This window comes from Strigops habroptila, chromosome 4, assembly GCF_004027225.2.
Source record: "Strigops habroptila isolate Jane chromosome 4, bStrHab1.2.pri, whole genome shotgun sequence".
NCBI lineage: Eukaryota > Metazoa > Chordata > Aves > Psittaciformes > Psittacidae > Strigops > Strigops habroptila.
In genome coordinates, this window is record NC_046358.1 from 16,882,269 (window position 1) to 17,022,969 (window position 140,701).

At 48.7% G+C, this 140,701-nt stretch overlaps 4 protein-coding genes across 10 annotated transcripts; 2 read left to right on the forward strand and 2 right to left on the reverse strand.

The window, feature by feature from the left end:
* The first annotated feature begins 10,391 nt into the window (after positions 1–10,391).
* On the forward strand, positions 10,392–107,049 carry DAAM1 (dishevelled associated activator of morphogenesis 1). Of its 5 annotated transcripts, none has more exons than XM_030482613.1 (28): positions 10,431–10,519; positions 29,792–29,891; positions 40,757–40,941; positions 49,155–49,378; positions 62,172–62,261; positions 71,320–71,391; positions 73,216–73,310; positions 75,139–75,472; positions 75,819–75,929; positions 76,048–76,151; positions 76,576–76,642; positions 76,986–77,103; positions 77,214–77,352; positions 77,825–77,883; positions 78,205–78,392; positions 78,714–79,022; positions 79,138–79,245; positions 83,276–83,305; positions 84,751–84,854; positions 90,267–90,351; positions 91,134–91,240; positions 96,561–96,649; positions 96,891–97,059; positions 97,823–97,930; positions 100,067–100,127; positions 100,762–100,893; positions 103,576–103,746; positions 104,184–107,049. In XM_030482613.1, the coding sequence occupies exons 4-28, from the start codon at positions 49,196–49,198 to the stop codon at positions 104,391–104,393; spliced, it is 3,243 nt and encodes a 1,080-aa protein (XP_030338473.1). In that variant the 5' UTR covers positions 10,431–10,519; positions 29,792–29,891; positions 40,757–40,941; positions 49,155–49,195; the 3' UTR covers positions 104,394–107,049. The 5 variants fall into 5 exon arrangements, with proteins under 5 accessions (XP_030338474.1, XP_030338472.1, XP_030338476.1 ...); XM_030482615.1 differs by having other exon boundaries at positions 10,442–10,502; XM_030482614.1 differs by lacking the exon at positions 40,757–40,941 and having other exon boundaries at positions 10,392–10,502.
* A 13,783-nt stretch (positions 107,050–120,832) lies between these two features.
* GPR135 (G protein-coupled receptor 135) lies at positions 120,833–123,468 on the reverse strand. The gene has a single exon (XM_030482617.1). It carries the CDS (start codon positions 123,466–123,468, stop codon positions 122,197–122,199), a length of 1,272 nt encoding a protein of 423 aa, XP_030338477.1. The 3' UTR covers positions 120,833–122,196.
* Positions 123,469–125,299: 1,831 nt separating this feature from the next.
* Positions 125,300–129,258, reverse strand: L3HYPDH (trans-L-3-hydroxyproline dehydratase). The gene is made up of 5 exons (XM_030482618.1): positions 128,475–129,258; positions 128,044–128,213; positions 127,583–127,705; positions 126,553–126,690; positions 125,300–125,796 (listed from the first exon to the last, which is right to left on the reverse strand). Exons 1-5 carry the CDS (start codon positions 129,025–129,027, stop codon positions 125,671–125,673), a joined length of 1,110 nt encoding a protein of 369 aa, XP_030338478.1. The 5' UTR covers positions 129,028–129,258; the 3' UTR covers positions 125,300–125,670.
* Positions 128,876–134,223, forward strand: JKAMP (JNK1/MAPK8 associated membrane protein). 3 transcript variants are annotated; one of them, XM_030482620.1, is made up of 7 exons: positions 128,876–129,224; positions 129,387–129,478; positions 130,208–130,362; positions 131,385–131,591; positions 132,041–132,222; positions 132,922–132,998; positions 133,299–134,223. In XM_030482620.1, the coding sequence occupies exons 1-7, from the start codon at positions 129,212–129,214 to the stop codon at positions 133,515–133,517; spliced, it is 945 nt and encodes a 314-aa protein (XP_030338480.1). In that variant the 5' UTR covers positions 128,876–129,211; the 3' UTR covers positions 133,518–134,223. The 3 variants fall into 3 exon arrangements, 2 of the variants coding, with proteins under 2 accessions (XP_030338480.1, XP_030338481.1); XR_003990926.1 differs by having other exon boundaries at positions 129,072–129,224; positions 132,393–132,998; XM_030482621.1 differs by having other exon boundaries at positions 129,077–129,224; positions 133,248–134,223.
* Positions 134,224–140,701: the final 6,478 nt, after the last annotated feature.

Here is a 140,701-nt window from a genome sequence, read left to right on the forward strand (position 1 = left end):
ACACCTCATCAGCAAGAGCATGTTTGGCCTGGGATATCTCCTTCTACACAGAATCTTTGCTAGTGTAAAAAACGCAGCATAGAATGTTGTCCACTGAACTGATCTTACTGTTCTAGTGAAAGCTTTGAGTGTTCCGGACTTAGTGTAAATAAATAATGTAGAAAGAATAATACAGAGCTAATAAAGCTATTATCTGGAAAGATTGCAGCCTAATCTCCAGCTCAATGAAGATAATGAATGTTGACTCATTCCTGGAGCATCCTAAGTAAGGGACAGTGGTTTTGATAAAGGATAGGAGTGGATTTTTGTTTTCAGCCTGTTGTTTGCCTATAGATTTCTGGAGTGAGCTGTGTTGGTCCCTAAGCTGTGGGTCCACATTTCTCCTGGTGGCAGACATGGCTCTGTGTTCTGCTCTCCCATAGCCAGGCTGGCCATATCAGCATGACCAAGCAAGTGGCACATGGCTGGGGTGAGCACATGGAGACAGGACAAGGATGGGGCAGAGAAGGGGACACTGGGTCATTTCAGCCCGCTTTTCAGCCTCTGCTGGACCTGCATGGTAATAGCTGTGTGTCACCAAAGGAGACCAGCCTTCCGCATATAAATTCCATGAGAAAGAAACTCCACCTGTGTCCTGGGACCATGAGGGTTTCAACTGCAGTTTGGGAAGGACACTGGGCTTGGCTGCTTAGCCAAAGTGAAGCATACCTTTCCCTGGGGCTCCTGTGGTGGCAAAGGGAGTGTGATCCTGTGGCCAGAGCAAATTCCTGGTTGCAAAACCCTTTGGCCTTGCAGAAGGACAGGCACAGTGCACGGAGTTGCAGGGTCTGGATTCAGCAGCACTGTGAGCTTGTGCTGTCACTGGCAAGCGTGAGAATGTGGCAGGAGGGGGCTGCTAAATGCACAGCTTTGCATCAAGCCCCAGAAGCAAGCAGCCATTCCAGAATAAAACAAAACACCCCCAAACAAGTTGAGAACACACAAAGGAACTGACAGCCTCTGAATCTGGCCTCACATCAATGAGTCGTAACTTGAAAGCTTTATTTAGATTTCTAAGAAAAACAGCTGCAGAAAAATACTGATGACCTACTTTAAAGGGGGATTTCAACAAGGAGGGAAGAGCTGGGCTCCTGCTGGAAGTAGAGCACCTGACCCCCCTAAATCCCCTTCAAAAATCCCAGCCTCAGATTGGAGAGCACTGCAGAAGGGCAGGATTTGTATAATCTGAAGAAAATAAATACCTCTGGGGAAAAAAAAAAAAAAAAAAAGAGCCAGCAATGTAAGAGCCATCATCTACCTTGAGGAGATGAGGAGAGCTTAGAGGAGTCATTATTAAGGGATAGGAGTCAGGGAGTGGGTGCTATGCTTGACACGCTTTTGGTTTTGGGCTCCCCTGGGGCAAGCTGGGCTTTTCGGAGCTGGGTGGTGGTGACGCTAGCAAGAGCAGCCTGTGCACATGGACCTGTGCAATGTTGAAGAAAAATATTTTCAAGTGTCAAACAGACCAAGCTTTCTACAGTATCCAGAAGAACTGTATCGCTGAATCCCTATCTGCACAGTGATAAGAAGTGGAGAGGAGAAGATAACTCCCTGGTAAGATTCTGGTGAACTCATAAATCACTGCAAGCCCGGGTCTCAGGACTGATGAAATCACCAGGAACCCCGGTGGCCTGGTTTCCGCAGCACTGCCTACCCTGCCTCCACTGGAGACAGTACCATTGGAAGAAAAATGGATCCAAACTGTTGGGAGAGGGGTGGCTTTTCCTGAGCAACAGGGAAGCTGTTACAGCCCAAGACTTTCTTAGGATGAAATGATTTAAGCACCTCTCCAGCATACTGCTGATCTTTCGGGCACAGGCAGCCTGATAGTTGAGACTCCTTGGGATGATAATTGTGATGTATTTGCAGAATCAAAGGTTTCCCCTTGGAGTGGAGCCAGCAAGCTTTGGGAAGAAGAATGGATCTGATACAAAGGGTTTTTTTAAAAGCCCATTAAGTTGCCTAGGGGCTGAGTTCCCACCGCCTCAGCAGTTGGGTGCCAGGGGAGCCAGGTTTTGTTCCCATCGTCTCAGCCCAAGTGGGAAAGTTCTTCTCCCTTCCTCACCTTCCCAGGTCTGCACAGGAAGGGCAATCACCTGGGATCTGGTGGGCTGCCTCTTCCCACCTCATGCACTGCAAATTCCTGGCCATCTGCAAGGAGGCTGGAGCCAGCAACCTGGGCCTGCTGTGATACCCACAATGGGAGCTGTGGGAGATGTGCAAGACTTGGCATGTATTTGAGCCCTGAAACCTGTAACCTATGTTCATCATTTGTGTTGTCCCTTATATATAAGCCAGGCAGCTGCGAAAATGCTCCCAAGACCTGGTCTCACCCCCAGCTCTCTACGGGTCAAGATGGAGAGATCCATGAACCGACCAAGCTTGCTGCAGGAGCTGAAGGCTCTTCTCCAAGGCAAGTTCATGCCCTGAATATAATCTCTGGAGGGACTAAGGTGCTGCAGAGAGAGTGGAAAAGGCTGAGCTATGCATGCCCATCCCCTCCTAGTGACACTGCCTTGGAGGATGCCTGGGGAAGTCCTCTCCATCCCAGTTCCCCTGGGCTGGATCTGTCCTGTACCTGAGTCAGCATCCCACTCCTAGCACAACTGTTCAGCTCCCTTGATTTGGCCCAAAACTTAAGCAGCCTGATAGTCTCATCAGCATTTCTCTCCTTAAGGGTTTCTGGAGGCAACAACCAGCCCTAGGAGTCAGCTCTTACTCATACCACCTCCTTGGAAAATACAAGAATTGGGTTAGTAATCCAGCTGTGACTAAGGAGGTTGCAACTGGGCAGGTCCCCCTTGCTGTTGGTGTGACCATGACTTCCCTCTCTGCCAGCTTGGCAATACCCTTGTATGTCCAAGCTGACAATACAAGATCACCAGCAATTCAGGGCAGGGAAGGCATAGTCGGAGTCTATCCAGCACACCAGGGCAGCAGGTACAGGGAGGCTGCTATCACCACAGCATCTCTACTGCCCCCAGCCCTCCACTGCATGGCAGAGCCACTCACCCCTGCTCTTCCAGGGACTGCTGCTTTGCTAGGGAGGTGGTGCTCTCCCAGGGATGCAGTCGGAGTTTGAGACTTCTGAGCAGCAAAAGCCAAGGACAAGTTTTAGATACTGACGACATCAGTCCTGCCAGGCAGGCTATCTTCCAGAGCCTTGTGCATGGACCTAAAATTATTGCAAGATGGACAGAAGAGGAAGAGATGGTTATGTGCTTGGGCAATCAGGAAAAAGGCTGAGCAGAGGAAAGAGCTAAGCTTTCCTGTGGTGCCCAACCCCATGCCCAGCCAGGAAAACTTTCCAGTAAGGCTACTCCTGTGTGTGCAGCCTGGAGCAGAGGTGGCTACAATACCTCCTCTTCCTCATCTGAAACACTGCTCCCAGCACAGTGGCTCTCATGAGCTGATGAAGCCACAGCAGCACAGAGACCCTTGGGTGGAATGGCATCTGGGTACCATGGAAAGGGCATATAAGCCTGTGAAAGTCCTCACAGCAGAGAAACTGCAACCGGAGAGCAACCAGAAATCCTCCAGGGAAAACCTGTAAGCACATAAGCAAATATACCCAGGCCAGGTACACCAAGGAGAGATGATCTCAGGGTGCTGATGTCACCCCAGGAGTGCCCAGTGATGGTGTAGGGAGTCTGTGCTTGCTGCATCTACACATGACTCCTGCCCTGTGATCTCGCAACAGGGATGTCACAGGGCCCACTGCTTTGCTGACTGTAACATCATTGTTCAAGTCTTGTATCAGATCTGTCCCAAATTCTACTTATTAGAAAGAAATGCAGTGCCAGGACCTGCAAAAACCACACTGATGCTTTAAAAGATACTGGGAGCGTGTACATCCACTTACATAGCCATCTGGGATGGGAGAAAGTTTTCTGCCTGTGCCGGTCGCTGAGTCTTCACATTCCAGCTCTTGTACTAGGAGGAACAAAACCCCTTAGCTCTGCACTTACTGGAGACAGGAAGCACAAACTCGAAGTTATCTGGAGTCAGGAGCTGTAAAAATTTAATGATGCAGGACGAATGAGGGTGACCAAAACAGTGAGCAAGACAGAGACGGTCTTGTGATTTAATGTGCTCAGCCAGGATTTGGGGTATCTGGGAGCTCTTCCCAGGTTTGACCACAGGCTCCACGTGTGACCTTGGCTGAGTCACTAGGGACAAACACTGCCCATAAGTGCCTTAGGCATCTTGCAAATGTAAGATAGGTACTTAGAAGACTGGACTGTATAAGAAAGAAGACTAAGATACTTCAAGTGCTACTAGGCCCTTGATGAGGGTTCCTAGTTCCTGTTGGGTAAGCTTTGCTTCCTAATGGATGGCAGAGTTGGGCTGGGACCCACCTGGTGACCTGGAGGTTAACTGTTCTATGCTCCATTAAGAGAATGTAAGCTCAGCATGAGTCTAAGATGACTTGGCATTTCCTCACTATGTCTCTGCTACAGCTCTGGAGCAAAGGATGCTCTGCTGATAATGCAACAGCCTCACTTGGCTCTCTGACCATCACAGTGAGATAGGTTTGTAGCCCGCTCCTCCAAGCAACAGAGCCAGCATCTTCCACCTCCCCATTTGCACCTCCTGCAAAGCCTTAATCTGGGGTTTTAAATGGCATTTAGGTGACACCCTGGCTTTTTGCTGGCCCCTCTGCAAAGCCAATAAATTCAGCCCCTGCTAGATGTGAACAAACACAGCTCTCATCCTAGGCTGTGTATGCATGCATCCCTGTTAAACCCTTCTCTGACAGCCCAAGCAACAGCTGGTATAAATCTGCAGTGGTCTCTGGGCTTGAGAGAAAGGCACTAATTTACATCCTTCTCCCATCCCTTCTATCCTCTTCCTCCTGCTTCACTTCTTCCCTGGCCACTAACCCTCACCTTACCTTTTTCCCTGCTCTTGGGAGATGAATAACCCTGGACATGAAGAAGATAATAACGGGGCACTAAACTTTCATCCCTTTGAGAATTTGCTCCACCTGCTTTGAAATGAGTGGGAGGGGAAGGTGTTTGTCTGGTACCTTTGATAGCAATTCAGTGCAAGAAAAGTCATCTCCAGGAATAGGGGGAGAAAAAAGACATGGGCAAAGTTACAGATCCCTAATCAGGAATGGCTTGTTTTCTAGCAGGCGGAAAGAGAGAGTGCCCTAGGCCCAGCTGAGCAGCACAGTTTCCCCCCTCCCCACACACCCACCCTGATGCTGGCACAAGGCTGAGAGTGAAGCCTGGCACTGGCAGGAGGATCTGGGGAGGAAGATTCAGCCTCGGCTTCACAAGCAGTCAGGAGCTGCATGGCAGGAGCCTGCTGAAGACAGGCCAGCCACAAACAAGATGATCCAAACCAAGGCATGGCCACACGTGCAGCATCTTGCGGGAGGCAGCCCAGAGGATGGATGGTGAGGGAAGCATGAGGTGCTTCTGGCAGCTGCAGAAAGGAGGCAAGAGGGAAGGAAGGCAACCACAGAATCTGCAGAGAGGCACAAGGTGACAGACCCTGGCCAAGGCACTAAGATTATTAATGGCTTTCTACACTCCCAGCGTGCCTGCAAGTGCTTGATATCTTGCTGCCACTCACCTGACTCATCTGCTTGCCACAGGGCACAGTGGTTTGTGCAGGAGAAGAGGCCAGCAGAGGCTTGCACTCTCCCAGCATCTCCCAGCAGAGAGTGGGCTTGGACACAATGGATCTGGAGGAACATCTCAAGAGCCAGTAGCTGTTTGCAGGAAGTCTCATGATGTGCTTTCTCATTATTTCTTACATTTTACTCTTCTCTGAACATGTTGGAAAAAAAGTCGGTTGCTTGGGCAAAATGCCCCCACCAAAGTACAACATCCTTGTAAGACATAAAGCATTTATGTGCATGTGATTAAATGCCATTGAAGCGAACGGGAATTTGCTTACAAGCACATTACAAATTCCTTACAAGCTTAAGGACTTTGCAGAATCAGGGTCTAAATCCACTGAGTCTCTGCTAACGCTCCCAGCCAACACAGGCACTGCTGAGTCCTGCCTTGGGAATGCATTTATTTTCCCTTTTGAGGCTATGAAACACTACATTGAAGCTTCACCTCCCCCTGCCAGCTGCCAGGAGCTGATGTGAATCCTGAGGCGAGACTGGGCTCAGCGCTGTTAGAGATAAAACCAGCTTAGGGTGCGGTTTGTTTTCAAGCAGAACCTCCCAGCTCAGATACAGAGCTGCAAAAGGTCCTCCGTATACTCTTAAAAGCCTCATATCAAAGAAAGAGCAAAAAGCAAAATGCTGTCTCCTGCCTTTGAGCTAAAACCAGCCCTGATTGCAGTTGATGGAAATCTTCCTGTAAGCTCCAGAGGAGCAGGACAGTAGTAGCAGCTCAGAGTGTGGTTTTGTTCATTTAGTGCAAGTCTTTGGCTTAGACCAAAACAACAATTAAATAAAAGGTTAGTCCATTTTTCTGCTGAGCAGATCGTCTGTGCTACATGAAAGATTGTAACCTCAAGAAGAGAGGGCTTTTTTCGTCCAAAATCAATTTTATTTAATTTTTGTAAGGGGATAGGTTCCATATTCCATTACTTCTCTCTGAATCAGGAGTGTTCTTTTAAGTTTCACTGGAGCAGACACATAAAAACTCTCCCCCAGGGATAAGACAGTATTGATCTCACTCAGATTGAGCTCAGAGAACATTTATAGGGTCTAGTAAGCAGCTAATGATGAACAATACAAACATATTCTTACAGATTTCGTACAAGAAACCCATTTTGTTTCCCTCAGCTAAGAGAAAGTCCTGGTTTAGTTTTGCATCCAATAAACAAACCCTATCAAAACCCTCCTGTTACAAGGCATTATAGGGATTATTCTTCAGGCAGGCTTGGTACCCATGTTCTCCCCTTCTCAGGGCTGGATGCTCATCTGTCTTAGAGAATGACTATTGCATGTGTCCTACTTAGCCAGAGAGGCTCTGGGCAGCTGGTTATTGGGCTTTCCTGTCTGAATATAGGAGCTTAATTTAATAGGCAGCTGTTGGAAAAACAAGCAGGAAAGCAGCACAACGCGACTTGATAAGCAGCCTCCAAACAAACTCCGAGGAGGCAATTACAAGAAAATGGCTGAGCTGTTTTGATGAGGAAGATGCGCTTCCAGGTGCCAACCGTAATGCAGCTGCTTGCCCAGGCTGGGAGCTTCCAGATCAAACCATCACTACCTGGTTAATGAATGTCCTTGAGGAGAGGAGTGGGAAAGGGAGTCCTGGGAAGACATTCTGCAGATTAAAAAAGCTGAATGCAGGAACATAAGAAAAGCTGTGCTGGGTTGGAGACAGGGACCATCCCACCCATCATCCTCTCTCTCTCATAGCTAATGGTGCGTGGTAAGAAAAGGGTGAGAAGTATACAGGGATATTTTCCCATAAACTTTCCAAGCCTGCATCAGGCTGCAGCTCCAGGACTCCCTGAGCTTGAGGCCTGTATAGAAATATTGTATTAAATAGACCTAGCCTAGCCTGTTACCTAGGTGAAAAATGTTCCATATCTTTGATCATTAGTTCTTTGGTGAGAACAGAGACCAGAACCGCTCACAGTATTGAAGAGGAGAGCAAACCACGAATTTGTACAGTAGTTTTTCCTTTTTCCCCCATTAACTCTTACCCATCTATTTGTTTTCTTGACTGCTGCTCAGGAATGAGTTGATGCTTTCATCAAATTTCTTGTTATAACCCAGATCCTTTTGCTGTGGGTTGACAGTCAGTTCAGAGCCTGCCACTGTGCGCATGACATTAGGAGTGCTTCCTTTCAGGCTCATCACTTACATTTATCTCCACTGAATTTCATCTGTCATTTTATCACTGAGTGTCCTGAGGTCCTTTTGCGGTTTGCTGCCATCGGCTTTTCCAAGCAGCTCAGTGTCACTAGCAACCATCGCTGCCCTTCCACCAGCCCCCACTTCCACATCATTGATGAAGATGCTGAGCAACACAGCCTCCTGCACAGATCTACACCATACTCCTCTGGGCATTCTTCCACCGTGGAGACTGACTATCCCTGTCTGGCCTTTGTGGTTTCTGTCCTCAAACCTCTTAATTTTTCATGACTCTTCATTCTCATCAGGAGCCTTTGATGAAGGATTTTGTCAGAGCCTTTAGGAAATCTGTATCTGCTATATTCATGAGGTCTCTGTTGTCCACCAAATCTTTGGCTCTGTCCAAGGACTGTGGGAAATTTTGTGAGTTACAGTTTCTCTCACCAAAAGCTGTGCTGGCTCTTCCCCAGTACAGATATGCTTATCCTTGTTTCACTGGTTTCACAGCACCATCATTACGCTTACTGCTCCAAATAACCTGCCCTTGACACCTTTACCCCAAAACTGCCCCCATGATTGCCACCTCCCATTGCTCCAACACCAAGGAAATGTTAAGAGACCACCTGCACACTACAGTGAGTATGCTGCCATTTGCATCTTGGGTTCCTACAATACTCCTGTGCAAAAAGCAGCTGGTTGTGACAATTTGTAATTATTCCTTTTGCCACTACGATCCATGAGCTGTTTTTCTGGTACTTCAGCTTGAGATGCAGCCTCTGATGTGTCCCTCTGCAAAGAAGATATCTCAGCATTGGGAGCCTCCCAAGCTGCACCATGACCCAGATGGAACACCTCATGTATCGCATCACATTAGAACAGGAATTACAGTAATGTATCTGTTGCTCCGGGCTGGCACAGACACAGAGACAGGTTCTGGGTACCTCTGGCAGTTTGCAGCTTCTCATGCTCCTGGGAAATGGCAAGTTCTTGGCAAAACAAGTATGACTATCAAAAGGTGTCAGTGGTTTCAGAAGGGGTTATTTCAGTTTGCAGACCATTGACTTGTTTCCAGGAAGGTGCAGGCTGGATTCCTTGATGAAAGATTCATTCTCAGGATGACAGCTCAAGGGCTGGTGGTTGGTTGCCAAAGGCTAGGCTTTGAAGGCAGATTTATAAAAGCTTAGATATGAAGCTAGCCCGGTAACAGGGAATTGGGATGACTTCAAAATTCACAACCAATAAAGTGAAATAGGTTTATTCTCTGGCAGGTTACATTTATCCTGTGGAGTTTATTGCTGCAGGAGACCAGAAGAAGAGGCTAGGAAAAGGACTGGGCACAGTGAAAAGGAGGAAATCCACTTTATGAAATTGTGGCTTTGTTGAGATAAAATATACTTTCTTGCCTTAAAATCAGAAAAGTTCAGATTATGTTTTAACAGATTCCTCTAATGGACATATGATTCCTGAGACTCCTTTACATTTTCCTCCAGGGATGGCACAGACTGCTTGTTTGGAACCTGGATTTTGGTATGAAGCTGGAAGGTTGGGACCGAAACTATATAAGATGGGTTGAAACTCTGTGGGTCCAATACTGGTTTTATTTTGCAGATCAGATCCTGTGATGGAGCTTAGGTGGGCAGAAAAAGGCAGTGTCAGGACTGTAAGTGTTTAACCTGTCTTGCACTTGCATGGATTCTATACAAACATATGTTTCTGTCTCCCTCATACAGAAGGCCACCTAGGAGTCTGGATGGCTGTGTATAACCTATCCCAGTTCTCATGTTACGTTTTGTTCCGTGGTTTGGTATCAACTCCGTTAAGGATGTTCTTTCTTTACTTTCCCATCATTGGCTCTTTCTTTGTCTCTGTATCAATTTGTACAGGCTCCATATGAAAAACAATCCCTGTAAATCTCTTCCAGCCTTTCAGCCCTTCCCTTTTCTCCCGGCCGAGAAAAAAAATCATACAAGACGTAAATAGCTTGACCTCCCATCCAGGGGGAAAAAAAAAAAGTTTACTTAAGCTAAAATGTTACACACGATTAATTTGTTCGGGAGCTTTGATCTGCACCAAAAGCAGTAACTGCTCCTTCTGCATGAATCCCACAGCCTTATCTTGTGCAACGAGGTTATTCCAGTGCACAGGGAAATTCAACCATGTATCAGATCGCTGCTCTGATTTACGTGAAACAGGAACCCCTGGAAAATTGATTTCTTAAATTCGAGCTGACAAGCGGAGAATGTTGTAACTTGGGAGAACTTTGTCAGGCAGCTGGGACGCTGCGTGCCCGTGATCGCCCATGTCTCCAGTCGGATGAAACTCGATCTCCACTGTTCGCCCGGGTGGGAGCTGGACCCTCCCCGCCCGGCTCCCGTCCCCATTTAGGAACTAGCGTGCGGCCCCTCCGCGGCCCCGCGCCCTGCCTCCCGCTGCGCGCCCACACCGCTCCGCCCGCACCGCTCCGCTCCGCCCGCACCGCTCCGCTCCGCCCGCACTCCGGCGCCGCGGTACCACTGGCGCTGCCCGCACGTCACTACGGCTCCCGGCGGTGGCGGGAAGGGGCGTGACGAAGGGGGCGACGTCAGCGCGCGGGGCGGGCCCGCGCGGGGCTGGGCGGGGCGGCCGCGGCCCATTGTGGGCAGGGGCCGGGCGGGCTCCGGGCCGCGCAGCGCAGCGGCGTCAGGTACGGCCGGTCCGCGGGTGAGTGCGTTGCGCCCGGGCAGCGGTTCTGCCGCCGCTCGCCCCTTCTCCCCTCCTCGGGCTGGGTGGCGCTTGGCGGGGGGGCTCGGGAGGGTTGCCCTTCTCCTGTGCCCTGCGGGCGCTGGCCGTTGCCAGGGGGGGGGTCGGGCGCGCCTGCAGCGGGGCGGGGGTCCGGGGCTTCTCCGCGCTCGGGGACTGCGTTTCGCCCGCCGAGGGGGAGGTGGGGAGGCCGGGAGCCGACCTCACGCTCCACCCCGGGGCGCTGCGTCGGGTTGTCCCCTCGGGTGGGGAGCGCCGGGGCTCCGCGGTGTGGGCCGCCCCCCCCCCACCTTTGCCCCGTATTCTGTCCCCCGGAATCCCGGTCCGCGGTCCGGCGGGGCCTGGCGTGCCCTGCGGCCCCGGTGTGGCTAGGGCGGGGGGGCCCGGCCCGGGGCCCCGCCGTGCCCGGGCGGTGCCCGCCCCTGTGGACGCCGGGCAGGGGGCGCCCACGCGCGGGCGTGGATGCGGGATGCTGCTGCGCCGCGTTCTCCATAGCAACGCCGCCGAGGGCGGCTTCGTCCCCGGCTCCTGCTGGCACGGCGAGTCCCACCCCTGCGGCAGCTCCAAACGGGGCTTAGGCCCCCAGGGCCGACATGTGACCCCCTGCTTATCCCCAGAGCTCCAGGGAGGGGGTTCCTCCGCCTGAGCAAAGCGGGTCTCGGGGAGTCTCTACCCCCCGCCCATGACTCCCCACCAGGTACAGCCATTTGGGGCTGCCTCATGGTCTGTATGTGCAGAGCCACCGGTGCTGGTGTAAAACACGTTGCTGTGGGCACACTGTGGTCCAGCCTGATGCTCTGATGTGGGAGTAGATTTTAGCACATCTCGCTGTTGGGCTATGGCTGTGCCAGTGGTAGAGGACGAGCACGTTTGTGGCAAAGGCACCCACCGGTGAGCTGCCAGATGGAGTGGTCTGGTCTGTCACTGGCTGCACCAGGCTGGAAATTTGGGGAGATTCAGGTTAGGGCACCTGCATGGAGGAAAGACTGCATGCAGGCTTTGGGGGTTGGCACCTGCTGCCATTGGCATGTGGTGAGTGTGATCGGATCCTCCGTGATATTGACTTGCTTGGCACCTGTGATCAAAGTCATCAGTGGGATTTCATCCTTGGGGTCCTCCCCACTTGCTGATAGCCGTGCTGGGTCTTGCGTTGGTGCCTGTGTGAAACAGGCTTTCTGCATCTTTAAGTGATCAAGGTTAATTTAAGGCAAAACTGAAAGATAATTCTCCCCTGATAAAAGCCACTTGAGCCAAGGGGGCTGTGTGCTGCCAAACCCGGGGCAAGGAGCTTCCCACAGAAGTTGGAGGTGGGGGGAGATCAGGGGGCATGACCGAGCTCCCTTTGCCAGGTGCTGGTGTGAGGGGAGCCCATGGGCACGGTGGTTTTGGCCAGGCCTGAGCACTGCAGACACTCGGCATTGTACCACCAGCCGGCTTCTCCCGGCTGCAGCAAGAGGGATGGCACAACAAGGCTTTTTCATTTTATTCCGCTGCCCCCGTGATCCACGGTGCAACCTCATTATCCTCCCTTGCTGAAAACAGTGTATGCCAAAGCCGCTGGTGTTCCCTGCCTGCACCTCTTTTGGTCCCACTAGGAGTAAGTGGGTCCTGCAGCATCCGGACCTTTTTCTGAGGATGCTGGAGTTCATTTTGGCATGCATTGCCCCCCGACGCCTACGGGTTGGGCATCCACCTTGCTATTCCTTGATTAATGAGTGACTCGCCTTGCTTTTCGCGTGGCTGTGCACTGAGACCTGCCCCTGCTCCATTGAGAGCAGGAAGCACAAGCCAAAGTCCACAATTTCCAACCACCTGACAACGTGTGACACCAGGACAGCAGGAAGCACTGATGTTTCCTGGCTTCGGCCAGCTCTCCACTGGTGTGTGGCTCTGCCAGTGGTGCTCCTGCCGCGGCCCTGGAGTTTTTGGGTCCAGCCAGGCAGGCATGTACACCAGTCTGCATCCTGGCCTCCACCCTGGGCAGGCAAACAGGATGGGTGAGGTGTAAAATCAGCACTGAATCTGCTCCTCTGGGCTTGAAACAGAGTCAAACCGGTCTTGACCTGAGCTGGCTCCTTATCTGACCCTTTGTTTGCGGGAGGGAGCAGGAAAGGGACAGCCACGGCGGGCTGGCTCCTCCAGTCCCAGATGAGCCCTCCTGCTGAGGATGGGCAGGAGCTGGGGACAGCCGGTCTGACTGGGTCATGTTTATATCCCTTTGCTTCGGTGCTTTGTTTTGGTTTCTTCCTCCTCTTCTCCTGCACTGTCATTGTCACAGCTGAGGAACCCAGCACAGAGGAGTCATGGAGCTGTTGGGTGGCCGGGCTCCTTGCAAATATTGTTGTCTGGCTGGACAGGAGCTTGGCTCCTCTTGCTTCATCCTTCTGCTTTGCTGTTTGCTCGTGTTGACCATCGGCACAGGTTCACTGCCTGAAGGTCTTTGGCTGATGCTCTTACACCAGCCCACCACATGCACAGGTAGCTGCATTTATAACCCGCACTGGTTAAAACCTGGCTGGGGATGCTGACAGATGTGCTGCCCAGAGCAGGTGGTCGTCTTCTGCTCATTCTCCTGCTGCACAGATATGCACTAAGCAGCTCCTACATGGCCACTTTTATCTCTGAAGTATTAATAAATGAAGCCTGTCTATTTATGTGAGCCTTTTTAAGAGGCTGGCGGGGCTGCCTTGAAGGCTTGCTCGGCACTGCAAGTATTCAGAGCTTTTTTGTGTGTGTGTGTTCTAGCAGCCGATAAGCCAGAGCATCCAGCTGTCAGCTTTGGAGATTGCCAAAGCCTGCTCAACGACATTTCTGCAGGCTTCGCTCACAAATGAGGATTTTGTTGGACGCTTTGGTTTCTGACTTGATGCTGGTAATTAAATATCTTAACTTGGCTTCGGAAAGCTGTCGCTGCCATGGAGTGACTGGTGAGGCCATGTGGAGCAGGATGCGCTTGTTCTGCTGGAATTGAGTGTGACCTAAGTATGGTTCTTCAGCCTAACTTGTTGCCCTTTTTTTTATACACTTTTTTTTTTTTTTTAATATATACGTAAAACTCTTTTTTAAAAAGGGAAGAAAAATCTTGTGTTTTACTGCTGTGCTGTTAAGCTTGCATGGACCTGCTGGGACAGCTGTTTGTTTGCAAGTCGTGGCAGCCGAATGCTGTAAAATTCAAATCATGTCCATATTGATTTTTTTTTTTCCCTCCCCCTTTTAAAATGATTGTATGTCTACTTTTCGCTCTTGCACCACAACAGACATCATTGCTGTGCTGAAAAAATAGGTGATCTGAACAAAGGGCTGTAAATTGGGGAAGAAATACTGGACGTCTGATCCTAACTTCTGTGTTGGTTAATCTAGAGTTTAAGCCATACAGATTTACTTACCCTAAGTGCTTACCATACTAGGGGATGAGAGAAACAACTAGTAAAAGATTGGAAAGTAGTTAAATATGCCAGCAGAAGCTTTTCTGCATATTGGATTAGTTCCCTCACCGTTAATGAAAATGTTTAACTTTCTATTTAATGCAAAAAAAAAAAAAAAAAAAAAAAAAAAAAAGGGTCCTCAGCCCCTTCCGTGCAAGATGCTGGTTGTGATTTGCTGTTTGCCTTTGATACTACTTTTCCCCCAGCGCTTCCTCAACCTGAGCTGGGTTGGGAGAAGGGCTGTGCTGGTGCCTTTTTACCCTCCTGCCCTTTCAGGAGATCATTTGCACTTGGCATCTCCTGTCCTCATGGTATGTGGTAACGTTTTGGAATATGCTGAAGAACCAGGAGTTCTGGGGTAGTGTAAAAAATCTCAGCTCAGTGAGTCATAAAGCTTTCAAATCTTTGTGGCTACTGAGGAGAAAACCAAGGAGGTGGAGATGAGAGAAGCAGCCTGGCACGCCATGAGGACGTGGTTAGTTGATTGGAGAGTTTCATGATCTGAGCCAATAGCTCTTTGTTTCATGATTGGTTAATTTGCTGTAAGTCAAGTGCTCGGGCCACACCAAATTAACACGTGAAGTTGTCTGAGCATCTGGCCTGTGTTTTCCTTGTGGTGAAGATGAGTGAGGTCATTCCCAAGGGCATCCTGGCCCATGCTGCACCCAGGTCTGAAGCAACCTCTGTGCACTCCATGTGAATCTCTCATCACCCCATCCTGTTCATGCACCTCCTGCATTCACCCCAAGTTCTTAGGGGGCTTTTTGTTGTGAATTTGCTAAATGGAAGAGGTTTGTGCTGTATAGAGCACCTGGGTGAGAAGGTTGCTCCTGGCCTCTTCCTAAATCAGCCAAATGGATGGGCTGGCCCAACCTAGTGACAGTCATTGATGAGTCAGTACACTCATGGACTGAGTTGCCTTGAGAATATTTGTGTTCAAAACATTGTCTTCACCCACTGGAGGAGCTGTGCTGGTGGATGGGCATGTTCTCACCCACTGCAGCACATGCCAGCTGGTTATCTCAGCAGTGCTGACTGGCACTAACGTGTCAAACCACCTGAACAGAGTTGTTGTTCTTGCCTTGTCTCTTCCTGGAGGATATGCCAGTTGCTTTGTGTTTTTCTTTCATGTCATTTTGGAGCTTTCTCACTGAACTCTTCTGGACTCAGCACTGAGGAAATACAGCAGCATGTCCACAGTGTGGTTAGTAAGAGATAGTATGTTGCTGGTTGGAGGCATCCTTGTCTTTCTCAACCCAAAGAGCTGAGCTCCCCAGTGCTTGCCGAGCCTGGCAGATGATTGAAGGGTTATTCGCCTTGCCAGACAAGTGGCTTCATGTTTTGCCTTCTGCATTCCTCTGGGTGAGCATTGCATAGAGATGCGCTTTCAGCTACATGCTGCTTACCTGAATCATGTCTTCCCTTTGCACGCAGCTTAAGCGCCTGGAAGTCAGGGCTGTCCCTCTCCAGGCTGCTCCATCGATGTGTGAGTGTTTTTACAAGAGGGTGAATGAAATATGTGTGGAGGGTGTGGTGGAGGAGCAGCAGGAGTGTCCGGCTCTGGTGGTTCCTGAAGGAACAGTTTTCCGAAGCTGAACCCAGTGACCCAGTTCCCAAGCTCTGGATTTGGGCTGTTACCAGGAGTTTTGCTCTGAGGCTCTTCATCCCTTCTTGCACAGGCCCTGGGTGGAAAGCTTAAAGCAATGCAGCAGCAGCAGCCAAACACCAGGGAGATAAAGAGAGGGGAAGGACTCAATTAATTCATCTAACCTGTGCCCATCCTCAGGAGAGCAGAGGAAAACACAAGAGTGATCTCCAGGTGTTAGTTGCTCCCCGCTGCTTGTTTTTCACATGGGGCTTTCATGCCAGTCTCCCCATGGTGATGAGGTGGGCTGCTGGTATATCCTGCTTCAGGGCACTGTGACAGGAGTGAGGCAATTCAAAACTGTCAAGATTGTGCCATTCGGAGGCTGATTGGGGTGGGAGAGGGTGCTGCATGAAACACCAGCAGCTGGACTCTATAGCAATATGCAAAACTCAGCTAGGGAGCTTGGCAGCTTTTTGGGAAGGCTCTGTGGGGCGTTGGTTCCTTTGATGCTTTGTAGGAATGAGGATCAGCTTGGTTTCCTGATAGAGGTCCTTCTAGCAAGCGGGGCATCCTCAGAGATGTTAAGGTTGAGCATTTGCGGGTAGACTGTCAACAAGCAGGAGAGTGCATGCACCATTTTTGGACAGGAACAAACCCGTACCCTGAGGCTGCAGAGCTGAGGCTGTGCTCTGCACCCAGGAAGCAGCTCTGCACCGCTTGGGTGGGGGGAGAAAATGGTGCTTGTCCTGAGAATCAAAGAAAAACTGGAATGTGAGAATGGGGGATTCAGAAGGGCAGTGTTCTAGGGTGGGACCTGCAGTTGTTCAGGTCTGGGATGTAAGAGGGAAAGTGCAGGGTGGTGGAAAGACCCGTGGCATTTTATGATATTCAGGTGATGTCCTGGCAGCTCAGTGCCTGTTATGGCAATGTCTGCTAGCAGCAGATCTTGCTCACAGCTCCAGCAGGGAGGAGAAGGATGGAGGAACAATCTGGAGACCATTTCCCCTACCCCAAACAAGCAAGATGAATTGCTTGCTATGGTACAGCCATGAAGGCAGCGCAGCCGGGATGTTCTCTGGCTCAGTTGTGTTGCATGACATTTAGCTTAGGCTGTGGTGGGTCTGCCCTGCTGCTGTTCCTGAGTGTTTCTCTGGAGCCACATGTCCATCATCTGGTTCATGAGTTTTATTTTGTTTTTTTCCTGGGTGCCTCTTCCTTGCTTGGCCTCAGCATCTTCTAGATGAGCGGTGCTTAGAGGAGGTGGGAACTCTGGTGTGCCATCCTGGACAGGCTGTGACAGCTGAGTCCAGTGCAGCTGTTCCCTTCAAGGATGCTTGTGTGGATGTAAACGACTGTAAATCTGTTTGTGTAAAGCTTTTCTGTCCTGCGGCTGCCAGGCACCCTTTGCACTCTCATTGCTTCATGCTGCTGCTCCTGGAAACCACAGCACCTTCTCGCCTGGGCCAAAGTTGAGGATGGGGGAGAGAGAGCTGGGAAGGTGGATACCCTCACCGTGCCTGGCTTTCACAGAAATTGCATGCAAAGGACACTTCATTTACTGCGGTTTTCTTCCCTCCGCCCCCAAGGCACTAGGAGTGTCTGGGCTGCGGCTGCATGCCCAGTGCAGGGAAGAGAGGCTGCTCCTGTTTTAATATCAGGTTAAGCTTTTCGGATGCATGATGATTTTCAGCTGCCCTGTTTTGCTTGGCACTGTTCTCTTTGCACATCCCATGCATGACTTTCAGCTGCCGTGCCTCTGCTGAGGGACACTTGCCCAGCTTGCTTATAGGCAGCCTGATGTTGGACCTCCCCCAGCTACGAGGGAGAAGAGCATCCCCATTGTGCTGCTGCCTTGAGTTTTCTCCATCAAGTCTTGTGGTCAAGTATGGGTCTTCTCCCATCCCAGTTTCTTAGCCTCCATGTGTGGGAGTCAGCAGGGTTAAGGCTGTTGGGAGTCTGGTGGTGCCAGGTGAGCGTCAGCCAAGACAAGAGCTGAACTTGCAGATCTGTAAATCATGCCAAGGACTGTTTGAACTGCACTAATCCCTGGTGCCTCCAAAGCAACCTTGTTTACAAGAGCGGGGTGCTTCAGACAGGTATTCTGACAGATATTTTACATAAGCCATTCGCTTACCAAAGCTCTCTGGGTAAGAGAGGTTGTTTTTGAGACCTCAGCCCATGTGCCGCCTCCCCACTGCAGCATTTTGGAGGCATCCTGCAAAGAGGCTGGAGGCTTTCTGGGGACAACTCAGATCCATTTATAAACTCCACCTCCTTTTATCTTCTGTAGAGAGTGCCACCTGGCAAATTGCATGTGAAATAGCTGGTGGCTCTGGAGCCATGAGAAATCTCTACCCATCACACAGAGCAAAAAGATGTCAAGGAAAATTTTTGGAGCGTGCTAAGTATTGTAATCCCTACAGTCAGTTTGCTTTTGGCTGTAGAGCTGGAAATGAGTCTTTATGCTCATCGTTTTCTCACATTTACTGTTGTATTAAATGCTGCTGCTGCTCTTCCATTCACCAGGTTCAACAAAATTTGCCATCTCAAGTGATGCAGCAGTGGTCATAGTTGTGTTCAAACCACAGTGATGTACAGTGGATTGTGATTTGGGTTACGTAGTCATGAAATTGTGCCATTCCTTTAGCTGGCATGCCAGGACTTCCCTTACATCCATAAAATACAGTATCTTCCTGGCTTTTCAAGCCATCCTATAGCATGACAGCTTTCAACATGAGAAAGAGAGCAAAGAGAAACTTTAACCTCAAAATACTCAGTGGGTGGATTTCCAAAGTGTCACTCATACTTGCATCAGAGGAAGCTCTCTTGACTTTGCACTGGGGATGAGGCTGAACTGGGTGAGAGATGTGGGAGACACTGGGTAAGAGATGTGTGGTGATGTCTTTCACAGCTGTAGCTCAGTTGCCTCATGTCCATGTTTTTTTCCCTTTGCCTCATGTTTTGGACTATGTCTTTCATTTTGATGGGAGTTAGGGTGAGACTGTGTCTTTGGGGTCTGGCGTCCCCAGTATGCCATTGGGTGTTGGATGAATTAAGGAGGGACCCATCCCTGCGGATGCCAAAAGCAGAGCTCCAGCTGTGGCAACAGTCTGCTACCATGTGTCCCGAGGTGCATGGGGTGGTGGAGAAGCCAAACAAAACACATCTAGCAGTCACCTTATCAGATAATGTCACTGGGATGTCCTTACCCAGCCCCTGGGCTGTGTTTGGTGCTGCTAATTGCAACTTCTCTTGCTGCTGAAAGTGAGAGTTTGAATCTGCTCACTCTGGGCTTCTTCCGGCTGCAGCTTTCTGGGACAGCACCAGCCCCATATCTCCAAGCCAAGCTGTCCCTGTCCAAGGCCAGGGACCAGGCTGCCCTTTGCTTGCACTAAGCCTTGGATTTGTGAGCACTAGCTATGGTTGAGGAAGGTCTTGGAAAAACACCTCTCTAGCCCTCTGCCATATAGCGAACCCTCCTGCTGCAAAAGGCTTTTGCAAAGGTTTTCTGGAGCTTGAGGGATATTCCTGTAAAGGTCAAAAACACGGCTTCTGTCCTTTCTGGTTCTGGCCTTGCTCTGTCCTGCTGGAGGATCCACAGCTCTGCTCTCCCTTGGGTGCAGCGCTTCCTGCTGAGCTGAATTGACTCAGGTTTGGGGAAAATAAACAGACCTCCTATGCCAGAGCTGGGAGTCCCATGCTGTTGCACAAGAGAGAAGGCTGTAACCAAACAACCCTTTCATCGCCTCTCTACCTGGCTCTGCAGTGCTGTAATTGTGTTGCTGTCAGATTTATAATATGCTGCATTTGGAGGACAGCTTTATGTTCTTGTTTCTAAATTCTTGTGTAACTCCAAGAGGGGAAACTACCACTAACCTTTCCATTTCATGCATGGTTTTGCTTCTGTTTGGAGTTCCATATTCTGAAAGCTTATGGGATGCTGCTGTTGGGGATGTGGTGTTGCTGAGCCTGTGCCACACATCTGAGCAGAGGAGCAGGGTGGTCTCTTACCTGAGCTCGTGGGATGCTCAGTGATTTCTCAGCACCAGCTCCAGTTCATACAGCACCCAAGGCAGGTGGATATTAACAGCTTGCCAGTGCTGATCTAACCCCAAGCCTATTAAAAGCCCATAGGATTGAGTTTTCCCCTTCCTCCTCATGCTTCCTCCCCCTCCCTCGCTTTTCAACACCAGGTTGGTGAATAAATCATCTAGGATGTGATCACACAGGAAACTCACGACTTGTATTTATTTATTTATTTTTACAGCTAAGTTAGGAAGTGAATTCAGCTCTCCAGGGTTTCAGTCCTGTGCTCTTTAATCATGAGATTCTGCATCTTTTCTACTCTGCATGTGACATGACGTCTCCTTAGCTGCATAAGCTTTTCCTCTGCTGCCTGCCCGCAGAAACAATAGATGCTGGAAATGCTCTTGAGGAACCTGAAATGTGTGGGGATTGCTTGTGGAAAATGCAGATTGGATCTATGTTAGGTCTTTTTGTTGTTGCTTTATTTACCACTTGGTTATCCTTTTCCTTCCAAGAAAAGCAAAGCCCTTGTTCTTGCAGAATTCATTGCTTCTGATGTGTTACTTGGTGGAAGTAACATGCTCAGAATGCTGCATTCCTTTGTGCATCTTCATTTTTTTTTTTTCCTTTGTCGGTGGCAGCTTAAGGGGTATAATGGGCAGATTAACAACTGTATTTGTGGAGTAACCCATCTTTGTGCAGGTCTGGCTAGAAACCAATTAAGCTTGTCTTGATCTCTAAATGAGATTTTTGTCGAATGCCTTACCCAACTGCCTTTTGCATCCATTAATAGCAGGGTGGGATGAAAATAGCTGAATGTGTAAAGATCGCATGTTGGATAAATAGAGAGGCGTTGGTTGTGGGGAGGTTCCCCGGGATCCATGCAAACTGCTGCCTCTTTGTGTGGTTGTTTTATAGCTCTGGTACTTGAAACCTGGGATTAGGTGTATTTGGCTGCCAGTGTGCAATCCCCTGCGATAGTGGGCGTGAGGTCCCAGGTGGAGCTGCTGGATAAATAGGGAATGTCCTGTGGACTTCATTAATGTGTCAGTCCCCATCCCTGGGATGAGACCAGGCTGTGTTTTGGAGCTCCTTGCGGCTCTCGGCTGTGGGTGTCCCAAAGTACCTTGTCCTGGGTGTATCCCCCCTGGCCTTGGGTTGCTTTGTAGGCTGGGAAAACCCTGTGGCTTTGTGGCACATTGCATCGCCTGGCTAGGGAACCCTGCCTGGGTGGTGGTTGCTGCTGCAGTGGTGAAAACCAGTCCAGGAACAGCACTTTGGTGCGGCGTTTTTGCAGAGAACTGACTAAATAAAGATGACTTTAATAAACCGTGCCTGCAGGGAACCCTTATATCTCTGTCCCAGGCTGTTTCTGCGTCAAGATAAGGTTGCAGAGCAGCTGGATTTGTGCTCTGCTTTGGAAGGAGTAGGTGGGGGAAGGGCAGGGGAATTTCTTTAAGGGTGCAAACGTTCATTCTGATCACCTTCATTTGTAAAGTAACTACAGACAAGCAGTGCACAGTGTAATAATACCTTCTTCTCTGAATGCCTGGCTTCTCTGTCATGACCGAACAGTGGGGAGAGTGATCTCAGGGGAAGGAGGGAAAGAAAACACCGGGTGAACTGTGCTCCTTTTGTTGGAAAGGATCCTGTTTTCCTCATCCCAGCCCTCCTGGCTGCCACCCACTGCTGCCGCCCTGCTCCAAGCCGAGAGTGTGGGCTTTGCTGGTGGTGGGTTACAGGGCGTTGGTAGCGCGATCACGTTGTTGTGCTCATGCAAGGGTGTAGCTGCTGCAGGTGCGCCATAGCATACAGGAGACCTTGATCCTCTCCTATGGGTGTGCAAACCAGCCTCTCCCTGCACGCCCCATGCTTTGCTCTCCATCACTCTGCTCTTTAAAGTTCAAAAGCTCTTGGATTACTTGTCGAAGTGCTGCTTTTTTTAATTCTCCCAGTGTAAAAGTGCCCAATGTAAGAGATGCTGGTCTAAAGAAATTCTGTGTCATGTTGAAGCACATGTGGCACATCAGGGAGGATGGTCATCTTGTGGTCTTCAACATCTTGGCACAGCCAAACCCAGTGCCTCCTTTTAGAGGGGAAACTTGGGTCAGCTTGGAAGTCCTGGGTCCACAGAGCCTGGATCCAGATGAGGCAAGTGCCTTGTGGGGTGCCATGACAAAGGCAAAAACCTCAGAAAAAAATCCAAAACTGGGATGACTGGAAGATGGTTTTGGTGCCTGGGAGGAGTGCTATGGAGAGAGGGGGTGGGATGGCGCTTTTCTACCTTTAACGCTGGGGCTGTTTTGCTTTTCGGGATATCCTTGACTGAAAAGCCAAAGAGTTTTAATGCTATTAAGACAGAAAATACTGGGTCTCCCTCAGACTTCATCCTGTTGTGGGGCTGTGCTGGCATGGTACAGCGATCTGATGTGGCGTGGTAGCCATGCCTCATGGAGATACCATCTCCTAGGAGGAAAATGTAAAAATAACACTGTCTTTGGAAGTGTCTTTGAGTTGCGTTGAGACTGCAGCAAATGAGATGGGGGAAGAAATGTTATTTGTGGAAATTAGGCAGGAAAAATGAACGCTTTTCTGGGAGGCAGATCTGAAGCAAAGGTCCTGAAGATCATGAAGGAAACATCCTCACCCTCTTCCCATACTATACTGGGGTGCAGGGGACACCCTGGAGCTGGGCTCTGGAGCAGTTAGAGGGGAGCCCCCGTTGTCCCCCATCCTCCTTTTCTTCCCTTTAGGGTGAGGAAGTGCAGCACCATGCAGGCTACGGCACCTCATTCCTTGCTGTGGCTCTAGGGTGTAGATGGGTGATGGAAACCCTTGCGAGACTGTATCCTGGCTGAGGCTTTAGGAACCTATTGGACCTGCTCCACTGCCTCTTTCTGTGTATTTTCACTTTCAGGCCTTTGATGGAGCAGGTCTGTGCCTCTTTGGCAGAACACTAAATCGTGGAGCTAGGAAGAATAAATCTGTGGAAGGTATGCTCATTGGCAAACAAGAGCTCCTGGTGTAAGCAGGCTTAGCTAATTTAATCTGCAGGGGACCTGATCTCCTTTGTCTTCCAGTTGGGTTAAATACACCCTTTGAATTGGGGTTATGGAGGCTAACTACCATTTTGATTATGCAAAACATGCTAACACAGGACACAGCTGGCTTCCTCCAAACAGAGCTGGGAAGAGACCGGTATGGGGCATCCCATATCCAAGACCCACATAGTTCTCTCCTGCTAACATGTATCTGGACCACAGCAGAGGTGCGGGATGCTTGACAGGCAGCTTCGTGGAGATCTCTAGCTCTGGGTTTCCAGGCAGTGCAGATTTTGGAAGCACTAGATCTTGCCTCATAGCCATAAGTTTTCCATTGTCTGACAGATTTTAAAGTTTAGTGGCCATGCTGAAGCTACCTGGGCATGGCTGGTGGCTTCAGGACAGGGAAAAGGGCCCTTGCCATCTTTGCAGAATTCCCAGAGGCAGCAGTTCAGTATATCTGGATGCAAAGGGATAAAAATCTGTTGGTCAGCTGCAGCAGCAATTGGAAGAAGTTTTAGTCTTGGAAGGCAAAAGGGAAATTAAATGCTAGTGGGGAAATTCGATGAGGAAAGGCTGAGAGAGTTGAGGTGGTTCAGCCTGGAGAAGGCTCTGGGGAGACCTTATTGTGTTTCAGTACTTAAAAGGTGCCTGTAAGAAAGATGGGGAGAGACTTTTTAGCAGGCCTTGTTGCTATAGGATGAGGGGTGATGGTTTTAAACAAAAAGAGGGGAGATTCAGGCTGGATCTGAGGAAAAAATCCTTTACAATGAGGGTGGTAAAATACTGGCACATGTTGCCCAGAGAGGCGGTGGATGCACCATCCCTGGAGACATCCAAGGCCAGGCTGGATGTGGTTCTGGGCAACCTGATCTAGTTGAGGATGTCACTGCTCATTGCAGGGGGTTGGACTAGATGACCTTTGGAGGTCCCTTCCAACCCAAACTATTCTGTGATCCTATGTATTAGTCCAAAGGTGCCACCTAGGAACTTACGTGCCAGGCATTAAGATCAGCAAGCTGTGGCTGTGTGTGTTGGGAGCCCCCGGTCTCTCTGTGTTGGTGCTCTGCTGGAGCTGCTGGGTGGGTCTCTGGATGCTTTATCTCCCGAGGTTTGTCTTGTGTGACAGCATCTCAGATTCTTCTGTATTTGCCCCCACGAGAGTCCTCAAAAGACCCAAAAGTCACAACAACAGGTAAGAAGCGCTGCTGCATCTGCTCTGGGGTGCCACCCTCAAAGCGAAGAGTTGCTTTATCTTTTCAGCCTTCTCTATTGCAGGCTTCAAAATAGCCAAGAAAGCAGTTCATCAGGAGAGCTTTAGGGAAATGTGGCTTCAGGGTCCCCAATATCAGCAACTTCTGAGTTAAATACCCAGTGAGAGTCATGCAGGTGACTTGTGCCAGTGTTTGCTGTAGGCTGGCAAACCACTATTTGCTGTTTGCTGATCTGCAGTATGTGACCAGCTTATCCCTGAGCAGCTGGATTTAACTCTCTTATCCACCTGCGTGCTGGCAGCCCTCCCTCAGATGATTGATTGCTTCTATTATGTTAAAAAAATATGTATTAAAAAAAAAAACCCACCAAAACTCTTGGAGAGGGATAATTAGGCTGTTTGAAGTGTTTAAGAGAATAAGTTTCTCTTTAAATATATCTATATATCATCATAGTACCTGAAAAAATGAGCTACTGACCTGTTTTATCCCTGCTTTGGCACACAGATGGAGTGGGGAGGCAGATTTTAAATAAAATGAAAGATAACTCCTCAGCTTCTGTGGTGATGCCTGAGTTTGTTAGTTCAGAAAAGCAGGAAGTTGCTTTCCAGGGTGCTCTGTGCTTTCCTGGTGTCTCAGGAGCAAAGCAGCGTTCTATCATGGTGGCAGTTTTCAGCCCTGAAAGGTGTGGGGTTGGTGAGATCTCATCTCCGCATCCTTGCGTGAGCTCTTGGGAAAGCAGAGATGTTTCCATGAGTACAGTCAGAAGAAGGTCCCTGGCAAGGGTGAAAGCCACAGTGAGTGGTAGCATGTCCTCAGCCCTCTGCCCCTTAATCCCCAGTGTCTGCTGGGCTTGGCTCCAGCCCCATGCTCTGCCTTTCCTCTCTGTCATTTCCAGTGAGTGTGGAAGTAGGTATTTGCTGGCTTTCATATTCCTGTATGACACCTTCATGGTTCACTCTGGCACGACACTGTCTTTAGGAGTGTATTTGTGCCTGTTGTGTATTGCTTTGAGTGTGCACAGGCAGCAGCTGAAGGGAAGTGTGTGGTGCTCAGGGATACTCAAGGGCTCATCTGCCTTGACTGGGTACCTGCTGTGCCACAGCGAGAGCTTACAGGTTGTTTTAGGACTGCAGCAGGGAGTGATATTCTTTCAATGCTGCTGTGCCTGGCCTTAAAGATAGTCATGATGAGGGTGATTTCTGAGACTAGGAAATCAGAAAGTGCTTAGACCCAGCAGCCAAGGGTGTAAGGACCTGCACAAAGCACATGTGCCAGCTCACTCTCCCTCTTGACTGCACTGGGAAGGGCTGACAGGGCTTGCAGCCTTTCCAGCTCTGGGCTCCACAGTGTTACTGTGCCCCCACGAGCTGTGAGTGGTGGCTGGCATCCTCTGTTTCAATCACCTGTGCCCCTTGTGCCACACACAGCTCCTCTGCTGCGAGGGGACATTTGCAAACACTGCAGTGACACAAGTCCACTTATTTTTCTTAATTCTCACCATGTAAAGGAGCCATTTTCCCTCTACTACCCACAAATCACAGGGTGGGTGCAAGCGATCTGTCCGGGGCAGCACTTCCTGGTCCACGAGGCAGAAGGGTGCTTTGGAGCTTGGAGCTGTGCTCTGAGGCTGGGAGGAGGTGAAGGACGGTGTCACACCAGGGATGTGAAACCCATTAACGTTTCATTCTGCAAGGCCAATGCGCGTGGGAGTGGCAACCCCTAAATAGTGAGTTAAGTGAATAGATGTGATGAGACACGCTTGTTTATCAAAATACTAATTGGCGCCAGGGGCATGGGGTGTGCTTTGGGGAGTAGGTGAGTCAGTGTGGCATGGTGTGGGTGACTGCGAGCGATGGGGACTGCAAACACAGCTGTGTGTGCCTGCGTGCCCTCATAACTTGAACTCACTGCTGCTGGGAGTCCCTGCCTCAGATTGCTGCCAGAGATGTGGTACCCTTTATGAATCGGCAGAGATAATTGTAGTTTTCATGTTAACAGTGGGGGAGTTCACGTAAGGCGGAGGCGTTCCTAAAAGACCTCTGCAGGTACCATCCCGGGGGCATCCAACAATGTGACTCAGTGTCTTCACTGGTGTTTAAGTATTTCTCAAATTGGCACCGATTTTAAAAGCTAGGAGATGATCTGAAGATGGGGATGCTGGGAAGTGATCCGAGGAGGTGATTTGGAGCTGTGGAAAGTGGTTTGAGCCATGATCAGCTGCACCTGCTCCTGCAAAAGGCAGTTTGCAGCTGAGCCTGCTGTGGAAGGGCAGCACCTGGCCCTGCCCTCAGTGTTGAAAGGGCTGGTTGGACTGATGAGGGCGTGGGGAAGTGCCACATGTGCATAAAAGCTGGGGAAATGCTTTGTGTTGGGGATTGTGGGTGCTTCTCTCACCTTTTTGTCAAGAAACTACAAAATGCAAGCACATATTGCTTTGTCAGTGGGGCAGTGGTGGGCATCCAGCAGTTCTTCAGTCCAGCAAGCAGTTCATGTCTGGAAGCCAAAGTCAGATGCATACTATCCAGAACAAGGCACAGGTACATCTGGATATTTATTTTTGAGCTGCATTTAACCACTGGAACAAGCACTTGCAGAAAATGGCCTTAGCCTTGCCTTGGGGTGCTAGGTCCAGACCACAGGTGGCCTTGGGAGGGAGTTTGAGCTTGATGAAAGCATGTTAAGCTATGAGTATCGAAGTGGATAAGATTAATGAGCTGCAATGCTTGGGATTCTCATACTCAAGGAGAAATCACTCTTTCAGAACAGACACTTCTAATGTGGCTTCACAGGGCTGGAGGAGGATGATGCAGAAGAGCATGGACCTGTGCCACGTCTCACCAGGCAGGCAGCCTCACCTCTCTGCCACACAGCAAGTAGACCCTGGAGGGGTGGCCGGGGCAGTGCACAGGATGCTGTTGGTGGCAGCAGCCTCCGGGTCCCACCCTGCCTGGCAGCTGCAGCCCCACACAAGCCAACAAGCAGGTGTGGATGGAGCTTCTGTGGGTGCGAAGCTGATGCCAAGCAGCATTTTTATGTGCTTGCTTGTGCCTCTGTATCATCCTCCACGGGCCCCACAAAGCCTGGTTAGAAGTGTCTGCTCTGAAAAAGTGATTTCTTCTGGAGTGTGGGACTGAAATGATAGCACTGCAACCTCTTGCTGCCAAGGATAGTCCTCATTTTGTCTTGTCCTGTTGATCTGAATGAAGTAATTTATAAGGACATTTTCCATGAATCAATAAATCCATGCTTGCTGCTGTGCCTGGGAGGCTTAATTTGCTCTAGATACTGCACTGAGTAACGCTGTCCTGATTTGCACTGCAGAGACCTGCACTTTGGGTGAGAATGGGGATATGGCTGGATCCTCTGGGAACATGCTGCAGATGGTTGATGGTACCTGGTCCCTCTTAACTGTGGGCTCCCACCTTCCAATGTGGGCTAAAGAGATCAGGGAGGGTATAAGTGCAATAGTTTTTCTAGGTATGTGTGCAGAGCTTGAGGACTTTGTCCATTGTACCAGGCAAATCCTGATGTTACAGGTCTTGGGGAAACTGAAGCCAAAAAGTAAAGGAGGGGAGGGAATGTGGCCTTTGGAAAGAGACCATGGTGTGGAAATCTCAGTTACAGGTAGGTATCCCTTTCACATCTCCATGTGAGGTTTCCTGTCAAGAGGAATTGAAAAATTCCTGTTGCGCTGCGCCACTTCCCTTTCCAAAACCTGCTTTTGTGAGCCTTTTGAAAGCGATGCACGTGTGTTTACAAAGCCTGAAAAAAGAGGCTTCAGAAATACAGCTCTGCTACACACAGAGAAGTCAGAGATGGTTCAAAGATCTCCAATCCTGAGCTTGTTTCCCTTGCTTTGCCCAAGCACCGTGGTGTGGTGAGGCTGGAGCCATGGTCGTGGATGTGTTCATCCTATTGCCAAGACCCAGGAGGACACCTTGCTTTCTGCATTGCACCATGGGCTTGGGGTTGTTGCTGGCTTGTTCCTGTTGCACAGCAGATGTTTTGGGGACCTCTGAGCTGACGGGGCATGGACAGAAGTCAGCTGTATTTGTGAGCACCCAGAGCCTGGCTCGCCATCCCACTCTGCCTGCCCAGCTGAGCCCCTGGGGCTCCACTTCTCCTTTGGATAGGCTCCAAGACTATTTTGCGTCTCTTGGAGGTCAGAGCTCATGCTGGAGAATCCAGAAATGTTCCCAGAGCCAAACCATGCCACAGCAAGTGGGTGTGTGCCTTGTCTCTGTTTCTCATTTCCTTTGTCGCTGCAGAGAGCAGTTGAGCTGCACATGGGGTTTCAGTAGGGTGTCCCTTCTTTTGTTGCTATATATTAGAAAAGTCTGTGCATGTGTTTATATTTAAAAAAAAAAGTATATATTTTAACATAGCTGATGGTGAGCTGTGCTGCTCAGGACTGGTCTGGTTGGGTGAAGGAGGGATGCTGCTCAGAGCTGCCTACCTGTTGCATTGGCAGCTGTGTGATGGTCCTGCTGGTCTGGCCATGCTTGCACTTGGAAATAACAGGTGTTGGCAGGGAGTGATCACAAACCTGCTCAAACCCAGCTTGAAAGGCTCCCTCTGATGTAAACAGGCTTTACAGTAAGCCTTGCAGCACCAACAGAGAAGCCTCATTGCTGTTATTTGTATCTCAGCCTGGCCCAAGCCTTTGCACGTGTGCCTGTCTTGCATTTTCTGTCCTATTTTTCCTGCATGCACGCTGGGATAAAACTGGTGCAGCTTCTGGTTGCAGGGCTAAATGTGGGTGTGCCACTTGCCACGCTGCTGCCCATCCTTTGGGATGCGAACGTAAGGTCAAAGCATTGTTGTGACAATGGCAAACTGGAGCAGCCATATAAAAATGTCATTTTAAATAGATGCCAGAATGGTTTCTCCTCCCTTTCCTACCCCCTGTTCCCATGTTCTTCACTGGCACTGTGTCCTTCCCCGTCCACAAGCTGGGGGCTGTCTGGATCTGGTCAGGGTTTATGTTAAAAGGGAAATGTTATGTACGTAATTAAAACGTTTTATTGCTGGGTAGAAATGGGATTTGATGCTTACTGCTGTGACTCTTTCTCATGCATGAGGGTGAACTGACTGATTACTGAGGTTTGAGATTAAATATTCCCCTGAGCTCCCCTGGCATTTAATGTGATATGGGGGAGGAGGAAGAACATCGTTTTCCTCCAAGGCAACAACAGTAAGGGAAGGTCTACTGAGCACATCCCCTTGTCTTTCTCTGCACGCTGTCTGCTGTAACAGGCACCCAGCGCTGGTGTCATGGACCACAATAAAGCAGGTGTCTTAGTCTGCATCCACGATGATGGCTGAGCTGCTGGTGGGTTTTGCCAGCTCCTCTCACCGCTAGGTTGAACATCCCATTGCATCCCAACCCATCCCCATGGCTCAGCAGCATCCCCACCTCCCTGCACCCCAGTCCTGGCTTGGATCTGAGCCCAGCAGCAGGGTAGACCTACTGTCCTGTCCTTTCTTCCTAGAAGCACAACTTACTTATTTTCCTTAATTCCTTTTAATAAAAAAAAAAAAAAAAAAGGAAAATCCTCTCTTTTTGGTTTTGATGGGAGGGGAGGAAAAACCCCAGTGTGTGCGGTGGGAGCCTTGCTGTGCAGGCGCAGGTTGGAGACACCCACCTTCACCTGCTTTCCTTGAAGTCTAATTTTAGCTGAAGGCAACAGGATTCCTCCAGGCTACAGCAGAGGTTTCCTATCAGCCTAGACCTTAAGAAACATGCATGCAAACAAAAACAACACAGAAGCATTTAGGTTTATTTGGGTGAATTCTTTTTAAAAAGGGTGTGACTTATTTCTGTGAGCAGCCCCAGCACACACTGTCTTTTTTCTGCTGCAGTCGGGTATTTCAGGTCTTCCAAGATTTAATCAGAATAATTAGTTACTGTCTGTTTGTACCTTCTGTTTTTGTTGCAGGGTTTCCAAAGGGCGTATTTATCTTCCAGAGTGCTGCTGCCTAAGTGTCACTTAATCATTAAGCATCTGTTTTCCTCAAGTTATCTGTCATGCTGCTTATGTAAGTAAATAAAATAAATTAAAAAAAAAAAAATAGAGGGTGGGGATGGTGTTGGTGGAATCTGCTTCAGGGGGTTTGTAAGGATTTTTCCTGATTGTCACGGGTTTAATTGCGAGTTCCCTTTGGTTCCCAGCCCATCATGTGGTGATCAGAGGACTGCATGTTTGAATTGGCGCTGAAAGACCCAGCCAGTTTAATGAGGTTACTTACAGCCAAGCCTTCATGTACACCCCGCTAAACTGGCAAGAGCTGTGCTACTCTCTCATTTCGGGAGCAGGGGAAAAAGAAAAAAGCTTTACAGAAATAAAGGGCTTTTGCTTTCACTTGTACAGTTGAGCCTCTGACTCCTTAACCTGGTGGTATCCTCTATGAAAGTCTCACTTATAAAAGTCTCAGCTCTGCCTGAAAATAAGTTACCACTATAAGTTTGCCAGGATTGGAAATCGGGTGTTTTACAGCCTGCATTTGCATGTATGATTGGGAGGGGGAGGGACAGGAGTGGGGACACATGGGATGGGACCGGTGATGCACACATTTCCCATCCCTCTAACATGGAAGATGAGAAAGAGACAGAAAAACACTGCAGAAGAGGATGGGATGGCTGGAAAGCCTCGCAATGAGGCACACGTGATGCTGAACCCACCCCTGGTTCATATTCAGCACCTAAATGAATCACATGATGTTTTTCCTTCAATATTTATCACCAAGAGCAGCTGAGAGTGGCCGCTGTGCTGATGACAGCGTGGGGCTGGAAGATTTGCTGCTTTTCCCTCTGTTTGCCATTCTTCCTGAGCTGGGGTAGTAGGGGTTGGGTGCGAGGGTGCTGGCTTGTCCTTGCTACCTCATTTATCACGTCTAGCATGCAAACTCTGTGGGCAAGGGCTTGGGGTGCACGCTGCTTCTGTCTTGGGTTTAGATCCTTTTAAATTAGAAGCAGCCAGTGCCATCAGCTTCTCTGCTCTCCTGTGGGACGGGAACCATAAATTTTTGAGGTCAGTAACTTTGTGTTAGCCCCTCTCAGGGATTATGGGATGTACAGCGGGGCTCTGCTCTCTTTTCACAGGCGAAGCTCATTAGAGGTATGGGGCCAGGGTGAGGGCATCAGGATCTGCAGGGCTTTGGTGGGTTCAGTAGACCCAATGAAACGCGCTTGCATGGAAGCTAAGGTTGAAGTCCATCTCCTCTCTGCATTTGTTGGGGAGAGTAAAGACAAACCACTGCAATGGGGTATGTGTTGGACTCTGTGCCACAGCAGAGCTGAAGCTGGGCAGGTTTCCCACATCCTGTTCTTCTCAGCCAGCTCCCAGGCAACAGTTTGGGGAGATGCTGGCAAATCCTATGTCCCCTCTGGGACCAACATTGTGGCTGTCACAGGTGGCACCAGGTGGCTGATGGCCCTCACTCTTTCTAGTGTGTGTCGGAAAAGTCCGACTTGATGCAAATATTCTTAAAGAAGGCTGTTGACCTGATTTTTTCCTTGATGTCTACCCACCTGGAAAGCTGGTGGAGGTTCATACGACATCTCTTGAAGCACTAGGGATGTGTGATGTGCAGCACAGCCATTGCCCAGCATGGCCCTCCAGCCACAGCAAGCAATGATGGAAGGGGTGGTGGATTTCTAATCCCCATGCTACCGGTGTCTGTTTGCCTGCTTCACTCAGCCTTTTGCAGATCTGCTTGGTTTGGGCGGAGGGAGAGGTGTGGAGGAGTAATAGAGCTGCTCGGAGTTGAGGAGGGTGAAAGCATGGAGGGGAAATGGAATGGGCAGCGTCACGGAGGCAGATGCTGGGAGGAAAAGGAGATGATTTGGCCTATTTGCCTGGTGCATTAGGAGCTGCTCAGTTAAATAAAACATTCACTAGGGAGCTACATTTGGCTTTTAAATATGGCTTTGGAGCATGGTAATGCTCAGTGTTGCGCTCTGCTTTCTGTGGCAAGCATCACCTCCTGTCCCCACCTCCCTTTGAAGAACTTCCCCCGGTTAGAAGTCCACCTTGGGGCACAGGAGGTGCAGCTTGGAGGCCATGTGCTTTCAAAAAGCCCTTCCGGTTCTCCCGAAGCTCCTTGTCACTCCAGACTGCCAGTCCCTTGGCTTCTCCCTCTCTGGCCACTGTGAGCCTCAGCGATCAAGTCTGACCACAGGTGCCCTCTCCCGTGGATGCCACTCCAGTGCAGGAGGTTTGGCACTCACTGGCTCATCTGGGGTGAGCTGACTGGTCTTCCATCACCTCTTTTTGAGCATGCCACTTAGGGCAGAGTTGATGCCTGTGTGGCTTTCCCACCCTATTGCAGGATTGTATGTTCTTTCCTTTCAGCCCCATGAAACACTCCTCAAGGAGACTGGAAAATTTTTTTTTTGTTTTTTCCTGGAATACCTTATTTCTCCAGTTGTCCCTCAGTGCAGAACTGGAAGTTCTTTGTGTACTTGGGTGTCCGGCTATCTGGTAAAGGAAATTTGCAGCACTTCCATTTTCTACAGGAATTACGTAAAACTATTTTGAGCTGTTTCCTCTCCTTGGGCCCCAGAATTACACACCTCTGTGATGGAGGATGCTACAGACACAAATCCTAAAGATAGGTATGCAAAGGATGCTTGCTCTCTGAATAGTGTCCCCCCGTGCAAGCAGACTGTGGCCACCAGGTACCACTGAGGCGCCCCCAGGCATGGCGGGGGAAGGTTTGAGAGGAGCACACACCCCTTTTCCTCATAAAACTCCAAACAAGAGGCTTGGCCTGGTTTAGATTTAGATAGAAGCTAAAGTTTCAGGAGGGCTCTGAATGGGATAATGGCTTTGATCATGGCAGGCTGAGATCAAGGGAGGGCTTTTAGGTTTGCTGGATCAGCTGGAAAATATATTGTAGTGTCTAGACTTTATCATCCTCAAGCAAGGGTTTTTTTTCAACTCTACAAAAGGTCTAATCAAAAGCCCACATAAAGTTGATAGGAGGGCTCCTTGGAGAGGAGCCTGCTCTGTGTTTTCTTTGTATCCAGAAGTAAGTTGAAGGAGGTGAAGATCAGCTTTGGACTTTGAAGGACTTCTGAGACCCTGCTTTGCAGGCGCTGCCACTTCTGATGGGCCCTTTGGTGTGGGTGGAAGCTGTTGTGTCAGCAGCGGGGTGAGGAGGCTGGGGACAGGGACCTGCCATGTGACAGTCCCCAGAGTGGTTGGTTTTTGCAGCTGAGCACTGCTGAGACCTTGCTGCTTGCCCTTTGGCTGCTGTGGTTTGGGTCAGCTGCTAAGACCAGCATCTCCCACAACCATCTCAGTTTTGGCTGTGTGATAACAACAAATGTTCATGTTTGTTGGTGTTTAGACAGAACTTAAGCATTTCTTGCTTCAATGTATAAAATGTATGTTTTTCTCTCTTTGCTTTCCATGAGTGTTTTTTAAATTTTTCCTTTTACTTTTCCTTTTATTTTCTATTATTTTACTTTATTCTCTGTTATTTTATTCTCTATTATTTTATTTTCTATTATTTTCCATAATTCCAAAGATTAGAGGCAGAGTAATGATTTCATAATCATTCCTCAAAAACTCAAAAAAACCTCAAAAACCTCAAAAGCCTGCCATGAAGGTGAGGACACCTGGCCATGTGCATTCACTGACTCTCTTCTTGAAAGCCCATGTAGCAGTTGAGTTCCATCACATTTAAAGATGCCTCACTGAGAAAGCAGAGGCACTTTTTTTGCTTTGAAATGCTGTTTTCTGCACAAGGGTCTTGGATGTTTTGGTGTGTGTTGCAAAAGTAATCACCAGCTATCTCCTCAGTGCACAGTGCAATGCTCTGTGATGCTGCCACTCAATGCCTAAGGCTTTGGTGGTGTTGCAGCCTAGCTGTGAAAGCTTCAGCTAGAAGCTTTGGAAAACATTTGGAAATGTTTTGGAAAACATTTGGATTGAGGATGTCGTAGTTCTGCGTCTGGTTGTTTTCCTTTGTTTTGTCCTTGAGCGAAGGAACTGCTGTTGGGTTTTTGGTTTTTCTTTCCATCAATTACTCTTTTAGATATACTTATTTCCAGGGATGAATCAGAGCAAATGCCAGCATGTAAACAGTTTAGTTTGAGAGGAGCATTGTAAAATAGTATTAAAATTGGGCTGGAAAAGATCTTGAGAGGTTACCTTGTCCCCAAGGCAGGGTCAGTTGAATCCATGCATCAGACTGGAAGGCGATCGTGTTTGATGGGAGTTGTTTTCTCATAAATTATCCAAGGAGCAGAGGCAAAAATCTACCAAATAATGCTGTCAGTAAGTGTGTGCAAGCCTCTCTCAGTTTATTCAAATCGTTTGTTGAATAAGTGTTGAAAATTAATGCTGGGTTTGTTCCCAGAGCTATTCAAAGTAATATGCCAGAGTAACCTTTTCTGCCTTGGCATTTGCCAAAATACTGCAGCTTTCATGGATGAGATGCATTTACCCATAGTCTGTATTTGATGTTGAGCCATGCCTGTTTTGCCCTGGTTTGGAGACAAGATGACCTGAGAAGCCCCACTGGGACAAAGAGCAGTTTTTTCTTTGTTTCTTGTGAATTAGACATGACTTTTCAGTTCTCCAGGTGGTCCCTGATTGAGCTGGGGGGGCAGCAACAGAAAGCCCCCAGACCCACCCCGACAGCGTGGGGTAGTTTGGGATGCTGCAAAGCCAGCCCTGTGGAAATCAGCAGCAACCTCTCCCCTTGACATCTGCAGGTTTAGATAAAGCTGCAAGATCCTGGGCAATGGTAGGAGAGGACAAGTCTCACTAGAAATCCTTTTCCACTCTGAGATTGAGAGCGATGACTTCCAACTGATTTCTCCTGCATCTTCGTCTGTCCCAGCTTTGTGTCTTGAGCAATGCATAGAAAAAGCTATATGCAAGAGCCCTAGCTTAATCCCCTCACCTTTTAAAGGCACTGCAGAGCTCCAGTGGGTCTTTATCCTTTGCTTTATAGCTCCTGATTTCAATGATGAAAGGTTTTGAAAGGGATTCACCTGTAGCCAGCTAGATACTGGCTTGCCCTCCAGCCAGCATTGTGTTGGTGTTAGCATCCACACAGCCCAGATGGTGACTGGTTTTCCTTCATCTGGTCCTTTCCCCAACCAGTTAATTGTAGGTGATAGGAAAATTCATCCACTTTGGCCGTGCAGCAGGCCCCTTCCCCCCTCCATCTCCCCTGCCGCCCATCTGTACGGTTAAAGTCAAGATGGCTGGCATTAGCATTATTGTTTGGCCAAATGTATGCAGAGATATCACGGCTTAGATTTGTTACAGATGGGTTTCTGGATATAGTCTAAGGCACTCTGCCAGCCAATTTTATATCTGTGTAAAAGTGATTGGCACCCCTATAAATAAAACTGCTGTGGGGTTATAAATCTAAATATCCTTATTCATTAAATTATTTTTAAATCTCAAGTGGGTTGCTATCCTGGGTTATCATAAGCAAACCATGCTTTTTGCATGTGTGTTATCCACAGCTCCAGAAATGCAGCTTCTGTGGCTTTGAAATATTTTTTTCTCTTGGAAATACATGTGTGTGAACTATCCGTGAATCCTTATGCCATGGTAGGATGAAGGACCTCTTTATAATCATCAATTGAAATGACCCTGACCTGCCAACTGTTGTAGACAGAGCCCCAGAAGTGCTAGTGGCTATCAATATGGGAATGTGAACTCTTTCTTTTTTGGCTCACGAATGAGTATTACTTTGCTGGGGTATTCAGCCCCCGTGGCCAGGTAAATACTGTTTGCGTGGCTTCTTGGGGCTGGGAAGGATTCCTCCAACAGCATCTCCATCCATATCCTTGGGTGCTGAGTCTCACAAAGGGTTTCTTCCCTCTGCGCCATGGCCTGGGCTGCATGGGAGAGGGGGTCTTCCCACTTCATTTAACTGTCCATGCTGTTGTTTTGGCTACAGGAGGCAGGAAAAAAGTTTCCCAGACCAGCTCCAGGCACTGCTGTGAGCTGGGGAGGTGCAGAGCCAAGGGAGAGCCTGGCCAGCCACCTGCACAGCCAGGCAGCAACGTAGGTGCTGGTAAATCTGGCTTGGTCTTTGAACAGGCATATGAAAACACTGGGAGCTGCAACCTCTGGTTTCTTTGGGTTTGTTTTCCTTCTTTCAGAGCATTTGCATATTCACTTAGTAAATGATGAAGCGTAGAGCACATGTGCCTGAGAGGCAGAATATCAGCTGCCTTAGTTTCCTCAGTAATAATATGCATCATTGAAAGTTAACCTGTGATTTTAGCTTAGTTTCCTAATGAAAGGAAGCTTTAAGGTTGGTCTGTCCATCTGCTCCTCATCCCCTGTCACTGACAATTCATCGGCTGGTTTTGTTGTCTCTTCCAGGTTTATTTTCATCTCAAATACGTAAAGCTGCTGCAAGTTTTGCCAAAGCAGGCATCAGGTTAGGAATGTGTTGTGGAGGGTTTTTATTAAGGGAAAGGATGCAATGAAAACTCAGTCTGTACTAGACACCAGGGAATACACACAAATGTTATGAACATTCAAGCCATAGAGTGCTTTAGTTGGATTTACCCCATTACAAGACACCAGAGAGCCCATGCTGCAGGACTCTGCACAGACATGTAGGTGTTGCAGAGGGGATGTTCACCTATGTAAATTCTCTGATATCTAATAAATGTAAGTTCATCCTGCAGCTGTAATATAAATATGGCCTATATTACTTAGGTTCGCAGAGGGAAATCTCTTCTTTGTTAGTGTGGTATTCCCAGCGCTGCTTACCCCACCAAGTATAGTTTCTGTAGTGCAGCAAGGTCAACAGAGTCTTGTAGGGTCTTCAGAGGCTGGTAGCAACATTTGCATATCTTGACCCTTTGCTGGAGCTGGTTGCAAGTCTGCATAGCATTCAGCATTGTGGATGAATGGTATGCAGCAGGGGAGGCTGGTGGGATTCAGCATTCTGAAGGTGGGAGCTGGATGATGGTGTTGAAGCAGCAGGTGGAGAGGAGAACCTGTCAAACCTGAGTGGTGGGTCCTGTGTCCCTGCCCCTGGATTATTTCTAGTGCACAGCAGCTGAATTGTAGCTGCATGGTGGAGGTAGGAAGTTGGCATCTGGGTTGTGTCCTGGAGGTACCAGGGGTGATGTATGGCTTGGACAGACGACTGTATTTGACAAACTTAGAAGTGAAACGAATCACCTTGCCTGGTGCAGGTAAGGTCAGAGATGACCTTGCCCATGATGTGAGCCCTGCTGTGTGGCAGCAAACAGGGAGGTGGTGGCCTCTGGGAATGACATTCCCATGGTCTCTGCGTCCTGCTGCAGACCTTGGTGCAGTAAGGGAATCTCTTCCTCCCCAGCAAACAGCCCCTGGTTGGCATGTGTTACAGGCTCTGGAGGCCCTGGCATGGGTGCTCAGAGCATCCATAAGGTAGTCTGGAGGTTATGGTGTGGCAAGCTGTGCTCAGTGCTTCTGGGAGCTAGCTGCTGGTAGATGGGTCCAGCATGAGTGTGTATCCTTCCATCACCTTATGTCTCACAAGTGGGAAGGAAGAGACCCTGAAAGACAGCCACCTACTTCCCTGCAGGGATATGACAGGGCACAAACAGGACTCAACATTCACTGTGTTCTTGGTGAGCTGCCAAATGTTTGCATATCTGCCTGGCTTTTACTGGTAGGTGTCAGTACTTTTTTCCATGCCTGGTTTTTGTTCTCTGCTTTCCACCAGAGCTTGAATTCTTTGCTGTGTTGGGTTGGTTTGATTTTTTTTTTTTTAAGTTTTTTTTTCCCCCCTCTCTTCCCCTTCCCCCTCCTTTTCCTCTTCCCCTTTCCCTTTCCCTCCTTTCCCCTTCCCTTCCCTTCCCTAGTAGAACACAGCTGAATTACTGGGAGCCCAGACTAAACCTGTCTATTACGCATTACCCGATTAGACGCCATGGTAATAAGCATTTGAATCTAAAGCTAGATTAGACAGGGAGCAGTCTGGGGCTGGATTTGCATAGCACACATTCCTTTTCCATATGACGTATTGGTAAATCTCCTGAAAGTGAATTTATAGAGCGCTGGCATGCTTCAAGTGCTCCTGTTGATGCATGGGTTGCTCACCCCACATGGCACTCAACTGGGCAAAAAATGCCTCTGATTGCCTGGAAGATGCTTTTTCTCCCCTTCTGCTCTCTCAGCTCATGTTGCAGTTGATGGGGATGGGTACCTCTTGTCAGCTCTAAAAACCTGCATTAATGGGGTTTTGAAAGGTTTTTGTCTGTAGAGGCAGTTATTTCAGTGTGTTTTCCTGTAGTGTCTTTGGTGGTAGTGAAGTGAATCTGGAGTTTTCAGGTATCTAAATCCAATTTGCAGCTTCTTCAAGGTTCTGCTGCAATGGTACAGGTGTTGTGCTGGAAAAAGCTGTGAAGATTTGTTATGGAAAAGCCATTTAATTTCCTTCCCCTGCGGACAGTTACGAGATTGTGTATGATCTCAGGGTTGCTTTCTCTTTTGAGATGTTTCATTAGTATGTGTTTAGGGCACCCAAACTACAGTGTTAACGTAGAGCAATGAGCTACCAAGGTTAGACAGAGAAAAATGTTTTTCAAGGTTTAGGACAGCAGGCAGGCAGCAAACCTGCAGGCTCTTAGTTGTAGGGAGGGGTTCTGGGTGTTGGAGGTTCAGGATGTTCTTGTTCCGTTGTAGGGAGGGTTGAGAGGGAAGTGCTTGTGCTAAGAGCTAAGCAGAAAACAGCCTTACCCAGCCTGTTCTTGTGGTGACCTCCATCTCGTGGTAAAGTGCAGAGCAATGGTACCTTTGGGTGGCTCAGCAGAGGTGCTCTGATGTTGTTGCAGACCCTGAGACAGTGGCTTAGCTTTGCTTGTCTGTTTTAAGGGCTCCGCTTAGCCATTTCAGGAGCCTAATGAACATGGCTTAACCTGCTTGAAGACTTTGCTTGGCCAGCTTATAACTGTTGTAGCGTGGACAGGAGGAAGCATGAATCGAGGAATTAGGGCTCAGCTCACTGGGTTTCAAACTAGAGTAGACCTGCTGGGCCCCGTGTCATTATCAGTGGCCCTGTATAGGCTGTGTTGAAAGATCTGGTGAGCTTGTTAATGGAAAGCTGCAACTGTGAGTGGCTCCTATCGGTACTTCTGCTGGTAGAGGTGTTTCAGCTTCCAAGATGCTAAAGGAATAGGGGTGTGGTTTTGAGTGTTGGGGAAGCACTCACTGGAGAGCTGGGTAGACCTGATGTCAGTCAAATACTTTGCCCTGAAGCCAGGAAAGGAGCTGCGCTTTGAAGGAATGTCACAAAGGTGCTGATCACCAGCATATGGTGAGTCCTTGCACAGGTGGCAGGCGTAAAGACCTCTGCAAGGCCCTACCACCACTCAGCAATAACGAAAACATCCCTGTGTTGTCAACACTGTTTCCAGCGCGAATCCAAACCATAGCCCCATACTAACTAGTATGAAGAAAATTACCACAGCCAAAACCAGCACAGCTTGGAAAGGGCCAGGAGCATCGAGGACTGGTTCAAAGACTCAGGAAGCTGATTGAAGTGATGGCGTTGAACATCTCTGCAGAGATAGCAGTGGGTGTGCAGAAGGGAGCTGGCAGATTGAAGAGGGAAGAGCGCAGTGCTGTACCCCAAGAGCAACAGGTGACATTGTGGCTTTCTGAGCCTGTGTTGTGCCTGTGGTTGCTGCTAGGAAGGTATGTCTGTGCTTGTGGGTGCATATAGAGTGTGAGTAGCCCCAAATATATGAACACCCAGACTACCCTCCTGCAGTAGGTGGGATTAAATTAAAAAATTAAAACACAGTTAACTTCTTTCAGGGTGTCTGAGCTGCTCAGGATCCCCTTGGGTCACTTTTTCAAGTAGTTCTTTGCAATTGTGAGGCTGTTTTGGTTTTTTGTTTTTTGTTTTTTTATTTGTTTGGGTTTTTTGTGGGTTTTTTGTTTTTATGAAAAGGGAGATCATTGTATAAATATCTACAGGGATGGGAAGCTTATATTGTAATTTGCAGCAGGTGCAGTATGAAAACTTGCAAAGAAGAGAAATCCACTTGTGTATGTAGCCCTGGTTGGGAGGTAGCCACTGTCACTGCCATGTTGCACCTTCAAGGCGGGGTTTCCTCACCGGAACATTTACTGCAGGGGGATGGAGAGGCTCATTTTTTAGCAGCATATAGAGATGGAGGCAGGCAGGATGCATGAAGCATTAGGGATGTTACAGATGCCCTGTTTAGACTTCAAAGTGTCTGGGGAAAACAGATTTAGTTGAATCAGTGTACATAAGAAAAAATAAAAACCCTGTGCATGTACTCAGTGTGTTTAAATTTGGTTTGTATTGATGCTGCTGATGCTTTCCTGGATTAAGCATTAAGATACTCTCTATTGATTTTTAAATGCGTCCCCTTGGGACCTACCTTTGGTCCATCCTGGCAGCGATGGGTTGGCTGACTCCGGAGCGAGCCCTTCCTTGCTCCCTGCCATCAGTGGGAGGCAGGATAGTTAGACAATTAAAATTCAGCTCCATTAAGCTGGGCCCTCTGAGTTGCAGGTGGTGGGTTTGAGCATTTCTGGAAAACCTGAGTCTCGTTCCTCTGTGGCACAGGCTGGTGCAGCTCAGTCCTGGTCAGGGGAGGTCTCTAGCCATAAGCAGCATTGTGTAGCTTTTATCTAGCAATAACATAAGTAATATATGTATAATATATGCAATGCATGTATAATATGTAGCTGAAATGTAAGCAAGCCTTCTGATTAATCTCACTTGCTGTGCTCACCTGCTTCTCTTTGTCATGTTTAAATGCAAACAGTCTTTTAGTGTAATGTGATAAAAATTGCTGCTTTTTCCCAGACTGGGTGGGAGCAGGCATCACTTCGGAGCTGTTGGGATCATGTTGTTACTGATACGAGCTCATATGTATTGTTTTTCAGTGCTCATCTGCTGAAGCATGGGGAGGTATTAGTGTTGTACTGGAAGGAAAGTGACCAGCAGGCCATTTCTGCCATCAGACATATTTACCAAGGGTTTCTCAACCCCAGGTTCATACTTTAGAGGAAGAAATCACTCTGGATTAACATCAGGATATAAAAATCTTTACAGGGAATCAGCATTGCAGGTGAGTAGGTGAGCTGAGAGATCTGACAGATGTGTGTGTTTGCTTTGGGCATTTGTGGACTACAAGTTTAATGATATCCTGAAGTTTAATGACATCTACCTGTCAGGGTCCCTGTTAGGAATGACTCCTATTTACAGCAGCCTCCACCCAGTTTTCATTTTGAAAGAGAAAAAACCCAGCTTGCCACAGACCACAAGCTGCATGAACATCAGTGGTTCCAGTAGCCTCACCTTAAGCATGGATAATCCTAAAAATCTCCAAGCACAACCCAAAACTAGCCCATTGGGAGTCAGCCGGTAGCTTCTCGTTGCCTTGCTGTGGTGGTGGCCCCACGGCAGACGCGAGTGTGCTGATGGACTGGAAGCATCTGCTGCTGAGCAACTTGGGAACTCCAGTTTGTGAAGCCAAATTAAGAGGTTTTACGAGAGGAAAAACCTGCCTGCCTTCCCCCTTGGTTTTACACTTGAAGAGCTTGTCTCACCCTGGGGATTACTGCTGAAATAGGGAGTAGTGAAATGGAAAGCTCAGCAGTGAGGCTCTGCATACGATAAATCAAAGTCACAGCCCAAATATTCATTGGAGGAGCAGGACTTGAGGCTGGGGGGAGGGGGTGGGAGGAAAAATGGGGAAATTAAAATAAAAGAAGGTTTTTATTGAGCTATTGTTCTTCAGGAAAAGGCTAATTGGCAAACAAATATCCTCTTCCAGTGGGGAATACCGCTCTTCTCTCCCTGCTTGCCAGGTTGTTGAGCTTTTATTGACAAAATTTGCATTGTCAAGGGAGTAGTCAGAGCTGGGAGCGATCTCTGGAGCTGGAAGTGATCTTGGAAATGCAGCGACTTAAGTCCACATCATTTCAGCTGGAGAGGGAAATACTGAGAGGGGAGATCTCCTTTCAGCGGATAGGGTGGGAGGTGGTCCCAGTGCTTGACATCTTGGGATGTTTCCGATCACCAAAGCTGCTTTTCCTGCCTAATTATATGTAAGATGTGGTGGGGTGGGCTTCACAGGTCAGTGTTATCAGCCTCCTGGAGGTATTTCGTGCCTTGTGTGAGCATTTTCCTCCTGCTGGGGCCAAAACAAGCAATGGAAGTGGAGTGGGGCTGGATATTGTCTTGTGCTTGTGCTGGGCGATGAGAATAAAGCTGGACTCGAGCAGGATGCTTGCCTCGGGATGCTCAGTGGTGCTGTAGGAGCCCCCTGAGCTGCCCAGGAGGTCTTGCAACTCTCTCTTGACCTTTTTCAGCCTTGAGGACTGCCTGGCCAAGACTTGGCATCACCCAGCCTGGGCACGCTCAAAGGCCCCCTAAGAGACCAGGTTCAAATAGCAAAGGACAGCTTTCATGGGGGTCTTGTCTGCAAGGCTGTAAGTTTTCAGGAGAGCCCCGTGTTGGTGCTAATCCCTCCCTGTGCTTGACCTCAGCTCTGAAACGCCTGTCTCTGCCTCTTTGAGCCCCACCACAATGTATTGGGAGCCAGCAGCTGCCTCCCCAAAACAAGAGTGGGGTGAAGGGAGCACCAGCAGGGACGGCCCCCCGCACTGCCTTTCCTTTTAGCAGGAAGCTGGGGTTTTCTGTGCTGACTTCTGAAGCCTGTCTAGGGCAGGGGAATGCTCCAGCATCCTTCCTGGAGAGCCTTCAGCCACCTTCGCCTCCCTCTGCCTTCCTGGGATGTCTCTTTGGCTTAACACATCTCTGACAAGTGTTGTGCCTGGGTTTCAGGGTGTGAATTATTCAGGGCATTTAAGGGAGCAATATGTGACTTGGAAACTCTTTCTTCCTCCCACTGCCAAACCAGCCCACTTCTTGGTTTGCTTCTGCAAAAGACGGACCACAAATCCACCTGGCTGCTGGAAAAAAAGGCACGTGTGCGTTTGTAGAATTGGGTTGTTCAGGACCCTAGTGAGTATTAAGAAATATATATATATATTTATATAGGTTCTCAAACTGGGTCTTTTCTGTGGTTCCACACTTGTCCTTGTTCCTGAAATAAATGGCATTTGCCCGAGCTGATCTGCTGAAGCTCCTGTAAGAAGCTGTCTGTAGTGGTTTAGAAGATCTGGTGCCTGCACTCAGCTCATCACCGATTAAGTTTACCCTTTTAGTGGAGAACTTGTGACCTCCGTTGGTGTTACTGTCTGGCTAACTGGGAGACTGAGCAAGGTTTGCTTTTTAATCCTCCACCAGCATCTTCTCTGGTCAGATTCATCTGTGTGCTGAGCTGTGCTGGTCTCTGCAACCACATGGGTGTAAAAGGCTGTGTGGGAATCCCCAGAGCAGCTCCCAGTGGGGATGATGGATGCTGCAAGCCCTCAGCATCTTCTCCTTGGACCCGGGCTTATCTCTATGCCCTAGGGCAGACGTGGCCCTGCAACACACCAGCAACCCTCCTCTGCTGGATTTTTGCTGGCTTGCCAAATTAAGCGGCGCTGCTCCGAGAATCAATTTCAGTTGGAGAGAGTTAAGACAGATCGCATCTCACCCTGCTGTGCACCACACTCTTCCCCTCGAAAACTGGATTTCAGAGTCAACAGCACGTGTGCTTCCTGCATTGGGGAGCTCACTTGTGCCCTGGAGAAACTACTTGCAAGCTGGGCTGTTGATATTCTTGCGTCAACCTCCACCACACTGCTCTCTTCCGTGAGTAGCATCATCAACACCTCCAGATGGGAGCCCCATGCAGACACACACAAAAATGTATCTCCTGGCACTTCGTCTGATTGGTGTAGATGTATGCAAAAAGGAGGGCTTTTCCTGGTGTGTTACAAATTTGTGAAACTACTTTTTTTTTCCTCACTGGTGAGCATACAAGTGTTTACTGGCTCTAAAAATAAACTGGTTTGATTTTTTCTTGCTGCACCCTGAATTTCACCATCAAGCCCCTGAAGCTTATCTGCCCTTGAGCAGAGCAAAATGTTTTCTTGTGAGACAGCAGGTCCAGATGTATGCTTCAGGTTGTGACAAGTGCCACAATAAAAAGGAAGAAAACAAAGAGGAGGCAACACATTTTGGGTGAGTGTTGAGTTTTTTACAACATTGGCAGATGGGGTTTTCAGGGAGCAAGCCATGAGCCTGTGACTGCAGCCAGCTCCTCCCGGCATCAGGGGTGATATGCTGGTGGCCTTCGGGTGGGAGGCAGCCCAAGCAAGGTTTGGGAATGCAAAACAATCTTTGTTGGGTTCAAAGAGTATAACAGGACTTCTGGGAAGTGGAATGAGGATCGGGCGTAATTCAGGATTTGGCAGAGGTATTTATAAATACATGAAACCCAAGTCTCTGAGATTTGCTTACACTGAGAATTATGGCTTTTGTGATTTAGTGGTGAGTCAGGCTTTTCCTGGCAGCTGGCTTTCCTGCACCATCATGGGAAGCGTCCTGTCCCCATCCCCTTTCCTGGCTGCTTGTCACAGATGGATGGAGGGGGAAAAAGCAATTGTCACATGCCTTTTAGCAGAATGTTTTGGGCTTTTTCCCTGCCCCGCCAATATGCACGGATTTCCACTAAACGCAAACGTTCCCCTCCTGCGTAGCCTGTGCCTGAAAACAGCTTTATGCTGGAGAAGGGTTTTTTGGAAATTGGCGTGGAAGCTTGTGGCCAAAAAATCATCCTGGTTGCTTTAAACAGGGACAGCCATGCTGGGGATGCTGGCACCATGCTAAGTGTGGGAGCCATGCTGGAGGTGCTGGTGATGGGCTCAGGTCCTCCGCGCTTCTTTGCTGGAGGAAAAGAAATCCTATTTCTGAGCTTTTCATCCACACAAAGGCTCAGTTTCAAAGCTTGTATTTTTAAAATTAAATAGTGCTTGGATCCCTCTCATTAAAAGGTGTTTCTTTGCACTGGCTTTGGTGCAAAATGAAACAGAACGGCACTTGTTGCTCTTGAGAGGGGTGAGCCCAAACACTGCTGCTTGCGGGCAGAGCACTGCGCACACGTTTCGGAGGGCTCGCGATCAGGACCAAACCTGAGAAGAGGTCAGATTAGTGAGCAGAGCCAGGGAGGTTGCTGGCTGTCTTGGGTCCATAAGGTGAGAAATCAAAACATCCCCAGGGAAGGGTTTGATGCTTCTCAGGGGATGCCTCAAACATACAGTTGGTCTGAAAAATGCTGTGGGAGTGTCTAGTTTTTATTGCTGTGGAGGTCTGAACGTGACTTACAGTAGGGTGAAAATAATCTAGAATTGTTTGTTTGAAAAATGATGCAACGTATTTAGTAGGTTCGACATGCACTCCAGCACTGTGTCCTGAGTTGGATGTTATGTGCGTGGGGAGAAGCACTGAGGGAGAATGCACCATTGCTCCGTGGTGGGATGGAACAAGCGTAGTGTGCATGTGTGGGATGTCCAATTTCTGCCTTCTATGTGCTGTAGAAAGTGGTCCAGGCCACCTAGCTCTAGCTCTTCGTGGGTTCCAAAACTGCCTGCTGAGGCCGCTCGCCTTCCAACCACCACCAGCCAAGGAGGTCACTTTGCAGCCATGGAAGAGAGTCAGAACACTTCCGTCCACTGGCAGCATCCCAGGCTGTACCGAAACTCTGCGGGGTGGAGGAAAGCAAAGCTTGGTGTGGTTCAAGATGCTTGAGTTGGTCAGGGCTTGGCAGAGACGTCGGTGAGCATTACTGCACGTGCACAGAAATATTTTCTCCTTGTGCAATGCACTGAAATAAAGCTCCCCATTGAGAAAGAGCTCACTCAGGATTTTGCATCCTTGTTTCGGGAGGGGATGAGAGAGCAGCCAGAAAAACAGCACTCTTAATATTCATATTTGAGGATTTAGCTCCTAGCTTCTGGGCGGGTTTGGAGGCAGGTGTGAGGGGGAGCATGCATGCTCCTTTGCATGTGTTTGTACGCTTGCTGGGTATTTTTAGGCTGCAGACCGCAATGCTGCAATGCCGGTGCTGGCTTTAAACCAGCTTGTTGGGGCATCGGTCACAGACAGGCTTTGGCAGCATGTTGCTCCACGCGGGCTAATTTAGCTTGCGGAGGAGGCTGTTGAATATGCAAGCAGTAAGTGCTGCTCTCCTTTCCTTAAAGCAAAGGCGGAAGTGGCACTGGGGTCCAATTTTCTCCTAATGACTGATTTCATTTAAGCACTGCTCAGGGCAATGTAGGCTTGATGCTTTTTTTTAAGGCTGGGGAAAAACAAAACTTGTCTCTCAAGCATTGCTGAGCTGGAGCCCATGGCCTCTGTCCTGTGTGGCAACCCTAGTCAGTCCTGGTCGAATGCTCATCCTCTTCTCCCTGGGCTTCCAGGCTGAGCCTGTCACACATTTCCACCCTTGCTTCTGTGAAAACAAAGTTGTTTGGGAATGATTCAGGCCCGTCGGTCCTGCCTTGAGAGCTGGGCTTTGGCTAGAAGTTTCCTCAATGACCCTTCCCATACTATTTTCTCTAGCTCTGTACATACAGGGGCAATTAAACTTAATTTATTCTGGCTCGCTCAATACTAAAGTCCAGAAGGCACCATTAGATCACAATCTGGCTTAAATTTATTGATCTAATTAGCACTCAAAGGTATAAATGGGAGGCAGGAGCAGGACACCTGACATATGATGCTGCGTGGAGCTGGTCCCTTCTGCTCTCCTTACTGCAGGCCTCCAGGTTGCCAGGGGCTATTTCTTCTCCTTGAATAACCGATTTCTGTAGGATTTGAGGGAGAGGAGAAGGCTGGACTTGTTCTGACGATGCAATCTGCACCGTCGACAGCTCCCGACGACCTGCCGGGGACCCATGGTTTGATTTTGATCCATCATGTCAATGAATATTAATCAGCCTTCTGAAGGTTTAACGCTATTTGCCCGGTAGCTGACATTCTCTCTCTAACCTTTTTTTAGTTGGTTGCCAATAACCTACAGCCCACTCAGCCTACACTGTAGAGTAGTTTGTTTTGTTTTGTTTTCTTTTTTTTAATTGTTTATAGATGAAAATGAGGAACCTCAATAGCTCCAGAGCTGGAAGCAGCTTAAAAATACCTTGTCTTTGTTGCTACATGACTGTCTGCTTTAAAATCTAAAATAAAATCTTACCTTTTAGTCTGTCACTCAAACTCCTTGTAAAGCGTTGTCTGGAGTGTGTATTTCTGAATAGCAGGTGGCGTTCTGAGAAAAGCTTTCTGCACACTTTTGCAAGCTCAAGTCAGAGCCGGTATGTAGCAGCAGGTTGTGATGTCGAAAAGGGGATGGGAAATGACGTGTAAAAGAGGAGAATGGGTCTGTTTGCTCCGGACCAGCTGCAGGAGCAGGATAAGGCCCTGCTCTGTGCATGACGTGGCTGTATGCGTGGGCTGGGAATGACCAAGCAACTAAACTTTGCACAGCTAAGGATGTGCAAGTCAGGACCAAGCTCCCGCACCAGACACAAAGCACCTTGCAGCCACCAGCAGCTCTGTGTCCTGCTCCTCATGGCTCTTTAAAACCCAAGCCTGCAATGTTTTCCTCCATGTTAGAGGGAACGGAGGTCTGTATACCTTTGTTTCCCTCTCTTCTTTAGGAAAGAAAATCCCCAGCGGGTCCCTAAACCCTCCTAACACTGAAGGGATGCCAGCAGGCTGTTAATGGATTTGCTGTGGTGCTGGCTGCTGGGGAGCTGTGATGAGAGAGCTTTCATGGCAGCTGAAATTCCTCCAGCAGCTACATTTTTCTATTTCCAAGATGCTAAATGTGAAATGAGATTTGGGGCTCTTCAGGAAGGGGGCCCTTCCAGACTGGGCACAGAGCAGTTGCACAGCCTGGGATTATCCTGCATGAAGGCCCAGTAGCTGTTTCCAGTCATTCATGGTTCAGCAGATGATTATGCCATGTGCTAAAAACATGCCGTCAAAGATGATTTCAAGAGTCAGATGATCTGTTAAAGTAATGTGGGTAGAGCCAAAGTTTTCTGCAAGGTCCCTGTTTTGGGAGGACGGCATTTGCCATGCATGCAAATGGTGGTGCAGGGTCCAACCCTGGGTCTGCCCACAGCCTGTCTCCAGTACTGGGTCACCATGGGCCACAGCAGCTGGCTATTTGTGTGTATAAATCCTTAGTTGGAGGGTAATGGCTGGCTCCAGGGAGATCAGACACTTCTCTCCAAATGCTGACCTTTTTCCTAAGTCTCTTATAGCTTTGTTAATAAATCTGAGTCATCCATGTATCAACTTTCTGCATTAACCTTAGCTGTTTGTCCTGTCTCTTAACATCTCAGTGTCTTGTTTTGGAGAGATAAAATTGTGGGTGTGTGGCTTTATAAGACAAATATTTAGACTTTTGGGTTTGGTTTTTTCTTGCTTTTTTGGTTGATTTTTCTCATTAGGGTGTTTCTCTGTCATCTTCATTCCTCAAAGGTGACCCTCTTCTTGTATTGTTGACTTGACATTCCCAATTTTGGGGCAGTATTTGCCTGGTCTTTGCCATTATTGGTTGGGTAAGACACGTCTCCTGCCCTGAGCTTTGCTTCCAACCTGAGTTTTAGAAATCAGAAAAACCTAAGTGACCACTGGTGTGAGTGGTGCCTGGCATAAGCACTGCATAGGAACGTCTGAGGTACTGGCACCGTGTGATTTTTATCAGTTGAAATTGCATCCTGTAAATATTTACCGGAATTCTAAGTAGGGTTTATCTAATTAAAGCCAGCTAAAACTTTCCATGAAAAAGAGCTGCCCATAGGCAGTTGTTGGATGTTTAGGGACATGTTTAAGAGCTAGGGGGAGAATGTAGGATATTTTCTCAGCTCTGCTGCCATTTGTGGCTTGGGCATCCTAAACCATATGAGGTTTTCAAGCACCAAGTCACCCATGCTGGGGACCATGCACCTGCTGGCTCCAAGCACATCCAGCCGTTCCTGGCAGCAGCCTCCCGAATTTGCTGCACCCCTGGCCAGACTTGGGACGAGGGCTGGCTTGGCTGCCACAGCACAGGGATGTCGGCAAGCATTTGCTGGGACATGCAGCAGTGATGGGGACCAGGACCCCTCTCCCCATGGGGATGGCAGCACGTTCCCCTGCTGCTGCTGGCTTTGGCACAAGGCAAAGCCAATGCATTTTTTTTAATTCACATGGTCATCAAGGTTGCCAGGACTGTGAAGTCAAATATGAGGAGAAATATTTGGCATGTAAACGTGTCTCCGTTCTTCCCATCCACGCCAAGCACGTGGGTGACTTTGATTCCTCCTCCCCTCCGCAGGATGGGAGCACAGCACTGCGGGGCGGCTGCTCGAGCCTCCTCTTTTCTTTTCCCCTCAGGATCTAGTGCCCAGGAGGGAGGGACGCAGAGGATTTTGGCCATGGCCCCAAGGAAGAGGAGCGGTCGGGGGATCTCCTTCATCTTCTGCTGCTTTCGCAGCAGCGACCACCCGGAGATCACATACCGGCTGCGCAATGACAGCAGCTTTGCCCTGCAGACCATGGAGCCCACACTGCCCATGCCACCGGTGGAAGAGCTGGATGTCATGTTCACCGAGCTGGTGGTAAGTAGGATGCTTTTTGTTTTACCACATCTTCCCCCCTTTTTTTCCTTTCTTCCTAGTTTCCTCAGGCTTAGTTTTGAGTTTTCAAGCAAGCTTTGGTGTGAAGGGAGCATCAGGGGCTAAGACTGGGAGTGATTCTGCACTGATCTTGCACCTTGATCTCTGCTTGTCCCTGAAGTCCTGCCAGTTTGAGATGGTTTCTCTTTCTCATTAGAAAGCCTTGACTTCGTAGAGGAAGGGCTGGAGGCTGGTCTGGCTTTGTGCACCTCTGCGGTAGTGCAGAGGTGTCCAAGCCAGTAAAGCAGGTTGTCCCCTATAGGGATAAAGTGATTTTACTTGCTAGGCACTCTGCTTCACAGATATCCTTGGGTTTGGGCTAAAACAAGACTTGGAGAGTCCGGATATCATTTCTTTATCCCTTGGTACCAAAACTCTGAAAACTTGGATTAAAAAGAAGAAAGCCAAAAAAGCGCTTTTATCTCCTCTAAGCAAAAACATTTTGGTGTGGTTTGTTGGATGGACCCAGAGTGCTCCAGTTTGAGCTGATTCAGCAGTGAAATGAGGTTTCTCTATGGAGCTTTAATATGTAAGGGGAGCTGCGAGTCGTGATGCTGGTTGGTCACACCTCATGGTATATATAGCATGTTCCATTAGATACCAGGCAGCATGGGTTTGGTGAGTCAGGCCACTTGGAAGAGGAGAGCTCCAAGTTGTATTTCGAGAGCCAATTTTGCCCGGGCGTTCTTCTCCATGGGCGAATGAGGCATCCGGTAGACTGGAACACCTGATGCAGCGTGGTGTGGATTAGGTGTCCCTGCAGCAGGACTCTTCTTACAGCAGTCCTGCAAAACGCCACCGGCCAGGTTTGGTTTGTTCAGGTGGAGTGACTGCCTCTGTTCTACATTTTTCTCCACTGATAACTTGGCCAAATCAGATTTTCCTGGGGAAATTCTTTCCCATGGAAAACTCTCCCCATGCCCTAGCCAAAGGCAGCATAAGGGCATGTTGTGCTGCAGTTTGGTGTCACCAGCCAGGCTGAAAGAGGCATCCACGGAGGCTCACGTGCTAGAGCCCCACCAAGCCTACGGCACCTCATTTCAGCCCAGCATTTTCAAAGCGTCTCCCCAAAATTCAGCCAGGTGCTTTGTACAGAGGCTGCGCCACAGGGAACCACTGTGTGTGCACCGGGGCAGAAGCCCAGCAGAGCTCACAGGGACCATTCAGGCCCAGGGCGTGCTCCATCATGCTGCCAAGATTTTAGGGGTTTTTGCCCAGCCAAGGGTGAGAATAAGACTTAGAGGCAGCTGCTGCACCAGGGCATGTTGGCAGCAGGAGCCATGTTGGCTCCCTGGGGACTGGTGTTATACAGGGAGGGGGATAGCAGGTGCCCGCCGTGCTGCTGTGCAAGCAGCTGCAACCCCCCCAGGCTCCCAAAAACCCCATCAGATCTCAACCTTGAGCCAGTGCCGAGTGGGAGGGAGGGGGAAGCCAACCTCTGCCCTGTGGATACAAGAAGGCAGATTCCCATTCAGGGAAGCGAAGTTGCAAACCCACCCCCACCCCCCCCTTCCATTACAACAGCTCCTTCTTGCTCCCAGTAACCTGTTGGTGTCAGGTATTAAATTTCAGCATTAGTTAAATGGTTTGGAAAGTGTCCCACTGTTTCTGTATAAACCCACTGTGTAACATTTGGAAGAGAGACAGAGAAAGCACTTGGAGATGCTGGGCTCATTTTTATGCCTGTGGGAGCCTGATGCCACCCGGCCTGTCGCGCTCAACCATCTGGAGAGGGATGGGTTTTTCCCGCTCTGTGGGACCAAGGCTTCCTTCAAGGTCCTTGGTTGTCTCAGTCTGTTGGGTTGAGGGATGTCAAAGGGGGTGAAGGGGATCTGGAGGCTTTGCTAGCTCTTCTCTTGCAGCTTAATAGTGATTTTTCTACCCCATTTGTTCCCACTAGGGACTTTGAGTGGCAGGGTGGAAGATTCAGGCCTGGGATGGGTGATATCTTTGGGAATGTTGCAGCGGTGGGTTTGGGTGGACAGGGTGGACAGTCCTCCCACAGAGACCAACAATCCAGCAAGGTCCCTACTCCGCAGATCACAGCCTGCTGCATACGTCAAAGGGCAAAACTCTTCTTTTTGGAGCCATCCTGCAAAATATTCTCTGGGCATTGGGTGTTTTTAAGTGTGCCTGTTTGTCTGAGTCAGGAAACATCCGTAGCGTGAGAAACTGGTGATTGTCCCATGCCAGCAGCAGAGGACGAGGGCCTGAGCTGCAGAGGGACGTGGAGCAGCTGTGACTGCAAGGTCAGCTAAAGGCTTGATCTGCTCTCCTAGTGTCTGTTTTATGGTCTGCTTTATGTTAAATGGACATTGTAGATTCCAACTAGAATAGTTAAATAGAACAGATAAATAATTAGGGTTTTATTCTGTGGCCATGTAAGTGTCTCTCAGAAGAAACAACAGGAAAATAGGGGATGGTTGATTTTTTTGCCTGGGCACAAACAGGAGCAATTAACCTGGAAGAAATTCCTGATTTCCACCCTGGTCTGCAGGAACGATGCACCCTGTCCCAGCCAGCAGTATGCAGCAGGCAGGGGCTTCTCCTTGGCTCAGGACAGATGCAGATGTTGTTACTGTGGTCAATGACTGATCACTGCTTCCTCCCAGAGGAGCCTTTTCCCTTTCCGTTCCTTTCCCTTCAGCTGGGCTGAATGGGTTTTCGTCAGGATATTGTTGGGATGTCGCTCAAGCAGGCACTGGCCCCATCTGAAAGGCTTTTCTTTGTGCGCTGTCCTGCCGGGGCTCCGGCCAGACTCAGCCACCCAGGGAGGGCAGGTGCTGGCAGAAAGGCACAAACAACAATGAGATGTTTCGACAAGATTTACTGATTTGCAGCTCCCTTGGCTGGGACAAGGCTTTACATTTCATGCAGCTCTCCTTGCATTGACACTAGTGCATCCTGCCGGCTGGGGTTGGCGGTGTTTGCTTCCTGGTGCTTGTGCAGTGGTGTGATATCTGCCAGGCAACATCCATTGGTTTTACTGAGTTTCAGGAGCCATCAGTTCTCCCATAGGACACATCAGGAGGATTGCTGTATTGTGGGGCTGCTCAGCCCCAGCAAGGGGGAATATCTGGGGCTGCACAAGCTGCCTGCGAACTAGGAGAACAAAGCTGTGCCATCTGCCACAGCTTCTTTCAAGAGGCTTCTGCATATCTAGGCTAACAATACGGTGTTTCTTCAAAGGCTGAAATCTTGCTTGCATGCTCAGAAGAAAGCACTTGCAAATCTCCACATAATGGTGCCATATGGTAGATCTTGCCATAACAATCCTCTCTGTTTTCTGCCAGCAACTAGACTTTCCACCAGATGGGTAAATGGCTGATGTCCTTTATATCTGCTTAACACTTCTTGTCACTCTGAGGTTTGTAATGAAATGCTCTGTGTGTGGTGGTGTGCGCTGGCCCTGTGGGACGTGTGCCGGGTGGGGGGTGGAGGCACAGGGCGATTGAATGGTTTGATCTGGAGAGGGCAGTGGGAGCCCCAGCATGACCCAGGACTCCTCACCAGCTCTCTTCCTAGTGATGCAGGTTGCAATAGCATCTCTGTCCTGGCAGTACGAGAGTGATGCTCAGGTGACTCAGACTGCCTGGATACTCAGAGGAGCTGCCTCATCCAGAGTGGCTTTGCTGGCCCCTGGAGCATTAGGTGCTGCCTTTTCCTGGTCCTGCATCCTTGCTCCCAGCCTGCGTCCCCACCAGTGAAGGGATGGGCTCAGATGACATGCTGCCCCAGCTGCCCCTTGAGGCTTGTCATAGAATCATAGAATGGTTTGGGTTGCAAGGGACCTTAAAGATCATCTAGTTCCAAACCCTTCCCATGGGCAGGGACACCTTACACTAGACCAGGTTGCTCCAAGCCCCGTCCAGCCTGAACTTGAACACTGCCAGGGATGGGGCAGCCACAGCTTCTCTGGGCTGCCCCATCCCTGTGCCAGTGCTTCCTATCAAATACCTGGGCTTTCAGGAAATTCCACTTACTGCTCCTGATGGGGCTTCTCAGACTTTTCGCCTCTGACTTGGAAGAGATTAGAGCAGTGGCTGTCTAGCTCTGCATCCCACCTGTGATGTGCAGCAGCCCATTTTTAGTCTATGAAACCAGAGCAGGTTTCCCCTGGTTCCTCCACCCAGACTTCAGCAGCTGGCAAGTTTTAGGTGACCTGAAGAGGTGACACTGGGAGGTGAGTGGCTGTGCAGTGTCCCCAGGTCTCTGGGCTCAGGACAGGCGCAGACCCTTGCCTCTGATGTTGCGTGGGGTTGGTGACTACCTTCACTGGGATCTGCTGGCAGGGAGATATTCACGCACAGGCTCTGAAGTGCTGGGCTTTATGCCTTCCCCTCCCACAGCCTGGAAGGCTGCTCCATCCCTCCCTGCTGCTTTATGAAGCAGTGGAAACTCTGTAGCCTGGGGAACCATTAGAAAGTCTCTGACAGCTTACAAGATATATCACAGCATTTGGTTTTGCTGTATGTGGGGCAACTAATGCATTTCACCAGAGCCGCTGTTGGATGCTATCTATTAGGAGACAGCATCTCCTGTCACAGAGGTTGATTCTGTGTCACCTTTGAAATGCTTCATGGTAGGTGCTCGGTCTGTGGCTCACAATGTGGGGTGCTTGGGTAAGATGCTCCATGTGTAACTGTGCTGCAGAGCTGTGCCCTCCTGCCCTCTTGGTATGCTGGGATGATTGCTCTTTTATATGCTGCTTGAATGGGGAGCAGACAACCCTAATGCGAAGGAGAGAATGGTGATGGGGTCAGTGTGAGCACCGTTACGTGCTAATAGCAGTGCTGGATTGGGAACTCATTGCTAGCAATATCCAGTTTTACTTAGGAACTTGAATAATGTGCTTTTCCCCTGGTTTCTAATTCAATAAGGAGAAAGTATGAGGTTTTGGGCCTTGCAAAACAACATGGCATTTAAGTAACAGCTGAGGGATCAGCTGCAAAGCCAGGCTTTGCATTTCATGCTTGCAGGTCAGCTGTCATTTTTTCCTGCCTGGCCTTTTCAGCATTAAGGACTTAAGGATTTCAAGAAGCAGTGAATGGTGGCCAAAGCCATTTCCCCCTATATCTGCAAAGAAAAGCATGCAGTTGGTACCCAGAAAAAAAACCCAAACCAATGGCAGTAGCCCTTGTGTCCTGGGCAAAACACCCCGTTCTGCAGAGTCTCCAGGGCCAGACACTCAGCATGGGGCTCCTGACCCCATCTCACCACTGTGTCCCAAGACCAACATCCCTTGGCTTATGAATCACTTTTAAGGAGGAAAACCAAATGATTTGGTAATACATGATTTTGAATTCACTCTGCAGGGAACTGTGTGCTGTACAAAGGACACTTTCACTGGGCTGCCCAGGTTCTGCTCATTGGACTTGCCACATTCCTATCCCAGCCTGCCGATCACGGCGCTTGTTTTTGTCAGCTCGTGGCATTACACCCTCACAGATAATCTCTTAAACATGTTTTGATAGGTAGGCATCTGATACAGAAGTCACACACCTACTCAGCGAGAAAATAAGGATTTTCTGCCTACATGTGTTCCATGGACCTGAATGAAGTAATCCATCAAGGAATGCTGTATTTCAGCTGAAGCATTCGTGTAATTGCAGTATCTGTTACAGCTACAAACTATCATGGGGGCTTGCCCAAAACCCATGTTGTTTCCAACGTGCAATTCTACAAAGGAGCCATGTTATAGGGCAATGTGAACCCCAGCTGGAGGCAGCAAGCACATAAGAAACCCTTTTGTTTCCAGGAGAAGTACAGCTGAAGCAGAAAAATTATATGGTCTACGTGCTAAATGCTTTCCACTTTGCACTTCATAAAAGAGGATGCCACGTCCCAGGGAGATGCCTGGGCAGCTCACTGTATAGTGCATCAGTGACCTTAATTAGGGCATTTAGGTTTTTGGCTAGCACTGGTTCCAAGCATTTCTGACACAGGTCACCATGGAGGGTATCGGCCTCATTGGATGGGGAACCTGCGCCGGCAGTGGTCTTCCTGACTGCTTGGTGACTGGGTGGTGTTGCTGGAGTTACTATCAGGATTGAGCACGTGGGTTGTGCTTCATCACCAACCTCAGCAGGAAGTGTTCCTGCAGGGAATAGCCCATGTCTGCCTCGTGTCTGTTTGCAGATACAAATAAAAGCTGTTCATCCTGATGTAGTGTCTGTCAGCAGCAAACTCTGGGCATTCCCCAGCATTCAAGCATCACCGAGGTTGGCTTTTGGCAGCTTTGCACCTGATTAAGTTCTTAAAAAGGATGCCAGGTGTGACTAAAGCCAGAGTTGTGTGGAAATGTGGACCAATTGTCCCATACAAGCTATGGCTATGCATGGAGTCCGTTTCCATCTTACGCTGCCCATCAGCATTAGACTGTAGCTGGCTCCTGCTTCCCTCAATTACATCCTTCAGGTCCTGTGTGCAGAGTTGTACATCTTGGGAAGCTTTCAGGATTGAGTTGGCATGAGGCTTTGCAGCCACTAGTTCCCATCCAGCCCCTTTTTGAAGGCGTAGATCAATAACTCGGGCTGGAAAAGTACCCTGTGTTAATTAAAATGGGGGAAAGGTTTTCCAGTGATGTTGGTGAAAAGGTCAGAGAAGGCCAAGCTCAATAAATTAAAAAAACAAAAAAGAAAAAGAATATATGCAGTTATAGATACATGCACATATATATAACAACTAAAAAGACCTAGAAACCTAAGTGGATACTTTCCTTTTTAAATACACTACTATTGGAATATGAACAACTTTAAAACCTTTAGCCTATTAAAGTAATGAATTAAATGATATTAAAGCATTACATGCTGTCTGCCTCAGCCAGTTGTTTGAACTGATGTGAACGTGAAGCAGCTGCAGCTAGAGTTTATTGAAGAGCTAAATCAGCTATTGATGGCCCTAATCTTTCTTGCAGAAGAAGAAAGGAATATATATTTTATTACATCTGTCCAATGTGCTCAGGTCAATAACTGAAAACTGCAGAGCAGGGTGGATTGGGGTCTTTTCCAATCTGGGACTAAAAATGTGGGAGGTGGTTGACTATGTGTAAGCACTTTGAAGTGCTACACATGTTATTCCTTGTTGCTGCCTCTCATTTCCTTGCTGTAAGGAATTTCCTCTATTAAAAAAATTCATTAAAAGATAAAAGCAAAATTAATAAAAATCTTCTATTATGATTATTCATTAAGAGATATGAGCAGTTGATTTTTGTTCATGTTCTGTAATTCCAGCTGCAGGTTGTCGTGGGTAAATTAAAATAGATAGTGATAATATTGGCTGGGGTCAGTTTGCCTGAGGGGTTGTTTTAAAGTTCTCAAGGTACTATGAAAAGATATGTGCTAGGGAGGAGGTATTTTTATTATTAATCCTAAAAACAAAAGACTTCATTCACCACTTTCTTGTTAAAAAAACCCAAACAAAACAAGCCAAGATAAATCTGCGTATGTTGAGAATTGTAATCGCCTAAATAAATGTTGCAGATAGAGGAGGCTCTCCAGCAGTGCAGGATGCACATGAAGGTGGTTAGTTGTTTGCACTGTAACAGCCACTGATTAATAAGCCTCCTTCTTCAGAAAGCAGCTTTAAATAAAATAACGAGCGAAGCAGGATGGATTGTGAGGTGGAGGTTTGTGGCACGCAGGCAGGGCGGGCAGTCGCAGGCAGGCGGCCGGCCATGCGGGCAGCACATTCGTGCACCGGAAGATGATTAGATGAGGAATGAGGGGGGGAAAATGCTGATTGCCATTTCCCTTGACAGTGCAGCGTTCTGGGATAAAGCAAATTGATGAACTTGGAGAAGAATGTCTGGAAGAGAGTGAATAAGCGATATGACCCCTGAGAAAGGAAGCCGCTGCAGGCTTCAAGAGGCCATTATTTGTTTAATTTTAAATTCCCATGCTGTGACAGTTAATGCCAAATGTTGTCCAAAAGTTACTGCTTGTTTGGGGTTTTTTTGTTGTTTTGATTTTTGTCTTTTGATCTGTTGTTTGTTTGTTTGCTTGTTTGTGTTTTGTGTGGTGTTTTTTTCTTTTTTTTTTTTTTTGAGTAATCTTGGATCTCTCATGCTTTCTTTGAGGATGCAGACCTTTGCCTTTACACGCTGTGGTCTCACTTACAGAGGTTTCTAAACTCTCCACATCCATCTGTCAGAAGTAAATTCACTTGATCTTTATTATGTTGGTCATTTATTGAGCCGGTGATGTCTTTCTGTATGTATATATACATATATGCCCATACATATAAAACTCAGAACAAGCCAGCAAATTTTAATTATTTTTTATTTCAATTATGGCAATGGATGACCTCTTTGCTTCCCCCCATCTCCTCTATGTATTACAGTTACACGGTTTATTAGCCAGAAAAGTGCATTAGACTCAGAAGTTTTCATTTTTTTGGTACAATCTCTGAAGATATTTTGGGGGTGCAGACCTGTATAGGGAATTGTCCCTTACTTAATCCCTATTCCCCAACTACTTCTTGCAGAATGTTTGGTGGCCTGTGGGATCTGTGGAATGTTTCCAACCCAAAGCATTCTATGATTCTATGTAGGGGAGGAACCTGTGATGATTGTGCTGAGGTGTTGCAGCTGTGGATGGGCAGTGCTTGGGCTTGCCTGGCTCTGAGAATCCATCCTGGAGGTCATTTCTGAAGTCAAGGTATTGGCAGCATCCTGTTGGCCTCCTGCTGTTGCCTCCATTAAAACCTGTGGCTCTTGCCTTGTGGAAGACGCTCATTAAAACCTCCACCATGGCGTGGGCAAAGTGGCAGGAGCTTACACTGAGGAATACGCTGTGAGTCTGGGGCTGGACTTGATGCCTTTTCTGCTGGGAGGATCAAGCATTTCTTCCAGGCGCAGTGCCTCACTTTTCTGCTTGCTCTGGCTTTGCATTCAGGAGGTAGTTGGAGACTACGGTGGCTGAAAAAACAGAGAGGTGATGAGGTGTCCCTCCTTGGAGATACTCAAAATCCATGTGGGTATTGTCCTGGGCAGTGGCTCTAGATGGCCCTGCTGGATCAGGGGGTCAAACCAGAAGAGCTTCAGTGGCCAGAGCTTCTCATACTACTTAGTTGCCAGCTTAGGGAGGTACAGACCATGGGAACATCTGCTGCTGTGTGTCCTCCAAGCAAAAGGTATAGATTAGTTGATAAAAGCTTTGGCCCATGGGATTGTTCTCACAGCATGCTGAGCTGAGCCACTTGTTTCTAAGGTAGCTTTAGGAGAATGGTGTGGGATAGCCTTCACTGGAGCTTGTGCTGTGTTCAGAGGGGGAGGTTTGCCTCGCTTGAACAGAGAGCCATCAGCAAAGCAAGCTGCATGGAAGTATTTTACTTCCTAGAAATAACAAATACACGCTGAGAATCAAATCTCCCTGTGAGTTTGTTTTTAAATCATATTTAAATGAAGATTTAATGTGAAAACATGTTTCCTGATCTAAAGGTGAATAGTTTAACTGTACGGGACAAATATGTAAGAGTTTCGTATCTCTTTCCAGTAAAAACACTCTGGGCAGAGACTTCCTTTTGGTAGCAAAATGAGGCTGTTATTTTATATGCCTTTGACCAGATTCCAAAAAAATGTTTAAAATAGTGTAGTTGGCAGATCCTGTTGTGGGAGGCATCCAGGTGGAAGGGGCAGAGCTGTGAAAGGTGAGGCTGCAGTGAGGAATGAGGGCTTCAGGGGTGATGGACTTCGAGCCACTGGTTATCTTCTCACTCTTCAACAGCTGCCAACTTTGCATGCTATAGCAGGAGTGCATGGCTTGCAAATGGCTTATAAAATTAATTGCCAGTTAGAATCACCTAATTATTGAGCTCATGATTATTAATTGAAGGCATATATGGGTTTGAGGTTGTGCACGGCTTCTCTGCCGCACTACAAATCCACCGTGCATTTGCTGCTAAAGGCTTTGTCAGAGCTACATTTCTATGGTGGGCTGTGAGCCTCCAGAAAATGACTGATGTTCCTGTCCTATCTTGACCTTTTGAAGGGCAGTTTCTGAGCAGTCTGCCTGGGGTCAAGGAGTACTGAGATACCCATCAGTAAGTGAAGGGCTGGAGGTGGATGCTTGAATCCCCATGCACATAAAACCAGTGAACACCTCACTCTTCCCGGTTAAGTCACTGTTGCAGCGCAGAATAACAATCTGTTTGATTATGGTGATTTTCTTATTCACTGGGTAACACATAGTATTTGTATAAACACCTCTCCCACGCATCCTGTAAGGTATCATTAGGTAGGTGTTGCTGAGTGATGCAGGGCTGCAATGGCTGAACATATAAGAGCCGGGGCACAATGAAACGTTCTGTGTGAGACTCAGAAGCGATTCTGCAACATTTTTGGATGTGTTTGCATGTTGTCACATATGAGCACCTAATATGTTGTTCTGCTTTATCCCTTCTTGCTCCTGCCTAGGCTTCAGCTCGGTTTAGATTTTTTCTCTCCATTAATAAATCTCCATGCTTGCACAAGTTGTGTTTTTAGGGTATTGGTATTTTGAAAATTTCAATAAATATTTTTCTAAGGACCTAAGTACAGATGTGCATGGCTGGTGTTTTCATGCCTGAATCCCAGATTTACATGGCAGGGAAGCAGGGTCACAGAGGAAGCACTTTCCTGTGCTCACTCAAACCCTCACCACAGAGGTGAATACTCATCAGGAGATACTAGTCCTCTCCCACATTTCCAGATGTGCTTTTCCAATCAGCTGAATTTCATCTGGGTCCCTTTGTCAGGTGTCATCCTATTTGCTGCCTTTAGACATGCAGAACTGGGGTGGAAGCAGAGCTTGGATGTCTGAGCGGCTCATAGCCTGATGAGACAACTGCGAAGGACATCGAGTGCAATTTCGGTTTTGAGGCGTGGAAGGGTGGCAAGGCTTGCCCAAGGCTAAAGAGGAGGTCGGTTGCTGGACACGAATCCCTGACCTCCCAAATTGTAAGGAGGTTTGAAAGCAGTGTTTGTTGGAGGAGTCCTTAAGCCAGGTTATCCTCCCTGGGTGCAAGAGCAGGAGAGGAGTCTCAGATTGGGCTCAGGCTTTCTCATTCCTCACTTTTTCCCAAGTCTCTGTCGTAGCAGCATGTTTATTTCTGTTGCAAGGGTGTCTTGCAAGTCTGCTTCCAGAGCTCCACTGGTGTCAGCTCTGTGCAGCACTGTGGTTTGACGAGTTGGTTGATACGTGGGGAAAATGTCAAGGGAGAAGCAAAGCTCCTCCATGCATACATAACGGAAAAAGCTCCACAACACCTGTCCTTTTGAGGAGTAATTTCCTTGAGAAGTGAAATCAATACCTGAAATAGATGTATAAGCCTTTCTGAGATGTTTAGGACCACTGGTAGTCCTCCATTGCTGCATGTTGTGCTGGAGGGCCCTTGGGTTTGGGTTACAAGATAGCTGAAGGCTCCGTTGGCTACTGGGTGCAATATGAGCTTTAATTAGATCAGCTGAATTTCTTCGTGGCCTGCAGGGTTGCTGATGCACGGACCCATCTTTCCCCGTAGGCATCTTGCTCAGCCTTCAGCAAATGGGGCTTTTACCTTTGATTGGTACCCCCTGGAGTACCAGGGGCCACGAGCTTTAGTTGATTAGCATTATTTTTCAGGCAGGGAAACTTTAATGGGTCTCCATGTGGTATCTTTAATTTTTTTCTTTTTTTCTTTTTTTCTTTTTTTTTAGCTCCTGGAATTAAGTGTGTAATTTTTAATGGGGATCCTCTTACTTAAATCCACTGGCTGGGTGGGATGAGTTGGCACGGCTCCCCTGTGACCTTCTGCAGCATCTCCAGCACTCCCACTGCTGAACCAACACCTCTCCAGCATGAGGGTTGTCATTGGTGGTGGTGATTTTAAGAGACATCCATGGTTGTAAGATCAATGTTGGCTTTAGCAATGATCCTCCCAGCCCTGACTGAATGTTTTATTTAGTTCACTGATAAAAGCTTTGACCTACATCTAGCACCAGAAAGCGATGAGGTTTTGATAATACTGGCAGAGGGCACACTGCTAACCGAGCCTCCAAGTTGAAAATGGATGTGTCCTTTAAAATAACATCAGATAAACCAGTAAAGGTTCCAGCCAGTAAACAGCTTTATCTCTGCCAGGCAACACATAGTCCAGTTTTCGTGGAGAGGATGTGCCTCTTTATGAACTATAGATATTAGGAAAAGAGCTTTCTATTTTTAGTTCTAGGAAAACAAACCAAAAGCCAGAAAAACCCCCACAGTTTTCCACGATATGAGGGTGTCAGCAATGGAAATGGGCTGGGCCACTCAGGATGCTCAGTAAGCAGTTATCTGTGGTGGTAAAAAAGAAAGGTCCTATTTGAATTGTTCTTCACTGTATGTGTCTTAGGTGCAGTCTGTCATCTGGAGCTCTCAGTCCTCTGCACGAGGTTATCTTGTGGGCAGCTGTAACGGCTTGGTGGAAGTCCATTCTAAAGTGCTTGCTGCCTTTAAAAGCAGTGAAGGTGATGTCCCAGAGGAGGGAGGCTGGGAGGTTTGCAGCCCCATCCTCGAAGCAGCCGGCTGCAGCTCAGGAGTCAGGGGGAGGTCAGCAACATCAGGATGAGAATTAGCATCATTGCCCTGACAAATTGATAGCCACGGGGCGATGCTGCAGGACCACTGCTGTGCTGTGGCACCACATTGATTTACACTGCTTACTGTGGGTTTGTGTCTGTGCCATCACCCATTTGTGTATTCATATTGCATGTTTTGTGGGTTTTTTTTCCCCTCTCCAGGATGAACTTGACCTCACAGACAAGCACAGGGAGGCCATGTTTGCGCTGCCAGCAGAGAAGAAGTGGCAGATCTACTGCAGCAAGAAGAAAGTAAGAGACCCATCTGCGGTGTGGTTGGGGGCTGAGCCCCTTCCCTCCTTTGCAGGGTGGGGAGGAGATGGGGCAAAGGACATAGCTCTTCTCTGCTGATGTCTGGGGAACTGATTACAGTCTGCCTGAAAGCCTTCCCCTCCCCTAGGTTTCCAGTTTGCTTCCATGAGACAGGCTTGGGCATCGTTTTTGTCCTCCCACCAACTCTTCCTGGAGGAATGCACAAATGTAAAGTGCACTGGGGAAGCCGTGCCACCGCAGATGATTTGGCCTGGTGGTGCTTGCTTTTAGGGTAAGATGTGTCACCCTTGGGGCGATGAAGGGCTCTAGGCTTATGGGTGTAACTGAGGTACTACTGATAAGAAACGGGTTGATGCAAGTCACTGATCTGTCTGCCCAACTCCCAGCATGATGCATCTGCTCTGCAGTGTTGCCCTCGTGGCTACGTTTCTTAAGCTGAAAACATTCACAGGCATCTTCCCAATGCAGAGATACGTTGATGTTTGAGCTTGAGCTTGGTTGCATCAAGCTTTAGATAAAGTTCAAGGACTGAGGTTTGTTTGTATTTCCACTGGTAAATCAATGCCTGGGTGGCCAAAGTCCGTGGTGCCGCTGGACAGGTTCACAGTTGCGGCATGCAGCAATGCTGTTAGCAGCTCTCATGGTCCATCTGGGATGGAGCAGACTGCTTCACAACCTTTCTCCCTCCCTCCCTATCCCTTGTTTGGGATAATGGTAAGATGTTCCTGCTCATTGCAGGGGGAGTGGACTAAATGACCTTTAAAAGTCCTTTTCAACCCAAAGCATTCTATGATTCAGTTTGCAAATTCACCACTGTGTCCCCTAACCTGGCTGCAGGAGTTGGCTCGGCGGTGCTGGCAGTCGCCTGGCCCTGCTCAAAGAGCAGTCGCTGCCATTAATGCCTCTTTTCTCTTGCTGTAGCAATGGCACTAGATTTTCCAGCCGTGTTTTGGGCCAAGAGCAGGCTTACCTTGCTCATGTAGGATTAAGTTTTAAGCCTCTCATAAATACCCCTGAAATCCCTATATTATTGTTAGACAGAGGCCTGCCATGCCCGAGATTTAAATCAGAGGGGAGGAGAGATGTTAACAAATTACAGGCACTAGTCTGAATCAACAAGAAAATGGGCAGGGGATGCTCGCTCATCACTGGCTGTCAGATAAGCAGAGCTGTACTCTGGTGCATCTGGATAAGGGGAGACAACAGAGACTTAAATCAAGCAAAGCCACGCAATTATTATTTTGAGTGGAGATTTCATGCTATCTAATCTCCTGAGGAAGGGTTTAGATGGGGCTGATGGTGCCTCTTTCCTGTTCCAGCACCTCTTGGACCTCACATTTTTTTAAAAGCTGTGCTATGAAACTCATGCTCCCAGAGAGAGTCATAGAAGCACCCTCTGGCATCCACAGAGGTCCTTGAAGCAGGCTCCCATTCAAGGCTTGATCCTGACTGCCATAATGCTCTGGTCCTCATTCTTCTCCTTCCCTGTTTGTGATACCATCTCTGTGAGCTGCAGAGCGTACATGCCACTGCTTGCTATGAGGGAGATGTACTGGTGGAGACTAATGCCTTTCTCCTGCTTTTTAATTAAAAATGAGCAAGACCCTATCAAAAGAGGCTCCTGCAGTGGAAGAAACCAGGAATCACGTGGGCTGGAGAACATGTCTCTCTGCATGACAGGCTCTGGGCAGTCATGCTCCTATGCGATGAGGCTACCCCAGCAGCCTGTGGTATCTTACCATGTACCTATGTTTTTATGAGAACAAATCACTGACATGGTAGCTTGGAATCAAGGAGCGGGGCTGGGCTTTTCCAGCTGAGAGCAATGGCAGGGTTTTGGCTGGGCTAGTGGAGCTGGAGACAGGACAGTGGCCCTACCTCCCTGTCTTGGCTGCAGTCTCAGTGGTGGTGATTTGAGAGGTCCAGGGTGGACCCAAATCCTTTGTTCTGCCATTGTTTATTAGCATGTTGTTGCTTGAGATGCTTGTAACACTCAGTTTCACCTGGGATATCCCAGAGGGCTGGCAAAGGTGGATATCCATCGCAGGCAGCCACCTGACTTACCAAGGATCCAAAATTGTCCCCTGAGCAGTTTCTTTTCTCTTTCCCCTGCTGCCAGTTTTGGCTCCTGTAAAGCATGAGGTGACCACTCACAGTCTCAAAGCCCCCAGTTTGGGGAATTCCTAATTTTTAGCATTTTCCCTGTTTTCCTGCTGGTTGCTGTGCTCCCCCTACAACGGCTGAGACCAGTAGCAATGACCTCTCCCTCAAAAGAGCATCACAAGGCTGGACAGAGACACTGCCCAGCTTTCTCTTGGTTCCTCAAAAACCAGCTTTGCTGGGCTCCGAAATATCTTGTGCTATGGCCCATGCAGCCACGCAGCCCATGCAGCCAGGGTACTTCCCTGCCTCCACTGATGGCAGAGGTGTGTGCAGCACAGAAAATATCTGAATATCTGTCCCTTCAGCACGTTCACTACTGCCGTGTGCCATGTTTGATGCTTCTGCTTTGCCGTCGGTGTCATTCACCATACTCTGCTCTTCAGAGCACATCCCAGTTATAGCATGTTTTATATATTCCCATGATGGGCAAGATGTGGTAAAAGGTGACCAAAATGAGACATTTTGTTGTGGTGGGTTGTCCTGGAAAGGGACCTGGCAGCACCTGGCCTTAGGTGAGACCTGAGAGGAAATAAGGGAAAACTGGCTATTCCACAGGCATGTTTCCTTCTCTGGAGTATTTCCCCCTGGCCTGCAACCCCGTATCCTGGTTTCTCTGCCCTGCAAGCAGCTGGTTTTATTCCAGCCCACAATATCAGCTTGGTAGGGTGAAGGTTTTGTCTTCCCTGATTCTCCGTCCATGGAGACACTTGCTCTGACCTTAGCTCTGCCTCTGGTTGGAGCAGGGGGTTGCACTAGATGAGCTCTTCATGGTCCCATCTGGCCTGCATCAGCCTGTGATGCTTGGGGTGGGGCAGAGATAAAAAGCATCTCACGATGGTGGCTGGCAAGCTGGTTGGCAGCAACCCGAATGGGAACTGAAGTCAATCCAGCAGCCATGCAGTGCATGGGTCAGGGGAGAGATTTAAAGATTATTAGAGACATTCTTTGAAGTCATCAGCCCCATCTACAGTTGTAATAAAGCAGAGAAGTGCAAAGGTGGGGATGCATTAATGGTGGGATTAAATCTGCTTTTAGAAGGGATATTTCTGGACCGTGACTCGTTTCATACCTCATCCCAAAATATTTCACTCCCTGCTGGCCCTGTTCTTCAGGAGGGGATATTGCTCAGAAGTGCACGGAGGAAGCAGAAGGGTTTCCAGTTTTACTGTTTCCTTGGCTGTGGGTTTGCTTTAGTGGAAGAGGGTGATTCAGGATGGCCTTTGTCAGGAAGCCACACTCCAAAGGGAGTTAATAATTAACACTTTGCACTTAGTCTGTAGCAGCTCTTAATAGCAGGAGGTTTGGTTCCTCCTGCCAGCCATTTGTAACATCAAGCTATTAAAGCAGCTTGATGGGTGATTTTTATGAGCCTCAAAATCTGGGTGGATGGAGGGGTGTTCACGCAGAGGCTCAGCATAAATAACTGGGTGGAAGGGTTCCATAGCAAAAACCAGCTCATGCGAATGCAGAGTCTAGCTCTGTCCCCCTCCCTGTTGCTTTGTCCAAGCTCTCTGAGCATATGTAAAGCCAGGGTAGGGGAAAAATGACCTGCAGGGATGTGAAGTGATCTGTACTCATTAAGCTTGTGTTGAAAACTCACGGGCATCGCTGACGCTGGCTGCATACCTCTCAGCAGTGTTAAGCTGTCCCCTGCAAGCAAAACTTGCATCTAAAATTTGCGACACATCAGACAGAAAACCAGGATCCCTTTGCATTAGAAAGCAGTGGTTGCGGTGCTTTTACAGAGAATGGGGAATAATGTGATAAATAGGGAAATGAGTGATGGCTCTCCAATAGTACTATATTTCCCAGCCAGACAGCCTCTTTCCCCTCGAACTGTGACTTCCACCCACTCCCTCCAGAGACCTTCGCTTTCCATGTTGCTCTTCCACTTGTCCTGTTCAGTCCTGCAGCTCATTTATGGGACTTGTGTTGCTATTTCCTTCATTAAAAAAACATACTTTTAAATTATTTTTTTTCCTGCAGTAACAGAACTAAGAGCAAAAGCTGACAAAGATGGCATGCAAGGGGAGGAGGAAAAAGTATCTTGGCATATTGCCATGCTCCTAGGTCACCTGGGGTGGGTGAGAAGTGTTTCATAGCCCCTGAGAATCCAGATATACCTGCTGTTATTGCAGCAGCAGGTTGAAATACCATCTCAGGTGTCATTTTCTCAGGCTGACCAAGAGAAACAGGCTCTTTGCATGGCTGGGGGTATTTTTCAATAGGAAATATTTATAGTTTTTATCTTTAAATGTAATTACCTTTTTAGTTCCAATCACAACACACTTTTGTTTAAGCAAGGTTTTTCTCCCTCTCCAGCCAAAAAATGCATCTGTTAGCAATCTTTTTGGATTTTAAAGTGAAGCTTTTCAAACAATGAACCAGCTGACTGTGAAAGGCATCTGGTCATGCTATGTATGCTTATTGGAAGCATAATTTTTAAACGCTGGGAAAAGTGTGAGAGGGCATGTGTGTATTTGTAGAGAGGCTATAGGAAGTGTTAGGATACAGAAAACTGGAGTGGTCTGGGATGGGACGGTTCAGACCCCGAGATCCCAACTTGGAGAGAATCTGATGAAGTTACAGCCTTTTACAGCATTGCTCCATGGGGAAGCAGCTTCAGTTGCATCATTGAGGTTTTGTTGCAAGGAAACCGGGGTGAGCCAAGCAGCTGGATGGACAAGGAAGAACCAAGGACTACTTTGGGCCAAAACCTCCACCAAGACACAACTGGCAAAGGATTGGCTGTGTTGGCGGAGATGGGTTGGATTTAAACTTCCCGTGCAGGCTGCAGACCAGTCGGCTTTCAAACCCATCCACATCACTGTCTGCTTCTTTTTTGACCTTGCAAACAGCATCCGGGTGGATCAGTAGCAGCAGGCAGGGAGGGGATGGTTCCCAAAACGTGCTGGGCTGCCAGCTGCCGCCAGCTTTCCCTTGCTGTACCGTCACGGAGCAGCAAGGAGCGGGGGGGAACACTGCAAAATTTCCTTCCGACTTGGTTTCACCTTGAAGGATCTAACCTGGTGTGTTGGACATCAGGTGAGTGGGGATGCTGGCCAGCTGCCCTCCAGGGCTCAGTTGGAACAGCTCCACATCCATCACCACCACAATGGGCCATGAGTGTGGGAAGGAGGCTGCTGGATCAGACAGAGATGTCACCTGCAGGCTGGGCATCTAAAAGGTGTCACTAGAAGCTTGATTTGGAACTAAAGCAGCCATAAGGAAGCATTGACGAGCTTCATAGGTGTCTTTCTCCCCACTGCCATAGGGACATGTTTTGAGCAGGAGAGTGCTCCCCGCAGCTGTGTTCTCACAGGTCAAAGTGGCAGGAGCTCATGGAGATGCACCTTCCAGGTGCAAATAACAAAGTGCCCAAATGGAGCCAAGATTGGCCTGCAAACTGCTTTCAAGCAACTGTTGGCTGAGCCACCACCTCTTCTGTTCTGCTGCCCAGTGTCCCAAGGACACTTCCCAGCAGGAAGGGCAAGGGCAGTCTGGCTGTGGGAGCTGCTAACACCCCAAGGTGTGGAAGCCATGCTCCACAGGCTGTGGAAGTATCAGGCTTGTAGCCAAGATGTGGCAGGTTTGAGGAGCATGAAATCTCCTGGGGAAGAGCGCAGAGATGGCTGGAGCTGGCAGATTGGTGACCTTCACTTGGAGAAGCTCCGGCTAATGAGGCATTTTGGCCACTTCTTTCTCCGTGGCACCTGGCACCAGCAGAGGGGATGGAGCTTCTTTATCGGGTTCACACGACAGCACACACCCCGCACTGCCACCGCAGTGTGAAACAAGCTGAGCAGCAGCAGCCTCTGTCAGCCCTGTGCCCGGAGCCCAAGGCGAGGGGGCAGCGGAGACAAGAAGAGGGCACCGTGATGCCAGGGCTGCAGCGATGTGATGTGTTGTTTGCCAATCCCTGGAAGGAAGAAGTGGGTGTTGTGGAGAGCGGGTGGGAACGAGGAGGGGGACAGGGCAAAGATTGCCCCTGGCTGCACGACTTTAGCATTTCCTAATTTTTGCAGCAGAGCAGTCTGTGATGGCATGTTGGGGCCGCTTCCCCGAGGGCAGCAAGAGATGTTTATACGAATGTTACAGATGAGAAGGAATACCCATCCCTGCACTATGCAATTACAGCCATCAGCCTGCCTCTAAAAGAGCAGCTTGTAGTAAGCTGCAGCATGGCACTCGGCTGTCAGCAGGGTTCTGATCAGCCCCCGTGTGAGAGCCAACACAACAAAGACCTAAACGCAGCGCAGAGAGGAAGGAATTGAGAGATGTTCATTTCCTCAGTGCCAGATGGGCAGGATGCAGTGGAGCACCCGGTAGAGCTGATGGTGGTGGTACTCAGCTCTGCATCTGGGCATCCCTCATTGAAGGCAGGCTGCAGAACTCACATCCCCAAAACCCATCCTGGGTGTTGGGAAACCATCTTACAAATACACCTTTTCAAACCATGATGCCCAGAGAGGTTCCTCCCTCCTCCTGACTCTGAGCAAATCCTTGTGAGTCACTTCCCTCCAGCCTCGTCGCTTTGTCAAGAGATTTCTTTACCACTCGAATGCACTAAAGGACACTTATCAGTGTGCCGTAGACCATTAGCCACAATAATTACCACTGAGCAACATCCTGCAGTGAGCTGGGGGAAGCCCGTGCCCTGATCTTTGCCTGCTTTATTGTGCAGTCCCCTTTTGCCTGGGAAGCTGCTTTCCAACGAGCCTGGCCGGCTGCTCATCTGAATTAATGAGGTTCTGCTGCACTTAATTGAGAGTGCTCTCTAAATTGGGGGTTTCAAGGAGGAAATGTAAGAGCCCGAGGGAGCCGAGCAAAGGGAAATATTTATAATGCAGCATGTTAATTATAAATGAGCAGTTTAGCCAATTTTGTTGTTCAGCCTCCCCCTTCGCCCCCTGGAGACCTTTATTTTTTTGCTCCACTGCTTCTTTTCAGCCTTAAATGAGCAGCAGGTCTGGATCCCTTCCTGCTTCACAGGTGTTCACACCATGCTGGAAGGTCCATTCCACAGCATGGATCTCTTTCCGTGCCCAAATCTCCTGGCTGGGTGCATCTGGACACCTCTTGATGCTGTGCCGTGGTGGGGACCTTGCCGTGCTTCCCAGTTGGTGTCACTGCTGGGATCACATTATAAGGAATGCTCCTTATAAGAGGATGTTGATGGTACGCCAGGGTGTTGGGGAGGACCTCCAGTGACATCTCCAGGAGGTGACAGGAGCTGGTCCGTTTCTGAACCGTATTAAAGGCACACATGGGTGCCCCAGCTCTGCCATCCCCCAGGGCACTGTTTGCATGCCAGCCTCTAAAATAGGGCAGGAAAGCTGGGAAAATCAGAATCTTTGCCTGCAGGCTTTGTGCAGAGCCTTCTCATGGCAGAGCATAGGAAGGCTTGGAGAGGTGGGTGTGGAGGGCAGGTGAATCAAGTATTTCATACAGAACCTCAGTTATTGGCAGGAGAAGGAAGGGAGAACAACCCAAAGTATTAGAGCAGAGGGCAGGGGTTGCCAGGTCCCTTGTTGCTCTCAAACTTCTTTCGTCCCTATCCCAGAGCCAGGCACAGTGAACGGTCAGGTCTGTGGGGACAGGCTGCACTGTCTTTGGGGGAACTGAGTCCTGTCCATATTACCTATCGCTGGCTCGGTGTGTTCTCATTTTGGCAAGCTGTAGCTTGGGAAATTTGGATGCACAAACATTTCCCACGTATGCTCTTGAATCACAGTAAATATTTGGGATTTGTTTCTTGGGCTTGCGGAAATTAGCTGGAGGATTGGTAGCTGTCTGCATGCACAGACATGTGGGCAGAAGAGTAGGGTGTCCAGCTGCCACCATTGCAGGCAACTGTGGTGTAGGATGACCTTTGCAAACATCTCTTAAAGTTAGGGAGGGGGCAAATCTGTGCAGCGAGTCGGGCTGTGAAGTGAAGGTGTTCCCATCTGCCAAGGGAAGATGTCCAGGATTTGTGTAGTATTGATTGACTCCAGCCTAAACCGGTGTGGCATTTCTGCTGTGACTCTTTTTCTTCTTTTGATACAAATTTTTAGGAAAATACGGTGGGGAAGAGGGTTGATTTTGAAGTATTCCCTCAAAATCTGCCTACTTGCTCCAAGCAGTGCCTGGGAACAGCGCTTGTTTATCTAAGCGGGGCTCAGAAGTCCTTTAGTCATGTCCTGCAAGAACACAATAGAACCTGAAACCCCCTTGTGGGTCCCACCAAATGCAGGGCATTGTGGACCAGCATAACCAAATGAGACTGCATCATTCAGTGCCATAGATCATGGGCCCAAGGCTGATATGCTTTAACAGGAGACATTGCCATGTACATATTCCCACCTAACAACTAATGAAGCCCACAGAAGAGTTGTCTGTTGTGCCTGGAGTCACTCTTAAGATGCTGGAAAGCCATGGTACTGCTCCAAGAGCCTAGTTTGAGTCACATGCACTCTTTATTAGTTGTAAGAGACTCTTTTTTTGATCACAAAGCGCATTCATCAAGGCTGTGCAGCCAGAACTTCAAGGATACTATAGAGTTGGTACGAGAGAAATGTGGAAGTAAAATTTCAGTCTGATTTCTCCAAAACTGATAATTGCAAGACTGATGCAGTATCACTAGGGCAGAGTTTGGTCACAGGCAGATGGTGTAATGTAGATTGTATATAAAGTATGCTAGTTCAGTAAATCAGGCAATGTTCCCGTAGCTGGAGCTGTCAGTTGTGAGCTCAGAATGTAGAAAGTCATGCTTATATAAAGTAATGCAAGAACTCAAGGGCACTGCAGATGTGGTTGGTCATGAAGGGCAGGGGATGTTAATGCTATTTCTACTGATCTGCTGTCTTTGTTTTACTTTTCCCCCGTCCTCCAGGACCAGGAAGAAAATAAAGGAGCCACTAGCTGGCCGGAGTTTTATATTGATCAGCTGAATTCAATGGCTGCTGTAAGTATTTCCCCAATGCTTTGATGCTTGTGAACCCCATATGGGGTAGCAGCTCAGCGGTGACATCTGTGGCATGGCCAGCATTGTGCCCAAGAGGGTGACAAGTATCGTTTGTAGCAGCAGTATCGTCTGTTAGACCAACACACGCAGCTGCAAAATTGAGATGTTCTCTACAGCACACAGGGCATTTCATCTCCCCCCAGGCCAGGAGGCTGAGAGATGGATGGCAGACAGCAGTTTTCAGTGTAAAGCCACCAGGCTGTAAAGACACCCTTTGATTGCACAATGCTACTGTCTTAGGCCTGAGACACCCTTCTGCTCTGGGCAGCAATGGCAAAACACAGTGCTGCAGGTTGTCCGTCCCATGAAGGCCAATGGAGCTGCTGTGGCTCCAAGTGTCGCCCCTGAACTGCCAGTGTGCTTAGATATAATTTTATGAAATACTTTCTTGTTGACATTTTGCCAGGTGAGACAGAAATAGCACTCTCTTCTGTAGGAAATACAGTTTATTTCCTGGAAGGCTGCACAGTTCAGAGCCCCTCCATCTTCACTCCTGCTTTTAGAGGCTGAAGGTGTTGAGGTTTGTGGCCATTGCACTAGGGTTGGGAGCAGCATGGAAAACAAAAAAGAAAAGCATCATTTTTCTTTTTCCTTTTTCCCCTCTTTGCCTTTTTGTCACAGGGATGGGGCAACAGAGAAGGTAGGGTTAGTTGGGTGAGTGAAGACTGAGGAGTGAGCAGGGGACTGCAAGGCAGGATGGAGCATGCTGCTCCTCACTGGGAAGGTAGGGATACCCAGGGCTGGCCACAGGCTGGCAGCCAGGCCAAGCTCTGAGCCTGAGCAGAGCTTCTGATCAAAGCCAGCCAGATGCCTGGAGGGTGGCTTTGATCTCCCTGACACACTGCCAAAGAGGAGCTGGCTTAAATGCGGGGGTCGGTGCAGCTCTGTATATCTGCTGGGACCATTTCTATCTCCTTTGGCTTAGCCTCAGCCTGTGCTGGCAGGGCTCAGCCTGAGGTGTGCACCACTGTATAGTGCAGGAACCACCCAAGGCGTTGCTTTAGCTGCAGCCTTGATTGCATGAGTTGGCGTGAGTACGCTATACCCCCATGCGTGTCCAGGGCTGCTGGTAGCCATGTTACCCAGGTACAGCTGCAGGAGTCAGGATCCCATCCCGAACACTGGCTGGATAGCGAAATCCTGTGTGGGAGATACACACAGCCACTGTCCCCAGCCCAGATGCACACTGGTGGGTTGCACTGGGAGACCTGGGAGTGACAGGACCAGCTGGCTGACCCCGAGCGTGGATGCGGCATCCTGTCTCCTCCATGCTGCAGGGCAGCCACTGATCCTCCCACCTCCTCTGCAGGGGCACATGGGTACCTGTTGGCATGCAGTGAGTACCAGGGGAAGCTAAAGTATCCCTCCTTCTCCCCTGCCCCAGTTTAGCACCTTTCCTCTGTGAACCCCAAGTAGTACTGGCTTAGCCCCTCCTGCATCCTTATAGCCTCCTCCATCCTCTCAAAATACATGTGCTAGTGAGTTGTGTGGGTGCTTGCAGGCAGCATCTTCAGGCTAAAGCAACAGATTCATCCCACTGTCCAGGTCGTCTCCTTGCAGATCACGGAGGGTTTTTCCTCACTGCTCCTTTTCCTGAGTCCTGTGATTGACATAAGGGTCTGGTCTTTTAGACTTCCAGAATTGGTTTAGAGTCACAACTCCATTCCTATGGCTTGGGACGGTGGGCGGCAGGTACTCCCACTCCTCAGGCATGCGTTGCACAGGGAAACCTCCTCTCTCACATCTGCCTTTCCCCTGTTGCAGAGAAAATCACTGATCGCCTTGGAAAAAGAAGATGAGGAGGAGAGAAATAAAACCATTGAAAGTTTGAAGACTGCACTGCGGACAAAACCAATGAGGCAATTCCCTTCCATTTCCTGGCTTTATTGCTGCGGTCATGGCTTTGGATTTGAGTTCTCTGGGAGAGTAGGGGGTTAAATAGAAATATAAATGGGGGCTGCAGAGGATGAGGAAGGCAAGGACCCTGAAATGCCACTTGCTTTTTTCCATTCACTTTTTGTCATTTTGTTCCTTTTCCTCTGTCCTTTTATTGGCCAAGAGCCACCAGGACCTTCACATCTGCTCAGGCAAATTTGCTTTTTTTCCCATTGGAACAGAACTTAAAAAATCCTTCCAAATTGAATTTAAAACAAAATAAAAATGTTGGTCAACCAGGGCCTTTGTTTCAGTTTCGGCTTCTCTTGCACTTTTTAAAGGAATAAAATCACATGATTCTGATTCAGGCTTTTATGAAATGCAAAGAAAATAATGTTGCTAGAAGGTTTTGATGGGGAGGATAAAGAAAGGGTGGGACTACTTCTGAATGTCTGTAGTTTTTCCTAAACTCAGCTTCTCTGGAGCCTGCATGCACACGTCTGCAAAAGCTTGAAGATGCCTCAGGTCAACATTTTCTGATGGGAATATGTTTCATTAAGAAATGCCTGACCTGTTTGGGTTATGGAAGAAACAAGTTTGCCATTGCTTGCAATGTGTTCCCCTCTTCCATTTCTTTTTTGCAATGGTTCTTGTGATGGTACTTGGTAAGAAACCCCCAGGGTTGAGGGTGAGCACCCAATTTCTGTGAAACCTGGACCTCTTGGGTGCTGGCTCCCCAAAGTGCCCTGGGAGCAGGGCTTGTTCCCAGTCATGAAACTTTGCAAAGTTCTTAAGAGTGCTTTGCGAGTCTGTCTCACTGGAATTCAGAGGGATGCAGCAGGCTCTCTAGAAAATTTTACCTTTTGGACCTGCTTTTGCTCCCAAGGAAGTCAACATCAAATTTCCTATTGACTTTGGCTGAAAGAAGAGCAGGCTTTGAAGCAGTCAGTTTCCCTTGAGCCTGCAATTACCTCTTTTATTGCTGCACATCAGCATGGCTTGTTTTGAATTAAAATCACCCCAGTGCTGGGATGTTCTTGGCTCATTTGCTTTCTGAACCCATGTCTTTTGATAAACCAGAATACACCCAGCCTGGATGGCATCAGGCAGGGAGGTTCTAAAATGCCTGAGTGGCATGCAGTGTTATGTCTGCCTGCTCTAGTGAATCTGCCTAGGGTGCTGCCATGAGTTTGCTGTCTGCTTTCTATTTAGCTGTGTTAAAAGTCATCATAAAAATCAGAAATCCCTTAAAATTGGTGAGATGTTCCTAAGGGAGGAGAAGGATATGGATGGTGAGGCAGGAAAGGTAGCAGGAGGCAGAAAGTCTAGCAGGCATCATGATCATGGGCTCGGCTGACATTGGAGTGTCCGTGGCTGATGAGGAGGCGACTCCAGGTCTTGGGAGTTTCTTCCAGTCCTCTGCAAAGCTGGTCCTAAGAGAGTAGGATTTATGGCTCAGGTTGGAGACTGGGAAGGTTTCACGGCAGCTTGGCTGCAAACTCCTTACCTCCATCCTGGGGCTTATACTGAGGGCTGGGTTAGCTGATGTTCTTCCAAATATCCTAGCTCTGAACAACTTTGTGCAGATGATACCTGGTTGCCTACGCTGCTGGGCACCAGTTAATTTGATTTTTGCGACCCCATTCCTGTCTCTGGGCCATAGGAATCCTGCAGGCTTTCTGCTATCCAAGGTCCAGGGAAAATTATATAAGGAGGTTTACAACAACAGACAAGTCAGCCCTGTTTGAGGGTAAAGTGTCCTTTAGCATTTGGTTTTAAAGCTAAAAGCCCTCTTTCCCCTCTTTCTGACAGATTTGTAACCCGGTTCATCGATCTGGATGGCTTGTCGTGTATTCTGAACTTTCTCAAAAGCATGGACTATGAGACGGCAGAGTCTCGAATACATACCTCGCTCATTGGATGTATAAAAGCACTAATGAACAACTCCCTGGGCCGGGCTCACGTCCTGGCTCATTCAGAGAGTATTAATGTAATTGCTCAGAGTCTGAGCACAGAGAATATTAAGACAAAGGTGGCAGTGCTGGAAATCATGGGCGCTGTGTGCCTGGTTCCCGGGGGCCACAAAAAGGTACTGGAGGCAATGCTGCACTACCAGAAATACGCCAGCGAACGGACTCGTTTTCAGGTAGGTGGGCCTTGACTCGCCCCTCAGCTCCTGAAATTTGGCATTCTTGTCCCTTATTCCTCCTGTATATCTGAATGCTGCTTTCATATAATTTTTTGTGGCTGTTTGCAACTTAGATACTCTGGGAATTACCCCAGATGCAGCACATCTGGATGGGCCCATGTTAGCTGAAATGGATGCTGGGGTGGGCTGCGTTACAGCAGGCAGCAGCTGGTGATCCATCGGCAGCAGGTTGCTACAGGGGCTGAAGGAGTACCATGAGGAGTTGTTCCTGCATGTGTCCCCCGGCCATTTGTGCAGCACTGGGGCTGTCACTGGGTGTTTAACGACATTGTGTATTTGGCAGACGCTGATCAATGACTTGGACAAGAGCACAGGGCGGTATCGAGATGAAGTGAACCTCAAAACAGCCATCATGTCCTTCATCAATGCAGTCCTAAGCCAGGGGGCAGGCGTGGTGAGCACCAGGGCTCTTGGAGAGGGAGGTGTTTTGGTGGATTTGGGGCAGCTTTGTTTCAGTAAGCTTTCTGAGGATGTGCACCTTGCTATGTTGATCCCACAATTGTCCCTTGCAGGAAAGCCTGGATTTCAGACTCCATCTGAGATATGAATTTCTCATGCTCGGGATCCAGCCAGTCATTGATAAACTAAGAGAGCATGAAAATTCAACCCTCGACCGGTGAGTAGTGACTCCCAGCCCAGTGGTTATTTTTGCCCTTTCCTTGTGCCCTTGCTTCCTGGTTTCTGCACGTGGCCTTTGGGGAAAGCATGTGGGTCTAGACTTACCCCTCTTGAGGAAATCCTTTGGCGTCACCAGAGAAGAAGGAGAAAACCCTAGTGTGGTTTTGCTGCATTCTAATGTAGGGTTGAGCCAGGAAGGATATGCCACTGGGGACCTGGGAGATGCTGCCAGCCCTCCTCCTCCTCCTCTTCTTGTCCCAGAAGGCTCCTTGGACAGCTGTAATGACTGAGAGCTTGAGACTGAAGATCCAGTTTATGTTTCAAGTCTCTGGGCTGCTGCCAGACCGTCTGCCTGCGATTTATTAATTGTCACATTTGAATCTGCTTTTAACAGTCTTTTTTTATTTCCTTTCTTTCCTCAGGCACTTAGATTTTTTCGAAATGCTTAGAAATGAAGATGAACTGGAATTTGCCAAAAGATTTGAGCTGGTGAGTATGAACATTACTGATGTTGCTGATGCAGACACCAGCACTCGATGTCACAGTTCCTTTTAAAAGCACCTACGTGGCCTGGGACAAAGTGTGGTCTTTTGGATAAAATCTGGAGGTTGGAAATCTATCTTCTGTTGCCATGCTCTGTTGCAACCTCCATCCTAGAGTCTCCTTCATCCCTCTTCTGTGGCTGCCAACCAGTGCTATTTGCCCCTTGCAGGGCAGTGGGGCTTGTGTGTGCATCAGGCATGGGGTGGAGATGGCTTGTGGAGTTTGGAGCTGAAACAGGCTGTGCCATTGCCTGTCCAATGGCCTGACCTTGCTTCACTCGTGTCTGCAGGTCCACATTGACACCAAAAGTGCGACTCAGATGTTCGAGCTGACGAGGAAAAGGCTGACACACACTGAGGCGTACCCGCACTTTATGTCTATCCTGCACCACTGTCTCCAAATGCCTTGTGAGTCCTGGGGAAGGCGAGGAAACCCGCAGCTGATGAGGGCTTGGCAGCCCACATCTCCTGCCCAGGGGCGGCAGCGACCTCCCTGCTCTCCCCTTCTTCCCCTCCAGATAAAAGAAGTGGCAACACTGTCCAGTACTGGCTGCTGCTTGACAGGATCGTGCAGCAGATCGTCATCCAGAGTGACAAAGGGCAGGACCCTGACACCACTCCCCTGGAAAACTTCAATATTAAAAACGTTGTCCGAATGTAAGTGCTCGCCTGCCTTTCCTGGGGCTGGCTGCTGAGCAGCACTGACACAGGCTGCCATGGCTTTGCCACCTCCCGCTCCAGCAGCAAGAGGGCCAGGGCTCAGGGTTATCCCTGCTGGGTTGGCATCACTTTGACTTCTTAAGCATGATGTGCAGGTGAATTAAGCTCAGCCTTTGTTCTCAGTTTGATATTTCCCGTGACTGCTGCTGTCACTGTTCCTTATTCATCACTTGCTGTCACTTGGTGATGTTTCTGCTCCTCAGTTGGGCAAGCCAGCATCCCTGGAGACAGCACTGCATCCCAGACTGCAAAACCCTGCTGGGGGGGCAGGCCACAACAGAGATGGTGTGCCAGTATGAGAGCCTGAAATCCCACTGCCCAGGCTTCCTCAATCATGTTTCTTGCTGGTGATAGTTGCTTGTTTACTACAGTAGAATTGTCTCATGTGCTATATATCTTTTCCTTTTAGGTTAGTAAATGAAAATGAAGTGAAACAGTGGAAAGAGCAAGCAGAAAAAATGCGAAAAGGTGAGTATGGTATGGAGAGGTATACAGCATTAGCTTTAACCATAGCATGCACAGTAAGCTCAACAGATAATGTATACATGTATTTAGCTGGATGGACTCTGAAGGCTTTATTGAGTGACTGAGGTAATATCACACTCTGGGGCTTACAAAGGAAATGGGCAAAGCAGATAATTTTTTCATAGGGAGGCACTGGCTGGGGAATTAAGGCACAGTACACGCTCCTTTTCCTTAACTGCACAGCTTCTCTGCTGTCCCCCACATGCTGCTGTTAGCCAAAAGGGCGTGTTTGTCACCAAAAGTGGTATCATGGGGCTGTTTCAGAGCACACTGAGCTTCAGCAGAAGCTGGAAAAGAAGGAGCGGGAGTGTGATGCCAAGGCCCAGGAGAAGGAAGAAATGATGCAGACACTGAACAAGATGAAGGAGAAGCTGGAGAAGGAGTCCAGCGAGCACAAGCAGGTCAAGCAGCAAGTGGCAGATCTCACAGTGCAACTCCATGAGATGACCAGGGTGAGGCCCCAAACCTCCTCCCCATTGTGGACCAGTCCCAAACTCCCTGCAAACACCTGCCACTCAGTTCCTGCAGGCTGAGCGGCACAGGGGGCTGAGAGCGATGCTTGTTGGGAGGGCCACCAAGATGTCCATCTGTGTTAATGGGGTGATTTTGCGTCTCAGCTGCATCGGACCTCCGTTAGGCATGCTAAAGCTTTTGAGTGCTTCCTATGCTGATTAAATTTTTGGCAAAAACAATTAAAAATCAGCATGGGGGCATTTCTTGGGTGGTGTCCCCTGGCTCCAGATGACCGGTCCTCCCTTCTCTTTCTCTCCCAGAGGGCGATCTGTGCTGCCAGCCCTGGAGGACCCCCATTGCCACCAGGAGCTCCTGGTGGCCCTTTACCTTGTCCAGCTCCTGGATCCCTTCTTCCCCCTCCTCCACCACCTCCACCCCCAGGGGGGTGTCCCCCACCACCTCCACCACCACCACCCCCCCCAGGCGGTCCCCCACCCCCTCCTGGACCCCCACCCCTGGATGGGGTGATGCCTCCCCCAGGAGCACCTCTGGGCTTTGCCCTCAAGAAGAAGAGCATCCCACAGCCAACAAATGCCCTCAAGTCCTTCAACTGGTCCAAGCTGCCAGAGGTAAGCTGGGCAATAATTTGGGTAGTGAAACCAGAGGTGCTAGATGGCCACCTGGTTGATGTAAGGTCACGTGGGCAGGGGACCCCCAACCTGCAGTGCTCCTGCTGTCTTGCAGAACAAGCTGGCAGGCACTGTGTGGACCGATATAGATGATGCAAGAGTGTTCAAAATCCTGGACCTTGAAGATCTGGAAAGGACGTTCTCTGCCTACCAAAGACAGCAGGTAACGGCTGGCACAGGGGGCATGTGGGGATATGGGCAAGGTGTCACCGTTACGAGATCACGTGGTTTCACTTGTGGTCTCAAGACATATCTCCCATCATTACTTCATACCAACACTGTGTTTACCAGATCGACTCGGTCTGCTTCATTCTGTCATCCACATGCCAGTGTTTTTGTGTTGAAGTGGCTATTCATGGCTCAATGTGCCTGATTTTGCCCCTGACCATGCACCTGACCACGTGTGAAATGAAGATGGATCACCAAAAAAAGCAAACAAAAGAAGAGACAGGGAATGTATGAAAATAGCCCCCAGATGTGGCCACAGTTGGGTAATATTTTTGAATTGCTCTTCACACCAACTGCTTCATGTCTCTGTATTGGGTGGAAAATTTCTATCTCTCTCTGGCCAAGAAGGACTAAGTTTTGCCCACATCTACCATGGGTGGATCTCTTCTTTTATTTTTGTAGTGAGCCCAGAGCAAAATGTAAGCTTTGAACAAAAAAGCAAATCCCAAACCAAAATAATGACACTGCAGGCAAAAGTCTCTGCTTTTTAATCTCCTGCTCAAGCAATATTGCCCCAGTTTGGAAGGCATCAAAGCACACGAAGAAAATTAGACACTTATTTTACGCCAGGCAGGACCACAATGGGTACAAACAATGAGTTTTTCAAGAAGGCAGGAGAAAATGCAAGGAGTAATGCTGAAAAAACATGTTCACCTGCTGAACGTCTGGCTGCATTGCTGAGAGGAGAGAATAGCTTGTCCTGCTCTTGCCAGGCTTAGGCAGAGGAACGGTGCAGGAAAGCAGTGGGCCTGACATATAAGCTCCTTAGGCAGTGTGAGAGTTTAATCTCTTCCGCAGGCTAATTGAGGGAAAGATCAGGATAGATTAGAGCAGGACAGATATCAGGAGTAACCTACCAGAAGTACATGCTGCCCTGGTGTGTTTTGGGAATAGGTGACCACGGTGCTGGATCTTTCCTCCAGCATTTCTGGAGCTTGACTCATACCTACTGAAGGGCATGTCTGAAGACAGGAAATGGAAATGGAAGGGCAGCAAGAATAGAAACCTGGTGTGTCAGCGGGATGGTTTGCCCTCTGGCTTGCCTGCCCGAGTTCTGAATCACCTGGTGTGCTGTGGATTATTGCCAGGCAGGAATTTAAAAATAATTCGGCTTGGCCAAGGTCCTGCTGGGTGAAATGGCTGGTGACATTTGGGCCAGCAAGAAGGGGAAGATGCTGGGAGAGATGCTGCAAGGAGAGCTGTGATGCAGGCTTTTGGCCCAGATGGGGTGAGGACTGAAGAGGAGATGAACAAGGGAGCCAGGGCCTGGGGTGGGACTGGCAGAAGATATGATGAGAGCATCTGGAAGGGAAATTGGGAAAGAGGAGGTAAAATCCCACTTGTAAGATGCTGCTGGGGCTGAAGCCACCCTTGGGAGTATGATGCACAAGTTCCTTGTGGCTCACCCCGGCTTCAAGGGTAGCACTGTTTTGTGTGAGTTGAGTGATGGGACACATCTCCCTGGACCTAAAGGCATGTGATTGCTCCTCTGCAGGTCCCCAGGGTGCCCCCACTTGCAGTCCCAGTGTGGGGAGAGGGTGCCTGGCTGTGTGCCCTGGCGTTGCCAGCACCATGGCTCTGTGTTCAGCTGCCATGCACACACCAGCATGTGGGGTTAGATGTGCTCCTTAAGATAACGCATGCACACCAGGGGCACTTCGCACTTGGTGGGAGGCAGGAGGAGCTGTCCTTGCGGGGAAGGACAATGAACTAATGCCTTATTAACTTGCAGCATTTTGGAGCTCTAGTGAAAGCTGGTGTCTGTCCAGAACAAGCAGGGGAAGAGTGGGAATTTCTCATCCCTGCTCCCTGTCTTGAGTGCATGGCCAAAAATCACTTGCTCTGATTCCACCTCTCAGTTGTCTTGAGACATGATGTCCACAGGACCTGGGGCATTGGGTGCTGTCTGTCTGCCCGTGCCCTGAGCAAACCAGGGCTCTGAAACCACATGGCTGAGTAGTACATCACTGTGGCCAGTACCCCAGCAGGGTCTGGGGGCAGCATGTAGAGGCATGTGTGGTTCAGAGAGCTCTCTGAGCACCCCACCAGTGGCCCTTGTGGAGCTGCTATTGATGGGATTTGGCGGGTTTTATTGCCACAGTACCTCAGAATCCCTAACTAGTGCACAGACGTGAGACTTAATGATGCTCTTAATTTTAAGCATTTCTTTAAATGCTTTTCGCATGCTACAGTCTGGGATGTAAACACAAGCTATGAAGTGAGCTCTGCAGCGCTCAGGAAAGGCCCTTTCCACATATGGAGCCCTCAGGGCTTCCTGGGGCTCAGTCTGGGAGCATCCCTTCCCCATGCTGGACAAAGCATTGGTACTTGCCTTGAGCTGTCAGGAGAGCCTGTATCCTTCCCGTTCTGCCTACTGAGGGCCTGCAAATGTCCCTGTCCCAAGAGAAGGGCTCAGTCCCACAGCTGTACATAATACCAACATTTGCCAATCTTGCTAGATAAAACAAAAACCAACAGGAAGTCTGTGTTTCAGGCTGTGGCATGAGGACCTGGCAGGACTGGGGATAGCTGCTTAACAATGTGCATGTGGTGATGGAGAAAAGCAAGTCTAGGGCCTTCAGGGCTTACGTGTGCTACACAGGGGTCAGCATCTCCATCAGAGATGTTTTGAGAGCCTGAAAAGGGGGGAAGAGGCTGGGAGCAATGCCGATAAGTAGCAGTGACACAGCCAGGGCAGTCCTGGCAGGTCCTGCAGCAGTGAGTGATGTAAAAGAGCCAGGGCCAAGTGGAAAATATATGTGTTGTTGGAGCAGGGGCTTAGCAGTGAGCTGGGAAAGAATTCATCTCCCAAAAAAGGATGAAAGGAGAAAAGCCTTGAGCTCCTCTGTGCAAATGAGAGTGACCTCCACAGGGGCCAGGGACAACAGGGTTGGGGAACGCTTGTAGGAACTGTGGCAGCAGATTTAAAGCTTACTCCTTCTTACAATACCATCCTGCAGCAGATGCTGGATCACAGTTTGTGCAAGCAAAAGGTGCAGAGATGAGGCTGGTTTGAGGGCTGGAGGGAAGCACCCTTGTAAACCAACTGTGTTTGGACCCACCTACCACCTCTGGTCACTGCCTGCCTTCTGTTAAAAACAAATAAATAAATAAAATGAACCATTTTTGCACCTTTGAAACCTCCCTCCCCATCACAGAGGTGCTGGGTGGTCTCTTGAGCCAAACACACACACAAAAAAAGATGCAGCCCAGGGAATGAGGAAGGAAAAACCCCATGTGTGCATGCACGTGTGTGTGGTGCCGGCTTTGCTCACATGTTTCCAGTCTGGTGGGGGGAGCCCAGCAGGAGAACCAGGTCTTTGGAAAAGCATGGTGCCACTGGGGCATCAGGGTGGCATTTGGCCAGGCTGCCAAGCCCCGGAGAAGGGTAGTTGTCCCTGTCAGAGGAGAATTCAAGAGAAAACTTGTTGCCATGGCAAATGGTAAAGTTTTGCTGCGGCCCGATTTGCTCCGGGATGAGCCTCTCGTAATTTCCACTTGAAAGCCCTGTTTTTTCTGGCAGTCACGCTGGCATTTCAGTCCTTCAGATTTGCAATTTTCTAGCAATTTTCTTCCCCAGCACGGCAGGTTGAGCAGTGGTGGGCCTTTGGGCGCTTGCTGACTCTCGCACAGAGCAGTGGCAGGGCTTGGCCAGCATCTCCCTGCCTCATCCTATGTCCCCTCCTCAGCTCCTTGCACACCAGCACCTTGGCCTGATTCATTCAGAGCGCCACCTCTCCCTCTCCCATCAGCCCTCCCCTTCTGTGCATCTTTTAATCCTCACCACATTTTCATGTGCATCTCTCCTATCTTGGTGCTGGTAGAACTTGAAGGCCTCCCCATGCTGCCAAGCCCCCCATGTTGCACCCTCCCCTTGTCTGTGATTCAGTTCCTTTTTGTTTTGCTGAGATCACTGAACTGCATGTGTTTTTACTGCCTTTTCCATGCTTCTGCTATGGCTGTAGGACTTCTTTGTGAATGGTAACTCCAGACAGGTAAGCAAGCATCCTCAGGAGCTTGGCACCCATGAGTGGCGAGGGCAGGGCGAGCATGGGGCTGTGCATGCAGGGAACACATGTGCTGCTGTGGGGGGTTAACATGCTGTGAAGTGGGGATTAAATCAGAGAAGTACAGAGATCACCAGGAGTAGCAGCTTGAAAGTTGGTGCTGGGGAGGCTGCTAAGTAAGAAGCTGCCCTCTCTGCTCTTTGAACTGATACCAAAGGCAACATCTGAGTCCAGGGCTTGACTTTTCAGATGCAGCTTAACACAGAGAAGCTCTTATCCCTAAGCATTTTCGCTGTTTAAAAGATGGAAATAAGTCATACCTATGTTTGAAGCTCTGTTTCATCACAATCAGAGCAGGCAAGGCACACAAGAGGGGCATCTGGTGGTAGGTGACTTGGGGCTTATCTGCCACTGCCTTCGCTCTATGCCACTTGTCCCAGCAGCTTCCTGCTTCTCCTAGCTGGGTTGTTTGGTTTTTTGTTTGTTTGTTTGTTTTGTTTTGTTTTGTTTTTCATTCAAACAAGAAAAAGAGTAAAAAATGGAAACTTCTGTGCTCACTGTCAACCTGTGCAGTGGCTGCGTGCCAGGTCTGCTATGCTTATAGACATGTAGTGTGGATCTGTAGCATGTGGGACCTTGCAGCTCCTGGTTATGTTCCATCCAGAAGGATTAAATGGCTGTCTTTTAATTGATTAACCATATTGAAACATGCAATATGGTAAATTAAAACTGGGGGCAATATGAACCCTTTGGGTAACCCTGCAAAACTGCTGTTATGTAGATCTGCCCATTCACCCACAAATGACAATTAATGTATTGTTACTGGTTTGAAGGTAACATATTTAAGCTGCTTAGGAGATGTAGGTGCTTAAGCCACACCAATTCCTGCTTTCAAATCCCTTATTTTGGGAGAATTTCACTCAAAGAGCAGCAAATGCTGCAGGTTCCATTTGCAAGTCTGGTGGCTTGCACTGGTTAGCTTGCTTAAGAGGACTGATGCGTGAAGGGCAATTACAGATGTTTGGAGCGGGGTGGAGGATGAGAGTGATGCTGAGTGTGTGCAGCAGCCTGTAATGAAATATTTCATGCAAGGATTTAATGAAGTATCACAAATATGTATGCTAAGAAAGTCTGGCTTTATTTATTCAGCAGCGCCTGTGTGTTTGCAGATTTTTAAATCTTCCCTGTCTGAGAAAATATTTACATTTCTAACCAGTGGCTTCAAAGCCAGCTCTGGTTTATGAAATCACTTACTGTGTTTCAGTTACAGGCGATGGGTTTTACCCGTAACACATGGTGACACTCCTGATTAATGCGGGCCGGCTGTGTATCATGCTGCTATATGCTGAGAGTACTAAATGTCTTTGCTTCTCCACGGCTTTTCTCCAGGCTTTTCTTTCCTTTTTTTTCTTTTTCTCCTTATTTTGTTGTAGAAGGAAGATGCTATCGATGACACTTTGAGTTCCCGGCATAAAGTCAAGGAGCTTTCAGTCATAGATGGCCGGAGAGCTCAGAATTGCAATATCCTCCTCTCCAGGTACGGTTAATGCCTTCTCACCCAGTGGGAAGTGGGGGAATGCTTAATACCCTGCCTTGGGCTGGTGGGTGCTGCTTATCCCTGAGGTGGGGTTTAATGACAGGAGCCAGCACAGGAGGAGAGCCAGCAACACCTGAATCCAGCTATACCTTTACACCATTTGTGGTGGGTGTCACGGGAGGGAAATGCGGTTAACTGGGTATGTGGCAATTCGCTGTCCCTAGAAAGGCCCAGGCAGGCTGGGGTACCTGGTGAGCCTTTGCAAGGGCTGGGAGGAGGGTTGGTTTTTTATCTTCCTCAGCCTGGGTTTTGTTTGCTCTTTGATGACGGTTGAAGAGGGTCTCTGTTAGCTTGAGGAAGGCGCTGGGTATCAGGAGGGTGTGGGGAGCAGCAGCAGAACTTGCCCAGGGCCTGGCTGCCCAAGCGGGTGTCCTCTGCCACATCTGCATGTGCCACATCTGGATTTCTGGATGTCCCCGTTTTACAACCACCCAACCCTGCTGGGATACAGCCTCCTGTGCGCCCCTCGCCAGGCGGGCTCAGCACTGCTACCAGCAGTTTAGTCAAATCCCCATATTGCTGACAAGGGGATAAAAGGAACCTTTTTTGGCAAGATAAATACTCCAATAAGACTGACTCCTGAGAAAGGAGAAGCTAGGCTACAGAGGTCTGAGAGGACGAACCATCAGCATAGCTGCTTGAAAACAAAACAAAGCCAAACCCAAACAGCAGCAGAAAATGCCACTTGTTTCTGGCTCACTCAGAAAGAACTAAAAAAAAAATCATCCCAACAGCAGTAAAACATAGCTCCATTCAGAAATATTCACTCTACTTCCTGGAAGCGCAGAAGCTTTTGTACCACCCAGGACCAGGCAGGATGGAGCACCATCACTGGCAGGTTAGGCTTGCAGCCACAGCTCCGAAATACTGTGTTTTCCGAGACCATGCGCTGGCAGAGCTGGTGCTGTGCCTGGGCAGCCCAGCTGGTTTTCTTCCTTAGAAAGCATGTAGAGGCTGATGTCTGAAAATAAAAACCCTCTGGATGGGTAACTCACAGTCCCTGGTGCTTCTTCAAGCTCTCCCAGAGGTGGCGGTGCATGCTCTGGGCAGCAGGAGCGATGAGTGCAGCGAGCCATGTGCCACAGTGTTTGGTGGTAAAATTGCCATGTTTATGGCTGTCTTTGCCCTGGGTTGCTTCTGGGGATTTTCATAGTTCCTAGTAGTCCGAATAAAAAGCATGATGATGAAAGCAGAGTTTAAAGCAGCAGGCAAATGAGTATGTCTGAGGCAGCCAGCTATTAGCAAGTAAAGCCATGGGATTCAGGGCACTGGCTGGGCTGCTCCATACGTGGGCTGAGCGTAGTCTGACTGGGTTTAGGTGTAATTCAGCCAGAGGTTTAAGTGTCTAATTGAAAGTTAAGCACACAAATAGCCCCTTTGGTGGGAAGGGGAGCTACACAAGCACCTAACTTCAAAGGCATGTTGTGTGTATTACTGAGTAAAGGTCTTAATTTCATCTCACCTGCAAACCTTTCTCTTCCAAGAAAGCGATGGCTGGAAATGAGTCACCAGTAATCAATCCTACAAAAAGGGCACAACGGAGGCTACTGCCTGTCTGCCCTCCCCTTTGTGTCGTTTTGAAGGGATGAGGCAGCATCAGACCTGCCCTGCAGGGTGGTCTCCAGGACTCTCATACAGCTTTTCCCAGGCATCTCCCACAGCACTGGGGCCCTGTGCAAACGAGTGGCTCTGGGGAAGCAGCAGCTTGTGTGGGCCACTTTGGGGGTGCTTTGGGGTTTGTCCTATGGTGCTCCCAGGAATGAGTGGGAAAGGAGCCAGCTAGGCAGGGCATTTCTCTAGCACTGCAGCAGCAGCCAAATCTGCTCCTTCCTCCACTTCTGCAAGGGACCACAATCAAGTTTCTGTTGCCAGAATCCCTTGGGTATCACCCTTTGGGTGATTTACTCTTGATGCCAAGCATCTAAAAGGAAGGGCAGTGTCGGGATGAAGCCCAAGCATGCGGCTGCTGGGCTCAGGTCCAGTCCCTGCATCTCCAGCAGACTCCCTGTGCCCTTGGGCAAACCCTTTCATCTGTGCCTGCCCAGCTGCCCATCCCTAAGCTGGGCAGATCAGCAAGTCCCTCGTCCCAGTGTTGCAGAGGGACTAGTCTTGCAGAGCAGCTTGCTGCAGCTGGGCTGCTGCTCTCCTGCTTCTCTCACGCGGCGACCATGGGGATGGGCAGATTTTCAAATGTGAAAGGACCTGCAAGCTTGGCCCCTGATTTAGCCCAGACGTTTGTAAGCTCACCAGGCATTGTCTGGCTTGCAGTGTAGAAAGATTACGGCCAGCAAGATACTTTATCTCACTGTAGATTTATTTTTTTGCCTATTTCCCTTGCTTTGGGAGAAATTACTGCACAGTGAGATCACTGGATTTTCCTCCAGCTTGTAATGCAGCACAAGGATATTTTTAACACTTTCTCTTTTCTTCCTGTTTCTGGAGAATGCTCTGGCTATGTCAGTGCATTATCGGGTCTTCCTCCATGAGCCCACCACATCCTTGATTTCGCTTCCTGTGTACATGTGTGTGTTTTAATTGTTGTGTTCTATGAGATGCAAATCAAGCCCTTGCTCCATCGCTTTCTGCCTGTGCTGGCGGTGAATGGCTCGTTTGATTCCTCTCTTCAGCGAGGCAGCATGAAGCATTTTTCTCAAATGAATGTGGCTTTTCAAGAGGGCGAGTCCCTTTCCCGGCGGAATCCATTTTTCCCCTTCACACTTATTACGTCCTCTGCGGGATTCTACAAAAGCCACGCAAAATAACCTCATGCTTGTCAGGCTGGCGAGCTGTCACTTCGCATCGGCAGGCTGCTGGCTTTAAATCCCTGTGACAGCAAGTCCTGTGACCCCGTACCTCTCAGACAGCTCACGTTCGACAGCTGCTGCCAACAATGATAATTATTGTGGTTATAGATAAGCTTCTAGCTTTCACTGGCCCCTTTCCCATCAAATTGTCTGAGAAGTTGTTTTCTTCTGGCGCCCTGCGCTTGCTCTCTGTGGATGCAGGGGCAGGCTCTTGTTCTTGGCACTGGGTTGTAATGATTCCTGGGAAAGGTTTTTTCAGCCTCTCTTTTTAAATATGTTTCATTGTTGACTTTGCTTTTAATGAGCAGGGCTTACAAAAGTCACTCTTGTCATTCACCACCCTTCTGAAGACGATCACAGTAAAAGCATGTGCTTTAGGTGTTCACTTTGGATGAGGGGTAGCTGCTTACCCATGCCCTTCTCAGAGGAGCATCTTTGCCTCCTAGGGATCCCCCAGAATGTCCAAACTCAGGTAGTGTCTGCTTTTCACTGGGGTGGGGACCGATGTGACATTTGTTGGCAGTCTGTGCTCTTGTGCCACTGCTTGGGTGTAAAACGAGTCCTCCTGCAGCTTCGTATCCCACCACGGGTCATGTCCATTCTGGCCACTGCCTTCATACGGGACAGGTAGGGTGTCATCACAGCAAGCAGCGGAGAGGACATTTTCCATGGATCCTGGGTTTGCTCCTTGTACAGCGACCATAGCAATTGTCCTGGCTGCTGCTTAGCACACTCTGTGAGCTTCCTGCCTGAGGTGAAATTTTAACTCGCTTCTCATTTTGCAAAGCATCTCTTGGGGGGCATCCTCAAGCAGGAGGTGAGAGAGGACCAGGTACGGGATGAGAAACATGGATGCACAAAGAGCAAATATTTACTTGCCAGGTCTGTAAGGTCCGGCTACTTTGATAGAGCTAATCCTTCTCTTCCAGTCTTGAACAAAAGATTTCAAAACAAACCAAGCCCTTGCTATCCTGGTGTTAAAGACCGGCACCCTTCCTACTTTAGCTTCATCTTCCAAAAGCTAGCTCGGTGGTCTCAGTCTGCTCCCTGAAATGAAGCCAGGATGAAAAATACCTCCCTCATTTAATTACTTAGTGATCAAGTCAGCTCCCGATCTTTTTGATCTGCTGATCAGGTTGACTTCCAAGGTCTCACATCCCACCAGTAGGGTGTGTTTCTGGTTTCAGCTCATTCCTTTGAGGCACATCCAGTGTTTCAGCATCTCTTGGCAGCGTGGATTGCCAAGACTGGGGTAATGGGTTTCCTCAAAGCCCACAGGCAGGTCTTTTCAACTGTGCAACTCTTCCCTGCCTGCAAGTACAGGGGATTTTGTTTTTAAACTCTATCTGTTGCAATGGCTTTAACCATCACTGCAAGCTGGGCAAGGGATAGAATGTTGGCAGCAGTTTCTGGGCTTTCCCTCTTTTACATTTAGATTATTTTATGAACCGCAATGCATTCATGTGAATTAAAATATGTGAATTAAATATGTGAATTAAAATGTGAATTAAAATATGTGTGGTTTTACAATCAAAGTCTTTGCAGGGAGCAGTCACAGGGAGTGCTGCAGACATAGTAAACTGTAATTAATGACTGTTCTAGCCCAGGAATTGCTGAGGGCATCTTTCTATCTATCTATTGCCTCAGCTTGGTTCAGGCAGCTGTCAAATAAACCACTGCCAGGGAACACCAGACTGGTATTGCTTGCTGGGATATAGTGGTCTGTGGTTTTAGAAACCTCAAATTTGAGGCTACATCTTCAGTTCCTGTTACATCAAGTAGAGGAAGAACAAGGTAGAGGGGGGGGTGGTTTCCAGCCTCTTAACACTTCCAACCACATCGAGAACCCACCCCTCAAAAAAAAAAAAAAAAAAAAAAAAAAAAAAAAATCTGGTGGGTTTCCTGGGATGCTGAGCATCTGCTTCCCCAGATTTTGGATTTTGTTCCCTGTTTTCCTAGAGGGAGACACCAATCAAAGGTGGCTGGGGGGGGGGTGGGAGAAGCAATGTTCAAATCCAAGAAAAGCAGCAGAAATTGGCCATATTTTCCTTAGGGGTTGTGGCAGGGGGTTCAGGTGCAGCGCTGAGCTGCTCTCCTGAGCACAGGCTGTGCTGTGCTGCTGACAGGGAGTGTGACCCTTGCTGGCCCTGTGGCCTTTGGGGATGCCAGCACTGCAGGAGCAGCATTGTTGGGCAAGAGTTACATATAAGCTATATATTTTTAGTATGTGTATAATATACTACTTACAATACTAACAAGATAGTATAAAACAGGGGATGGCAGCTGTGGTGTGGGGAGAGGGAATTTGCCAGTGGCGTTTGACCCTCTGCCGTTTGCAGTGGGGCCAGGGCTGTTCTGTGCTGTGCCTTGCACAGTCCTACCATGTTTCTCACATGTCCTTCTTCATAAGACACTGTATAGTGTTATTGTGATGCTGCTCCTGTCTGAGAATTAAGCTGTTCATGTTGCATGGGTGCATAATTAAATGCTCCTGAACGTTGCCCGATTGCTGTGCTACGAATAACTCTCCTTCCCCTCCATCTCCCAGGCTGAAACTCTCAAATGAGGAGATCAAACGAGCAATTTTGACGATGGACGAGCAGGAGGACCTCCCGAAAGACATGCTGGAGCAGGTGGGCAGCGTGTCTTGTGCCCCTCCATAGTTGCTTCATGCTGAGACCACACTATGCAAGGCTCTCGAGACCAAACCACAGCTTTAAGAAGTCTGTCAGGGCCCCAGATTATTTACCAGCTGCATGTTGAAAAACCACCCGAAACGGCTGGAGCAGCAGGAAAGCAGTTTTTTTGTAGCATTGGCACTGAGAACAGCATGGCCTCCATGTGCCATGCCTGTACCCTGGGTCTGTCCTGGGACCCTAAGGCTGGGCCAGTTGCCCATTTTGTGGTTGCAGCTTAAAGTTTGTGCTCAGTGGGGGATCATTTTTGAAAGGTTGTTCACCATTTGTGCAGTCCTCAAAAAGGGAATCCCATTGTTCACCCCCTCTGAATCCCTTTGGAAGCATATTATGCACTGGTCCTTAAAGCTGAGCTGGTAATTGCACTTTCAGCAGAGAAGTAGGGAGTATTCATTGCACAAAATTTCCATCTGCAAATAGGTAGAGCTGCAGCAAATCAAAGTCCTTTGGCAGAGCTGATGTCGAAACCTTCTTGGAGCAGATGTAGTACATCTATTGCAAAACCAGAGTGATGGCAAGGCAGAAGCAATAGACACTAATGTGATGGAGTAGTGGGAAGGAAGTCAGAGGGACAGCAAAAACACTTATTTCACAGGTGCCTTGGGTTCTCTGTCTATACATGCTGAAAAGGTAGTAGATTCAAGCATATAAATGACCATTTTGCTCCTGAAAAACTGTGCCCGGACCTCTTGTCCACCACTGTGCTTTCCCTTGTTTAGCTCCTAAAGTTTGTTCCTGAAAAGGGTGATATTGACCTGCTGGAAGAGCATAAGCACGAGCTGGACCGCATGGCCAAGGCTGACCGGTTCCTCTTCGAAATGAGCAGGTCAGTGGCCCAGGGAACGTGTGTTTTGGGCAGTGGCTGCACAGACTGGTTATGAGATGGCTGTTTCATGGAGCCTGGTTGGGAAAGTGAGTAAGTAAGCTTACTGTTTTTCACATCAAGAAATGAGTGGTCCAGATGGACAGGAGACCAAGCAAGGTGGTCTCATCCATAAGGATTGCTCATGATGCTCCTAAAATGAGGACTGTGCATCCCAGACAAGCATCAGCTGGACAGAGCAGGGTGGACGGATGGGGAGAAGAATCCTCTGGGAGAGGTATTGGCTCCACAGGTTATGTTCCAACACATTCTGCTTCTCATTTAGGGGCAGAAGCTCAGTCTGGCACAACTCTGTGAAAGACTGCATCCTCTGCATCATGACCCAGGTGGAAAGTGCTGTTTGAATGATAACACGGTGCTCCTTTCCCCTTCATATCCTAGTGAATACTTAAGAATGATATATGTAAATTTTGCCCTGCTATATAGATGAGTCCCACTCCTCATCTCAGGAACATCTCATCCCTGGGGCTCCTGAGAATATATGAGTTGGAAAGGAAATGTCATTTTTTCCTGCTCCTGGTAGCAATCATTTGAGGCTTAGAAGTCTTCAGGGATGAATAACCTTATCTTTTGCATGCACATCCTCTAGAGGTGCTGGTTTAAAATCTTGAAGCTCCTTATTTAAATCCAAACGAGTTTTGAGCTCTTTGAATTGCTTAGCTGAACTTCAAGCAAGTCGATTGTTCACAAAGTCAGTGAATTTTACGATCTGAGACTGTACTGGAAGATCAAAAATAGAAACGCTCCTGTCTTTCCTGAGAAATGCACCAATGAACACTGGAGCTACGCACTGTGTAGTTGCTGAGTGTCAAAGAAAGACAGGCAGGATGGAGCTGTGAAGTTCAGACCTGAGCCCTTGGGGCTGGAAGATGCTCAGAATTAGCTTTCCTATCACAGGTCACCTTTCTTCTTCACAGTCTCTTGCCCAAATGTTGCTCTCTTGCCTTCATCTTTTGGAAAGCACAATGTGCTAATGCAAATATTTTCCTTGATTTCCAGCATGGCTTTTCAATTTCTCCTGTGGTCTGTAACTGAGTGTGATGTCTTTGTCACCTCTGTTTAGTACAGTGACAGCGTAGCCCATGGCCTTGTCTGTGAGCACATCTCCTGTGGGTCCTTGGTCTAAATGACTTAAATCAGACTGCCATTTGCATACAAGTGAGATCTTGTTCAGCCAAAATACGACTGGCATGAGCAGAGCCATCCCTAACTTGCCCAGGAAAGGGCTGGATTGGACTATGTTGGTGGCTTTCCATGCCAGGACATTCTGAGGATGTGACAGTCCAGTTTTGTTAGTGCTGTTACTTGGGAGAGAGAGAGAGAGGGAGAGAGACTATGGAATCGCACCCTACCTTCCCTGGGATGAGCCCAACAGGCACAGGACACATGATACAGAGGATTCCCTGTCGTTTCTCTGCCTGGCTGAGCACAGTGACGTAAGGGGTAGGGCGTAATGGCAACAAGGTCCTGCCAGGCACAGCAGGCGAATCTCCTCTGTGACTACCCCACCTTTGCTTGTGCCCTTGCATGACTGGTATAAAGCTCTTTAAGTGGAGCCCCACACCTCTAGGTTGGAGGTGTTGCAAAGGTTAAAAGTCAGCCTATGCCCTGCTTCAAAACCACTTCCATAAAGAAAAAAAGACAGGTCATTGTCATAGAAAACTCTCTTCTGTGGGGAATGGAAGGTCCAGTATGCCAACCCGATCCACTTCTTAGGAAAGTCTGCTGCCTCCCTGGGATCCAGCTTAAAGATGTGAAGAGGAAGCTTCCTACCCTGGTATGGCCCTTGGATTATTATCCACTATTGCTTTTTCATGTAGGCAGCGATGAATTTGCAACAAGAAGTCTAAGGGCAATCAAGAGAGACTTGAGGGCCTTGCGACAGCTGGTTAAGGGATCAGGAGCACAAGTAGTGTTTTCCTCTATCCTTCCAGTTACAGGGAATGATGAGGGAAAAAACAGAAAGAGCCAGCAGATCAATACCTGGATCCAAGCCTGGTGTCACCAGCAGAATTTTGGGGTTTTTGATCATGATCATGTTTACAGAAACACCAGGCCTGCTGATGACAGATAGGGTACACCTGTCCCAGAGAGGAAAAAGGATTTTTGCACCGGAGTTACCAGGGCTCACTGAAGAGCTATAAACTAGATTTGAAGGGGGAGAGGGATAAAACCAAGCTCACTAGAGATAAGCCTTGACGCAGCACATGGATGTTTGAGGGACAGTGTGCTAGTGAGGTCCTTCAGTCTGCCAACTTAGTGGAGGTAGGGGATGGAGATCCATGTGGCCACAAAGATGCAAGAGTATTGATGCGTTAGAAACCACGTAAGCACCTGAGAATGGTCACGTAGGAATTAGGGCTTATCCCCCCAAAAATGTGGCAGGATAAATAGCCCAAGGGAAATGCATCTACACCAATGTACGCAGCATGAACAACATACAGGAGGAGCTGGAAGCCATTGCGCAGCAGAAAAACTATGACATAGTTGCCATCATGGTAACATGGTGGGATGATTTGCACAACTGGAGTGCTGCAATGGGTGGCTATAAACACTTCAGAAGGGACAGGCAAGGAAAGAGAGGAGGTGGGGTAGCCCCGTATGTTAGAGAGTGTTTTGACTGTCTAGAGCTTAATGATGGTGATGATAGGGTTGAGTTTTTGTGGGTAAGAATCAGGGTGAAGGCCAACAAGGCAGATATCATGCTGGGATTCTGTTATAGACCACCCAGCCAGGAGGGAGAGGCAGACAAAATATTGTATAAGCAGTTGGGAGAAGTCTCATGATCACTAGCCCTTGTTCTCATGGGGGACTTCAACTTACCAGATGTCTGCTGGAAATACAATACAGCAGAGAGAAAAACAGCTCAGAGGTTCCTGGAGTGTGTGGAAGATAACCTCCTGACCCACCTGGTGAGTGAGCCCACTAGGGAAGGCACCTTACCGGACCTGTGAGAAGGAGTTGTGGGTGTTGTGACGGTTGAAGGCTGTCTTAGTCACAGTGATCATGAAATGGTAGAGTTTTCAATTCTCAGAGAAGTAAGGAGAGGGGGTCAGCAAAATTGCTACCTTTGACTTCTGAGGGGCAGACTTTGGCCTGTTTAGGAGCCTGGTTGACAGAGTCCCTTGGGAAGCAGTCCTGAAGGGCAAAGGAGTCCAGGAAGGCTGGACATTCTTCAAGAAGGAAATCAGGCCATCCCCATGTGCTGAAAGACAAGCCAGTGGAGAGAAGACTGGCCTGGCTGAACAGAGCTTTGGCTGCAACTTGGGGAAAAAAGGATTGTTTATGACCTTTGGAAGAAGAGGCAGGCAACTTAGGAGCACTAGGAAGATGTCATGAGGTTATGCTGGGAAAATATTAGAAGGGCCAAAGCCCAGCTAGAACTTAATCTGGCTACTGCTGTAAAAGACAATAAAAAATGTTTCTATAAATACACAAGCAACAAAAGGAGGACTAAGGAGGATCTCCATGTTTACTTAATATGGTGGGAACACACTGACAAAGGATGAGGAAAAGGCTGAGGTACTTAATGCCTTTTTTGCCTCAGTCTTTAATAGTAAGGCCAGTTGTTCTCAGGGTACCCAGCCCCTGAGCTGGAAGACAAGGACTGGGAGCAGAATGAAGCCCCCATAATCCAATGGGAAATAGTCAGCAACGTGCTACACCACTTAGACACACACAAGTCTATGGGGGTATATGGGATCCACCCAGGGTACTGAGGGGCCTGGTGGAAGTGCTCACTGAGCCACTTTCAATCATTCCTCAGCAGCCCTCGCTGACCAGGGAGATCCCAGTTGACTGGAAGTTACCAAATGTGATGCCTATCTACAAGAAGGGATGGAAGGAGTATCTGGGGAACTACAGGCCTGTCCTTCTGACCTTGGTGCCAAGGACTGTTATGGAGCAGATCATCCTGAGTGCCATCATGTGGCACGTACAGGACAACCAAGCAATCAGGCCCAGTCAGCATGGGTTTATGAAAGCCAAGTCCAGCCTAACCTGATCTCCTTCTATGAGAAGGTGACCTGCTCAGTGGATGAGGGAAAGGCTGTGTGTGTTGTATACCTAGACTTTGACACCATTTCCCACAGCATTCTGGAGAAACTGAGTGCTCAGGGCTTGAACACATGTATTCTTGGCTGGATAAAAAACTGGCTGGATGGCTGAGCCCAAAGAGTGATAGTGAATGAAGTTAAATCCCATTGGCAGCTGGTCACAAGTGGTGTTCCCCAGGCCTCTGTATTGGGGTCAGTTCTGTTTAATGTTGTTATCAGTGACCTGAGTGAGGGGATCGAGTGCAGCCTTGGCAAGTTTGCAGATGACCCCAGGTTGGGTGGGAGCGTTGATCTGCTTGTGGGTGGACAGGCTGGATCAATGGGCTGTGTCCAGTGGTAAGGGTTTCAACAAGGCAAAGTGCTGGGTCCTGCACATGGGTCACAACAACCCCATGCAACACTACAGGCTTGGGGAAGAGTGGCTGGAAACCTGCTCAGTGGAAAAGGACCTGGGGTGCTGATTGATGGAGCTGAACATGAACCAGCTTGTGCCCAGGCAGCCAAGAAGGCCAACAGCATCCTGGCCTCTATCGGAAATAGCATAGCCAGCAGGGCCAGAGCAGTGATCTTCCCCCTGTACTTGGCACTGGTGAGGCTGCACCTCGAATACTGTGTTCAGTTCTGGGCCTCTCACTACAAGAGAGACACTGAGGTGCTGGAGCGGGTCCAAAGAAGAAGAGCGAAGCTGATGAAAGGTCTAGAGCACAAGTGTTACAAGGAGCAGCTGAGGGAATGCTTAGGAACATGGTTTAGTGGTAAACTTGGCAGTGTTTGGTTAACGGCTGGACTTGATGATCTTAAAGGTCTTTTCCAACCTAAATGATTCTATGATTCTATGGTGGGCCTGTGTCCAGCTGCATCACAAAGCCATTGGGAGCCCAGACTTCATCAGCATCTTTGCTAGGGAGTGGTTGTAAAAGAGCTGTTTGTTCATAGCAATAGGGTGTAAAAATGCACTTGTTGAACCTGCTGAATTAAGGATAGGCTTAAGGATATGCTTAAGAGCCCCACCTCAATCCACCCCAGGACAGCTGTAGCTTGGGCTTTCATTTTTTCCCATCCCAGCATAGTTTCAGGGAGAATTGCGGTCATCATTTTTTAATCACTGTGGCTCAAGCATGCTTTGTAAGCACAGCTGTCAGCAGCAGAGCAGCTGAGCTGTGCCTGGAGCAAGCAAAGCTCAACCTGCACCTCTTTTTTTTTTCCAGGATAAACCATTATCAGCAAAGGCTGCAGTCACTCTACTTCAAGAAGAAGTTTGCAGAAAGAGTTGCAGAAGTGAAACCCAAGGTGGAAGGCAAGTGGCTAGACCTGCTGATGGGCTCTTTTGCCAGCACAGGGAACGCTTGTCTCATGGGAAGAGCAACCCTCCATGCCAGGGCAAGCCTGGTCTGCATGGAGGTTGCAGTGACACAGGGGAAGGGAAGGAGTTGGTAGTCACTCTTTGGCCATGGGGACACTGAAGGGGTTGCTGCAAGACAAAGGGGCCAGTGTGCTTTCATGGCAGGGGATAATGTCCCACACTTCTCCTCTTTCAGCCATCCGTGCCGGCTCCAAGGCGGTGCTGCAGAGCAGCAGCCTCCAGCAGCTGCTGGAGGTGGTTCTGGCCTTTGGGAACTACATGAACAAGGGCCAGAGGGGCAACGCCTTCGGGTTCAAGATCTCCAGCCTCAACAAGATTGCAGATACCAAGTCCAGCATTGACAAGTGAGCAGTTCCTGCCCATGTCTTTGGTAGTGTCTGTGAGACCCAGAGATGTTGGGGGAAACAGAGGGGCCACCAGCGTTGCCTCTGGGATGTGGGTAGGTGGGACTGTTCCCCTCCCTCCTCCTGCCGGATCTGGCACATCCAATGATGCAAGTGTCCATTTTTTGAGCAGGACAGATTCAGAGGGAAGCCGAGCTGCAGATCAGCATGAGGATTGATGGGGCTTCCCTCCTGAGCTGGCTAAATGGCAGCCAAGGCTGATTGATAGGATCATCCTCTAAATGTTTTTTTCCCCCTTTGGGAAGCCAAGAGCCATCATGCTGTGGCACAGTGGATGCAGGAGGGGTACCAGGGGCTCCTCCCCATGGGAATCCCCTCTGCAGGCCCCCCAAGCTGCCACAGCCATCGCCTGGTTTGCTCTCTACTGCTGAGAGCTTCATGCACAGGGCAAGAGGAGCTGCATCAGATCTCAAACCTGCCTGGTCTCATCCATCAGTCTATGGAGGATGGGAGCAGTAATGCTCAAGTCACCTCTCCTGGGTCCCTCCTGTGGAGGGCCCTTGCTTGCAGGTACCATGCTTCTCTGCCCTGTGGTTGTGCATAGAACAGACCCATTCCATGTCTTCAGACAGGCAGCAAGCAGTATCCTTGCAGAAACTCCAAAATAGTTCATTAGCAGGGTTGGGATTTATCCAGGGTATTTGACTGAGCTCTCAACTCCCCATGGTGCTGCCATGCTGACCTCACCACTCCTCTCTCCTAGGAACATCACTCTTCTGCACTATCTCATCACTATCGTCGAAAAGAAGTATCCCAAAGTTCTCCGCCTGCATGAGGAGCTGCGAGACATCCCGCAGGCAGCCAAAGTCAAGTAAGCAGGAATTTAAGTGGTGCTTAGGGAGTGCTGGGAACACCTCTCCCCTCGCTTCAGCCTGCCTTTCCATATACCCTCCCTTGCTTGCACTCCTGGCCAGATTCTGGCCACTGGGCTGGGTCCTGTGCTTGCAGCCACGTTGGCCTGAGAGCAGCCCCGGACACAGAAGCAAACATCACCTGGTGGCTTTAAATCTCAGCCCTTGCAGCAAAGGCCTGCAAGCCTCTCAGCCTCTGACCACAAGGGAGGAGAGCTGCTTGGAACAGCCGTTTCCTGTTGTTATCTCACCACAGAAGCATTTAATTAATTTCTAATGGTACGTTAAGTAATCCGGGAGGAAGCGGTTGCGGTGTGGCTGCAGATAAAGGGCAGCTGTTTTATCTGCGTGTGGCGGGGAGGCTTTGCCAGCAGCGCGGGCAGGACCAGGCAGCGGTGCGAGAGGCTCACCTACCTCTGGGTCCTGCCTGGCCCTAGTTTCAGCACCAACGTGGAGCTTCTGGTGTTTGCAATGAGCTTTTAAACCCTGCCTGCTGCTTGGTGACCCCTTTGGAGCAAGTCTCTTTGCCAACAGAGGCCCATGTTCAGCAAAGCCCTTAAACACACACTGAATTTTTAAATGCAAGAGGAATCTGTTGTTGTACTGCAAAGCCCTCAAATATGTGCTGAAGTCTCTCTGAAATCAATGAGGCTCTGTTTTGATTTTAAAGTTCAGGGGGAGCTTACAGGCTTTGCTGCTTCAGGGACCTGAGCAGCCAAGATCACACATTTCTGCAGTCAGCACCTGTTTATGTTAGCTGTGGACATGAAAAGGGCCTCGAAACTGCACCTTTGTAGAGAGGGGACAGCAAATATGCACAGAGTTTATGGCAGCTCAAAGGTCTTTCAAGTTTCAAAGTGCTCTTGTAGCAATAGTGAATTCCCCATGGAAGATGTGTAATGTGCAAAGCAAACATCTTTGCATTTAAAATGTAAAATAATTGTCAGCCATAGGGATTAAATGAAGTGACAGGACACATCTTGGCATGCAAGGAGGAGTGTGTGGCGGCTGCACGTGTAGGCACTGGCTGAGAACATGTTTGAGCAGGGCATGCTCCTCGCCGGTGGAGGCTCTGGCTTTCTCATGCTCGTGTATCTGCAGCTGTTGTACAGATACACGTATGGGAAAGAAAACGTCTGCATAGAGGGGTTTTTCCTCCCCCCTAAACTTTATCATTGTGCTCTGAACTGGACACCATATGTAATACTTGGGTTTGGTCCAATCTAGAGTGTAACCAAAAAGTTCCTGAAGTGCTGGAAAACCCTAAATTCCCCCCAGCCCTGCAGCTGTGAAGCAAAATTGCCGCCTCTGTCAATCCCACCACTAGTAATGAACTGCTGGAGCACAGGGCTCCCAAAACTGCATTTTCCCAGACTAAACCTGCCAGGAATGCTTGGCCTGTGACCCAACGTCAGCATTTCCAGAGACCCCAGCCCTAGGACAGACACCCCTGGAAGGACGTCAAGCCTGTGGTCATCGAGTCTTTGTGAGAAAGCTTCTTCTCAGATGCAGTGGTAGAAACCTGTAATCACTTGAACTTGAAGCTCATTAGGGGCTTGAGCCTTGTGTAAACAAAGTCAGTGCCAGATGTGATGATTTATTTTTATTTCTCTATATTTGGGTTGTCTCCGTTTATGCAAGGCTCACTGCTAGGAAGGATGCTTTACATGGTGTTCACCTAACCATGGTACCCTGAAAAACTGTCCGCTGTGTGCTGTGACAACAAGCCTATTTTCTGCTGGCCCTCAAGAGGGGAAGAGAAATCCGTGCCCAGCAAAGCCCTCTCCTGAGCTGTCCTTTTGCTCAGAGAGCTCTGGAGGCTGCTGAGCTTGCTAAGCCTGCACAGTCCCCTTGGTTCAAAATACACAAAAGTGCTTTGCTTTAAAGCAAGCAACTGTAGCCACTTTCAGATAGGCAGCTGTCCTAGCTTAGAGGCTGTCAGCCTGATTTGCTGCTCAAGACACACTGCTCTGCAAACAGGAGGGGCTGTATGCAGTGCTGGGGTCTTTTCAGTGGAAAGACATGGTTGAGTTGGTTGGGCAGCAGTAGAATTTGCTGGGGAAGGCTGAAAATTAACATCCTGCCATTTCCAACAGCATGACCGAGCTGGAGAAAGAAATAAACACTCTGAGGAGCGGCCTGAGAGCAGTGGAGACTGTAAGTATTATTTAAATCAAATATAGCCCAGCCTAGCTCTGAGCACCATGGCATCCTTCCTTGGGAAGGCAGGCGAGGGAGCTCCCAGCAAAGCTGCTTTTATCTCACGTGCTGGAGGTCTGTTTGTCTTTCCTCCCTGCCCTGCACGTGTGCCTGTCCTTCTAGGGGTGTTTTGCCATCAAAGTAACAACCGTGTGTGGTTAGGCATTGTGTGTGGTTTATATCTAATATGCCAAGAGAAGCTGAGTAAGTCTAGTGGTGATGCCCATGGAGGACCTGTGATATACAGGGGGGTCTCCTTTTGTCTGTAAAGCCACAGAGGGCTGGGGAGCACTTCTGCAGCCCAGCTGGAGTGGTGTTCAAATGGTGAAGTATACTGAAAGATTCACTGTCTTGCTAAATTATGCTGCTTCCACATCTCTCCTTCAGTATTTGGCCTTAAAAATATACTGCAGGCATGATATTGTAAAATGGGGTGACCTGTAGCCTCACGCATGGCAGGAGGGAGCCACGATGGCGATGCAGTACCCATAGCACTGATGCAGGCACACCCAATGGTGCTACCAGAAGCCAATGGTATTTGTGTCATTCATCAGCTAGGGCCTGACCAGATTTACTTTTTATTTCCCCAAAGGAGCTGGACTTCCAGAAGTCTCAAGTTCAGCAAACAGGTGACAAGTTTGTGTCTGTTGTCAGCCAGTTCATCACATTAGCCAGCTTCAGCTTCTCGGATGTTGAAGATCTTCTGATGGAAGCAAAAGAGCTGGTAAGGTCACAATGTCCTTGAGATTTGGGTAGCATCTGAGCCTTTCCTCCAGCCAACAGGGGTGGGATGGTCCCACCCTTCCCGGAGCACATGCCATGTGTTAACATCTCAGATACCTCCCCCACGAGATCATGTGAGTGTCCTGCTGAGGCTCTGACATGAAAAAGGTGCTAGGCTGCTCTTCATGGTTGGTTTGGAGTGGGTGGGTGGGTTCATCCCTGTCTGTCCCCAAGGCCTTTTTCCTGCTGCACAACCCAACATGCAGGATTGCAGGTCAGGCCGACAGACTGCTTCTAGGGCACAAGATGTGGTGTAGAAAGCCATGAGATACCTGTCTATCTTCTGGAAGTACAAGGCAGGGGCTAGTCATGGTAGAGTTCTGTTTATCAGGGAAAGAGATGGTAGGTCATTTGCGAGGATCTGAGTTTTAGTGAAGACCTTTCACTCAAGGGCTTGCTTTCCTTTCCATGTCTTAAAATGGAAGTATACCAATTCTGTTGGCTTTAGAGTTAGGAGTGGCAGCTGGGGCATCTTGGCCAATGAAGGCTGAAGGTGGCAGGAAAGCAGGCTTTTCTGTCTGGTGTTGATGGAAGCTAAAAATGTAACCAGGTCTTCAGGCTGGACATAAGGTCACCCAGAGGTTAGTATCAGAGACCAGGCTGCCCAAGTGATCTCACTTCCATAGGACAAAATAACATCCAATGCATAACTTAATTCTGAGACCAGCCCAGCTCTTTTCTCAAGAGAAGAGGGAGAGGAGCTCAGTGACATGAATTGAGGCCAACTGCAGACCTACTGGGTTAGAGTAGCTACTTAAAAGGTTCACCTTCCCCAGAGTAATGCCTTGGTCAGTACTTTGCAGCCACATGCAGTGACCTCTTGCCATATTGTACTTTTCTCCCTACCATGCTGATTTAAATCACAGCAAAGAGGTAGCTGTTGACCGACATTTGTGAGTTCCAAGCACTTTTGCTTCCCCTCATTCAGCAAGGGGGCACACAGCTGGTTTCCATTTCCTCCAAGAACAGTCCTCCAGTTTCTCCTCGCTGGCCTGGTCTTCATCTTGATTGAAGTGGCAGGGAGATAGTCCAGCACAAAGGTCCCATCCTTGTTCCACTGCATGAGCTACCTCTCCAAAGACAGAAGTTACCAAGTGTCACCACCTCCTCCTCCCTGGTTGTACCAATGTCCACTTGGCACTGTCCTTCAGACCATCCACCCATGCTTAGGCATTATGATTGACCATTGCCTTCCTGAAGACATGGCTAACCCTGGTCACCCTTTTAAACTGTTGACGGTAACCTGACAGGTCTTCCCTGCAGTGAGTTAGGACTGTGGAGATGGTGACAAATGCTCTTCCAACTGCATTGCCTTCTGCTGATTTGGCTGGATCTGAAGAAGGTCTGGTCGTGGTCCCCAGTGCCCATTGAAGTCCACTGTGAAGTAATTTACAGCTGTTCCGATGATTATTGGATATGATGGGCTGTGCAAAGCACACCAGCTCTTCACCTTTTAAACACATACCCAGATTCAAACTGTGTTACTGCTTTCTCTTAGGAAAAAAGAAATATCATTGTTTTATAAACTTTATATCCTGTGAGGGTAACATTTTCAGCCTTTCCCCCCTCCCCCGAATCTCCTGTAACATCGCAGAGAATTTAATATCTTGATGAAAATCAACAAGAATAACCTCAATTATTTTGACGTATATGGTGGTACCTCTCAGATTCCTCCCTGCATCTTGAAGTGCTAAGTCTCTTAAATAAAGAAAGAAATAAAAATGCCATAAATGTCTTTTGAAGAGCCTGGGGCAGCCCTGCAAATAAAACTAAATCATACAGGCGGGCTTTAAAAATGTTCCTCTTGGTCTACCCAGCAAAATCAAAGCAACTAATAAATCTGTTTGTCCTTTGATTTTGTTTTTCTTTTAAGCATGCTTATCATCAGAACTTGCCATCACAATTTTAACAAACTTTCTGTGCACAAAGAGTCTCCTTCAAATTGGAAGTGAGAACAAAGGATGTAAGTCCCAAGGACAGCTCATGGGCTCCTTGGGGACTGGGACACATTGGCAGACTGTGGATGTCCTGTCCTGACCTTTGCTACAGCCTCATTCGACTGCCTTACATTTATGGTGTGCAAACAGCACGAAAGGCCGGAAAACTCCCTATTTCCCTACCCAGGGTTGTGCCTGAGCCCAGGCAGAAATGTCTTTTAGAAGTTTCACCAACACATTTGGTTTCAATAGCAGAGCATGTGGCAATGATAAATAATACCCCAAAAATACTTCAAAGAAAAACTTAAAAGTGCGAGTTTCCCTTCCCCTGCCGTGTTTACTATTAGTTTTATGTCTTCGGTCCCACAATATTTTGCTTCCTTGTTTTTACTGCTGCTTAGTTAATAAAGTCGAGCTGGGGCGGAGGGAGGCTCAGCAATGCCAGAGGCAAGAAGGGGAGAGAGGGCTCGGGAATGATCCAGGTCGCTCTTACAGGGCAGCAGGTAAAACATCAGATGATTTGTTTCATGTTTAAGTCAAGGTTTGATGAAGCAAAGCCCTGCTCTCTGCCGTGGCTGCTGGAAGTGTTTCTTTATGGTCCATCAGGTCGAAGGCTTCTCATGGGAGGTTTTGCCAGTATGGTGGGTATCTCCAAGGCTGAGGGACCCCTGTCTTCTCTTTCCCAGTTTTCCAAGGCTGTGAAGCACTTTGGAGAAGACACGGACAAAATGCAGCCTGACGAGTTCTTTGGCATCTTTGACCAGTTCCTTCAAGCTGTGACCGAGGCCAAGCAAGAGAATGAAAACATGAGGAGGAGGAAGGAGGAGGAGGAGCGCCGGGCACGCATGGAGGCGCAGGTGAGCAGACACCATTGAGTTCAACAGCACCCCTGGGGCACCTGGAGATGGCAACTGTACTGTACCCATTGTGGGGCCATTGTGGCATGGGGAGCACTGAAGGCTGGGCAAGGATCTTTTGTGCTTTTAGACCCACTGGCTTTTCACTCTTGGTTGCTTAATTAACTAATGACCTTGGATTTGTAAGACGTTGGAGCTAAAACATGCAGCAGAGCTAGTGCTGCCTGTGGGCTGCTGTGACCCATCAGCAGCAGCCATGGCGCTGTGGACCTCAGCCCATGGGTTGTATCAATAACCCTGACCAGCTCTTGCATGCTAAGCACTGGGGTGGGATACCCCTCTTGTTTCATGAGTTTGGGGGTCACTGTGTTGGGCACTCCCACAACCAAATGCATGAGAGTGAGATGTTTTCTTTCCCTCCCCACCATGGCACATAGCTGAAGGAGCAGCGGGAGCGGGAGCGCAAAGCAAGGAAGGCGAAGGAGAGCGGGGAGGAAGGCGGTGAGTTTGACGACCTCGTCTCAGCCCTGCGCTCAGGCGAAGTCTTTGACAAGGACCTGTCCAAACTGAAGCGCAACCGCAAGCGCATCGCCAACCAGCTGGCTGACAGCGGCCGCGAGAGGCCCGTCACCAAGCTCAACTTCTGAACAACAAACTGCAACAACAAAACCCAACAGAAAAATGCGGGTTAGTCTTTTTGAAGTGGCCGGGGGGGTTCTTCCCATTATACTGCCTTGCAATTGAAAGCGAAACAGTGGCACGCTCTTTCTCCCCACGGGCGAGTATGTGTGTGTGTACATACTGTGTATATAGTCGGATCGGGAGCATGGATGGAGGTGTGTTGGCAGCCCACCTTGATGACTGTCAGCGCTGCCTCCTCCCCTCCAACCCGCTCTGAAAAGTAGTTCTCCCCATGCACAAGCACAATGCTGCATCTGCGGAGCAAGAGAGGACCCAACCCAGAGACACCGGCGGTCCCCATGGGCCCCAAAGGCAATGGGAAGCTGCTCTCCTGCCCAGAATGCTCCGGGTCGTTTGCAGGGGATGCCTTGCACACAAGCTGAGCAGTTTAAAGAAGAAAAGGAAAAGAATACAAAGTTGACTGAACCTTAATCCATTGGTTGTTTTTTCTTTTCTCATTGTTGTGATTATTCCAAAAAACTCACAGATCCGTGCTTTCGTGCTCGTTCCTGAGCTTGGCGCCGTGGGTGCTCCCAGCGATGCTCTTCCCATCATCCTTGGGAAATGCTCTTTTTCCTCTTACCGCCACCTTGCTAAAGGAAAAAGTTTACCCCAAAGTGCTTATTGCTCTAATGCCGCACAGATGTATTTATACTTTTACAATGTTTTCTGGCCCAGGACAGTGGGAAAGGTCAGTTCTCAGAGGAGACGAAGAGCATAAACTTTTGTGTTGTAATTTTTATTCTTGCTTTCTGTTCAGTGGGACAAACTGTATCCTCTGTAAGGGTGGGTCAGGACCGAAGGTCTCTGATATACAAAGGGCCTGGTGCAAAACCCATCAGCTTTCACACACTTTCTTTTCTCTTTTCTTTATTGGACACACAGAAGCAGTGATGCCAAGAAACGCTCATCTCTTAGCCAGGTCCTATTTTTGACTGGTTTGCTGTTCATTGTCATTGCAAATTTGTAAGCAGAACTACCTGTCAAATGTCAGTCCAAAAAAAAGATTAAAAAAAATAATAAAAATAATTCAAAGCTCTCAGGGAGTAATAATTTAAAGGTTTAGAAAATTAAGAATTGGAGAATAAAAAGTAACCACCATTAACATATTAACATTTCTATTCTTAAATTATGCTGAGTATATAGAGGACTGTTACTTTTTACTTTTATTTATTTGTGGTGTGTTTTTTAAGAAAACAAAACAAAACCTTTTTATACCACCAATACTTTTGTGATCCTTTTTTTTGTTTGTTTGTTCTTTTTCCTGTGGAGAGATGAGTTTGTCCCTGTTGCACTAGATATTAACACTATTTGAAATAAGGTTGGGTTGGTTGTTTTTTTTGTCAGATAATCGGTATTACTGGTGGGGTATGGGATGTCAGTTAACTATATGTACTGTATAGCAAAAGTGCTGTTTAAACTAATTTGTATAAAAAAAATATGGTTCTAAGCACCTGAAGGCCATGGGGTCTGCGTGCTGAGTGAAAGCTGTGAAATCTCTCTCTAACCAGAGTTGTCAAGAGCTGTAGTTTTACCATTTTGTTCTTTTCTCCATTGCAACTTTTGACGCACTGTAGATTTAAAAAAAAAAAAAAAGGAAAAAAAAAAAGACAAAGTTCTTTCTGAGTAGCATTTAAAGCAGTAATAAATATAATAAATAAAGCAGGTAAGCGCAAAAACAACGTCCAGCACCTCGTATCCAAGCAGCTGCAAAACCTGCAGATTATGTTCAAAGGTGGAGTTAAGCACTTTGCTTTAAGAAGGAGGGGGAAAAAAAGACAAAAGGTAATGATAATACTATTCCTTAACTAAAGTGCCTCTATTTATATTTTTTATTTATGGCTGAAAAAAAAACGGGGCTGATACAATTGAGGGAATGGACTTGGGGGGGGGAATTTAAAATATATTAAAAAAAAAAGAAGAAAAAATAAGTTAAAGAACAGCAGTCTGGCCTCTGATGGTTTAAGGAATGGTTGGTCACACATGTTGTAATTCGAAAGGCTGTGGGAGTTGCAAAGGGCGATCTCCTCCTGGGGCCCTGGGTGTGGGGCTCGGCCGCCAGCACTCAACCCCGGCTCCTGCCTCCACGACCCCAGTGCCACATCAGGACCTTTCCTGACAGATTTCCTCTTGCCCTTCCAAACCTGTTTGTTGTTTTGGGGTTTTTTTAATATTGTTTTACAACAGCCTCGTTACCAGGCTGAGTTTGCCATTTCTTTGTTTTCTTTCAAAAAAAAAAAAAGAAAAAAGAAAAAAAGATTATATCTCTATAAATAAATACAAAGGCTGTGTGCAGGTAATTCCATGTGCCATTGTTGAAAACTACTTTTAGATTGGTGCTGGTGTAAGTAGCCATTCTTTCCTCTTGGGTGTGTATTTTAAAGATTTTTTTTTTTTTTTTTTTTTTTTAATAATGCCAAAAAGAAAAAAAATAATTCCATAATAATTTGTAAACTGAAGTATGTGTCTTGGACCTTATTAGCTTTGTAGTGACCAAGGTAGTCTGTTAGGTGCAAGGATGTTAGTAGTCTTAGCTAGTGGGAAATGCTGTGTAATGTTATAAGACTGTACATTTTCTAAGATGGCAATATGCAATAAAGAAAAACAATTTTGGTGAGTGTACGTGGCAGAGCCGCGAGTTTTTTGAGGGGAAATAATAGGATATTTGGGGATTGAGACACGTGTTGAAGAAAAAGCTGTCTGCGGGTTGCTTTTTTGGGGGGTATTTGCTTTATCACTTTCCTGTGTGCTGGGTTTTAGGTGGTCGGGGGGTTTTCCACTCTCCTGGCTTGCAGCATCCTTATGGTCCCCCACTTGTGGGCTCTGAAACACCTCCTAGTTAGCGACCCCATTCAGTTCTCCCACTGCTTTGTTGCTGATGCCTGTTCCAGCCTTGGTGATCAGCTTTTCTTGGAGCCTGCAACTGAAGCAGCCACCTGGTTTGAATAGTGGGATCAGATCATGTCCCTTTCTCCAGCCGACGGAGCTGAGCCGATGCTGCCTGGGCTGGCCAGCATGTCTCTAGCAAGCTAATCTAGACATGCTAGAGATGTTTTCTTGGCAGTAGCCCAAACCCTTCTTGGCCTATTCACACTCACCATTCCCACACACCTTCCCATCTGGGCTCTGTGTTATTTTCTTCTTTTTCCAGTGCTCCTTGCATGAGTGATCTTTGCATCACCTGACACCCCCAGACCTCACTGTCTGTAGCGATGGGAGCATTGTGCTCAGACCCATATGCTTTCCCATTTGCTCAGGGCTTTCCCCAGTATAACCAGTAAGCTGGCACTGAGCCAGCACAGATGGGACGTCTAACACATCCCTGGGCTTGGGGCTTCCTTTGGTGCGATCCTACCCAGCATCGGGGCCGGCAGACACAGCAGCACTCTCCTATTTATACCCCATGGCTGGTGTTGCCAGCCACAGAGCATATTTATGAGCTGGCGTTGCTCAGATTTGGGCTGGCAGGGAGCACGGGGCAGTGGTGAAGAGCACAGCTACCACCACAGTGCCCAGCAGCTGGGTCGGCTGGTGATGCCCTTTGAAAGCAGCCCCAGGCTGTGTAGTGAGAGGATCCAAGGAAACGGGAATGGTTTCAGCTGCTCTTCCCTTCATAAATCCCCACGTCCCCAGCACAGGGACGCTCTGGGGTGCATCCACAAATGCAATAATGCCCAAGCCCTACAACCCCATGAGGACCTGAAATTCTGGTTAATGGCAGATTGCAGGTATCCTGGGCCACACCAGTGTGTGACACAGGATGGACCCCAGGACAGGGACAGTGTGGAAGTGGGAGATGTGAGCAAGGACAGGGCACAGCTTTTTATTCAACCAAGATATTTGAGGGTGAAAAAAGCCTAACAACATGCAAGCTTCCTAGCCTGCAAACTCTTCCTCAAGGCTGAAATAGCAGTATCTATGGCTTGAGAATGTAAATTGGAGATACAAAGTTGGTCATTCCAGAGGTAAGAGGTCTGGGGTAGGACATGCTGGGCTGGTGCTGAGTGAACCCATGTTGCCAGGAGCTCAGGTCTACTAATGGCCTGTCTATCTGGGATTACATCTGTAATCCCAGGGCTTATGTGCCCCAAATCCTGTCTGCTTCCTCCAGTTAAAGCCATGATGAGGTTGTGCTGGATGGGCCAAACCCGCCCAGACCCGACGGTGCCAGGGGAGCTGCTGGGCATGGTGCTCCCGCAGGAATTGCCCCATGGGGCCACCTGGGTTGGTGGCACCAAACCTGCTGAGCCAGCTTTGTATATGCTCTGCTCCAGCCCCGCAGCTTTCTCCGCTGCGAAGGCTGGGGTGGCTGTGAGTCCCGCCAGAGCCAGTGTCAGGTGTCACCTCCCGCACCCGATCTGTTATCCTTGGCATCACACTCCAGCTTGGAAAAGATGAGTCAAGAGGTTGGGGCGATGACCTGATGCAGGCACAGCATTGCATGCAAAACTCAGCTCAGCAAGTAGGGCAGACATGGCTCGACGGGAAGACTCCACGCTTCCGGCCCTGCTGGCATCACTGCCTCTTTGGTGCCAGTGGCAAGGGGTTGCTGAGCGCCGGATCGGCAGGTGCTTGCTGGACTTCATGTCCAAAAGTATCTATTTATTCCCAGGGGAGGGTACAGTGGGACCAATGGGTCTGTCAGGCTTTGATGTGCCTCCTGGAGACCCTCAGGAAAGGGTAAGCAAAGTGGAGATGTTGCCAGTCCTGCATTGCAGCTGGACCTGGCTCTGTCCCCAGTGCCTATGTCACAGCTCGAGCAGCTGCTCTGGGGTAAAATTGCACTTTGCCAACCAACATCATGATCTTGCACAGCCTGGTCACCACGTGTGTGGCTCTTGTGCAGGGCTGGCGCTGCTGAGGCACTCCAAGGAACAGGCTCATCCCTCAATGCAGAGACCAGCATAGCAATAAAACCCTATAAACACACCTGGGTATTTCTGTACCAGCCTGTGCTATGGGGTGAACATGCCCTTCGATCTGTGCTTCTGGGAGACAGTGGGGGCAGAGGGGGTAGGAGAGGCCAAGCTGCTACAAAGGCTGTTGGGTGCAGGAGGGAGGCTACGAGCCATCACCATCCCCTTTCCTGCAGCCAGTCCTGCAGATACCTCTCCTATGGGATCTCTTCCTGGCATTGCTCAGGGTCCTGCAATATATGCATGTGAAATGGAGAGTTCTCCATTTTAATTAGATGTGCTCTGACCTGAAACCTCTGAGCATTTTATATTAATTATTTTTAGCCTTAAACCAGGCTTGGTGAGTGTGTGCAGGTGAGCCAGGGAGAGAGCTGGGAGCCTGTGCTGCCAGGCCCCAGCAGAGCCTCGGGAAAGGCAGCACCAACATCTGCTGGCAGTTTCCAGACTTTAGAGCTGTCTTGGGTGATAGAGGTACCAGGAGCTTTTCCATCTGCTTGAATTTGTGCTTGTGTACATTCACACAGCTTTTTTACTTTCCCAAGCTCTGTGCAAAGCATCCCCTGGGCCCAAGAAAAGGTGAGGAAGCCCCAGCCTTGTGCTTTGCTTAGCTCTCGACCTCTGCCTGAAACCCTTTTCACTGTGAAATCAGAGCGCGAAGCGCTCAGGCAAGGCCTAATTTCTATGGCAAAGCTTTCCAACTTAATAGCAGGGGGAGATCATCATTTGAGTTACATTTTCCGGAAAGAATCCACAATTCAGATGCTGTATTAAAAACTTGGCATGACCTCAGGGACTGGATATTACCAAATGTTCTGTAAAATGCACCAGACTGAGCACAGAAGCCACAGGCGCAGGTCAGGAAGGAGCACAAGTGCCATGGCACATTAGATTTCACTGACGAAATAACTGACCTGGTTATCCAGAGCATTTTTTTCCCCTGATGCTGAGATTAGTTCAGAGTATGTTCCTAGGTCAGGTGAGCAAATTACATTTACATGGTTGTGAGGGAATTGCTGGGTGAGCGGTTTAGGAGGACTGTATCTTACTGCTTTTGTCCACATCTGTGACCCTGAGGGGTTTTGATTTGTAGGACCCATCCAGAGGGTTTCATTCCTCACCAGCTGCAGCACCAGCATCTCCCCAGCTGCCCTTCACTGTGGTGGGGTGGGCTAGCCCAGTGCTAGCTGTCAGCCTCACCAAGGAGCCAGCACAGCAACCATGGGCAGCCCCAACCTGGGGACAATTCCCACACTTCAGTGAAGCCCTCTGGCCAAGGCACCAAGCATAAACCCAAGTGTTTAAGCCTGCATCAGTACTGCTGGCAGAAGCAGGTGCAGAGATTCCTGCTGCCTTCAGCCAGACTTGCTGTGGGAGAAACAGGGGTGTTCCTGCAGATGTAGTAGCGCAGGCAGCCCTTCTCCACCCCTGGAGGAGTGTCATTTTCCTAAGTGACTTCCCCAAAGTCACCCCTGCTGCAACTTTCTTCTTATGGTGGCAAAGAGGAGAGGGTGTCCCCACGACTGAAGAGAAAGCAGACAAGCTGTGAAGCACTGAGGTTTGCAAACGCCTTTAATTCTTCAGTGCACACAACAATGAAAACCCTTCTGAGAAAAGGTGGAATCAAGAATTGCCGAGGTGGGTATCTGAAGTGCCGAGGTGAGTCTCTCCAGAGAGGACGCCTTTAACACCGGAGCGGGGGGAAGCACAGCGTCCAGGAGCCTCAGTTCGGAGCAGCAAGAGCGACCAAGGGAGCCTCAAGTCCTCGACAAGACTTGCCCAGGAGCCGGCAGCTCAGCTCACGCGAGCAGCTGACTCACAGGGGGCGATGCCAGGAGTGACAGCACCAGCCCTCAGTGGGGAAAAACCCATCCCAGGAGCGCGGCGAACAGGGCGGGCAAACAGGGCGTGGCAAGTCAGTCAGGGCGTGGCGCGGCAGTTGGCGGCGGCAGTTGGCGCAGGCAGGGCGAGCGGGCAGCGAGTGGGATGGTGAGCACTCGCCTCAGGACCAGGGCCTGCTCTGGGAGCTCTGCCCCGGCGGTGGCCAGCGTAGGTACCCAGACAGAGCCGATGAGAGGGGACGCTGCGGCGCAGACCTCGGAGTGTAGAGAGTGCCTCGACTGGTCTCTTGAGGCGAGGGTGCACAATGGACAGGGCTGCACTCGGTCCGCCCTGGTGGAGGTCCTCCTGCAGCAGGTGGCTGAGCTGCAGGAGGCTGTTGGAGAGCTAAAAGATGCCAGGGAAGCTGAGAGGAAGCTGGGCTGCTTGCTCCAGGCCCAAACTGTGCAGGGGCTGCAAACGTCCAGCATTGCTCATATAGGAAAGAAGGAGGGCAGCAACCCAGGAAGCTGGGAATTAGTCACGAGGAAGACTAACAAAAAAAGGAGGAAGAGGACAATTAACGACAAGGGGCTTCCTCCTAAATTTGATGTCCCCACCCAGAACCGCTTCGCAGTTCTGCAGGGGGCTAATGAGAAAGCACCCACCACACCTAATGAACATCCTGCTGATGCACCAGTAAAGAGGATCACTACTGGTGCCTCCAGGAAAAAGCGGAGGGTCATAGTAGTAGGGGACTCTACTTTGAAAGGCACAGAGGCACTCATCTGCCGGCCTGATCGAGTCTCAAGGGAGGTGTGTTGCCTGCCAGGGGCTCGGATCAGGGATGTGGCTGAGAGGCTGCCTGCTCTAGTAAGTCCTGCTGACTATTACCCCCTTCTAGTGGTCCATGTGGGTGCTAGAGATATAGATAGCAGTAGCCTGGAGAACATGAAGAAGGACTACAGAGCCTTGGGAGAGGTGGTTAGGGGCTCTGGCGCTCAAATAGTTTTTTCATCGATTCTCCAGGACAAAGGGGAGGACCTTAAAAAAGCTAGGTGCGTTTGGCAGGTTAATGAATGGTTAGAATGGTGGTGCCATAGTCAGGGGTTTGGCTATTTAGAACACGGGGCTCCATTTGGGACGCCAGATCTACTGGAGGCTGGTGGAGCTGGTCTGACAAAGAAGGGGAAGAGCTGTTTTGGTAGGAGGCTTGCCAGGCTGGTCAAGAAAGCTTTAAACTAGATGTGTTGGGGGAGGGGAGCATTGATCCATCCCAACACTCCTGGTCAGTTGCCAGCACCTGTAATAAGTGCTCGGAGCGATGTAGAGATGTTCCAGCTGCCCCAGCCATTGAGTCGGCTGCATTTGGAGCTCAGCTAAGGTGCCTCTATACAAACGCCCGTAGTATGGGGAACAAGCAAGAGGAATTAGAGATGTGTGCAAGGCTACGGGAATGTGATGTCATTGGTATCACAGAAACATGGTGGGATGGCTCCTATGACTGGAGTGTCGGAATGGAAGGTTACAGGCTGTTCAGAAAAGACAGGCCAGGCAGACGGGGAGGGGGCGTTGCTATCTATGACAGTGATAGGCTAGAGAGTATGGAACTCTGTCTGGGGACGGGTGATGAGGTAACAGAGTGTTTGTGGGTGAGGATCAAAGGGAAAACAGCAATGGGGGACATTACGGTGGGGATCTGTTACAGGCCGCCTGATCAAGAGGACTCTGTGGATGAAGCGCTCTACAGACAGATAGGAGCAGCCTCACGCTCGCAGGCCCTTGTCCTCATGGGGGACTTCAACCATCCTGACATCTGTTGGAGGGACGGTACGGCCACAAGCAATCCAGGAGGTTCCTTGATTGTGTGGAAGACAACTTCCTCTTTCAAGCAGTAGAGGAGCCGACGAGGAGAGGTGCCATGCTGGACCTCGTGCTCACCAACAGGGAGGGACTGATTGGAAATGTGACGCTCTAGGGCAGCCTTGGCTCTAGTGATCACGAGGTGGTTGAGTTTGAGATCCTCAGGACAGTGAGAAGAGCATGCAGCAAGCTCACTGCCTTGGACTTCAAGAAAGCAGACTTTGGCCTCTTCAGGAACCTCCTTAGTAAGGTTTCATGGGATACAGTCCTAGAGGGCAGGGGGGCCCAAGATAGATTGCTGGTCGATATTCAAGGATCACCTGCTACGTGCTCAAGAGTGTTGCATCCCGACTAGAAGAAAGTGCAGCAGGAGGGCCAGGAGACCTCCATGGATGGACAAGGAGCTGCTGAGGAAACTTAGAGGGAAAAAAGAAGCTTATAGAAGGTGGAAGTGAGGACAGGCGGCCTGAGAAGAATATAGGAGCATTGCCCGAGAAGCTAGGGACCAGGTTAGGAAAGCTAAGGCCCAGCTAGAATTAAGTTTGGCAAGGGATGTAAAAAATAACAGGAAAGGATTCTATGGATACGTAGCAAATAAAGACAGACTAGGGACAATGTGAGCCCTCTCCAGAAGCTATCAGGAGAACTGGCTACCATGGATTTGGAGAAGGCTGAGGTTCTTAATGACTTCTTTGCCTCCATCTTCACCAGCAAATGCTCTGACCACACCATGAGAGTCTTGGAAAGCAAATGCAGGGACTGTGAGAATGAAGACCTTAGGCCCACTGTAGGAGAGGACCAGGTTCGAGACCATCTTAAGAACCTGAACATGCACAAGTCCATGGGACCTGGTGAAATCCATCCACGGGTCCTGAAGGAGCTGGCGAATGAAGTTGCTAAACCACTGTCCATCATATTCGAAAAATCCTGGCAGTCAGGTGAAGTTCCCGATGACGGGAAGAAGGGTAATATAACCCCCATTTTCAAGAAGGGGAAGATGGAAGACCCAGGGAACTACAGACCAGTCAGCCTCACCTCTGTGCCTGGCAAAATCTTGGAACAGTTTCTCCTGGAAAACATGCTAAGGCACATGAAAAACAATGAGGTAGTTGGTGACAGCCAACATGGCTTCACTAAGGGGAAATCCTGCCTGACCAATTTGGTGGCCTTCTATGATGGAGCCACGGAACTGATGGACAGGGGCAGAGCAGTTGACGTCATCTACCTGGACTTGTGCAAAGCGTTCGACACTGTCCCGCATGACATCCTTGTCTCTAAATTGGAGAGACATCAATTTGATAGATGGACCACTCGGTGGATAAAAAACTGGCTCGATGGCCGCATGCAAAGAGTTGTGGTAAATGGCTCGATGTCCAGTTGGAAACCTGTAACGAGTGGTGTCCCTCAGGGATCGGTGTTGGGACCGGTCCTGTTCAACATCTTTGTCGGCGACATGGACAGTGGGATTGAGTGCGCCCTCAGCAAGTTTGCCGACGACACCAAGCTGTGTGGTTCGGTTGATATGCTGGAGGGAAGGGATGCCATCCAGAGGGACCTTGACACACTTGTGAGGTGGGCTGATGCCAACCTTATGAAGTTAAACCAAGCCAAGTGCAAGGTCCTACACCTGGGTCAGGGCAATCCCAGGCACAGCTACAGGTTGGGCAGAGAAGAGATTCAGAGCAGCCCTGCAGAGAAGGACTTGGGGGTGTTGGTTGACGAGAAGCTTAACATGAGCCAGCAGTGTGCGCTTGCAGCCCAGAAAGCCAACCATATCCTGGGCTGCATCAAAAGAAACGTGACCAGCAGGTCAAAAGAGGTGATCCTGCCCCTCTACTCTGCTCTTGTGAGACCTCACTTGGAGTACTGCATACAGTTCTGCTGTCCTCAACATAAAAAGGACATGGAGCTGTTGGAGTGAGTCCAGAGGAGGGCCACGAGGATGATAAGAGGGCTGGAGCACCTCCCGTATGAAGACAGGCTGAGAGAGCTGGGGCCGTTCAGCCTGGAGAAGAGAAGGCTGCGTGGAGACCTCATAGCAGCCTTCCAGTATCTGAAGGGGGTCTACAAGGATGCTGGGGAAGGACTCTTCCTTAGGGACTGTAGTGGTAGGACAAGGGGTAATGGGTTCAAACTTCAACAGGGGAAGTTTAGATTAGATATAAGGAAGAAGTTCTTTACAGTGAGGGTGGTTAAGCACTGGAATGGGTTGCCCAGGGAGGTTGTGGATGCTCCATCCCTGGCGGTGTTCAAGGCCAGGTTGGACAGAGCCTTGGACCACGTGGTTTAGGGCAAGGTGTCCCTGCCCATAGCAGGGGGGTTGGAACTAGATGATCTTAAGGTCCTTTCCAACCCTTATGATTCTATGATTCTAATCCTCTCCTCACAGCAAAGCTTTAAAAAACCCGTTTTTTTCAGTTTATGAATCCCTTTAGATGCTCCCTAGTTTCTGAGTTGACTATGGAAGAGAAAGGCTGAAAATAGTTTATAAAGGCAAGAATAATGAATACATATAATTAAGGATCCCAAATATTCAGAAATTCCTCCCCAGTCAGTTTTGTGAGCTCCTGGCAGTGCTTGTCTTTTTGAAACCAGCTGAATCTGGAGGACCTAAGTGCCATCAAGTCAAGAAACAGCACGAATAATAAACTGCCCCTTTTGGAGTGAGTTACTTCCTCTGCTGAACCATAGCTGGATCCAGCTCATCTTTCATGATCACCCCAGAAGCATGTGGGCATATTGATGTGCTGTTTCACCCAATATAAACAGCCCAAGCAAGGCGCCGGGGCTTGACTGCTGCCTGAACAGCAAGCACCAGCAAGGCCCCTCCAGTTGGGGTGGCAAGATGAACACAAGTGATTCCTGCAGAAAATGCATGGATTGTTCTTTGGTTGTGGCTATTACAGATTGAGCTAGAAGCTTAAAGCTCAGCCAAAAACCCACTCCTGAGATGTGTGGAGCTGGGTGCACAGTGATAGAGACAGGAGCAGGGCAGGGCTGTGCAGACACACCAGGAGCTGCTTAGCACATTGCTGCCAGCTCCAGACCCCTGGGACAGAAATGCTGGAGGATGTCACGACCTGCCTGCCTTCTGGCACAGCTGCCTCATGAGGAGGGATACTTTGCAAGTGAATCCTGTGCAGGATCTGACCCTCAGCACACATCAAGCTGTGTTAGTATTCTCTTTGCCTTTGAGCCCTCCTTGCTAAATCTCGTCTGGCTTCAGTCACAGCCTCCTGGGGTCATCTTGGCTGAGCAGATCATCCATCACTCCCCAGCTAGACTAACGGAGGTCCTGGTGTTGCACCTTGGGGTTCCTGCTACTTTCACTTTGATTCCTGCAGTGACTCATCCATTTTATACCACTGAGAGGGATTTACAGTCTGTCTCTCTATGTTGCTTTCCATCTTGCTTCTCACAGTGGTGATTTCCTAGGGGGGAAAAAAAAAAGAAACACAGAGCTGTTCCCCAAGCACTTCACCTGGTGTGACTGTAGATGCTTCAAGACTCAAGCAGTGTTCTGCCAGCAGCATGGGATTAAACACCCATTGCTCTTTTGCAAATTGGAACTAGTAAGAGGGCTGGCCATGGCATGGATAGTGCCTCGTCCTCCCACATCCAGCCCCAGCGAACCCAGTGGGACTCACCCCACTGGTCCTGGGAAGCTCAGGGCTTGCAGCAGCAAAGCAGCACAGTGTAGCTGGGCATGGGGACACTCAAGCCTGGATCTCATTGCAGGTTACTCCTCCTGCAGGATTTGGAGCCATTTTATTCTTCTGGCACTTAGTTACTACCTTGTGGCTGTGTAATCCTCTGCAAGCATGCTCTCAAGGTGCACCCACTTATTATTAATAATAAGAGTCACCATATAAAAATACAAATGCAGCTAGAGTGAGGACACAGCTCTGCTGCTGAACTAAGCGCCCTGCCAGCATCAGGACTGATCTCACTAGGCATCTGGGCTGGAGCTTTTGCAGCTCTGGAGACCATGCAGCACAGATGCTAGCCAGCTAGTGAGTACAAAGTGCCACTTTTCTGATGTGCTTTCCAAATTATTCATTTCAGTCTCAACAAAAACCTTCCAAAGAGCAGCATGTGTAGAGTTTAATAATTGCCACTGAACCCATCTTTGAACTAGGTTTCAAAGAAATATGCTTAGGGCTTGCACTGCATTGGTTGCAACTTGGGATGCAGCAGTCCTGAGTTGGCTGCTTGGTCTCATTACAGAAGGAGGCCTTTCTTAGGATCATTAGCGGAAAAGCTGTGCTAGCTGCTTAGATCTCTGCTGGCATCTACTGGATATACAAACCAACACCAGGGCTGAAAGAGAAGCGGGAAAGGGGGGTCTCATTCACATGAGCTATTCTGGTTCTGGTGATTACTATCAGCTATTACAGCCTGTCACGCTGTCACTTACAAATTGCTAATTGTTCGCAGTTTTTAAGTTATGCACAAAGCTTTTGCTTTGAACCAAGACTTCATCCAGAGATTAGGTAGGGCGTGGAAAATAATTACTTGAATTAATCTGATGATTAAATCAACAGCAAAACTACCACTGACTCCAGCTGGAACAGTACCTTCTAAAATGCTTGTCATTCATCAAGACTTAATGCTTTCGTTCTAAGATATAATGCATTAGTTGTATAGTTGCCAGACAGTATGGCACTCCTGGAGTGAGAGTAAGTATGCTTGGAAGTCAACGAGGAACTAAAGAGCCCAAGGACTAATTTTTAATTTGGCTTTGACTAACGTCACTGCTATCCAGGGCTGCACTGGTCTTCAGATCATGTGAATGCTCTCTCATGCGAAATATCCTGCACTGAATAAATGACATGATTTTTGAATTGGGGTGCTAACAAGTGTCCCAACACCCTTTGCAGAGCTCTTTGCAAATGAGATTGTGGTTTGCCTTGTATCCAGGCTCATGTCAATGGAGGAAGAAGGAAAGAAATATTGCAGAGCTATGGCTGGAGGGGTGGAGCCTTACAGCTAGTTTTGCAGTGTCTAAAACCTTGGTGTCTTGCTGCCTTCTGAGTTCTCCTTAGCCTAAAGAAAGGGGATCTCTAAGTGGGATCACACCAGCATGAGCATCTAAGAGATGTGGAGCTAATGTCCCCATAGTGGCTTGGCCAGGAGCTGCCTCCTGTGGTATTTTCTTATCTGGGAACAAGCAGCTGCAAGCATGGGCAGAGTTTTCAGAGCTACAGTGAAACAGTGAGGTAAACCTCAGGTCTCCTTCTGGAAGAACACACGGACACTTGTACCTGTATTGTCAGGTATAAGGACAGACTCACACTCTGGCTTGTGTGCCAGTATGGCCAAGACCTTCTCGCCTGCTCTGCACTGTTGGTGAGAGGCAGCAACCTTGAGCACAGCTGGGACATAGCAGTATTCCAAGAACCATTTCAGCAGGCAGCCTGAAGCATTTGGAGTGGTTTGTGTGTGTTTCTCTTTCTGCTGTTTGTCATTTAAGATACTTCACTGTTTGGTTGTATTTTTTTAAACATAGTTTTTAAAATGTGGGCTTAGAGACCTGTGTAGTCTGTAGACCTGCAATGTTACCTTGCTCAACAAGGTAACACTGCAACCTGCATGACTTGCTCAACAGCGCTCTGATATGAGAAGCAGCTGAGGGATCTGGGTTTGTTTAGCCTGGAGAAAAGGAGACTGAGGGGAGATTGTATCACTCTCTACAACTACCTGAAAGGAGATTTTAGCAAGGTGGGGCTCAATCCCTTCTCCCAAGTAACAGGTGACAGGACAAGAGGAAATGGCCTCAAGTTGCACCAGGAGAGGTTTAGATTGGATATTAGGAAAAACGTCTTCGTCAAAAGGGTTGTCAGGCATTTGAACAGTCTGCCCAAGGAAGAGGTTGAAACAACATCTCTGAAGGTATTAAAAAGATGTGCAGATGTAGCACTTCTTACTTAGGGACATGGTTTAGTGGTGGCATTGGCAGTGCTACGTTGACAGTTGGACTTCATGATCTTAAAGGTCTTTTCCAACAAAAACGATTCTATGGAATTGTTATAATCTATAATCAGAATCACAGAATGATTCTATGATTATGAGGAGTACAGAACAGGCAGAGCTCTAAAACACAGGCTGGCTCACTATTGAAGCTGCAGCAGGTCCATGTCAAAAAGAATCTGGTCAACAATTTCCCCTTGCTACAGCCCAAGTTAGTGCTTAACAGAAATGTGCTGATCTGTGATGGCTCAAAGACTGCAGCCAGCTGCCCTCATTCAGCTCTTCACATACAAGATTAGTTATGAGCACCAGACAGTACTTGTTAAAAATATGTTGAAATCTGTGTTGTTCCAGCTTCACTGCCACCTTCCTAGAAAGCTATTTTAGTTCACTCCTGGTGCAGCTCCTGTGATGCTTCGTGGTCGACCTCAGCCCTGGCATCCCCAGTGCTGCCCTGCCAGAAGCAACTGCCAGAAATACTAAACCAGCATGCAAAAGAGGGAATGAATGGTTTTCTGTTGTTTAGTGCCTGAGCTGGTTAGTAAGAGAGAGTCAGCTGTGATAGTATGTACAGAAGGGACTGGGAAGCTGGCCAGAGCCAAGCACTGAGGGGAGCAGGACCACCTTTTGCATGGGCTTTTAGCCATATGATCATGCACTCAATGGCATGCCACAAGTCAGACGCAGCAGTGCTAGACCTTCATCTTCCTCATTTCTTTAACCCACTAACTATGCCTTAGTTCATCTACTCTGACCAAATTTGTTCCAGTTGGCAGATAAAACTCTTCTTGCATGCAAAAAGTGCAAAAGAACCTGTAAGTCTGTGTGCTGCTGAAGACAGGAAGGCTCTAAATGATCACTTCTGGTCAAAGAACAGGCTCTGCATCAGAGCTGCAGAGGGGCCAGGCTAAAAACAGCAACATCCTTTCCTCTACAACACAGACTTCATACCGCAATACACACCAACATGCTAGATCTACCACGGCCAGAGGATCAAGTTAGCTGCTCTGCAGCTGATACATGAACTACAAGTGATCTGCCTGTGCCCTGCTGTCTCTACTACACAAGGCTGATGAGTATTGAGTTAGACACTTTTCCTTGGTTCTGTCCTCCCTGCATTACAAAGCACCGGAATTAATGAGTTAGAATACTAAGGACTGTTGCTACAACTCATGGAGCAACAACCCTCCTGGGAAGGCAGAACCCTATGGGTTTTCTTTGCCACCTCCTGGATCATAGTTAAAGTTTTCTCTAGGTAAGAGTCAATGACTTGTGGAACTCAGGCAAATGCCCTTGAAGCTGTCCAAACACCAGAGTGCTCTGTCTGGCAAATTAGCCTGCACCAATCTCCTTGTTACCACCTACCAGCTACCTAGGTAAGAGTTAAATCTAATCTCATCATTCACAACCACCTCTCTCACTCTATGCTGGCCATACTTTGCTGTGGAAGGGCAGGTATGCAAGAAAATTCCTGTCCTGCCTTTCTAACAAGTCACTAGTGTTCACTTGCTGCCAAATAGCTGCTGTGAAAAGCTGTGGTTTTCTGTACAGCTTCTCTCCTATCAAACAATACAAATATACTGCCCAACTTGCAAAATTCAGGACCTGCAGGGCAAAGTTTCAGTGCTGAGCGGTTGTCAAGGGTCAAATCTTTTCCTCCTGGACTTCAGGAGCTTCCCAGGAGAAAATTTCAGTAATGCTCACAGCATGAAAAACAGCTGCATTAAAATTTCACAAACGATTAGGTCTCTCTCCACTATCATTCATCTGCCAATTTTTTACAGAAGTTTCTTTCTCAAGGCTGGGCTGAGAATGATGCCAGGCTGAGACACTTTCATCGGCTGCATAGAAGACAATTTATTTCTTGTCTCAAAATAATGATAATATGTTCACTTGGGTCACAAACAGTTGCAAAATCCACTAAAACAGTAACATTGCATTTTTAAAGCTCGTACAAGGAAAACCAGTGCCTGTCTCACATTTAACTGGCAAAAATAAAGGAAAGCCCAATCTTAGTTTCTGATTCCAAATACTAATTTTAGGCTTTAGGCCTTTGGATGAAAATAATATACTGATAAATTCAAATTAATTTATGCCACACAATTGCACTTCCATTGTATTATTTTCCTTATATATAATGGCAGACAAAGCTGGATTTTAAATATTATACTCCAGATGGATTGCTGCCGTCAATACAATATCTGTTCTCTGCATATACACATTTTCACATGCTTAAGAACACACAAAGAGCACGTGATATTGCTTTACCTCTCCTTTCAGATACACACCTCTGTCACATCACTCTTAGAGATGTGAGACACTTCTCACAGATGAGAGATGAGCTCAAAAAGAAAATGCACACCTTGTGCACAAACTCAGTGATACCATAGTCTACACCCACACCCTTTTCCCCAGTGTCTGTGTCGTTTCTCATATTCACAGTATTTTAAGCTGACTGTACCTGAAAAAAAAAAACCACCAAACAAACAAAAAAAAAAGACTGCTGAAATTTTGACAACTAATGTTTCATCTTCCTCTCCTTCTCTCCCAGTATCATACATCTTCCCTTTTGCAGCAATTACTGTTGTTATGCTTGGGAGTTTTAAAACAAACACACAAACAAAACCAAACCAATAATAGATCTCTTTTTTAGCCTGACCCACAGTCTATGACTTTCTGACTATCAGCACTTGCACATATAATGGGTTAAAGCAACATTTTCCTGCCATGATGCAGTTTTCACAGTGTGGTGTTTTCAGAGTGTTTTCCAGCTGCCAGTGCTCAGCTTTCAATGGCTTTTTGGCACTTAAACAGCTCACACAGTCAGCCAGCTTGGACTGTATTTGTATGCCTGTCTCTTAGCTTCACTGTGGCACTTGCTGCAGGACTGGAGCAAACACTGTTTTGTTCTTGCAGTCAAGCTCTTGTGCTGGCTTAGCTTGGCAGCTATCACTAGTGCATCGGTCCTGCTGAAGGGAAGGGGGACTTTTTTCAGTGTGGAGTTCTCGCTGCTTGCAGACTGAGTTGCCAAACCAGAGCTCACACAATGGAGAAGAAACCACGCTGTGTCTCACACAGTCCCATCGCTCCAATTTCCAATTTCTTGGTAGTCTGCTAGCAAAGGACTCCAAGCACTGGGGCTCCCTGCACTTCCTCAGGGAGATGGCATTGAGGCCCAATACCTCCGTCCTGGTCCCTCATCACTTCAGAGGCTGGTGTCAACAGTGTCCGCTTTGGCCTGCAAGGTGGCCTCAGAGATGGTGTCTGGCTGCCCATCCCGGCAGAAGAGTACAGCAGGGTTCTTGCAGGCCCACATGGCCACCTCTCCCCCACTCGCTGGGCTGGAGGAAGACGGGGCACTGCCCGGGGGGACGCTGTGCTGATTGACGTAGCGCTCCTGGACACGGTCAGCCCGGCGCCGGGGCTCCGGCTGGCGTCCCGGGACCAAGAGGTAGGCTGCCATGTTGTTCCTAGTCCTGTAGCCGCCCTCACGGCTGCGCCGCAGCAGCACGGAGATGTTGGGGTTGCGGGCGGCGTAGATGAGGGGGTTGATGGCGCCGTTGGCCCAGGCCATCCCGCTGGCTACAGCATCCATGGTGGGTGAGAAGGGCAGGCGGCCGGCGGCAGCAGCCAGCCCCAGGATGCAGTAGGGCCCCCAGCAGCAGATGATGGAGACGATCATGATGAGGACGGTGGTGGCAGTGCGCATCTCCCCGTAGGCCCGCAGCAGGTGCCCGTAGGTGGTGAGGGGCCGCACGCGGCTCTCGGCCAGCCGCACGGCACGGCAGATGTTGTAGTGGCAGAAGCACATGAGGGCGAAGGGCAGGAGGTAGCAGAGCACAATGAGGGCTGCGCCGTAGGGCGGCCCCAGCCGGGACGAGCCCCAGGGCAGCACGTAGACGCAGCGGTAGGCTCCGGGACGGGCCTCCCGCTGCCCCTCGCCTGCCAGCCCGTACCAGGGTCCGGCCAGGGCCAGGGCGGCCAGCCAAACGGCAGCCAGGAGCTGGGCAGCGCGGCGGCGGCCCATCTTGTGCCGGGGCTGGCGGACGATGGCGCAGTAGCGGTCGAAGGAGAGGAGAGCCATGGTGAGGGTGGCGGCGATGCCCAGCCCAGCGTGCAGGGCGGCGCTGGCCAGGCAGAGGCGCTGCCCGAAGAGCCACGCGCCGGGCGGGCGGCTGAGCAGGCTGAAGAAGGCCAGTGGCAGGCAGAGCAGGGCGCCCAGCAGCTCCGACAGCGACAGCGACAGCACGAAAGCGTTGGTGACCGTGCGGAGCTGCCGATGCCGGGCGATCACCAGCACCACCGCCCCGTTGCCCAGCGCCGAGAGGGCGAAGATGAGCAGCAGCGCCAGCGCCTGCGAGGCCAGCGCCGCCGCAGACCACCCGGCCGCCGCTCCCGCCGCCGCCGCCCCGCCGCTCTCGTTGCCGCCGCCGCCGCCGCGGGACAGGTTTCCCGGCACGGCCGCCGCCGGCTCCATGCGCAGCCCCATGCCCCGGCCCGCGCCGCGGCTGCAGAGGCGCTCCCCGCCCGCGCCGGGCCGCCGGCCCCGCCAGCCGCTGACGTCGCGCGGCCGCCGTTGCCCGGGGAACCGGCCCAGCGCGGCCCGGCTCGCCCCGCGGCCCCGGGGGCGGGGAGCGGCGTGTCCGCAGCCGAGCAGCGGGGCCTGGAGGGCCCGGGCACAGGGACCCCCTCACCCCAACCCAAAGCCGGGGACGGGTCCCCACAGCCCCTCTCCCCGCATGGTCCCTCTCCTCTCAGAGCCCTGTTCCCTGATGGCCCCTGTCCCCCCCGCCCCTTTTCCCGCACAGCCCTGCAGCCCATCACGAAGGGGCAGGGGACCAGCTACCCCCAGACACTGGCGGAGGCCGGCTCCGCTCTCCAGGCTGGCGTCTCACAAGCTGAGGGGTTGAGCAGTCAGGCCAGGGACTCTCACGCTGGCAGCAGGACCCTGTCCCACCACGCTCAGCCATGCTGGAGCTGCTGCCCCTGTGGGGAAAACTTCTTAGGGCTATCCGCATGAATAGTTAACAAAGAACGCAACCCAATTCATCACAGATTCACAGAACCAACTTGGTTGGAAAAGACCTTTAAGATCATCAAGTCCAACCTTTACCCCAGGACTGCCAAGTCAACCATTAAACTGTAAAAGCCACATCTACATGGTTTTTGAACACTTCCAGGGATGGTGATTCCACTTCCCTGGTCAGCCTCTTCCAATACCTGAAGAGCTTCCAACCTTTCTGTGCTGGGCTTCAGGACTTGCTGCCCCAGCTCTTCCCCAGGCTGGGAGCTGGCTGGGGGAAGCCAGGCTGGGGGGCTGATCACAAGGGAGATGCCCAGTAGCTAAAAACACATAGAGGAGTTTGCTCCTGCAAGTGCGAAGAATGTGTCTGTCAATTCTTGCTCCTGGGGTGGGACCAGAGGCTGCAAGGGATGTATCTGGGGGTTACAGGGAAGCTGGGAGCAAGAGTCCCAGCTGCCAGCCTAAAAATCCTCTGTTGGCAGTGCAGCCGTTCTCAGAATGAGGGAAATCTTGTTTCTTCCCATTTCAAAGTTATAATTTTCCATGTTGATAGAAGAAATTAATCCCAGGCTTTTCCATGCCAACCTTTTCCAAGCTCTCCAGTATAACTTGTTCTCTTCTGCTGCATGAGCTACCGGGAAATGATAATTCTCATTTTCATGTCTCATTTTAACAAGGCACACTCCCATGAGTGTCTTCAATAAACGAACACCATTTTGTCCAGAGACACAGTGAAAATTACAGGCCACAAGTATTCTGAAGCTCTGCTTCCGCCACTGCAAATGCTTGCCTACAGTCTTTCCACTGTCAATCCTCCCTCAAGGAACTCTTGCAAAGCAAGTATGGACAGCACTCTGCTGCACAAGCTGCCCCACAGGACTGAGACAAAATCATCAGTAAATAATTAGCAATCAAAGGTCATAATGGCTCAGACCTTTGAATACAGCTGCTCCTGTTAAAAGTTAGCCATAGGGTGTTTGCAGCCGATGGTCCAGGATAAGCACGAGAGGAAGGTTTAGGGGACCCACAGGAGGGACTGTAGAAGGTCCTGAGGAAATACCTGGGATGCAGGAGGGCCCTGGCAGGGGTGAAGTGAGTGCAGTGAGGAAGGGGGTGTTTGGACAGGCCTGAGGTGGGCAGATGGGGGAAGCTGGGGCATGAGTCACAGCAGCAAGGGCAGCACAGCAGTAAGCATGAGGTAGAACAGGCAATTCAAACCAACAGCTGTGACGCACTCGGCAGAGCCCCGGAAATCAGCTCCGGGAGTGAAAACAAGAGGAGAAAGTCAGTGTTTTCAGCTGGTATTTAATAGGAATCTGGCTTCGGAATTATTAATTTACAGACATAGAGAAGGCACATAAATTTGAAGACAGCTCTCCAAGATCAGCTACATTTTCTGCAAATAATTATTGAGAAAAAAATACGGCTTCTCAGAGCAGCCCATATATGCTAATCACACTGCACCCAATATGCTAATCACAACAGGGGAACATGGCCTGTTAGCCTGAAACACAGCAGATGCTGTCACACCACCAAGGGCTATTCCTGTTGCTCTGGCATATTGCAATGAGCCATGTGGAGAAGGAGAATATAAATGCATGAGCAGGAGAAGTGCAGAACCATCAGTGAGACTTTGCCACCACGCCGTGGCTTGGGTCACTTGAAGAAGAAGCCGTATTTCAGTGGGTCCTCCTCTTCAACAGTGAAGGTGGCTGTACCAATGTAAAAGGCTTCTCCTGAGACTTCCACGACAACAGCGTTGTAGTCACTCAACTTGGCTTCCTGCAGAGGGATTGGGATCAGGACAGAGGTGATGGGCGCTTCTCCACTCTCCCAACCCCATGAAATACCAGCGCTACCTGGCACTTGTGCAGAGACACCCCTCACCGAGCACTCTGCCCTGCCCAGGTACATCCCAAAGTGTGCAGCAGCTCTTTCACCACCTCTCCTTGCCTGCACGAGCTCCACACCTGCACAACCACTACTGCCCCTGCTCTGAGCTCGTGAGCCCCTGCACTGCCACAGGAGGCCAACAAGCCAGTGACCACTCGCACCCAAAGACAGCTCCCTGGGACATGTCCACACCTTCATGGCCACATGCTGCCAGATGTCATGGGGCCAAGCCTGGGCCTGGAAACCCGGATGCACAGACCCAGCTACTACATCTCTGAACAACACAGTCAGCCTTTGAGCAGGGAAGAGGGGACTAAACCAGGAATCCACCCTTAGCTGCCACTCAGAATGGATCAGGCTGATTTATCTACGTAAGCACTTCTCACCCCAGTCCTTTCCTGGTAGCCAAGAGAGGACTTGCAGGGAAGCCATGCAACAGAATAGGGTCTTACTGTTCCTTGCTTCTCTAACTAAAAACCTTGAAGCATGAAGATTGTGGGAAGATAAGACCCCCAGACACCTCCCTCCTTCCATACACCCTTCCCCAGCCACAGAAAGGCTTCTGTGCTTCTCTACTGAGCCAAGACCACAGCACTTTTCCAGAATTCATCCAGACAGAGGGAAAGTCCAGCACAAGCCACTTGCCTTCACTGCCTTCCCGGTGAACAAGGACCCCGTGGTGCTGCTCCGAAAGGTTCTGGTCTGATTCAGCTGGATGAGTCCCTTGTGGTACTGCAAGGCGATGCGAGCTGTCACACCCGATCCTGTTGGACTTCGGTCAACCTACATTCAGAAGAGAAGATGAATCAGCTCTAGTGTTTTGGGGTTTAACAGAAAACAGCATCACTCCCCTCAGTTCTCTTGGCCACCTTTATACTGCACTTGGGGGAGACCCCTCTATCCCAGGGGTTTGTACAGAATCCAGACACATCACAAAGGAAAAGACAAAAAAAGTAGGTTTGGGGTACTTCTGAGTTGTGATCAGCTTTGACAAACTTTGTCAAAAAAAGGGATGAATGATCTAGTAAATATTGAGGCTATTTAGGGAGCACTTGAAAGCTTCCCAGCATCATAGCAAAAGCACTGAGGGGCAGAGGCCACCTTCCCCATTCTCACACATCAAGGCAGGATCAGTTCTCCTTACACTAAGAACGCTGCTGGCCAGCCTGGATTTTAAAACCTCCAAAACCACAGCGCTGGCCAGCTTCCACGGTGATCTGTCCCAATGCTCCACACTCCTCACTGCTAAGAAGTCCAATCACAACTTCCTCTGCTATTTATGTGATGCCTTATCCACTGCAGACAAGGATAGAAGTTTACGCCCCTTCTTTTCTCTCTTGCTCTCTTCGTCCCCAGCAGCTGTTCCCTCAATAAAGACTTTAAGGAAATTCACTATGTTGGGATCCCACCTCAGCCCCTGAATTCCTGGGAAATTCTTACCTATGGAACACAGATATGAACCTTTTTAAAATGCCACCATCTAAGATGTGCAGAAGTATTTCTATCATTAGGAACTAAACCAGCATGTTAAGTGACGGGTCTTCAGGGGAAAACTGCCACAGAAGCAATCATCACTACCCAAAGCAAGGAGCAGCAGAACTGTCCCTCTCTGGAGCTGATGTAAGAAAGGAAAAAGGTGATGCCTTGTGTGCCTGAGAAAAGCCCATTCCTGTACCTGTTCATCTCCAAACACGCAGATGTTGGTGGTGGGCTCCTCACTAAAGGCATCTTTCCCATCGGTCAGTATGGTGCCGTAGAGAAAAGCCAGGTCTTTGCTTTCAGGGTGATGAAGCTTGAACTAGGAACAGCAAAGACACATTCAGCAACGCGTGCTGCACCTGGGCAGCCAGCAGCATGTGCAGTGCAGTACGGCTTCCTCAAGAGACCAGAGGAACGGGACAAGGCTACACTGCTGCTTTTCCACCCCTGCTTCTCCAGCCACAGAGAAGGGAACAGCAACAGGAAAGTGAGCTCCTACTCATGTCTTTGTGAGGCTGGAGGAGGACTTTGAAATTCAACATGGGGCTGGAATGATGGGACTCCCTCCCATCCTGAGCATCTCAGGGGAATAAAGAGCCTCCGTCTGGTGCAGTCACCTGAAGGAGCACGCTGGGGTACCGCAGCACTCTACCATACCTGTTTCTTCACTGCTTCTGTCACTGCGCTCGCCGCATTAACAAGGTCTCTGGTTTCTGAAGAGCACACATCAAGGCCCAGCTGCTCAGCACTGAGGAAGGCATAGAAAGTACCACCATAGCCAATGTCGACCACCACCTTCCCGTAACCAGGGACGTTGATGGCCAAGTCTGGGCAGAGAAGGAGACGGCTGTGAGGAAAGGAAACTGCGCTGGGCCATGGACTTGCATGCACAGTAGAGGAACCCAGCCACGTGCAAGGGGGGCACAGAGACAATGACTTGAATGCTCCCATGCCAGAGAGCAGCAGATGACACCTTGTGCCATCCCTGATGGCCTCTGAGGATCATCAGAACTGGGGAGGGATTTGCCAGATGCCCCTCAGCCAGGCCACCAGCCCCCCAAACCCAGTGCGGCAGGCCCAGTTCCCACCTGTAGTGACAGCGAAGGCGGGCACACTGTGGAAGCGGACAGGGTTGCCGCTGCGGCGGCCATCCCAGGGCACAAAGGCGGTGACGGGCCCGCAGGGGCAGCGCAGGTGGACAGCGGTCTCGGGGCAGCTGGGCGCCGCCACCAGCCCGTAGTCGAGGGCGAAGCGGCCGAGAGCCATGACAGCGTGGCCGCACATGGCGCTGTAGCCGGCGCCGTGCAGGAACAGGGCTGCCAGGTGGGCGCCGTCGGCGGCCGCCCCGCCTCGCACCACCACCGCTCCGTACATGCCGCCGTGTCCCCGCGGCTCGTGCATCAGCGCCTGCCGCACGTGGTCCTGCGTGGCCGCCACCTCCCGCCGCAGCGACAGCAGCGACAGCCCTCCCACCGCCGCTGCCTCCTCCGCCGCCTCTAGCCGCGGGATGATGCGCAGCGGCTCGCCGCCTGTGTGCATCTCCACCGTCTGCAGCACCAGGCCCGAGGGCGAGTGCGGCGGCAACCACCGTCCTGCATCGGCATCAGTACCGGCGTCACCACTCTCCGCCGCTGCCGCCATCGCCAGCGCCGCGGGGGAGCCAGGACCACCCTGGGCACGGCCCCGGGGCGGAGCAGCACCATCCCTCTGCGTGACCGCTCCCACACGGCTGCGGCGGGTGGAGCTTGTCCTCGCGTCGGAAGTGGAAGTGCTGCGTGCGGAAGTAGCTCTGTGGTAGCGGAGGGGCGGTTGATGGGTTGCCAGGATGTTCCGTGCCGGTAGGACGGGACGGGGCTGGCGCTGGCGCTGGCGCTGGCGGGGTTGTCAGCGGCTGGAGCGGGCCAGGGGTGGCGGTCGGTGCCTCTCGGCTGCAGGGGAGCCGCGGGGTGTGAGGCGCTCCGGGCCGGGTAGGGGTAACGCGGGCTGCTCTCTCTCCGCAGCTGTGGACATTCAGCCCGCCTGCCTCGGGCTGTACTGCGGCAGGACCGTCCTGTCAGTCAACGGCTCCGTGGAGACTTACGGGGAGTGCGGGGTAAGTGCGGAGCGGGCGAGGTAAGGCCTCTCTCCCGCGCTGGGCCCGGCCTCGGCTGCGCGGGCCGAGCCGCTCCGGAGGCTGGTGCGGATCCCGCTGTGAGCAACACCGCGGCCCACTGCCCAGCCCCGGTGTACCCTGGGGACCAGGGGGAAGCGGGGGCTGCAGAGGGTGGGCAGAGCTCCCTTAGCGAAAGCAGGAGCTGCTCAATGAGACATTCCCTGAAGAGGTGCTGAAGGCTCGGTGCTGAACCGGAGCTGAGTCGAAGGGCTGTGAAAACCGGAACAGAATGGGGTGGAATGCAGTGGAGAGCGGTGCTGAAATCATTCTGCCTGCTGATTTATTTGAGTACTGAGGGAGAGCAAGATCTGGGGTGGGTGGAATGGACGGGGAGCAGGAAACCTGGGCAGGTGGGGGTGGATGGTGGTTGTGAGTGGCCTGGTGGGTGCATGAGCTTGGTAGTGGAAGGAAGATGGTGTGACAGTGGGAGAGGAAAATGGATGCTTGCATGAAGCATGTTAAACATGCTTCGTCTTTGTTCATGTTGGGAAGGAAGAGCCATAGAGAGCGAGGCCAATGTAACCTGAGAAATTGCTAAGCTTAACATTTTATCTCCTTAGAAGCCTGTATGTATCTTGCCCCAGCACTAGTGCAAGCTGTTTTTCCAGGAACTGCAATGATTCATTACTGGTACTCGGATGCTGTGTAAACAGTCTCTGCTTTTTGTAGGTATGCCCTAGAGGTCAAAGAACTGATGACAACAAAATCTGCCGGGAATGTATGGGATCTCCAGACCGCTATGACTGGTTGTACCTTGGCTTCATGGCCATGCTTCCGCTGGTTTTACACTGGTTCTTTATTGAGTGGTATTCAGGAAAAAAGAGGTTTGTAGACCCCTTCTTCAGATAAGTTATTTAAAAATGGACATTTCTTATCAACAAGTGATCAATTGGAGATGCTGTATTGAACTGTCCAGCAGTTCATGCTGTTTGGTTAAGCTGATACGGTAGCACATAAGCTTTGGGCAGTTGGACAGAGGTTTATTTACAAGTGTAAGAGTCCCGTGGGTCCTTCTTACCAGTCACCACCCTCAGTGCATGGTCTGTATCTCTTCAGTGTGGTGGTGCCTGGTCCATCTGTCAATTTGGGCTGCACTGGGTTTCCCAGTAGCGGGCAGGAGTGGTGCAACATGTGAACCCCACTCTCCTGGGCCAGACCTACTACCTGCAGAGGCCCTGACCTGTGGTGCTGCACACGTGCGACGGGAGAATGGGTTTGAGTTTTCTCTGTAGGAATGTGCATACTGGGTTTTGGTCCTGGTAGCGTAGGTGGTGTAACTTAAGCATCAGCATAATGCATCAGGGAAGTTCTGTGAAAAAGGGGTTTAAAACCACAGCTGCATGCAGCCATTAGGTGCTAGGCTGGAACTTTTAAGAAGTAATGACTCTGAGGTGTACTAAACACCAAAAACTGGGAGAGTTTAATATATGAATATATGTCATCTTTAACAAGGACTTGCAGCTTTGGAAGTTTGCTTATATCATACGTGATGATGTTACCCCTTCTGAGATGTGTGGTGTCTTAGCCCCGCTGTTGCTTGCTTTGAAACCACAACAGCTGAGTGGTGTGTTCCTCACCTGACAGGATGCTTTTGCTACAGCAAGCTTTCATTTAAGAGGCTGGGATGTTGTTCAGTCACATTTTACACACTAAATCATCTGAGATTGTGAGTTTTCACAGTCAGCTTCAAATACTTAACTCTTTATTCAAGCAGAGTTGTCCTAACCTTGATCACAGTGAGTATTAACTCTGTAGAGGGTTCTGTACTGCATAGGAACTTTCCAATTGGTGTTTAGATTTCCTGTTATGTTAGCAGGGTAGTAAATATCTCTCTCTACTTCCACAGTTCCCGCGCACTGTTGCAGCATGTAACTGCCTTGTTCGAGTGCAGCGTTGCAGCAATTGTTACGCTGCTTGTCAGTGACCCCGTCGGCTCGGTGCATATCCACTCCTGCAAGGTGAAGAAGCTTTCGGACTGGTACACGATGCTTTACAACCCAAGCCCTGACTACATCACCACGGTGCACTGCACTCATGAAGCAGTCTATCCCCTGTAAGCGTAAAGGCTTTTGTGCTCCTTCCTTTTGTGTCCCTTTTATACAAGTGTGGTTCTGTCTGTGCCTCTTCTCAAAGAGGCAAAAAGTGTTCAGATATAACTGGGACCAATGAGTATCAATCCCCAAAAGTGTTTCATGCATTGAGCTGGTTTATGTGTGAAACACTTAGCAACACCTAATGACTTTCTGAGTCGTCAAAGAAAGCAGTGTAGTAGTTCAGGCTATTTAGCTATGAAGCATAAGACTTTGTGGGTGTTTTTTTCCCTATCTTTGCTGCATCTTGACCATTTCCATTAGGAAGAGTGAGTGCATCATTCTGTGTTTACATCCTTTGATTGTAAATTGTTTGGACTTCACTGACTATCCCGAAATTCCTTGGTTCTGAAGTGAGTCTGCAGGATAGAACTGCGCATTTTAAGGAATTTATCTTTTTTTTTCCTCCTAGGTACACCATTGTGTTTATATATTATGCTTTCTGTCTTGTGTTAATGATGCTACTTCGGCCTCTTCTGGTTAAGAAAATTGCCTGTGGTTTAGGAAAGTCCGATCGATTTAAAAGCATTTATGCAGCACTATACTTCTTCCCTATCCTCACCGTGCTTCAGGCTGTTGGAGGAGGCCTGCTTTGTGAGTTCTCTCTTAATAACACTAGTAAACATACCTGTAAACACTAACAGGTGACTTATGGGAGGGAGGGACATGATGCAGTTTTGCTTCAAAAATAAGGACGTCATTTAAGGTTATTGTGAGGAGTTTTACCTGAAAAAGTTGCTCATCAGTAGCCCTGTCCTAACCAGGCTTCTGGCCAAGACTGCTTTGTCTCTGCTGGTGCTGCTAGAGACTGTGCCTTTCTCAAGAAGGGAATAGAAGGGGTGTGAGAGGAAATTACATCAGAGGGAGCTCCTTCCACTTTCTGCTAAGGTAGAGTTTGTCTGATTTCAGAGGTGGATCAAAGTCTAAGTTTGGACATATCTGCTATTTTTGGGTTTGCTTCCAGCATACTTGTCACATGAAGGGGACAGGCACCACAAAATCCCCACTCAGCCTGATTGCTTTTCTCATTATCTGCCTTTTTCAGTTAGTGATTTAAGTGTACAGTAACTCCACCTAGAAATAACAGAAAAAGTTTGAAAACCTAAGACAGAAGTGTTGAATGGTTGTGCTAGCCTGAGCTTTACCACTGTGTGTGTTTGATGGGATGATAAGAGGTGGACTACAGTAGCTTAGTTTACTTCACACCCATGGTTATACGTGGAAAAGCTACCTCTGCTGAAATGTGTATCGAGTGTTCTTTCTCCTGCTAATGTGTTTGATGTTTACCTTTAGATTATGCCTTCCCATACATCATACTGGTGTTGTCTTTGGTTACACTGGCTGTGTATATGTCTGCGTCTGAAGTGGAGGTAGGTAAACATGTTTCCTGTGTTAAAACTCAATTACAAAATACTTGAATTCGAGGAGAGACCACTCTGTGTCTTGCCTTTCCTCGGCTGTGTATTCTGCGTTTAAGCCTCTTTACGACTTCTCCTGTGAGCTGGAGGAAGCTCCTGCGAGACTTCCCTCTTGTGGTGAACTGAGAAACTGTTCTGTGCTGGAACCCAGGAGGCTTCATGCAGTCTCTGTGTGCTACCTATAACACTCTTAAACATAAGGTACTAGGTAAGGGGCTGAATGCTAATAGGGTACTGTGTTTATTTTTCAAGTCTTTCAAGGATCTTCTTGTGAGGAAGAAAAGGCTTGTTGTCCTCTTCAGCCACTGGTTACTTCACGCCTATGGAATCATCTCCATTTCCAAACTGGATAAGCTTGAGCAGGACCTGCCATTGCTTGCCTTGGTACCTGCACCTGCCCTCTTCTACTTGCTGACAGCAAAGTACACCGAGCCATCGCGCATACTCTCGGAGGGTGGAAATGGACATTGAAAGGAGCCTGTGCCAACAACACTGTCCCAATGATCTGAATTAAGCAATTTTAGTGCTTGTTATGTTTTGGAAACTTCTGTTTTAAAAGAAGTTATTTATGAACTGGACTTCTAGGTGAAACACCTGAGTGAGACTGGAGAATATAAAAAAAGCTGCACTTTGTATTCTTCATAAGTATCTGGTATAGATGGAAGGGAATGTCCTTGTATCTATTTATCACTGTGAATCTGTATAAAAAGCTTGCGACACATTCTAGTATAGGGGTTTGCTTGTGTATGTTTGTTTCTTAATACAGTATTTTAGGTGGTGTTTGAATAAAATGCTAGAGTTGGGTTTTCAGTAGACTTTCAATGAAACAAATAGGGTCTTTTCTCTGTATTGTACAGGAAGATACCCAAAGCATGTATCCTGTATCTAAGTCACCAGTGACGTAGTGCTATGGAAGGTCTAGAAGATGCAGAGCAGTACTGAAGGTCTAAACACAGAAGAAAGAGCTATAGGAAACATAGTGCTCTGTTTTCTGATCGTGTACTCCACCAGTGGAAATAGATTTTTCCTTCCATCAAAAAATAGAACATGTTGAGCATGATTCCTTATGACGGAAGGTGGAAGGAGAGGAAATGCATTTTCAAGTTCTCTATAAAAGCATAGCTTATGCTCTGTGTACTTCATGGAGGTGATTAAACAGTAGTATCCTTCCCACTAACTCCATTTTCATATACCTCGACTATAAATTTCCTTCTAAGATCAGACTAAAGATTTTATTTGCTGACAACTACCAGGAAAACTGTGATGCATCTGTTAACTATGCACGGGTAGAATTGCTTCTGCCCCCTTCAGCGCAGCCCCCTAGCTTCCTCCTGTGAGTGTGCTTCATGCCTGTTTCATCATTTATTGGTGCCAGCAGCTCACATCTTTTGCTGTGTGGTGCAGCTGTACCCACACTATGGCAACAGCAGTGGTTGGAGAGGAGATCAGCAGCTGAGAAAAGAACAGCTCTTTGTACTGTATCACCACTGCAGCGACAGAAACTATTGGGATGGCTAAGGTACAAAACCAGCACCGATTTAATAAAAAGAATTGCAGATTCCTTATCTCCTTCAAGAGGTACCATTATCTCTGCTCTACATCAAAATCTTTATGTGAACTTCTGATAAGAATTGCTAGAGCTTCTGAGGCTGTTCAGAAATGAGCTTTTGGCTTTGCTGAAGCCAAATTTCCACTGACAAACTCCAGTCTTTTGTCTATATTGTAGAGGAAGATACCCAAATCATGTATCCTGTATATTAGTCGCCAATGACGTAGTGCTATAGGGAGTCTAAAGGAAGATGCAGAGCAGTACTGAAGGTCTAAGCACAGAAGAAAGAGCAATAGGAAGATCTTCGCAACTTAAACTCTTCCTACTGTATAGATGATTTGCAAATAACTGTATATTTCTATATTTAAGCATGACAGTAATACTTTTTTTATTCTATTATCTATCAACGCTGCTAATGGCAGACCACCGCCAGCAGCTCAGGGGCATTGAGGGGCGTCAGCTTGGCCAGGCTGCCTCGAGATGTCGCTCTTTCTCCACAGGAGGTTTTGATTCCATTACAGCGGATATGCCTTTCCTGATGGCTTTTTTCCTGTGAAATACCAATTGACGGGTTCACTGCTTCTAAAAACTAGGTCTTGCATGCAGAGGTAAGATTGTATTTAGGGATTAAGGAAGTAATTGATCTTAAGGAAATCGAATGTGTCTATACTGCTATGTACAATATGTAAATTTTTTGCATAAAATATTAGACACACTAATCTAGAAGACAGTTCTAAAACTATGTTTATAAAACTTGTGTTAAAATACCATTTCCATAACTGACAGACTCATAGGCATATTATTCTTTAAAATTTGTTAACCAGTTTTGTGTTTACATTTGCATGGCTCTTTCATCAGTACAGGCACAGTAGGCATGGGAGCAGCCAGTGCAGCACCATGGAGGAAAAACCGTTTGCAAAGGTGCAGCACTAAGGACTGTACACTTTTATGTGCAATACTTGGGGTTAAATGTTGGGCTATATCTTGTTTTTAAAAAGAAAAGTAACAACAACTCAGAGGAAACATTAGTTGTAGTAAGGAGTACATCTTTTGCTAGGTCTAGAGAATCCCATGTTAATTTTGAAGGCTGCAGAATGAGGGACTCTTTCTTAAAAGCAGAGCTTATGGGTAGTGCACCCCATGGAGCTTGGCATACCCAAACACTGACCTTTCTGCCAGGCACCAGCACTTTGGCATTCAGCAAAACCTGGAATGTAAAATACTAATTAATAAACTCTTTTATCATCTTCTCTCACTAACATTAAAAAAAAAAAAGGAAAAATAAAAACGCAATGGCAGCCAAAGGCAGATGCAGATGGATAAATACATGCCATTTGGAATAACCAAGCAATGGTTTTGTGCAGGCTTCTTGTGAAGAAACCAGCCCTGCACTTTTCACATGGAAAAAAATACTGGGGCTTCAGTTGAAGCAGGATTCTGCTTTGCTGTATATATGTTCACCATCCTTCCCCTCTCTGCCTGAATTCCTTCCAGGTCATTCCCTTCCTCTATAAATTCATCATTCCTCTTCCTGGTTTCCTGCCACATTACCCAGACCCAATGATTTCAAAGTAGCCTGTATGCCGTGGCCTTTCAGCTATAATAGGTATAAAAAACACATCCTGTAACAGGACAATGGTCATATTGTGACCAAACCTGTGGCTCATTACAAGTGAGACCTCTCTGAATCAACAGATAAAGGAGATATCTATAGCATTTGAGTTAAAAGGAGGCTCCAAAGCAAGTGATCTGTATGTGCCAGGGCCCCTGGGTAGTATCACCCCTCCCCAAGTCCGGAGAATAGAATATTGTCCATTTAAATGGAAACGGCAGTCCAAATTGGCCACATGTCGGGGAAACCTTGTTGTGGCCTTTCAGTTCTTAAAAGGAGCCTGTAAGAAAGATGGGGAGAGACTTTTTAACAGGGCCTGTTGTGAGAGGATGAGGGGTGATGGTTTTAAACTAAAAGAGGGGGGATTCAAGCTGGATGCAAGGAAGAAATTCTTTGCAATGAGGGTGGTAAAATCCTGGCACAGGCTGCCCAGAGAGGTGGTGCATGCACCATCCCTGGAGATATTTAAGACCAGGCTGTATGTGGTTCTGGGCAACCTGATCTAGATGAAGATGTCCCTGCTCATTGCAGGGGGGTTGGACTAGATGGCTTTTGTAGGTCCCTTCCAACCCAAACTATTCTATGATTCTATGTAAAATTCTAGAGAACATAAACATTAATTAGCCATATAGTCCTACAGCAATAACCATGCAACCACAAGCTGTGGAAGTTGGAGGTCTGTTAATTTTATTCATCCTTTGTAGAAAAGCAAACACAGTTCTGGAAAGATCAGTGATGCTCAGACTGTTTTACAGCCCCCTCACTGTTATTATCACAACTCGTTAGTAAGTGGAAATAAAAGATCATAATATCCAGGCTGTTACAAAGCATGTCTAGTTCTGCTAATAAATCTACCACTAGATCTCAGTCTATCTGCAGCACAGTGATTGGATACAATGTGCTGCATTACTGGGGTTCTATCACAAAGTGGTGAGAATTAACCTATTATGGGATTTAAAAAAAAAAAAAAAGAAAAAGAAAAAGAAGAGAGAGTGGAAAAGAAAAAGTTTAGTCTATTTTGTTGTCATCATCCAGTTTAGATTTTTGGACAAGCAGAGAATCCAGTCCCTCCAGCTTATTTTGCAGCCTGCTATTAATATCACCAATCTTTTCATCTCGTTGCTGAATTTTTGTTGTTAGAGCTGTCATTGTGTTCAGCAGTTCCTGCTCATCCTCCAGAAATTCCTGTAATAACACAGAGCAGAATTTTTCTTTTTTCATAAAAAAAAACCCCAAACACACCACTACCACCAAAAAAATCTCCCAAAACAAACAAAACCCACCCCATCAGAGCCTCACAAAGTCTCAAGAAACCTGTTTTGTTTTCCCACAGCTTGACTGGCCACCAGACCTGTAGCTCTGCAGGAAGTTTTTCATCAACTACGCAATCCTTGCATAAAAAAAAGCAAAGTTTGCCTTTCTAACCAGTGAAAAACTTTCTTACATGATAGTTTGGTTTAATTCCTGTTCAAAATGAAGGCCATCCTTGGCCATTCCCAACTGGAAAAATATTACAAGGCAGATGAACTGAACGTAGAACAGCAAGAATGTTATTAGGTATAGGTTTAAGAAAGGCTTGAATATAAGACCAGCAAAAGGAACAATACCAGGAAAAATTAGATTTATAGCCAGGACTTTTATACAATGCTGGAAAGCATAGGTTTAGTGCCTTGCCCCGTATGACTTCAAAGACTGTGATGGCTTAGTTGCAAAATGCAATTTCATTTTTTCAATATGGTATGCAAAATATATTTAAGCAAACTGGTACAATGGAAAACTGAAATTCACCTTTTGAATAAAGCTCTCCTCTGACCACCCCTTCCGAAGATGATCTAGAACAGAGTTAGCAGTTAAAATGTGGTAAATTGCTGTGCCAAAAAAAAGACAAAAGGACTGCAGGATATTCTTCAAATCATGTAACTTTTTTGTTTCAGAATAGTTATTAATATGTTACCATGAAGCACTGGTATGTCTTTCAGGATTTTGCCTATTGCTGACTTGTGTTTTTCTGCTTCAGAATTCATTGCAAAAGTATCTTCTTTCATCTGTGCATTGCGCTGGGAAAAAAAAAAAAAATATTACTGAATACTTGCCAATAATTTCCAAACAGTTTTACTGTTTCTAAAGAGATCAGGAAGAATAAGCTGAATATTAGCTTACGGAAATACAAAGGTTAATGTGTTCCTCTGGACACGCTTTCTTTCAACAACAGCATCCATTTCATCTTCAACAAATTTTAGCAAATTTTAACAGTTGCCAAATTCAGCACAAGCCAGCTATGTCTGTGCTACCAAATAGAATGGATGAGGATGCTGGGAACAGCCAGAGCAGCACAGGTTGTGTGCCAACAGGGAAACTCTTCCTCACTCACTCCCCCAGAATAGGATGGCCTCATTAATGTTGGATCAGCTCTACAAGTACTCAGCTCGACCTGTCCCAGGTTTGACTGAAACATGTCAGATGGCCCACATCAGGCACCGTAAAGAGCATTCCGTGGTGCAATATAGGTGTCGGAAAATCAGAGCTCCTCAGCTTCTGTTAGTGAATTGAACATGAGGAGAGGGATGCTTGTAGCATAACCAAGAGTTTTCTTCCTGATGGAAGCCTTTGTTTCCGTAAAGATATAATCTGATAGAGCTGCAGAGTAGCTGGTCTGTAGTACCTGCAGTGCTAGCAGGCACAGACTCTGGCAGCTGCCCTTGCAGCAGCAGAGCTCTCTGCTTGCAGGAGCAAACAGTGCACAGGGTTCAGATCATCTCAGAAATGTAGTCCACATGGCTGCACAAATGTGGGTTTGGGTCTGGATTGCAGTCTGGTAACAATAAGACCACTTTTGCTTCATATATTTTACAGGGAAGGAGATTCTACTACTCTGATAGCCTAGGGCCCAAAAGGTACACAGAATATTTTCAAAAGCATATATTCCAAATTACAGAGGCCTATTCTACATCTCTTGTTCATCTTGGGCCCCTTCACACAAGCAGGAGGACCTTTTCCTACAATCCCTGCCTCAATGCAGCAGATATACTATATTGATTATGCCTCAGGGAGATGCCTTGCCCTTGGATATTCCTCTTTGCTTCCTTTCAAATTAAACACAGCCCCACACATTCATTTAAAGGGCCAGGTTTTCCTTGTGATGTTTATGTTTTATCATCTTCCATGGTCAGTTCTCTGTGAAATGAAAAATGAACACACTGAGAAGGAACACTGTCAAGCTTGAATATACTCACTAATTTGAATCTGCAGTTCTCAGTGTACACAATGTCAATTTTCCTGTTAATCTCATAGATGTCTCGTTCTAGCAGCTTCATAGACTCTGTGTGATTTTTCAACTGGGTAACTGCAGCATCACGCTTCATTCGCAATTTATTCTTCAGCTCCAGCTGTTAATAATAAAGTCTTCACTGATAACTTATTTTTATATAGGATTTTTGGTATTAAATAAAGTGAAAAGAAGTTTTGTTATGTGGCAGCTTTCATTTTAAAATTTTGAAGTACCATCTGAGACAGCCCTCTTACCAATGAGGAGGAAGAGACACAGAGTGGGGAATCAATTGTTTATGGTCCACAAGAAAGGAATCAGCTCTGACATGAAGTGGCCTTTCAGCTGCAGGGTCAACCAATGACAGGAGCATAATTTTTCTGTCACCTGAGGGTCAGGTGTACACAACTGTTTTGTTGTGCTATTTCTATTCTAATATGGTTGGAGAAACAGGTCTCCCTTTTCTAAACAGACCACTGGGGAATGAATCCTGCATCTGACCAGCCTCATAAGATCCCTTTATGTAGTTTATTGAGCTTGTCGTATGCTTCTCAGTAACTAGAGGCACTTTAATTCTTCATAGTAGCAGCAGAAGGTGTGACTATGCTCCTTTCCTACCTAAAATTTTTTGTTCTGGCAGAGAAACAGAAAGCAAAAGCAATCCGATTGTTAGCCTGGGATGTACAGCCCAGCTTCAGGCATTTTGAACTGTCCTAGCTACCCAGACAGCCATACCAGTTTCTCTCTCTTCACACTGGTGCTGATGGAATGCCTCAAGTCAGAAATGAGAAATATAGGTAAAGAGGCAATGCTACAGAAAAGTTTTTCAAATATGAGTTACTGAAGTAGCAGAAATTCCTGCCCTTGCAGTAGCAAGAACCTGAATAGAAGCAGGTTCACAAATGCCCTCAGTTCACCAGCTTCTTTTTGACTTGTTCACATGTCTAAGGAACACAAAAGGGCAGCTTGATATAAATTCTGGGTTATAGGCTGAGCTGAGGTCTCAGCTACCCCCCAGATGGGAGCACAGCAACAGAGAGGAAGGTAAGGTCCCAGCCTGTCTCCCCCAGTCCCAGTTTCTATGAGTGCCTGGTCTTTACTGGGAGGAAATAAAGCTAGTGGTGGAAACTCTGCAGAAGTACTACAGCTAGTTTTAAGTTATTACCATGTCCTTCTTGAGCTTCCCAGTAGTTTTGATTGACTGCTGAATGGCTCTTGTGGCTCGTACC

Coding starts and splice junctions, on each gene's coding strand:
- DAAM1 (XM_030482614.1), top strand. CDS start 49,196: ATGGCCCCAAGGAAGAGGAGCGGTCGGGGGATCTCCTTCATCTTCTGC. Junction 83,306..84,750: donor TGAATGGTAACTCCAGACAG/GTAAGCAAGCAT, acceptor ATTTTGTTGTAG/AAGGAAGATGCTATCGATGA. Junction 103,747..104,183: donor GGGCACGCATGGAGGCGCAG/GTGAGCAGACAC, acceptor CATGGCACATAG/CTGAAGGAGCAGCGGGAGCG.
- GPR135 (XM_030482617.1), bottom strand. CDS start 123,468: ATGGAGCCGGCGGCGGCCGTGCCGGGAAACCTGTCCCGCGGCGGCGGC.
- L3HYPDH (XM_030482618.1), bottom strand. CDS start 129,027: ATGGCGGCAGCGGCGGAGAGTGGTGACGCCGGTACTGATGCCGATGCA. Junction 127,706..128,043: donor CAGAAGCAGTGAAGAAACAG/GTATGGTAGAGT, acceptor TGCTGTTCCTAG/TTCAAGCTTCATCACCCTGA. Junction 125,797..126,552: donor TCACCGGGAAGGCAGTGAAG/GCAAGTGGCTTG, acceptor ATCCCTCTGCAG/GAAGCCAAGTTGAGTGACTA.
- JKAMP (XM_030482621.1), top strand. Junction 130,363..131,384: donor TGGTATTCAGGAAAAAAGAG/GTTTGTAGACCC, acceptor CTACTTCCACAG/TTCCCGCGCACTGTTGCAGC. Junction 132,999..133,247: donor TGTCTGCGTCTGAAGTGGAG/GTAGGTAAACAT, acceptor CTTAAACATAAG/GTACTAGGTAAGGGGCTGAA.